At 44.1% G+C, this 144,179-nt stretch overlaps 1 protein-coding gene across 1 annotated transcript; it reads left to right on the top strand.

Moving 5' to 3' along the window:
• The first annotated feature begins 39,533 nt into the window (after positions 1-39,533).
• Positions 39,534-126,112, top strand: KIT (KIT proto-oncogene, receptor tyrosine kinase). The gene is made up of 21 exons (XM_042936364.1): positions 39,534-39,673; positions 76,348-76,617; positions 79,486-79,767; positions 80,891-81,027; positions 85,852-86,023; positions 90,883-91,072; positions 93,272-93,387; positions 108,617-108,731; positions 110,272-110,453; positions 111,894-112,000; positions 112,098-112,224; positions 112,507-112,611; positions 112,701-112,811; positions 113,970-114,120; positions 115,961-116,052; positions 116,543-116,670; positions 117,735-117,857; positions 121,887-121,998; positions 122,110-122,209; positions 122,573-122,678; positions 123,784-126,112. Exons 1-21 carry the CDS (start codon positions 39,607-39,609, stop codon positions 123,913-123,915), a joined length of 2,925 nt encoding a protein of 974 aa, XP_042792298.1. The 5' UTR covers positions 39,534-39,606; the 3' UTR covers positions 123,916-126,112.
• Positions 126,113-144,179: the final 18,067 nt, after the last annotated feature.

The following is a 144,179-nucleotide window of genomic DNA, read 5'->3' as shown; positions in this document are numbered from 1 at the left end:
CAAGCCAGGAAGAGGGATCCCACCGCACCGCACATGGAATGTGCCGGCACCTTGATCTTGGATGTCCCAGCTTCCAGAACCGTGAGAAACCAATGTCTGTTGTTTCAGCCACCCAGTCTGTGGTGTTTTGTTGTAACAGCCTGAGCAGACTAAGCCGAGAACCAAAACGGAAGAGGAGGGGCTGGCGGCGCAAAGAGAAAGGGGAGCTAGTCAACGGAGAATACCTCCTGGTCCTAGAAGAAGGGCATCAGGAGCCCAGATGGGAAGTTCGGCTCTGGGAAGGGGTAAAGATGCTTTTCCCCCCTGAAACGGAGGAAAGAAGAGAATGGGTGGAAGATAGCAGCATATTTTCCTGTGGAAGGAAGAAACTCGAGGGACTAAAGTTTGACGTGATCCCAGCCCAAGTGGAGAAAGCACTGCTGCTGACGGTGAGGAGAGGAGAGGGGCTGGGGATGGTGGAGACGGGGGAAGAGGCGGGCATGGCATCCATGAGGACCCCTCACCAGGGCAGTCACACACCCCAGATTTTCTGGCTCAGCCCTGATATCAGCATCCTCTCCCCTAACCCCCTTCATAAGCACACTCATACGGACACGGATACTTGTCCGACCTTACGGATGCCTGATTTGGGATTCAAAAATGTAGTCCTAACCCAACCAGGGCTAAATAAAAGGAAATGCCGAGCAGCCTAAAACAGCTGAGATTAGGTTGGGCAAATTCTCCCAGTACACCTGGATGACTCTCTAGCTCCACGGAATGATCCAGAGAACCAGAACACGGGAGGGCTTGGCAAGGGGGACACACTGGAAAACCAAAGCGTTGTAGGATGCTATGGTAAAAAATGGGAAAGCAGGGGAGTGGATCCTGTCCTGACCCAAAGCAGAGAAAGCTTGACTTATTCCCCCATAGTTCTCAAAATGTATTTCTCATGGTCAAATAAACTAAGAAGTATTGCACGCTGTATTCTCCACAGAGGATGTATATTACAAATCAGCATATTAAAGGCTCTGAGAAGTCCTGCAGTAAAGAAATGGCAGTAAGCAATTTTTTTAAATGCACTTTAATATAATTGCTCTCTGGGAAAACCCTACATGTGGTTGAAAGGAGTATTTTATCATCTGCTAAAGATGGAGGTGGCAGTGAGTCTGTAAGGGACCGCTTAAGAAATAACAGATGGCCTGGGTGGCTCAGTCGGTTAAGCGTCCGACTTCGGCTCAGGTCACGATCTCACAGTTCATGAGTTTGAGCCCACGTCGGGCTCTGTGCTGACAGCTCAGAGCCTGGAGCCTGCTTCACATTCTGTGTCTCCCTCTCTCTCTGCCCCTTCCCTGCTCATGCTGTGTCTCTCTCTGTCTCAAAAATAAATAAACATTAAAAAAAAATTTAAAAAAAAAGAAATAACAGATGGTCTCTAAATGCCCTCTGTGGACGGGGCGGGCAGTTAACTACAGGACTTTTGTTTTACTGAAGGCTACGCAGGTTTGGGGCCAACATTTTCAGGACAGTGAAGAAGCTGGATGTGAATGAGGGAAGGACAAAGAAGACTTCCATGTGTGCCAAGAAAAGGCGATCTTGGAAATGAGGTATATTTCATGAGTATTTCAAGATAGCTTGCTATGGGTAGAGGGATAAACCTTCTCCATTTTCCCGAAGAAAACCCCAGCAAAGACTGAAAGGGGTGAAATCGCAAACTGGCTGCATGTATTTGAAATGTCTTGTGGAAAATGGTGAAGAGGCGAATGCCACTTGGTGTGGAGTTGACATGGTATCAGTTTATGAAGATGGGGGGGTGGGGGGTTATATCCGCTTCGTCCAGGACTCCCCATGTTTATTGGTCCAACCCTATTTTTTCTTATAACACCTATTAACATCTCAGAACTAGTATTCCTCCGATCCACATTTGGGAACACCCTTGTCTTACTCATTCCCCTTCCACATAATCTGACTAAAGCGGGGAGCTTGAGAAAGTGCTAAATTTAACTTCCGACAGGAAGAGGCAAGGATGATATTCAAAATACCTAACAAGTCCAGCATGCTCTCCAGTAAATGAGAGTGAGTAACTGTGAACCCAGAGCAATCAAGCTGAATATCAGTCCTACAAAATCCTGCGTGGCTTCTCAGACTATATTTAATTCTGGCCTTGGACTTGAGATTCGTCTCTTAATAGAAATAGACGGGGCCTTTGACAAATTCCTTCTTGCACAGGAGAGGAAATTAATGGCTGGTTGGTAGCATAGTCGGGGCTGAAGCCCCAACCCCCTAATGGTGGGGCACACCAGCCGTTACTCTGTGAAATGCAGGGAGTGAATCACTGCCAGATACGCACGACCAACGTCGTCAAACACTGCTCTCTTCCTTCTTGCCCCCCTCCCCACCTACCGTCTGCTTTTGGTCTCCAGTTGAGCATAAATGCTGTACTTTGGAATAAGACCGTAGCATCTGGACATTGCCTGAGGATGGAAGAAGGAGCTCTTTGGACGTGTATTAGTTAGGATAAGCTGCAGTAACAAATAGACCCAAACAGGTCATGGGGTCAATACAACAGAAGCTTGTTTCTTGCTCACACAGTCCAGAGTGGTCCAGTTGGGGGAAGCAGAGGGTGGCACCAGGGACTCTTCAATTACTCAGGAACCTAGAACCTGGTGCCAGCTCTGCTACCTTTAGCATATACCTTCTAAGGCCATTCAGAGGACTTTCATCTCAGGGCGTTGGAGGAGACATGCAGAAACTTATGAACTAGATTGGGAGGAGTACACATCACTTTCGCTCCACTCCCATTGGCTAGAGCTCAGTTACGTGGTCGCTAGAGAGGCTGGGAAGTGAAGTTCAGCTGTGAAACAGAGAAAGAGAAGAAAGGTATTTTGGCGAACAGGATCTTTGACCCTCGTCGTCCCATGAACTTATGAAGTTCGGGGATTTAAGATATCAGCTTTCCCATGTGTAAGTGCGAGTTACAGAGAAGGAAGACAACCGGTTTCCTTGGTGTCTTTTCCTGTTTTTCACTTCCTAGTGTTGCTGGCAGGCTGGTTGGTATTTAGGATCAAAACTGGTAAAAGCTGAGAGTAAATTTCAAAGTCTTATAGGTTCCAATAGCCCCTCTTCCTTCCCCTCCATTTTGTGAATGAAAGGTAAGGGCTGGATGCTAGAAAGCCTGCTGGTGTAACAGACAGAAGGTTTGGGTTCAAACCCTTCCACTTCCTAGCTGTATGACCTAGAGCAGCTCAGTGAACCACCCGGAGCCCTCGTGTCCCTGAACTGCAAACTGAAAATGCACCTATCAGTTCCACCAAGATGTCTGGTCCCAGAAGGTATAGATGTCTCCTCCATCATTTCCCATACACGTGCATACGGGACTGCTTCTTGGAGGATTTGATTCAGGGATGAGTTGGGATTATTCACACAGAGTGACCGGCGCTGTTTTGGGGCTGGTGTCGGGGGAGGGGGAGGAAGGCTAACTGAAACACATGGTCAAAGTGTCACATTTGAATAGGGCCATTTCAGCCAGTCATCTATCTCTCCTTGAAAGTTCGTTGAAGGACAAATGTTTCTATACATTTTATATATACGTTTTGCCATTTTCCAAGCCACTGGTGGTCTATCTGAATTTAGACTCATTTTGTGTTTCAGTTAGTTCTTAAATTAAGGTACGATGTAGGCCATGGATTTGGGGAACAGGATTATGCGTGGAAAAATCCACGCAGCTGGTGAAATACCATGAACTAGAGATATATTCTTATTTCCCAAGATAGGCCAAAATTCCGGATAATTGCTTTTTTGCACTTGTGGGGTCAGTGATTATTATTTTTTTTCGTATTAAATATACAGCACTGATTGAATACAAATAAATACTTTAAATATTATTTTCACGTCCTCAGACATCCTAGAGGGAATTGAGAGGAAAGGGTATGATAAGACTGCTATACTAACACAGTGCCTTTCTCCCAGTAGATTCTAAGAATTGCGCTCATAATGCAGTTTGTCCTGGACAAAGTGAGCCGATATCCAAACTATCTCAACTTCATAAATGGAAAACCTAAAGCCCAAAAGATTTTTGTAGTTTATCAAATATTATGTGTTGAAAAGCCATAACACAAGACTCAGATTTTCTGACTTCCATTCTGTAGTTTCTGACTCATTTACTGGTTCATGCACTCAGTCACTCTCTTACTTTTTCATTCATTCATCACATCCGACGGACACAGGGGCTCTGGAGGACGCCAGAGAGACAGAAGACAATTCTTGGAGTCGAGGATTATGCTCTAGTTGGAGGGACAAAACCAACACAGCAAAAGCAAAAAGTAACAACAAACCAAGTCGGAGGGATTAAGTGCCTGGTACCCCGGGTCAGAGAAGTGCCCGAGGAGTTCCGCGTGCCCCCCACACGCGTGAGCTGGCCTGTCAAAGGCGTTTTGCAAAAAAGGTGGAACTTGGTCTCAGAAATCAAGACAGGGTTTGTTGTTGTTGCTGTTTCCAGTGGGGACAGGAGGGTGGCAGGGTTACATCTGTCAAAGAGGAAAATGATGAGCCAGACAGTAGAAAAGGCAGAAATGAACAGGCTTTATTAAAAGACAGCGGGAACTGGTTTAGACGAATCAACATTTCTCCTGTGATAGCAGCCGCCGAGAGAAGGGAGAGAAGGTCAGGAGAGGGAACCTAGAAGGGGAAAGGAGACAAGGGTCTGCTGCATCTACCCTTGACTGGCATTCAGAATTCACGTTTGTTGCCTCCTACCAGACACGCGGTACAGCAACAGCTGGGCGCCAAGACCAACATTCCCACACATTTTCCCTTTTCTGGAAGGCACGGTTGTGGATGTGGACGGGGCTCCAGCAGCCGGGCCAGCTTTTGGGTCTGGAACCCGTGCCCTCGCCTACATCCCTCGCTCAGAAGGCCCCCAGGTTTGGTTTTTCGCTTTCAGTTTGTGTTTTGTAAGTGAAGCCCGATGGGATGATGGGGCAGGTGCATGAGCAGAGGAGACACCCACGATAGGAGGGTCTGCTGCTGTTCCTTGCCACCCCACTCCCATGTGGGCACCCCACATGCACAGAATCCCGTAGGACAAACATCCACACGTGGGAGCTCAACAAAACTCCAAACTAGCACGGCGGGGGGGGGGGGGGGGTGGTTGGGGCGCCTGGGTGGCTCAGTCGGTTGAACTTCTGACTTTGGTTCTGGTCACGATCAAACCGTCTGTGAGTTCGAGCCCCATGTCAGGCTCTGTGCTGACAGCTCGGAGCTTGGAGCCTGCTTCAGATTCTGTGTCTCCCTCTCGGCCCCACGCTCTGTCTCTGTCTCTCAAAAATAAACATTGAAAAAACTTTTTCTTTTAAACTAGTACACGGTAAGTATGCTACCTGTACGACTGAATACAGAGTGCAGCCCCGAGAGACCACACTTCCCACTTGAGACAGAACCTTTCTTAGAACACAGACAGAAAGTAAAGACATTTAAAAAAAAAATTTTTTTTTTAACGTTTATTTATTTTTGAGACAGAGAGAGACAGAGCATGAATGGGGGAGGGTCAGAGAGAGGGAGACACAGAATCTGAAACAGGCTCCAGGCTCTGAGCTGTCAGCACAGAGCCCGACGCGGGGCTCGAACTCCCGGACCGCGAGATCGTGACCTGAGCCGAAGTCGGCCGCTTAACCGACTGAGCCATCCAGGCGCCCCTAAAGACATTTTTAAAACCATAAAACCCCAAGGTACCTTCATCATATCTTTTTTTTACTTGCATATTTTTTAATTCCCTGTATTTAGCCAACCACTTATGCTGAAAATGAAGACATGGAAGGAAGGGGAAGGGCAGGGCAGCCCGAAGCTCCTTTCTTTTTCTGTTCTTCCTCGTTCATCAGCAAGCTGAAGGCTCAGAATATAGGTGGGGTATGTGCGTATCCAAAAGTGAAATAAAACCAGATGAGTTAGTTGTGTGCAGTGTTTCCATTATTCTGGTAAGAACAAAATACACATGCATATCCAAGCTACAAAATACAAATTATAGGATTTCGCTGATTCTACATGCAAATTAAGTGCTGTTATATTTGTATTGGAAACTGGCATTGCACGATGTAAAGATAAATGGTAAAACTCACGCTAATAATTTAAATTTTTAATTTTATCCTCTCTGAGGAAGGCATTAAATAGCAAATAAAAAACACTGTAAGTTGAAAGAGAGACCGCGGAAGAAAGGAAAAAGCTTTATTGTTAGTACCTCTACTAACACTTTTTTCCTTCTTTTTGAACGAAGGGTCCCCCCATTTTGCGCTGGGGCCCACGTATTGTGTAGCAGGCCCTGTCCCTCAGTGTGAGTCCCTCGTGTGAGATCAGAAAGGCAAACGTAGAGTGGGCGCCATCTTCCTTCATTGACTCAACTGCCACTCACTGCCTGAGGCCCGCCCCGTGGCTCTGCTCCGGCTAATAATGTAAATGATGAAGTTTAAATTAGGTGAGGTTCCCTACCCATCTCAAAGGCAATTCAAGGTTTTGGGTTTAATAGTATATTTTAAATAATTTTAATTCTTGGGGCGCCTGGGTGGCTCAGTCGGTTAAACGTCCGACTTCAGCTCAGGTCATGATCTCGTGGTCCAGGAGTTCGAGCCCCGCCTTGGGCTCTGTGCTGACAGCTCAGAGCCTGGAGCCTGTTTCAGATTCTGTGTCTCCCTCTCTCTCTGACCCTCCCCCATTCATGCTCTGTCTCTCCCTCTCTCACAAATAAATAAATGTTAAAAAAAATTTTTTTTAAATAATTAATTTTAATTCTTACTGAGGCAATACATGTGTATAAATTAATATTTCAAAGAGTGTATGGTTTTAAAAATTATGTGTAGGGCGCCTGGGTGGCTCAGTCGGTTAAGCGTCCGACTTCGGCTCAGGTCACGATCTCGCGGTCCGCGGGTTCGAGCCCCGCGTGGGGCTCTGGGCTGACAGCTCAGAGCCTGGAGCCTGTTTCAGATTCTGTGTCTCCCTCTCTCTCTGACCCTCCCCCATTCATGCTCTGTCTCTCCCTGTCTCAAAAATAAATAAACGTTAAAAAAAAAAATTAAAAAAAAATTATTTTAATTCTTACTGAGGCAATACATGTGTATAATTTAATATTTTGAAGAGTGTATGGTTTTCAAAATTATGTGTAAATAATTTGCCTGCCATAAAATTCACCTTTTCGAAGTGTACAATTCAATAGTTTTAGTTTCACGAGGTTGTACAACCATCAACCGTCTAATTCCAGGATATTTTCATCACCTGAAAAAGAAATCCTGTACCTATTATTGGCCGTCCCTCCATATTTCTTTCTTCCCTAAGCCCCCGGCAACCACTAATCTGCTTTCTGTCTCTGGCTTTGCTTATCCTGCGTATTTTCTATAAACGGAATCATACAACATGTGGCCTTTTGTGTCTGGCCTCTTTCACTTACCATAATGTGTCAAGGCTTCTATTTGGGGCAGCACGGCATTCCTTTTTATGGCTGAATAATATTTCATTCTATGGGTATGCCACCTTTTGTTCCTCTACTCATCCTTTGAAGTACGATTGAGCCTTGAACGGCATGGGTTTGAACAGCACGTGTCCACTTATACACGGATTTATTTCAGTAAAAATAGTACAGTGCTGTACTTATGATGTTCTTAACAACGCTTTTCTCTAGCTTGCTTCAGGCTAAGAATCCAGCATATAATACATATAACAATCAAAGTTGTGCTCATTGACTGTGTATGTCAGCAGTAAGGCTTCCGGTCAAGAGCAGGCTCTTCGTAGTTAAGTTTTGGGGGAGTCCAAAGTTGTATGCGGATTTTCAGCTGCTCGGGGAGTCAGGTATCCTGACCCTCCATGTCGTTCAAAGGTCAACTGTATAGAATTTAATTTTTTTTTACGTTTATTTATTTTTGATAGAGACAGAGCACAAGTGGGGGAGGGGGAGAGAGAGAGGGAGACACAGAATCCCAAGCAGGCTCCGGGCTCCGAGCTGTCAGCACAGAGCCCGACACGGGGCTCGAACTCACAAACCGTGATCCTGACCTGAGCCGAAGTCGGACGCTCAACCAACTGAGCCACCCAGGTGCCCCTCAACTGTATAGAATTTAAATGAAGAGGGATGGTTGGCTCCATTCTTTCCTTCTGCACCCTCCTACCCACTCCCCCGCAAAGAGGCCATTTTATACCATTTCAGTTATTTCTCGTGGTATGTGCCTTCCTGTTTCCATATATCATCTTTATAATTTGAGATATTTATTCTATTCCTACTTTGGAAGATGATCACGTGTCACTTTGATAACCCCACACATGCCTAGTCTTCCTTCTTCCTTTCCCTTAATACAGTTAATAACGGACAGTTATTGATGAAACCGAGAGTGAGCAGATTATTGTGACCATGTAAAATACCATTCACCCGCTGAGCCAAGAATTATACCATCATCACTTTTCCTTTACTGAACCAGCAGAATCAGCTCTTTCTTTTTTTTTTTTTTTTTTTAATTTTTTTTTTTTTCCAACGTTTTTAATTTTATTTTTGGGACAGAGAGAGACAGAGCATGAATTGGGGAGGGGCAGAGAGAGAGGGAGACACAGAATTGGAAACAGGCTCCAGGCTCCGAGCCATCAGCCCAGAGCCTGATGCGGGGCTCAAACTCACGGACCGCGAGATCGTGACCTGGCTGAAGTCGGACGCTTAACCGACTGCGCCACCCAGGCGCCCCATCAGCTCTCTTTCTGATCTTCCCCTGCTGCAGTGCCCCAGGGCCCTGGGGCCTTGGGGAACTTTTGGAATCTATTTACGACTATTTCCGAGACATCCCCGTGGCTCTAAATGTTACCCAGTCGCTGTGACTCCCAAACTTATATGGCCAGCCTTGTCTTCAAGAAATTCTAGACTCCTGTCATCCACTGCTGACTTGAGATTTCTACTTGGATATCCAGCAGGCGCCATATACTTAACTTGTCCAAAACAGAACCTCCCCCCCTCCCCCTCCTCTGGAGCCACAACCACCCCCATCTCGGGAAATGGCACTTTGCTCTTCCAGCTGGTTAGGCCCCACATCTTGGAATTATCCCTCTCTCTTCCTCTTTCATGCCCTATATCCAATCCACAGAAAATCTGGTCAACTCGTCCATCGAAATCGATCCAAAATCCACCCACTTCTCACGGGCTCTGTTCCTACCACCCCAGGTACAGGATGCCATCGTCTCTCAGCCACAGTAACCTCCTGACTGGTCTCCCTGCTTCCATTCAATTTACACGGTAAATTGTCCAAACAGCAGCTGGAATTGTCCTTTTCGAACATGAGTCCTATCCTGTTATGTCGCTGCTCAGATCTCTCCAGTGGTTTCCTATCTCACTCAGATAAAAGGGTACTATAAGACCCGGCCCTGGGGCGCCAGTCGGTTGAGTGTCCGACTTCGGCTCAGGTCATGATCTTCCAATTCATGAGTTCGAGCCCCACATTGGGCTCACTGCTATTGGCGCAGAGCCTGCTTGGGATTCTCTCTCTCTGCTCCTCCCCTGCTCACATGCACACACACATTCTCTCTCTCAAAAATAAACATAAAAAAAAAAAAAAAAAGACCTGGCCCTGCTATGTCTTTGACCTCATCTTCTTTCAGTCTTTCCCTACTTACTCTGTTCCATCACTATTGGCTTCCTTGACGTACATTGAACCCTCTAAGTTCAGCCTATAACCTCAGGACCTTTGCACTTGCTGTTTCCACACCTAGAATGCTTTGCTCCCACATAGCAGCACAGCTTGCTCCTTTACTTCTCTAGTGTCTTTCCTGCTCCAATGTCACCTTACTGGGGTGGCGATGCCTGATCAGCCTGTAGAAATCAATACCCTACTCTACTCCTTATCTTGCTTTACTTTTTTCACGGTATTATTGTCACCTGACACATTATATATTTATTTGTTTATTGCCTATTGTCTTCTCCTTGGAAGGCAGGGATTATCTTGATAGGTACTACTGTATCTCCATTGTGCAGAGTGCCTGGAATACGGTCAGCGCTCAATAAATATTTGATGGCGGAAAGAATTAATTTGAGTCAATAAATGCATGTATTCAATCCACAGGTTGAATTCGGAAGCAGAAGTTCATGTTCTGCATTAAAAATTCTATGTAGCTTCCCATCACAAGCTCCTGAGAGGAATTCTGAGCGTCTGGCACAGGGGTTGACCCCGAGTAAAATGTCTGTGGGACCGTAACAGCTTAGGGATTGAAAGAACTAACGGGTAGGGCTGCTCCCCGAGGTAACATGCGTACATCCCTCAAATATATTCAGGAGTGAACCCAATACATTTAAGACAGAGGACTCCACAACCCCATTCATCCATCCATCCATCCATCCATCCAAGCTTTTGATACATATAGAGCACCTTCTCTTTGGAAGCTTCCAGTTCCTAAACACTTTTTGTTCTCGTCTCTAAATGACCTGCCCTCCCCCATCCCGATCTGAAATGTTCTTTTTTGTTCTGCTGGGGAACAGCTGGGCACCAGCATCTATTTCACCCTTCATCCCTTGGCAACAAGAGGGGTAGGGAACATTTTATGTACGGAACCTGAATTCTCTTCAGCCAGTATGGAGTAACAAAACAGGCGGGGGGAAAACATGAGGCCCAAATTGAAAGCAAAGCCACCGAATCACACAGGAAGGCTGTTTTGTAGTCTCGGGTCTTTGGGATGTCTCCACAAAGTCCCTGGGCTTGCCATACATTCTTCCAGACTCCTTGCTTTCCTTGGAACGAAAAAGCATCCTTGGAGTGAGTTTCCTGAAACTGTGCTGTGTTATGTAAATAAACCTGTTTTACAACAAAGTGGGGGGGGGGACATTTTACTGGAGGGCTTTGTTTTCAGGTCAGAGGTCAAGAAAGAAGGGCAGTTACCTCTCAATATTGTTTTGCAACAATTATTCGCTGTGTTTTGTTAGCATCATTTTTTTTTTCTCCTAGAAGCAGAGCACTTAGCAGCGTGAGGGTATGTTTCACTCCAGGAAACAAGAGGCAAAAATTCATTCTAAAACCAAACCAAACAAAACAAAAACCCGAACCTAAGTCCTTTATCCCGAGAGGGGAGTCTTGGAAGCTGCAGGCTCTCCTATTGTATTTAAAACAATTCAGTTTGCACCAATGGGTATGCACACGCTCTCTCACTTACAATTTGATTTACCACCAGGTTTTTGTTTTTATTTTTATTTTTTTTATTTTTGCCACCTGGCTCGTCGCTGGTGCGTACAAGGAAACTCTAGCCACCCATTTGCACAAGGACATTAGTAGGGGAAATTGGCTCATCCCCTCTCGGAATAGCGAACAGGGATCTCAGGATATAAAACTGATTTGACCTGATTCCTATCGGGTGCATTTGCCTGTGAAGTGACCCATTCAGCTGTAATGAGGTGTGGCTATTGCCCGGGACGTTGGGAGACCGCCCGGGGAGTCCTCTGCACCCGCAGGTGGGGGGCGGGGGTGGGGCCGGTTTCTGGTAAGGCTCCTGGGTTAGGCTTCTTTTGTTTTCCTCTGGGAGGTTGGCTCCAGCCTCCAGAAACTTGCCTGTGGCTGGTTCTCCTGCCTGGTGACTCTGTCCTTGGGAAGGTGTGGGCTATGAATACAGGGACAGTTCAGTTAAGACACACGGTGTGTAATATTTAAGTGATGTTGAATTTCTTCAGATATACAGAGCCTTTCTCCAAAATCACTCTTTCCCCTTGACCTCAATCATAGAAGTGACTCTCTTGTGCGCTCTTTCAGGTATCCTGAGCTCATTCGTCTAACTTCCCAGCTTTTACCCTGTTGCCCATCTTACCCATAAGCCCCAGAGCAGAGTCTTCTACCCACCGGAGTCCTCAGTTTCCGTCGGAGCCCCACTTCCTCTTAGCGAGGATGTAAGGGGGTTTGGGAATCTTGTGGACCGAGTCCCTCAAAGCACGTGCCCGGTCCAGTCACCCATCGATGCCCAGGTAAACAAGCACTATGTCCGTGTTCGATGGGGTTAAATGATCAGGATTGGATAGAAAAAGCAAATTTCAGGGAGTGCAAATTCCTCTCTTAATTCCATCGTCAACTCCTTCTGTGACCTCCCGTTTCTAAGACTTGTCACAACTACAGAGAACCTCAGATAACTTCCCGGGGCTGTTTTGAGTAATACACATTAACTGGTTAAGTAGTGCAGTGATTACAAATCATTTTGCAAATACAAAGCTTTCTATATACTAAGGAATTCTTGTATATAGATTTGATATATACAAGTGATATACCAAATTGCCTGGGTTGAAAACAATGGAGGGAAGTCCACGTTGTTCTAGAATAATATATAAAATGTATAATATATATAATAAATACCTTACCAAATTGCCTGGGCTGAAAACAATGGAGGGAAGTCCACGTTGTTCTAGAAGAATATATAAAATGTATAACATATATAATAAATACCTTATCATATGGTAAGAGCTAACAAATTGCCTGGGCTGAAAACAATGGAGGGAAGTCCACGTTGTTCTAGAATAATATATAAAATGTATAATATATATAATAAATACCTTATCATATGGTAAGAGCTAACAAATCTTAAGTCTTTATGTACCAGGTGCTGAGCTTAGATGATCTCTTAGTTTCCCCAACAACCCTTGCTGATCAGTACTTTCATTTTCCCCATTTTAGCGATGAGGACCCTGAGGCCCAAAGAAGTTAAATAATTTCCCAAGTCTTGCAGGCAGAAAAAGCCAGAACCAAGGTATGGACTCCGACATTTCACTTCCATGGGTCTTCTTGCTTACTCAGCGGTATAATACCCACCTGTGTCTGGAAGTCTCTCAAACCACCGTAGAAAAGTTTGGTAATTCTGTTTCGTTAAAATCTTCAGTTGCATTGGATGAAAATAATAATGAATAATTGACATGTCTTGAACAATGGCCTTGGATAATTACATATATTAAACACTTAACGCTCACGTCAGCCCTGTGAAGTTGGTACTTGTATCATTCCCAGCTTATGAATGAAACACAGAGAAGTAGAGAAGCTCGTGCACAGTCACGCAGTTAGCGAGTGGCAGAGGATGGCTTTGAACTCTGGGCAGTCTGGATCCAGAGTCTGCGTTCTTCACCAATGAGGAGCCCGGTCAATGACTGAAAGCGTAGAGCAGCTTGTAGAATCCTACTAGGGACCCAAGGAGTAGACTTGTGCGATCTTGGGCCTCAGTGTCTGCCAGCCCTGGAATTCTTCACGTTCTTCACAGCCCGTAAGACTTTCAATGTCTGCGCTTCTTTAAAAGTTTTTTTTTTAACGTTTATTTATTTTTGAGACAGAGAGAGACAGAGCATGAACGGGGGAGGGTCAGAGAGAGAGAGGGAGACACAGAATCTGAAACAGGCTCCAGGCTCTGAGCTGTCAGCACAGAGCCTGACGCGGGGCTCGAACTCACGAACTGCGAGATCGTGACCTGAGCTGAAGTCGGACGCTTAACCGACTGAGCCACCCAGGCGCCCCTGTCTGCGCTTCTTAATAGGGGTCTGGAGCACAGTCACTGCAGCTTCAGGAGCAAGTGGATGGCCGACATTGAGGTTTTAGGAATTTGAAAAGAGACAGGAAGTCTGTGAAAGCTTGGGTTTTACTCAGGAGCCCTGGGACACTTGAATCCAGAGGTGCTGGTGAGACCCACAGGAGATAAAAGCACTTGGCAAGAGAATGGTGGTGTGATTCCAGGAAAAGTGAGAGCCGATGTGGGGTGTCGACGTGGTATACAGGGGTCCTGGGGTAGTCACCTGTAGAAGGAGGTGGGCATATGGTTTTTAAATATATATATATATATATATATATATATACACACATATTGGCCTTGGCGTTTTGTGAATTTGGACATATACTGGAAAAGGACAAGAAATGACAATTGTATCATTTTTAAAGTACAAGTCTTATAGTGAGGGCAGCAGGTAAATCGTAAGCCGGAGCGCTTGGAATGAAACCAATGTGGGTTTGTATCTGCCTCTGCCACCTTTTAGCAGATCCTGAGTAAGTGCCTTCCTCTCCTCCTTGATAAAACGGAGCTCGGACTAACACCGAGCAGAGACTCCATAAATGTTCCTTTTCCTTCCGGCAGGCCACAATTGCTTCTCTTCCCAGCTTCACCCCAAACCTAAGAAAGTCAATACTCAATTAACTCTTAGCCATGATGAAACGCTCTGATCTTAAAGAGGGATAAGGATGTCATACCTGCCCTGTTTTTCCTTTCAAGTTGCTTTTGGCTTCTCAAAGAGCTTGACCCTGATTCCAGAGAGAGGGGGCGCGGAACATGGTGGAAAGCAGCAAACCAAGCGCCCCCAGATCAGAGGTGACCACCTGGCTCCCCAGGGGAATGCAGTAGGGCTCCACTAGAAAAGTCATGATCGGAATGTGCCCTCCTCAGTCCCATGTCCTCACCTCCACCCTGGGTAGGGCCTGGTGTAGGAGCACCTAACTGACCTGCTGGACTGAGGGCTAACGATGTCCACTACTGTGCCCTGCACGGCCTGAGGACACAGGTGGTGTCACTCCCTCCCCATTCTCAGCACACGCTGGACAGGCATTATGGGGTGAGGGTTGGGAGAGGGGGGTGGGACACTTGGTGGCCACCACGGGTTGGATTCGTGGGAAGACAGACTTTGAGATTTGAGTGCAGGAAGTCCATTGGGCAGGGGTCTTAGGATCAACACCTGTGGGGGTGTGATGGGGTCAGGAAGCAGGACTAGGAGGAGGTGGACTGTGATTGCAGATGCAGCAAAGGCCTCAGCCTACCCACTGGGGGACTCACGGTTGACTCAAGGTAGGAACTTTCATACCTTTTTTTTTTTTTAAGTTTATTTATTTTTGACAGACAGAGAGAGAGAGAATGAGTGTGAGCCTGGGAGGGGCAGAGAGAGAGGGAGACACAGAATCCGAAGCAGGCTCCAGGCTCCAAGCTGTGAGCACGGAGCCCGACGCGGGGCTCGAACTCACGAACTGCGAGATCGTGACCTGAGCCGAAGTCGGACACTCAACCGACTGAGCCACCCCAGGGGCCCCCGAAACTTTCATTACTTTACATCCTTGTAAATGGGTTGTCTGGGAAGGGGCACGACATTGGCCTAGGTGGCTCTCTCTCCGGCCAAGGAAGAGATATTGGTAGTCACCAACCGGTCCAGCAGCTGGGAGGACAGATCCAAATCCTGCAGTGGGGACCCAGGGAGTGTATCACGGCATCCGCTACAGCAGCTAACCCTCTTGTCTTAATGAGTGAAGACCAGAGAGGAAACAGATGATGAGTCCTCGTGGGGCGTGTAGCTCGCAGGCTAAGAGACTGACAGCTGGTGCTCCCAAGAAAGTCAGCCTGACTTCCAATCTGACTTCTTCGTGTCCGGTGATTTGGAGACGTCACTTAACCTTGCTGTGTCTCAGCTCCCTCATGTCTCAGTTGAGGGTCATGCTATCGATCCCTGAGAATTGTCGCAAGGATTGAACGGAGAGTAAATGCAGAATTCTTAGCACATCTGGTGGGTCCCCTACCTGTTAGATGTTGTGGTGAATACTATTCTCACGATCTCATCCCTACATCATCCCTTTGACACAAACCCAAAGGTGTAAGGCGTGAGCTGGAAAAGAGAGGGAAGGATCCTATAATAATTCTCATCACGACTTAACATACATGTCAGGAAAGCCAGCGTGGGGCAGGGATTGAGGGGGTAGAGGGTAGGAGGAGGGGCGTTAAAGGCAGACACCTGCAGGCTTGCTGCTTAAGCGAGCAGCACTAAACCAGCTGTTTGACGTTGCAGGGCCATTGTGAGAACTAAAAGACGGAGTGTCAGGAAGCTGCTGGCCACCATAGGCATGTTATGCTTTTGCGATTCTCATCCTTAAACTGTCATGTCCACAGAGGCAACACTGAGGGAAGAAGCCGTTGATTCAGACCTTACAGGTTTCCCAGGATGTGTAAAACACCGGGGAACGTACAAGTTGAATTCCTAAAGTTGGCTACACGCTGTTTCAACTGTTAGGAGGTTAGCCTATACTAGCCTGGATTCCCAGGATTAAGCGTTGCATCATTTACAGTTGTAACAGGATGGTCAGAGGGGCTGGTGGTGTTTTCTTTGGTCTGACGTGGGATTGGCTGGAGAAGAGAGCTTTGGGACCAAGGACTCCGGAGATCGGCTAAAGGAAGTGGTGTTCTTTGAGAATCGTGGGCCTCCCTGCAAGGTAACACAAGGTATGGTAAGGTAGGCTGCACTCTTTATGCATTTACAACCTTTTCTTCATTCTTTCTTTCACCGGAGAAGTTAAAAACTTGAGGAATTTCAAACATCTCAACCCTAATAAATCTGCCATATTCTCTTGCATCAGATACTCCCCAATTTTCCTTTTTTAAAAATTTCTTTAAGTTTATTTATTTTTGAGAGAGAGAGAGAGAGAGAGAGAGAGAGAGAGAAAGCATGAGCATGAGCATGAGTGGGGGAGGGGGAGGGGCCAAGAGAACGGGAGATACAGCATCCCAAACAGGCTCCCCACTGTCAGCACAGAGCCCAGTGCGGGGCTCGAACTCATGAACTGTGACATTATGACCTGAGCCAAGATCAAGAGTTGGACGCTTCACAGACTGAGCCACCCAAGCATCCCAGACACTCCCCCGTTTTCCTTCTCCCCAGCTGACACTTGTGCTGGGAGGGGTTGCAGACGACGGGAATGGTCAGGATGAAGTGGGGTTTGGAGGCAGAGAGAGTGGGTTTAGGAGAACATTCCCCACGCCGAGGGCCTGGGCTCCAGGCTCCAAGCCATCCTCCCCTTCCTCGTATCAAGTTGGAAAAAAAAAAACACCAGATATTTACTTTGATTTATCTTTCAATTGTGATTGATTTTCAAGCCCACCTTGCTGGGAATACCGGGCCAGGCTGGCTTGACTGAGTTCTTACCACATGGAGTAAAAAAATAAGCCATGGGAATCCCAAGTCCCAGAGTGAGCCAGTCTGATGGACTTACTTAAACTTTCTCCAAGGCGAATTCCCCATTCCTTTTGTTTGGTTAAGAGTCACAGTGAAGTTTCTTCTGCAATTATGGTGTCAGATATTTTTTAAACAAGTAAGCAATAAAACAAACATAAAATATCTTGAGAAGAGAGATAATCAGGCTGTTTGTATCTTTCAGAATCCCAAGAACTCCTAATGACCCAAGTTTTTGGCTTCAAGGGAGATATTTAGACAGGATCATGCCCTTGATTTTTATCTTTGTGGACTTAAAGGCGGGGCAACTCAGTTCACAGAGATGTCATTGCTAGGCCAGAATGGACCATCCATTTCCTGCACCAGCTTTTCATATCAGAAAGCATAGTTGACTTTAAGCTTTTTTTATTTCTCAGAAGAAAATAAGAATAGGCCAACAGAGAGAGTCTTGGGACTTAAGGGGAACCCCCTTAAACCAAATGTATCTGAAATCTGTGTCCTTCTGTGTCCAATGACACTATCTTAGGGCACTCAACCATTATCTCTAACAGAGACTACTACTTATAATGGCCTCCTAATTGATCTCCCTGTGTCAGTGTTTGCCCAACTTCTGTGAGTTTTTTGCACACACAATAGCCATGGTGATTTTCAAAAAGTGTAAATCAGATCATGTCACTCCCCCAGCCAAAACTGTAGAGTAATTTCCCTTGCACTTAGAGCAAACTCGAAGTTCTTATTGAAGATACATGGCCCTGCTTTTTCCTCCAGGTTCAACCCCCTATCTGCTAGCCTCACTAGACTTCAGTTCTTTGAGTAAGCTCTTTCAGGCCGCAGGACCTTTGCACATGCCGTTTTCGCTATTTAGAAATCTTCACCCTACCCTCTCCTTTCAAGTGACTTTCTCTTCTCATTCTTCAGACCTCACCTTAAATGTTACTTCCTCAGGCAGAACTTCCCTGACTGTCTTCTCTAAACAAGGCTTCTCACTCTGGTCATTGGTCTCTATTTTATCATAGCATTTATCACGATTTGTCATTATTTTTACTTATTGTTACTAATTATTTTTCTTTTTTCCGATTTATTTTCTGCTTCTGACACTTGTCCACAGATGGCTAAAGTCATGTTTCTCTCGTTCACCATTGCACCCTTTCTGTCCAGCAAGGCACTTGGCACAAAGTAGGGACCCCACGGATACCTGTTGAATGAAGAGATACTTTATACTGATAGGGGGTTTTAAACGTGGCTGCATTTTCCATGAAGTAGTTTGCTTTTAGAGTTTTAATCTTATTGAACTCTATATGACATGCTAAAGTCTCTGATAAAAATCACCTAATTCTAAATCCCATTGCGACTGTCTCCATCATTCCATTTCTCATGTTTCGTTGTCTTGTCCTTTATGAGTTCCATGAAGATGAATGTATGCTAGAATGTAAGCTTCCTTTTGTCTGTTTTGTTCACTGCTTGTATGGTTAACAGTGTTTGGCACGTAGTAGGCATTATATACGTACAGCTGTTACTTAAGAGCCATCCAGGCTGCAATCTATAAGCTGATTTAGCATTAAGACCATAAATCCACAGAGCAATGGTTCTTGTAATAGAGAATTTGCAAAGTGGCAATATATTAGCTAGAGGTGTCTTAGAGAAGCATATTCTTTGACTCGGATAGTATTTTAAATCCTTTTAAGCCAGTTGCCTATGTTTTGAAACTGAGATTTCATATCAATATCCCAACGTCAACTTTTCTGGAAAAACCAGATGATCTAGCCACACAGGGGCTTTTTTGCCACATGGCATAGTGGGCAGAAGCTGCATAGCAGCTGCCTCTTATGGAGGTACACATCCCCTCTGTCTGCTTTTTCTACCAGTTTGTGTTGATGCAAGGATCCTGCCCCATTACCATTACCCTGAAAATAATAGTGGGGGGTTTTCAAAGTAGGTAAATACAGGGTTTCATCAGAAAGCCCACCGGAAACAAAGCACCAACTTAAGGAATATTTGTGCAAGATCACGATGGAGTTAGGCCTGATTAGTCCTTCAGAGATTTGTTCAAAGCTCTCTGTAAGTGGTGTAGTAGGTAGTGGCTGGCATAGAAATGATTTGCCCTTGAGATCTTCTGTGTTGTTAAATTCTGGGCATGGAGTAAGAAGCTAAACTGGTTTCTTTATCTTAGGACCCAGCTAACTCAGTTCATAGAAATTATTCAAGGACGTCATGCCTCCAACCTGCATAGAAAGGAGGAAATGACTATAGGCATTATTTAAATCTGTTACTGGGCCACAGGCGTTGAAAACTGTCCAGCAGCTGGTGCCTGGAGAAGATAAGTCAAAGTGCATATTTTATCAATTGATGATGAGTTAGCAGCAGCAGAGTACTGACATCATCAGATCCTCACCAATGAAATCTGAGCGTTTATCTGGGCATTTGGAAACAAGCAAAGCCCCCATACAATACGAGCAACTGTTTGAACTCGCTATAAAGAGGCTCAAGTTACATTTCATCAGGAAACACTCGGGCTGTGCTGGCAATAAGGGTCAAAACAGCAAATGATTTTTTTGAGACCTAGAAAGGAGCAATTGGCCGAAGTCAATCTGGGCTGATTTTCCAAGTGATAATTAAGTTAATTATAAGCATTTTGTCTTTGGAATTTAATTTTTTGCCTCTATTCCCTTATCATTTTGGTCACTCTGGGGAAAAAAAAAAAATAGGCCTGATGAGGGCAAAAACATTCAAGTACCATGGTGTTTGATTTAGTCTAGCAATTAGATAGATTTTTACAAGTGCTACTAATTGTCCCTTAAAATAAACTGGAATGCTATGAAAATGGATGTTGCAGTCTAAAATTACTCATCTATTTTGAAATCTAATTCACAGCTTCCACTCAAATGTTTACAGATTATGGTTTTAAAAAAAAAAGAACTATTAAAATTATAAAATGTGTACGTATAATTTATGAGGAATCTATCATTTATGATTTAATTAAGTAGTTCATCACAGCTGTTCAGGTTCACGCTGGATTAAAAATATCTTGCACCCAGAAGTACTATTGAAAACCGAAAGTTTTACCACAACCGAACTAGCTTTTCTTTTTCTTCCTAAAAGTGTAAGACACAAGAATCTAGGAAATTGGAAAAGAACGCTTTTTAAAATATGCAAGAGGGGTGCCTGGGTGGCTCAGTTGGTTAAGCATTTGACTTCGGCTCAGGTCATGATCTCACGGATGGTGAGTTCACGCCCCGCGTCGGGCTCTGTGCTGACAGCTTGGAGCCTGGGGGCTGCTTTGGATTCTGTGTCTCCCTCGCTCTCTGCCCCTCCCCCACTCATGCTCTGTCTCTGTCTTTCTCAAAAATAAATAAACGTTAAAACATGGAAGAAATGAGTGTGTAGTCATTCATTGAAAGAGTCACGCTGCTCCAGGCTCAAGGGCTACAGGCTTGGAATGGGATCAATCTGGAATTCCTGGTCTGGTTCAGAGTTGACTCCTCTCCTAGTGTGGCCAAGCTTTAGACTCCTTGAAAATCACCAATGGAGCTTAGTAAAGATATGCACATCCCCAGAGCTTCTGATCACTCAGTTCTAGGAACCTGCAAATCTATCATTCTGAAGATTCCCTGGGTCTATCTGATGGTCGGCCACATTAGGGAAGGGCTGGTCTAGTTCTAGAGGATTTGAGAGACAATAGAGGGGCCTGAAATGGATCAGTCATCCTGTTGTCTTTCAAACTGAGTGAATTCTGAACCATGTTCTGAACCAGGCAAGAACCCTCCAGGCTGATTTGATCCTTACACTGCAATTGTCTCAGATTGAAGTGACTGATCAGAGGTGAATGATGTAGGGGGATTGACAATCAGAGGGCTGGGGTTCTAGTCATCCTTTCGCTCCCAACCAGCCGCGTGAAATTTCTCTCTCTTGTAGCATTACCGTCCGTAAAATGAGGGAGGTGGGCTCAATGGTCTCTAAGACGAGGATTGCCATCCGGGGGCCACAGGCCACATCTAGCCTGCAGACTGATTTTACTCTGACCTACGTGATGTTTGAAAATAAATTTCAGTTAGTTTCCCAATAGGGAGATTTCCCTCCAAATCTAGATTTTCAGCTTCTCTTGGAAAATTGGAAAATCTGGGCATCAAGGGGTCCCTTCATTCTTACCCAGCAGCTGTCACTGGGAAAAGTAGGGTTTGTTCCTTAATTTTTTTTTTTTCCATTTATTTTTCAGAGACAGAGAGAGCACAAGTGGGGAGGGGCAGAGAGAAAAGAAGACAGAATCCCAAGCAGGCTCCAGGCTCTGAGCAGTCAGCACAGAGCCCAACGCAGGGCGTGAACTCACAAACTGTGAGATCGTGACCTGAGCCGAAGTCGGACGCTTAAGCTTAACCGACAGAGCCACCCAGACGCCCCACGGTTTGTTCCTTTTAAAAGGGCCACCAGGGGCGCCTGGGTGGCTTGGTCGGTTAAGCGTCCAACTTCGGCTCAGGTCATGATCTCACGGTCTGTGAGTTCGAGCCCCGCGTCGGGCTCTGTGCTGACCGCTCAGAGCCCGGAGCCTGTTTCAGATTCTGTGTCTCCCTCTCTCTCTGCCCCTCCCCTGTTCATGCTCTGTCTCAAAAATAAATAAATGTTTTAAAAAATAAATAAATAAAAAAAATAAAAGGGCCACCAGCTCTTGTATTCCTACAGTAGTCATGTTTCCTACTGACCAGCCTGCTCCTAGATCGATGTTTCTGCCTGACACCCAGTGATGGTCTCACAGGTGGCTCTTGCAAAGGTCATTTGCCACACTACCACCCTTTGATTCTCTAGGTTACGTCGTAGGGGTGGATCCTTTATCCAGGCCTGTGCCTGCCTGACACCTCAGCAGCCGCTCACTCCCCCCTAATTTTTGAGTCAGGAAAGCAATTTCTGCTATTCCAGTTTTGGGGCCCAGGGGTCTTTAAGGAAGGAGCAAGGGAGTAGGAGCCTTGAAGGAATGTGGTGACTGCTTCTCCAGAAAGGAGCCGAAGAACTAAAATTTCTGTGTTTACAAATTCCTAAGTACAATATACCCAAGTGGGCCTTAATTTAGGCCAAATGTTTGTATCACTGGTTATGGGCAGTTCCAGCAAGAGTAAAGACATTGCTAAATTGCCAGGTTTTTGCAAATTGTAATGAAAATTGTATGGCACTGAGTCCAAAATCCTTGTATCAATATAATAATTACTGGAAGACTGAAATTACTGAAAGGAAGTGGCTTTTCTGGGAAAACACAAGTGGGAAAAATTCTTTTAGGTTTCACAGAAGCATCTTCAGCCTAAAGGTGGGCAGCTGGGATTGGGGGTCTCAGCAGAGGCCTTTGAACGGAAATAAACGTGATTATGGATTACTCAGATCTCACGGTTATCGGAGGGTCTGCCCTATTTGCTATGTGGTTTTCCCACCGCTTCTACCTGAATCCTTTCAAAATACACCAAATGTGAACAATGGCCAGTGTAGGGGCTCCTGGGTGGCTCAGGTAAGCATCTGGCTCTTGGTTTCAGTTCAGGTCAACATCTCATGGTTGGTGAGTTCAAGCCCCTGTGCTGACACAGCCTGCTTGGGATCCTTCCTGTTTCTCCCTCTCTGCCCTTCCCTCACTCGTTTCTCTCTCTCTCTCTCTCTCTCTCTCTCTCAATAAATAAGTACCCTTTTTTTTTTTTAATTTTTTTTTTAACGTTTATTTATTTTTGAGACAGAGAGAGACACAGCATGAACGGGGGAGGGGCAGAGAGAGAGGGAGACACAGAATCGGAAGCAAGCTCCAGGCTCTGAGCCATCAGCCCAGAGCCCGACGCGGGGCTCGAACTCGCGGACCGCGAGATCGTGACCTGAGCTGAAGTCGGACGCTTAACCGACTGAGCCACCAGGCGCCCCAAATAAGTACCCTTTTAAGAAAAAGAAAAAAAAAAAAAAGAGTGGCCGGTGTAGATCTCATTCTCAGCTTGCCAAGGCAAATTAGTGCCAAAAGCATACTGCCTATGGTCACTTGACTCAATTCACATTATGCACATGATTCTAGGTTACAAGGGATGAATCCCACTTAAACCGGGAAGCCGTTGTATGTTACAGGTAGCTGTGCAAGTGAGAAAAATTCCTATTGGCTGTTTTAGAGGACTCTATTGCTGGGAAAAGAGCAACAGGGAGGAGGGCAGCATTTAGGTTCCGCCTCAGAGGATGGGTTGAGTTGGGTGGTGAAGGGACAAGGAGCATTTAGGCAAAGGGCCTGTCAATAGGAACACGTGTCTGGGGAACCCCGGGGGGTCTGCTACCACCGGAGGGGAAACTTCCTGAATGATGAGATAAAAAGACGTGAGAACTGGCCGGAAATAAGGCTAGAAAGCTATAAGGCAGTCAGATCGAGAAGGGCATGCTGAAGCCTTGGATCATGATTTTTAGGTAATAGTGAAATGGTGAAAGCTTTCTGAGATGGGCATGGGAGGGATCACATGATCCCTTTTATTTTAGAAAAAAATAACTCTCTGCAGTGTGCAGCATGAATTGGAGGGGTTGGGGTTTGGGCCAGGGAGAGTCACAGTTATTTCGAGGGTGCTGAGTTGGGCTTGTTTCTATCTTCTGCCTTAAATCTAAACGAGAAAACGTATTAATTTACACTTGTTCAGTGCTGTGGCTTAATGTCAATTGAACGTTGTGTTTGCGTGAAAGCCCTAGCGAACTGAATTATTTTGTTCAAGGATACACGCATTATTTTGTTCCACTACACTCTTTCATGAAAAAGTAGTGTACGTGGAAAACAGAACTACAGTTCAGTTATTGAAAGTTATCCCTTCTTCTTCATGACTTTTCTAGGGTCTTTACCGCTGCCTCCTCTTTCCCCCTTTGCTGTGTTCTACTCAGTTTTGTGGTTTCTCTGGGGTAGAACAGCAAAGCCTGGGCACTGAAGCAGGGAGGGTCATGTTTCACATACAGTTTGGGTGTCTGAATGGCCCTCAGTGTCCCTGTTCTCGTTCGCTACAGAGAGGGGAGAGCATCAGAAGGTGTATGGGATGGAAACTATCAAATCAAACGAGGTAGTGAGCCAATAAACAAGAAGTCAGATTATGACAAGAAGGAGGAATGAAAAAGAAGCATAGCCTGCTGAGAAGGGGAAAAACATAACACACATACTAATATTTCTAATACGTTTTATATTGGTCTATTACGTATGGAACCTGTTTCAGCCTCATGGAAAATGGATGATTTTCGGTGGAGTCCACCAAGGACAGGCCTTTGGGGGTTTTGAAGAGAAAAGGGAGCCCTCCCGTATAAAATACAATTACAACCGTGTGAAATACCTTATTGCTGGGTCTGGTATTATTACCCTGCACTAGTAGAGACATACTTTAATGTTCAATTCTCGTAAAATATGGAAAATGACAGCTGATAAGGACTATAAGGCCGTTTCATGAATTTCACATAACTTGGGACACATTCTGCCCACTGATATGCATGGCTGAAGAAAAATCCCATGGAATGAGGAAAGGCTGAATTTAATATTTCTGGGTTTTTTTTTTAAGTTTATTTATTTATTTTGAGAGAGAGAGAGAGCACATGGGAGGGGCAGAGAGAGAGAGAGAGAGGGAGAGAGAGAATCCCAAGCAGGCTCTGCACTGTCAGCACAGAGCCCTACATGGGGGCTCAAACCCACAAACTGTGAGATCACGACCTGAGCTGAAATCAAGCATCAGATGCTCAACCGACTGAGCCCCCCCCCGCCCCCCCCCGCACCCTTGAATTTAATATTTCATTACTTTGCCAGCCTTTCTATTATTTTAGAGAACTATTCGCTTTCTTAATGTTTTTATTAACTAGCGTTATTACTAACGATAACTCATTATCTTAATAAAAAATAATACAATGTCAGAATGTTTCAGTCGAAAGATGGTAAAGAGAGTAAGTACACTCACAGAGTTCACATTTTGGGCCAAGAGAAGAGTTGGAGCTTCGGTGTTCCTAAGGAGCGTCAGTGATGGATCTGTTATGCAATCGTAAAATCCACAGGGAATCCGACATTTTCTGCTTCTTTCCCACCAATATACAGTGTCAGGGTGAGGTCCTCCAGAGTCGGACAGGCCTGGGCTGAACAGTCGCCCTGCTGCTTACAGAGCTGCGTGGCTAGAAAGAGCTACCTAGCCTGCCCGTGCCTCAGTTTCCCCATCTGTAAAATGGAGACTGTACTGTCCTAGGGCCGTTTTTGAATGTTACATGAGATAACTCATCTAAAGCAGTTTATGAACAGTTTATTAACCTTAGCCCTGTTGACATTTTGAGCTGGATAACTCTTTGTCATGGGAAGGTAGTCCTGTGCAGCGCGAGATGTTTAGCAGCATTCCTGACCTCCATCCACCAACTGCCCATATCACTTCTCTTGCCCCACCCCCCCCTCGGTTGTGACAGTGAATATCTCCAGGCATTGCCAAATGTTCCCTGTTGGGCAGAACCACCCTCACCCCTCAACCAGTGATCTTGGTAAAGTACTTGACGCATAGCAAGGGCTCAAAAGACATTCTCTATTATTATTATTATCATTTTGTATTGCTTTTAAGGAGCAGCAACTTCGGCTTACAACATCTCTTTGTTTCTTTGGGCTCCGTGACAATGTGCAGAAAAACGGCCAAATGCAAGGAGTCGGAAAGGATGGGCTACAAACTAATCAGCTCCTGACAGTTTTGTTAAATGCAGTGATTTCTTTTTTTTCTTTCTCTTTTTCTTTTTCTTTTTTTTCTGCCACTAAGGAGAAGAAGGTGACGGAACCCTCGGATCCTCCCTGATATTTTCCAGATTTTATCAGATGCTTGAGTAAAGAGAACGCCGTCACTTTACCGAGGCCTGCCGTATGAGAAAAGGGAAAAAGATAATATGGTTAAGTCACTAGCATGCTATTATATGAGTTGAGCTCTGGTGCTGTCCCCGAAAGTAATTTCCATATATTTCTTCACCTCTCGCCTTCCAGCGTCGCTATTACTTAACCCACTGACCCAGATAGCTGCTTATTAACATTTAATACATGTTGAAGTGTTAGTGGGCTTTGAACAAAACATGAAGAAGTTTCTGACTTGCTTTTAGCTCTTTGCCCTTGAACCATTACATGAGTAATTCTTTAAAGCTCTGCTCTGCCATTGCTATAACGGTGGCATGGATTTTCTTTGAGATACAAATGAACAATTTATGAAAGTTTATCCCCCGGATGCATGCAAGCTTTCGTCCGTTCAACGAATGTTGATGAGCCCCCCATGTGCCGACCACCGTGCGCGAGGGAGGGAGGGCTCACAAACAGATGTGGTGGTTGTGTTCTTGTTCTTTATGGTGGTGAAGGCAGGGAGCAGAATGCTGGGAGACGCAGGCAGGTATTCACAGAGAGTGAGAAGTGTGGGGACACAGACGTGTCACCGATGAAAGCACATGGTGGGGCCCCGAACTTAGTCTTTAGGGGTTAGAAATGTGGCCTCCATTTAAAAACATATGAAAAGGGGCGCCTGGGTGCCTCAGTCGGTTAAGTGTCCGACTTTGGCTCGGGTCATGATCTCGTGGTTCACGGGTTCGAGCCCTGCGTCGGGCTCTGTGCTGACAGCTCAGAGCCTGGAGCCTGCTTCCGAGTCTGTCTCTCCCTCTCTCTCTGACCCTCCCCCCATTCATGCTCTGTCTCTCTCTGTCTCAAAAATAAAATAAACGTTAAAAACATATGAAAAGAAAATTATCCCCACTATCCTTTCCTCCTAAATGAAGTCACACCAGTGAGAAAAAGACAAAATTCAGTCAAGGCAGGAAAACTGGAAGTTTGTGACATCTGAAGGGTGCAGCCCTGATCTATGCAAAATGCAAAAATATTTGAGAATAGGAATGTTTACCCTGACATAATAAATATTTATTAGTTCGTAAATTCATTCCAGAAGTTACTTGACGTAGCTAAATGTGGCCAAAAAAGCCCCACCTTCTTTCATTTTTATTTTTTTTTTAAATTTCATTTCATTTTTTTATGTTTATTTTTGAGAGAGAGAGAGAGAGAGAGAGAGAGAGAGCATGGGCAGGGAAGGGGCAGAGCAAGAGGGGGACAGAGGATCTGAAGCAGGCTCTGTGCGGACAGCCGCAAGCCGGTGGTGGGTCTGGAACTCACCAACCGTGAGCTCATGACCTGAGCCAAAGTCACATGCTTAACGGACTGAGCCCCTTGTTTCATGTTTAACTTATAAAAGTAATACATGAGCGTACTTGGAGAAAAGTTCCAGCGGCACGGAAAGAAAAGGGACGAGGGAGTGAACTCGCCCACTTACCCTCTCTCTTTCCCAAATCCACCCCCCTTGCCAAAGACACTTGATGGTTTGGTGTGCATCCTTGAAGAGATAACAGTTACACGTATTATAAACCACGTGAAACCGCTGGTTTTACGGGTCACAATGGTCAAATGTGCACCACCTTTGTATATTTCCACCTAATATTTGATGTGCTTTGCGGATCCCACACACATCATTCCGCGACTCCCTCTTTAACCCCAGATCTTTCCTCTCCACGTGCGCACGTTGGAGATCGCTTTTCCTTTTTTGGCACGTAACCTTTCTAAAAGCGTTAAGAAAATAATCTCGAGAAGATAAATTAAGGCCCCAGAGAAGTGGAGAGGCTGACGATGGGAGAGCTGCTGGAAAAATTACTCATCCTATGCTGTCGGGAAAAGAAACTGGTCACTTCAGGTCAGCCTGCCCAGAAGGCTCGATTCTTTCCAAGGGGGGCTGTGTACATGGTGGCAAACAGAAGCTCCCTCGCGACCGCCCCCCCCCCCCTCCCCCGGGGTCCATTGCACTGTGCTGCCTGACTCCTGCTGCTTCAATTTACCTCTCAGCCACCCAGCCTCTCCGACGGCCCTGTGCCGGGCTCCAGGCTGTCTGGGAGAAGCCGCTGGCTGGCTCCAAGACCCAGAGGCCACGGGCTGCAACTCACGCTAAGTTTCTGTGTTAACAATAAATGTTAACTTAGTTTCTGATGACTGCTGGAGTCTTCGGGTAGTACCTGATCCGCCCAGATTGTTGTTTAGTATAATTTTTCGTAATTGCTATTTTTCATAATAATGGCCTCGGAGGGCAATTTGAAAAGCGGGGAGCGGGGTTGGATTTACAGTCAGAAAACTTGCCTTTGTAAATGTCTGCTCCGTTGTTTATGAAAACCGAGGCACTGACTAAATCACTTCTCCTCACTGGACCACAATTCGTTTTAATAGCTATAAAATTAAGATTATAAAGAATATCTTACCGTTTGTTGGGTGTTCACTGTGTCCTGGGCACTGCTTCTAGCACTTTCCATATATTAACTCATGCAATTGTCATCGCAGCCCTGGGGGGTGACCCCATTCTTACCCCATTTTATAGGCGAGGAAACTGAGGTGCAGACGTTAAATGACTTCCCCAAAGTCACCCAGCCAGGGAGGAAGATGAATGGAAGCAAGAGGCACCGTGCTTGAAGGTTAAAGAGGAATGAATGGTTTGGGCATCTCTGTGTGGCCACCAGGGCAAGAAGTTGGTGACTTTTTTTCCTTCCACTATTGCCTCCGAATCAGAGAATCTGTAAACATTTTGGAGCTGGAGCGGGACCTCAGAAATTGTCGAGGGCATGGGGTGCCTGGGTGGCTCAGTCAGTTAAGCGTCCGACTCTTGATTTTGGCTCAGGTCACGATCTCACAGTTCATGAGTTCGAGCCCCCGTGTCAGGCTCTGCATTGACAGCACGGAGCCTGCTTGGGATTCTCTCTCCCCCTCTCTCTGTCCCTACCCTGCTCACGCTTTCTCTCTCTCTCGGTCTCAAAATAAAGAAATAAAAACTTAAAAAAAATTTTTTTTTTAATTGTCAAGGGCAAACTTTTCCTTTCAAGAGAGGAAGACATAGGCCCAGAGCATTTAAGGGAGTTGGGCAAAGTTTGAGCTAATGAGCACGAGGGGCATAGATTTTGCCTACTACCCTCAGTCATTCCCATGGTTTTCCCATTGGATTAAATATTGCAAGCAAGTTTTAAAAACCGTTTGTTGTGGATAAGGTTATACGTCAACAATAATGGAGGGGAACTCCTTGTCCCACATTCCAGCTTCAACAACAATCAACCACTCGGCCGATCTAGCTTTTTCTATGTTCCTGCCCACTCCTTGCTTTCCAACCCCCTCTGGATAATTTTGAAGGGACTTAGAGGTATCATACTCAGTATAAATCTAAACTGTAAGGGCTCTCTTTTTAATATCAGCACAATACTATCGTCGCATCTCAAAAATAACAATATTGCTTAATATCATCAAATAGCTTGGCAGTGTTTAAATTGCTCCCTTTACCACACACTTTGTTTTTATAGTTGGTTTGCAGCAAGCAAGCTTTGAACTTTTTTTCTTTTAAGGTTTATTTACTTTGAGAGAGAGAGAGCAGGGTAGGGGCAGAGAGAGAGGGAGAGAGAGGAATCCCAGGCACGCTCTGTGCTGTCCAAGTAGGGCTTGAACTCACGAACCAGGAGACCATGACCTGAGCCAAAATGGAGAGGCAGATGCTCAACCTGACTGAGCCACCGAGGCACCCCAAGCTTTGAACTTGTTAGCAAGTGTGAGACACTGTGGGGGACACAGGGATGGTTTAAAAAATGCCCACCCTTGGGTTCTGAATAGTCAGGAATGAATCTGAAAACCTATTAAGGGGGAACCAATGTGCACTGGGGTGCCAGAGAAAGCAGTACAGGATCGGCTGCCTGGGCCTAAGCCCACCTTCACCACCTCTTCACCAGGTAAGGCACATGGCCTATCGATGCCCACCTCTCCTTACCTGTTAGATGGGGCTGATAATAGACCGACCTCAAAGCGCTGTTTGGAGAAGAAACGCAACTGTACAGGCAAATACTTACGTCAGCACATGAGACATCATAATTATGCACTAAACACTAGATATTATTATGATATCCCACCATGGTTACGACGCACTAGGTCTTAAAGGCACTTTGTAGTAGCAGGGTGGATAGTTTGGCTATTATGCCATGAATAATAATACGTAATAATAATTATTGTGGATGATGATGGTGATGGTGATGATGATGATTTTGGCCAGGATTTATTTTTTTAATGTGCAAGTCAATTAAAATTAATTGACTTTAACTGTCAATTACAAGTAATGTTCGAGTGTTTTTGCACTCATACTCCCTCTCCTCTCTCTCTCTCTCTCTCTCTCTCTTCGATCTCTCTCTGTTCACACCTTCCTCCAAGTTGAGGTCATAAGGTCCATCCCCGAAGCCACATCTCCAAGGCGTTTCTTCCCTAAAGGGCCTAAGGTATACAAAAGATCTGATTCCTAACTGGGATGGGGTAGCAGCAAAGAGGGTGCCATAATCCCTGTCGTCAGGATAACCATTCATCCTGGATTGCTTGGTTTGTGCCTGTTGTCCCCTTGCACTCCCCAAACCGGCTCAGTTCGGATGATAAATTATACGATCACCCCACCTATACCTAAAGCAGAACATCAGGCGTGTTTTACAGAACATATGGTTTGAAGTCAACCTTCTCCTATTCACATCCTTGCTCTCCGCCCCCGCCCCTGCCCAGTGCACCTGCCATCCCCACCCTGCCCTGCGTGCGTGCCCTGGTCTCTGCCGTCACCTTAACCCCTGGAGGCCTGTGGACAAGCTATGACCAGAGCAACTTTGTCCTATCACTGGGAATGGTTTGTGCTACAGTTTGGGGCCATGCTTCTGTTGCTATCCTTTCAATTATGGAAATAGTTTCTATCAACCAAGAATGAGGGGTGGGTCCCTATGAGGTCATTTAGTTGCAAATTTTAGGAGTCCCAAGCAGATTGAGAAAATTCTGTTTCCCCCTCCCTTACCAATCAAGAGAATTGATTCATATGTACTGTGTGTCAAGCACTTTTTTTACTCCTTGTATTTACTAAACCATTTAATGCTTTTAATCTTCATTTACTTTTATTTTTTATTTTCTTCTTATTATTTTTTTTTTTTTTGAGGAAGGGAGAGAGAGTGCGAGCACGGGAGGGGCAGAGAGGGAGGGAGAGAAAGAATCCCAAGCAGGTGCTGTCAGCACAGAGCCCAAGCCGGGGCTCAAATTCAGAAACGTGTGAGATCATGACCTGAGCTGAAATCAAGAGTCTGATGCTTAACTGACTGAGCAATGCAGGCGCCCCTAATACTTTTAATCTTTCTCTTTAAAACGAATTTTTTTAATGTTTATTTATCCTAATACTTTTAATCTTAAAGCAAGTTTTTCTTACTCTGCAACTGGACTTCTTTATCAGATCCTTTGGAAAATGTAGAAAAGGTGAAAAGGTCATGGTACTCAGTATGAGGGTAAGGCAGATTTGGATTTCCACATTTATGACAACCATAATAAGGTGTTTTTTAAAGTTGAATTTCTTGGAACCAGAACAAATCCCGATAAAATAAAAATCATAGGAAAAAGCACCCAGGTGCATAATTTGTCAGTAATTCCATTTTGGAGACACGCAGTGTCTGCTGTGTGCACCGTGGCTTTGCGTGGGGCAAGCCCTTCGGCGAGCTCCACAGTGGAATTGTCGCACGGTTCCTTAAAGAATGTGTTATTGAGTGGAGAGGCTGTGGCAAGGTTACAAATGATCCTGTTACAAAGCGATGAAAGATATATGACTTAAGAGTTGTCTGAACCGTGGGCTGGGGGGATTTATGGAATACAGACAGGACTCTGAAGTTTAGAAATACTCCTAATTCTGGGAAGTAGCATGGATTTAGATAAGAGGTCCTACCGTGTTGTTTTTCTGTTTCTTTATTTTTGTACAGTGGCCCAGGCCTAGGAAGTTCTCAGCAGTGGTTGTTGATAATTACAGTAAAGTAATCTTGTGGTGTCGTATTTTAAGTACTATATGTAAAGTCATATAAGTTATACACATACGTGTAATACATGTACGTATAATATATATTATATTTGTGTATATATACATATAATATATATTATACATTCTGTATATGCATATATATATATATATATATATATATATATATATACTTGTATATATAGTACGTATAAGGTATTAGGTGCTATATAAATATATATACAGAAAACCTTGGATCGTGAGTAACTTGTTCTGTGAGCATTCTGCAAGACCGGCAAACATTTCTAGTATTAATTTTAACTTGATAAACGAGTGATGTCTTGAAATACCAGTAGTACGAGATCCTGAACGTCACATGATCATAACTGAGCCTATGGTTCTTCTTCCTCTCCCTCTCCCTTCCTCCCTCTCTCTCTCTGTGGGATTGTGGGTGATCATCTCCTATGCACGGATGCTCGGTGTTCGGCAGAAATCAGTGATGTTTCAGAACATTGGAAGGTGACTGCGACTGGCACTAGAGTATTTTTTGTCACTTCAGAGCACCTGTGGACAGTCCTTTACTTTTCCATACAAGAGTAAGCTTAGGAATGTTCTACTTCCTTCTGGGTCATTGGATAGGTTCCTTGTTAAAGTCGTGCGAAAAGAAAAAGATTCCATTGAGCCAACAGATAGGAGTGATTCCGTTAGTGATAGTGGAAGTTGTCCTACCCAATAACCCTCCTCTCTCTTGTCTCCCTCACATCAGCCACCAAAGGTTTCAAAGGTAAGTGCAGGTTAATTTATTTTTCTTTATATTTAGTATTTTCTTGATTATTTTGTATTATATTATAGTATTGTAATCATTTTTATATGAATATGTTTGGGTTGGGGAACGAATCATCTGAGTTACCATGATTTCTTATGGGGAAATTCGCTTTGATATACAAGTGCTTTGGATTACAAGCATGTTTCCGGAACGAATTATGCTCGCAAACCAAGGTTTCACTGTGTGTGTGTATGTGTGTATGTGTGTGTGTGTGTGTGTGTGTGTGTGTGTGTGTGTGTGTATACATACATATATATGTAAATATATATGTGTGTATACATATATATACATATGTGTGTGTGTACACACATATATAAATATATATATATATACATATAATATATATATGTATATATATATATACATACACATACCTCCTTGGCTTTAAATTGTTTCCACTTCCCCTTTCTAATCATCCTCCCCTGCCAGCTGAATCTTCAATATCTTTCCTTTCTGGTGCTTTCGTCTCAGCCTAGGAACAGCTCCAGGCCCCCAGTCTCCCCTCAGTCTCTCACCCCATCCTCTCCTTTCTTATACCATTTCATTTCTATTTTTTTACGTTAACTTATTTTGAGAGAGAGCGTGCAGGCTTGCACTCACTCGTGGGGGTAAGAGAGGGAGAGAATCCCAAGCAGACTCCCTGCTGTCAGTGCAAAGCCGGATGGGGGCTCAAAGTCAGGAACCTTGAGATCATGACCTGAGCCAAAACCAGGAGTCCGATGCTTAACCAACTGAGATACCCAAGCACCCCACCATTACATCCGCCTCTTTATTTATATTTATTTATTTATTTATTTATTTATTTATTTATTTATTTATTTTAATGTTTATTTATTTTTGAGAGGGAAAGACAGAGACTGTGAGCAGGGGAGGGGCAGAGAAAGAGGGAGACACAGGATCCCAGGCAGGCCCTCCAGGCCCTGGCAGGCTCCAGAGCCTGACACGGGGCTTGAACTCACGATCCTCAGGGTTGATGTGGGGCCGAGCTCACAAACCTGGAGATCGTGAGCTGACCCAAAGTCGGATGCTCACCACTGAGCCACCCAGGCGCCCCTGCACCTCTTTACTTTAAATGAATTGCTACATTCACTGCAGCCTGGATTCTGGCCCCACAAACTCCGTGTGTCTGTGAGTGTATGTGTGAGTGAGTGTGAGAGTATGTATTTAGTCACCAAAGACCTCTAGGTTAACCAGAAAAGTGAGTTATCACAGTGATTAAGCACAGGGACTATGGACTCAGCCGACCACGGGTTCAAATCCTGGTGCAAGTTATCTAACTTCCTTGTGCCTTGGTTTCCTCAACTGTATAGTGGGAAGGTCTTGTCTGGAAGAGTTACTGGGAAGATTAAGTGATTTAGTGTATACAAAGAATTCAGAATTGGCTAGGCATTGTCAGTTCCTATTATGGTTACAAATGCCACTGGAGACTTTTCTGTCCTTATCTTATTTGACCTCCCAAAGGGACAGATTACCCCCGAATGCTCCTACTTTCTTGAAAATCTCCTTTTGCCACTGCCCTCTCTGTTCTGGCCTTTCCGACCCCTGCTTATCAGGTTCCTTTGTGGAATCCTCTTTTTCTGCCTGTCTCTTAAATGTGGGTGGTTCCCCAGGGGCTGACCTCAGCCCTCCGCTTTCCTGGTGGGGTGCACCGTCTAGGGGGGCCTCATCTAGTCCTTGGCTGCAGCCACCTCCCTACAGCCTGGTCCCGTCTGAGCTCCAGGCCTGCCTCTCTAGCTTTCAGGAAGTCCGCAAGCACCTTGAACCCGACAGGCTCAACCACCAGACCTTCACCTGCCATTCAAACCTGCTTCCAGGAAGCACACTATAGTTGACAAGGGAAACTGCGCTCACTTTCCTCAGCACTCTGATGGGGTCTCTTACTTTCCTTCACCCTTGTCCGTGTCCCCTCTCACATTCTCCCTTCCACAAATTTGATTCAGCTCACTTTATCGCGACTCTTCAGAGTTCAGAGGATGAAGTTCACGTTTCTCGTTTCCCAGCATGGATGGGTCTTTATCTCTTAAACAAGCTGTGCTGGGCCACGTGACTTGGGGTTCTTCAGATTCCGGGTGCTCTTTCATGCCTCCGGCCCCTTTTACACTTGTGCTTTCTACTGTTGGAAACTTCTCCCCTCTCTGCTTTGTCTTCCTCTCCTTCTGATGCCTCAGAATCCAAGTGCTACCTGGGCGCCTGGGTGGCTCAGTTGGTTCAGCCACGGACTCTTGATTTCAGGTCATGATCTCACGGCTGATGGCTTCAAGCCCCACATCAGGCTCTGCATTGACGTGCGGAGCCTGCTTGGGATTCTCTGTCTTCCTCTGTCTCTGCCCCTCCCCCACTCATGTGCGCGTGCCCTCTCTCCGTCTCAAAAATGAATAAACATTTAAACATTAAAAAAAAAGGGATCTAAGAGCTACCTCTTTGGGGGAGCCTCACTCTACGACATGAGGTAGATGCTCATCTGTGTTCAAACATCACTCTGTGCATACCTCCCTTAGAGTACGAATAACGGTTAATCTTTGACCCCTTTACAGTGCGTGTCCCTCCTTTCTCTCCAAGTCCCATGAGGGCCACATCTGTGTCTTCTCTAACTTTGCATTCCTAGTGCCTCTGTAGCACATCTTGCACCCTGAGGGTGTTCAATAAGTACTCAATGAAAGCTGAGCCAACAACATATATTATTTTCTTTAGGTTTCATAAACTACGGGGTGGTTACTGTTAGAATAGAGTTGACCAATGAGGATCATATGTTCATTTCTTCCATTTTATGGACAAAAGACTTTTAAATAGTTACTGGAAAAGCAAGGACTATTGAGTAGCAACCTCAAAAAGGATTATACCCCATGGGTAGCAATTCCACATCTAGGAGTCCCTCCGAAATAGTCAGAGGCAGAAAAGCTTTATTTATCAAGATGCTCATTGCCAAGTAATCTATTTGTGATAGAAACAAAAATGGAAAAAAGAGACATAATGAAACACCCAGAATTGTGGTAGATAATACAATTAAAATTATACTGCCATTATACACTGTTTCCAAAGAATTTTTAATCATCTGGGACAATGCTTATGGTATGATTAGTAAAAAAGATGGATAGAAAACTAACAAACATTGTAAAATCTTAAATTGCATAAAGGAAAAACATTTTATAAAGAACAGAGAAAAAAGACTTAAAGGAAACATACCAAAATGAACTCTTCAGTAATTATATATCGGGTGATTTTTGTTTTTTATGGTCTTTTGTATTTCCTAAATTTTCTTTTAAAAAAAATTTTTTTTAACTAATTTTTTTTAATGTTTATTTATTTTTGAGACAGAGAGAGACAGAGCATGAATGGTGGAGGGTCAGAGAGAGAGGGAGACACAGAATCTGAAGCAGGCTCCAGGCTGTGAGCTGTCAGCACAGAGCCTGACATGGGGCTCGAACTCACGGACCGTGAGATCATGACTTGAGCCGAAGTCTGACGCTTAACTGACTGAGCCACCCAGGCGCCCCTTAAAAAAAAATTTTTAATGTTTACTTATTTTTGAGAGACAGAGACAGAGCATGAGAAGGGGAGGGGCAGAGAGAGAGAGAAGGAGACACAGAATCCGCAGCAGGCTCCAGGCTCTGAGCCGTCAGCTCAGAGCCCGACGCAGGGCTCGAACCCACAAACCATGAGATCATGACCTGAGCCGGATGCTCAACCGACTGAGCCACTCAGGCACCACTGGTATTTCCTAAATTTTCTAGGATAGACATCTTTACTTTTACAATCAGAAATATAAAAATTTTCAAGTTAGAGATTTTGACTGTGTGACTATAATAAACATCTTTTGTTCTATTTGTGCAGTGTTAGTACTTTTTCCCGTGAGAATAGCTCAGTTTTTCTTTGGGGACACATCCTTCTTCATTCTTAGACCTCATAATGTGGATGAAATCCACTTCCAACCCCTGGCTCCAGGGATGGGCATGTGATCCAGACCTGGCCAATCATCATATTCTATTGGTCAGGCCTCAGCAACTGGTTCCAGATCGGCATGTGACTTAAATCGGGGCAGACCTTTCATAGGAGGGTTTCATGGGGGCAGAGAAGCTCTGCTCACACTGGAAATAATAAGCTGTAGGTCTGAGTGCACGGAAAGTACTGCTGAAGGATGGATACGGAGGAAAATGCATGTGTATGCACACACACGCACATACTCCACACCACCTTCAAGTTGATGACTCTGAATTCTTGACTCTAGCAAAGTCTAAGATGCTATTGTCACTGGACTTTGCAGTTATAAGAACCATTAAGGTTTAGGTTTCTTTGTTTTTTGCTTAGGTCAGTTCGAGTTGGGTTTCTACAGGTTGCAATCCAGAGTCCTCACTAATACAGTTATGAAAACAATAAAATATGTAAAGTATAATTTATAAGAGGCTCCAGGGCTGTCACAAAAAAAGAGTACAGAATCGGTCCTATGTATCCTACCTGACAATGTAAAACGTTTCCATTGCTGTGTTTCTACTGGACATGATCTAAGAAATACAGTTTATTCCCATAGCACATCACTTAGAGCACCTTCTATGTGCCTCCTTTTAGTACATAGCTGCCATGAGGTATTACTAAAAATAGCTAGTAACCCTGGAGGCACAGGGATGGAGGCTCTTTACTATGCCCGACATTAAGGCTTTAGTTGCTGGATCTGAGGAGATTTGGGGGTATCTCAAGAAAGGAACTGGAATGAAGGGGCACTTAGGTGTTTAGGGGAGTGGCTTTTTTTCCAATCAGTACAGAAGGATTTCAATATTCTCTCAACCAGCGTGGCCAACTTGACGTGTATTGGTTGAACACAAATCCTGTTAGTAAATATTAGAATATCTTTTTGGGTATCTGCTTACCCTCTCAGACTGTGAATCCGCCTAGGCAAGGACTTCGTCTTTATGATTTTTGTAGGTCTTGTGCCTACCAAGGTGCTCAGCAGATATTTATTTGTTGGATGGTAAACATGACTGACAGTCCAGCATTATGGAATTCTCTATTCTGCCTTTTTTTTTTTTTTTTAAAGAAGTTTCCTGCCTAGAATTAAATTGCAATATGGTGTCTTTTCACCCACTCTCCTGAAGACTTGTTATCTTCTCCAATATCAGTTGATTGAAGAAGAAAATTGTAAATTTTCTCCCAGGCATAATGTTGATATTTTAACTCACAGTGACTTTTTTCCTTACTACAAAATGGATTTTAGAAATAAATCAAGATCCCAGAAACTTATGATTGCTCTGAGTGGTAGCTTTTATCTCTGTCATCCTAAGAAAAAGACATGGTCAGTCTGATGGCCCAGAGCACAGAGACCTTTGAATTTCAGTTTTCCCATAGCTATATGACTTGACACATTTCCTAGGACATTTGGGTGGGGGTTCCCACTTGACCATAAGGATTGTGGCAGGGCCCATATCTGTCTATTAGCAATGGTACTCCCAGTCCCTGGAGTAGATACTTAAATGCTTGTTGAATGAATACATAAATTTAAGGAGAGGCAATCATACGTATTGATCTAAGTGACCGGCTTTAAAAATAATTTAAAAAACTAACTCAGGTCCTAATAGGTCAATGTTAAACAGGGGAGCTTTCAATATTAAATAAAGCGGAGTGTCGGAGCTGATTAATTATAAATTTTGAATGCAATTTTAGAGAAGAGTCGAGGTGTATCTATATTATTCCACTGCTTTTTCTGATGGGCTCCTCCTATTTATTTTCCACTCTTAAGCTCTCTGGTAAAGTGTTTTAGTGGTTTATTAGAATGCATAGGGAAAGGTCATCATACCTGGAGTCAGTCTTAAAATGACTGGCTCTCCCCTCTATTTGCTGTGCTATCTTGGGCCACTTTTAAAACTCAAATAATACACATTAGGCTCTACCTACCGCACAAAGCTGCTGTTGTGAGCATGAAATAATATTCAGAGTAAGGAATAACTATAAAACCCTATACAGATACTGTTGTTACCTTGGATAAAGCACTTCCCAGGGAGTGGAACCTGTTTTAAGAGAATAATTTTCCTATAATTTTGCTCCTGGTACAGGCTAGGGCAGCTAAGAGGACGGCCGAGACCCTACCGCCTCCCCCCCCCCTCCCCCCCCCCCGTAACTGTTCCCTGATACAGGGGAAGAGAAACCTTACAGGGGGTGGGGGTGGGTACGTTCCCAGAGGGCTTCGCACAACGATTCTGGCGCAAATGGGTTTTTAAAAAACTCGAGCTCCCAGAGCAAACTTCACTAGGCTCTCTTCCCCACTCGAATGCCAAGCCCGGTTCTCCAGGAAAGTCTCAGCAGGAGCTTCTTTGGCGGAGACCACGCCGACCAATAGAAACCAATTGTGTTATTACGGTTAAGAGCAGGTGGAGGAACTGAGCATAAAGAATTACCTACAGTCCGGCTCAGCATTTTACCATGGTGCCAGGCGCCTCTCTTGGGCCACTCGATTAACAGAAATGGAGAATGTGGGGGCCTAATTCGTAATCCCCGCGCCCCAATTCCGGTGGGTTTCCGCACCACCTCCGCCACCAGCGGCGTCCCTTCTCTTCCCTCGGGAGCGTGCTCGAGGGCCTTGCGTTGGACCTTTATTGTCTGGGGAGCACCTGCCAGGTGGCGGGCTCGTGCCCTAATGTGCACTGGGTGCCGGGCTTCACAAAGCGCTCGGGCAGCACCTCCCTCGTCCGGGAACCGCCTCTGATCGCCAGACCACATCACAGGGGAGCAGGAGAGGTGGAGAGATGAAGGGGCTCCGGGGTCAGGAACTGGCGGCGAGGGCCAGCGTGCCCTCCTCCTCCCCGCCGGCTCAGCCCCCGGGGATTAGCACGTCGAAAGAGCAGAAGCCAGACGCCGCCAGGAGGGAGCGAGACCCAGGAGGGAGGGAAGGAGGGGAGGCAAGGAGGGGCGCGGAGAAGGGGCGTGGCCGGCGCGCAGGGGGAGGGCGCTGGGAGGAGGGGCCGCTGCTCCGCGCTCGCGGCTCTGGGGGCTCGGCTTTGCCGCGCTCCGTGCACTTGGGCGAGAGCAGGAACGTGGAACGGACCTCCGATCCCAGCGCAGCCACCGCGATGAGAGGCGCTCGCGGCGCCTGGGATTTTCTCTGCGTCCTGCTCCTCCTGCTCCGCGTCCAGACAGGTGGGAGAGCGCCGCGGACAGTGGGGCCGCGCCCCCCCCACCCCCCGCCCCGGAGCAGCCTGTGCCCCCCAGGGCTCGAACCCGCAGGGGTTCGTCGGCAGAGGTGGCTGACGGCCCTCCGGTGCCCTTGTTTTTCAGCCTCCGGGAAGATTCGAGGCGTCCCCAGGACTCTCCTGCGCCCTGCCTCGCTCACCTGTGCAAGGAGCCCCTGCCGCTGGTGGCGGGGGCGCTGAGCTGGGGGTCTTCCGGGAAGGAGGGCAGCTAGGGGACTCAAGAGTGGGTGAGGTGCGGCCGCAGGCTGCGTTCGAGTTCGGGGTTGCTTTTGTGCCGGGGGTGCGCGGGGGCACAGGCGGGCGGGTCCCGGGTCCGCACCCAGCGCGTTATCTCCGCGGTGCGAGGCGCGGCCACTGCTTCCTTTTGTTAAAAGTTGCGCGTGTGTGACCGGTGCACTGGAGGAGCAGCCCGCAGGTTCTCTGCCGCGCCGAGGGCAAAGTTGGAGAGCCTTTTCTTTGCTCTGTGGCTGCCGCTTTCCAAACCGCGGGCGCTCTTTGTGCCCCAGAGCTGGGGACCGACCCGCTGCCGCCTCTGCTCGCTGTGTCCTCGGGCCCTCCCGTTAGGCATTTTGCCTGGGAAGCGCGCTGTGTGCGGCTCTGGAGCCGGACCCCGCGAACCTAGAGGTGGCGGCTACGGGGACAACTTGGGCTGGGCGTGTGGAAAGCAGCCGCTAGGTTGCAGACTTTTTGCTTTTGTAAATCCCATGCCAAAGGCTCGCCCCTTTCCGCCGCGGTGCCGTTTCTTTCCTGCCACGCGCCTCCGAGCGGCTGGTGGCCGCGTTTGCCGCCTGCACCAAGAGGAGGCAGGGACCTTGCGCTGGAACGCTCAGGTCTTCGACCTGGTCTCCTCCCGGGTCTGGCCAGAATGCCCAGACAGGCTGGCCGGCCTCTGCAAGCCTCTGGAATAGGTGTCTGCGACCCGTAATTGCGGGTCCCCGTTTTCTTTGGGAATTTTGAGATCTGCAACACCCCTTCCCACGTGATAGCTACACTACTTAAGGGCCGCCTGGGGCGGGGGTGGGAGATGGAGTGGAACTTTCTGCAAAATCTTACTTGGATCCTAAAGCTGTAGTGAAAATCCGGTTTTATCTGCGCGGGAACTTAGGTCTGAAGGTGGAGGAGGAGGATTTGCAGGCTCCTGAAAGCCCTCCGATTCCTGCCCCTTCTTCCCTTTTTTTTTTTCTGGGTGTCGCTAGTGCGCGAGCGAGTGCAGATCGCCCAGGTAACCCCTGAAACCCTGCTCTCTCCCAGGTCATTTTTTAAAGACCTTCAAGGCTTACCTCGCTGATGCAGTGGGCAGAAAGTGAGTCTGAACTGGGATTCACGGGCTACAAAAGGAAGCATCGCTTTGTACTATTGTGGTACTATATTAACTACCGGTCAGTTTCCCATGAAGTCTCAAGGTGTAGCCTCTTCATTCACGGGCTTGAACGGCATTGTGAGGGCTTTCCGGTGGAGGAAGAGAAGCCTTGCATCTGGACCCGGGGGGGGGGGGGGGGGGGGGGGGGGCGGGAGAGAGATTATAAGTGAGTGCCCAGATTCCGTGGCGGATTTGACCGCTCTAAGCTCAAATGACACATTTGGTCCTGACGTCTTTGTGCCTTGGCATTTTTAATTTCAGTTATGCGTGCGGACCCGAATAGGGCACTAGAAAGACAAGGGCAGAATAGTTTCCCCGTTTTTAAAATTAAAAGAATCAGTTGCTTCCTTCCTCCTCCTAATTATCCGGCTTCCTCGAACAGATTTTTGGCAAAGGGAATTTAAAGGTCTGGCTCCTGGGGGGCAGTATGGTATAGTGACAAAGCCTAGTGCTGCCCTTCTGGTTCTCCTTTTCCAGCCATTTATTAGCTGTGTGCCCTTGGCAGGTCGTTTCAATTCTGGAGATCCCAATTTCCTCAAGAGGACAGTGAAGCATCTGCATCAGGAACGACCCTTTGGGTCCCACATTCTCCTCTTCCAGTGTTCTGAGTGTAGACTCCAATTTTTCTGAATTCCTTCCCCGATTCCTTTCTGTCTCCCTGAAATTCCTCTGCCTTTTCTGGTCACAGGGACCACGGGGGTAGTAGCCTACTGGTCCCCTGCCCCCGCTGAAGCGGGGAGGTGTGGTTTATCCTGAGTCTTCTTCAATCCACATGTGTGCCTGGTTTCCCTTTGAATTCAATCAAGGAGGTGCGGGCTCTGTAGGACCCCCCATCACTGCTCCCCTCAGTGTTTACAACACCTGTGCCCAGCAAGATAAGCCTGTAAGGAATAGTGAATCATACTTTCCCCTTGTTCCTGCAGGTGTGAGGCCAGAGTCAGAGCCAGAAGCTGGACACAGGACATTTTGGATGTGATCCTGTTGGGAATAACATGATGGTCTTGGAAAGGGATCCCAGAAAAGTCACATCCCCATTCTCGTCTTTCCCACTCATCCACACATTTTTTTCTTATGACTTGATAAATTATGTATGCTGTGTTATTACAACACATTTTTCTGACATGCCTTAACTTTCCCTTTATGTGTCTGTTGTACATAGTTGTTCTTTATTCAAAACTGGGCCAGGCCCATGCTGGGGCCTTTGCATGGTGTTTCTAGTCCTCTCAACAAGCCCTAGAGGTAGTGCTGTTACAATTCCTACCATTTCATAGCCGGAGAAACTGGCTGAGGATGAGTCAGTTACCCAAATAGTCAGTGGTAAAGCCTGAGATTAGCCCCATATGCCCAACTGTATACCATTCACATGCCTTAACAGAATCAGTTGTGAGATTCATTGGAAACTATTTGATGAGCACATATTATATGCCAGGTATCGTTGGAGATTCTAGGAATACAGGATGGTCAAGGTCATTACCTTCCAAATGTTGGTAGAAAAAGACCTAGAATTGCCTTTCTTAGGATGTGTGGGTGAAAGTGTTCTCAATTTGAGGGAAGTATTCACCAGGAAGGGGAGTCATTAAATGTAGCTTGTGTGGGGGGTATGCAGGCACTCAACCCTGGGCATGAGGGCTGTATGTGTTAGATGTGCCATTCCAGAAGCCCTCAGAAATGAAGATAAACTGTCTCTAAAACGATGGTGGAAAAGTCAGTTGAGATATTTTGCCATCCACCTTTCCAAAAAATAAAAATGGCCTTCGCATCATATACTTGGGGCATGCTCTGTGAAAGCGAAAACTCCCAGGAATGAGTTAACGCCACTGGTCATTCACCCCGGATGGGCACCATGAGATAGAAGGGCAGTTTACCCCTTAGAGATTTACCACCCAGACAGATCGTCAGAAATGGGCCAAGTGTTTTTGTGGGCTCCCTTGTAGAGCATTTGCGTACAGGTGTTGTTTTGATGATGGGTTTTGCTGCTGTTGTTGACAGCTGCTAGAAGCTGCTCTTAGGATTTTGACTCATTTCCTCAAGTCTCCCCCAGCTGATTAAAGAAGGACACCAGGAAATGAGCTGCGGTGCCCTGAGCGGAATTCTTGGAGCTGGCCTTGCAGGATGGGAACCCCTGAAAGGCTGTGGTCAAGGCTACAGCAGCATGATCCAGAATGAATTTAGTTTAACAGTTGACAGACTGCGACGTGGGAAGTGCTTTATTTTGCCGCATTCCTGTGTGTTAGCTTTCAAAACAAGGGATTGAAAGACATTTGAAGGGACCTTAAAGACGCAAAATTTCATATGCAGTTTCTGTAACCTGAATAGAGAGCTTCTGGGGCTGCAAATCCAGAGTGAGGAGGGCCTACTGGGGAGTTAGCAGAGGTACAAGTGTGAATCCAGGGCAAAGCCAGTGTAAATCTTTGTTGAAAGTGAAGGGACCGAGTAAGCCTGGCCTGTAGTACCTCTGGTTTTGGACATTTTGGACATGAAACAGCCCATCTTTTGACCTCAGATTCTGAATACGTAAGAGCTTACAAGCTGATAATCCATGAACCTGTTTGGTACCCCCCCACCCCCAAGTGATGCTTTATTAAGGAAACATCAAGGCAATACTTAAGAATCTGGAGAATTTATGTCAAGAACTCGATTTCTCTGTTCTCTTGAACTGAGGGACTGGTCCTCTTTAGGAGGCGCTAGGCAATACCACTCTCTACTGCCCTTAGACATTTAGGCATTTAGCCTTAGGCCCTAGTGAGTGCAGATGGGACCATGCTGGTACCTAGCCGACAGAGCACAGGCCTGGGGAATGAAGACAGCCTTGTGTTAGTCTGCTGGCCCCATGGCTGACACATTTGGGACCTTGGAGCCAGTCGGCTGCCCTGCTGAACTTACTTTTTCATCCTCATTTCAGCTGTGTGACTTTGGCAAATTACTTAACTTCTCTGTGCCGGTATACGTGCTTCTACATAATACATTTTTAGGATCGTGCTGCCTGGCACACTTTTAGTACAAACATAATACATGTCAGTCATAATTATTATCTATAAAATAGGAATTATTGTTATTCCAGAAATGGAAATAATGCCTACTCTAATATGATTGTCCTAAAGATTAGGAAGAGATTCTTGTACAGATGCTTGGCACAGGGTCTGGGATGGGACGGCACCTAATAAACGAGTAACCTCTGTGACTATGTAGAATTTGCCGGTTTCTCTCTGTAATCTTTGCAAGTAGGTACCAGTAAGTACTAACGTGACAGCTTTTAATGTGAAGTAAACTTTAATTTTTGAGTTTTATATGGCTTTTGACCTAACAATTCGGAATCACTACCCAGGGACTGAACAGATCTTGGCCTTTTTTTTTTTTTTTCTCCTTTCTCCCAGAAAGACAAACAACCCAGAGGATTTCTCCAATGAAAGCATTCACATCTGCTGATTTTTCCATTCACCTTATGCTTTAGCCTTAACATTTTGCTTACGACACACTGTTAGGTATCTCCAGTGCATATCTTTCTGACAGCTAGGTTTTTGACGCTTGCAAACTTGAAGCTAAATTGTTAGCCAGCACGGGTGGCATCAGAGTTAAGAGCTCGGGGTTCGAAAGGGACAACCTGGGTTTTTACGCATTTGGCCCCTTGCTGGCCGTGTGATCTGGGAAGAGACTCTTCACTTCTCCATAAGCTTCAGTTCTTTTTATGTGACTCAGAGATGATGGCATGGGCTCCCGAAGAGAGTGAGTGAGGTCACCCACATAACATGCCTAGTATGGTGTCCTTGATGGGGACAGCACAGGGACTTCACTATTAGGCTGATTTTATTGTTCCTCTTGCAGGTTTGTCTCTCAGGAAAAAAAAAAAAATTGGATATAGTTTAAAACCAGATTATGTAGAGGAGTTTTTATGGTATAAAGATGAAATGTATACATTTAATGTCTAGTTTTTGTTTGTTTTTTTAAGTCCACCATTAGTAAGCAATGCCTACTTGCCTCCCTGGTTCTTTGTTTTGCCTTGTTCTTAGCCCGTTTCGGTGGATACAGATTAGATTTCTGGACGCAAGCTTAGGAGGGGAAAGCTCTGTAAAATGGCCATTTTCTCAAGGTGAGTAAGTAAGGGTAGCTCACATAGGGTCCATGAACCCTGTGTGATGCAGCATTGAAAGCACCTGAAGAGTGAGCGGCTTTTCTGTGACTGCCTTCCCTAAGAGTGAGGGACCCTGCTGAACTTGGCTGTTGCCCCAGGCCGGACACACAGTGGTGCTCCTGGGTTTAATATCTCCCTTTCTCTAGCACTTATAGGGTGCGTTGAACATAAGAAATGCTCAATAAACATGTCAGACTCCGTTTAACAAAGATCTATGATTCCCTAGGCCTTGGTCCTTGCAGGGACTGTAGGTGTGGGCTAGAGGTGGGGGAGGGATGGAGTAAGAGCACAGCGTCTGACCAGAATCGCATTTGGTGTCCAAAGAAGTGCAAAGTGCTCAGGCAGGATTTCAAAAGAGAGACGTTTATGTCTTGGTGGGCAGATGATAGCGATCAGCGATCTTTCAAAGTGTCCATGTGGGAGATAATATTTGAGATTCATTTCTGCGCGTTAGAGGGTAGAGTGTCTGTAGGTGAGGCTTCGATTGGGAAAATGGGGGATGTGGAAATAGGGGATAAGACATTAAGATCTCATTTGAGGATTGTCAGTCCTTACACTTGGTGTGATGGTTGCCGGGGGGAGGGGATAGGGAGGGGAAGAGGCTGGAAAGGTGGCCTCTTTGATTCGCCACAAGGAGCACTGTAGGGAGGGGATATTTAATGCTGCGTTTGGTCCAGATTCTGAAAAGAGCTTAGAGGTCAGGGCCAAGGTGGATCTGAGCCAGTAGTGGCTCTCTGGGCTTTGCTTACTAGGCCAGGACCGCTTGCTCCACCTTGCCGTCTAGTCCCCAACCTGCTCCGAAAACTTGGGCCACCTTGCTTGTAGGTAATGAAGACTGAAGGAGGTGTGTGTGTGTGTTTACCCTTTCGTAAAAGACACACATTAATATTTACTATCTGGATCATTTTTAGGTGTCCAGTTCAGCCGCGTTAAGTACATTCACATTGTTGTGGAACCCCATCCCCAGACCACTTTCCATCCTGCAAAACTGAAACCCTGCGCCCATGAAACACCAGCTCCCTGTTATCCCCTCCCCCAGCCCCTGGCAGCCATCATTCTATCTTCTGTATCTGTGAATTTGACTACGCTAGGGAATCATTCGGTATTTGTCTTTGTGACTGGCTGATTTCACTTAACATAATGTCGTCAAGGTTCATCCATGTTGTAACATATGTCAGAATTTCCTTCCTTCTTAAGGAGGGAAATGTATGTATATGTGTATGTATGTATGCATATGCATATGCACATGTATAAGTTTCTGCCATATTTTGTTTCTCCATTCATCCACCAATGGACACTGGGTTGCTTCTGCCTTCTGGCTGTTCTGAATAATGCTGATATGAACACAGGTGTACAAATACCTCAAGGAGAGTTTCTCAGGGGCCTCTTCCAGGATGGTTCGTGTCATGGCTAAGCTTTGTGCTGATGGGGAGGGGAGCTGGATAGAGGGACAGTCAGACTCTTTAGATGGCCTCTGGGTGAAGGGGTGAGGGCCTGGGTGTTAGGGTGCGTGCTCTGGAAAGAAGGGAAAATACTTAACGAGACACGAAGAAGATAAAGGTAGCCGACTGAATTCACTTGGCAAATTTATAGGCATCTTGGGTGTGTCAGACATTGATGAGGTTGAGGCGAAGGGGAGCGGGAGTTATTATAGGCGTGGGTGACTGGGAGAACTGGTGGGACCATGGAATTGATGGAAATAAAGTCAGAGGAGGAGCATCCCGTTTGCGGGGAGGAATATGTTGGACACTGTTGTATTTGTCTATTGACTATTTACAGGCTGCATGAACTTGAAACTCCATTTCCCAGACATGATGGTAGATACAAATGAGATTCTTCTTGGGCGGTCAGGTCCATGTGAGAGCAAAACTAAACCCCAAAAATCAACAGAACTTAGCTGTGTAATATCAATGGTGGGATATGGGGATTATGAAGAATTGTGCGTTGTGTATCAGCCATATGATGAAAAGTAAATTTTCGTGAAAAGAAATACATAGCAGGAGGATAAGTCTGTCTTCATTCTTTGGGTTACACCTTTATCAAAAAGTTTATTTTTGAGAGAGAAACAATTGCACAAGCGACAGATAGGGGGAGAGAGAGAGAATCCCAAGCAGGCTTTCCACCTTCAGCATGGAGCCAGATACGGGGCTAGAACCCACGAACCATGAGGTCATGACGTAAGCCGAAATCAAGTGTAAGATGCTTAACCGACTGAGCCACCCAGGTGCCCCGGCATTAAGCCATTTTTAAAGGATGTTTATTGGTTTTCTCAGAGAACAGAATGGACATTTTGGGCTTAGAAGAGGACACAGAGTTGATTAAAGCTTTGGGAAATTGGCCCTTTGAAGGCAACTTAAAGAAATTGGATTTATTAGGCCAGAGAAGATAAGGTGAAGAAGTTTTAGTGAATGACAGTCTTCAAATATTTGTAATATGTGAGTGAAGAATGGCACAATGAAAATAGTTTAAATTGCCCCAGAAGGAAATTGGGGTTTTTTTTTTGTTTTTTTTTTTTTAGGGAAAATTCTTTGATTGAGGTTTGGAAAATACTTTATTGCATTACCAGAGCTAGTCATAGGGTCTTGGCTGCAAATATGAGGAAAGCCAAATAATTGTCATTTTGAAATGGTCAGGCCCTGCTTACCTCAGCTGGTTTGAGGACCCCTTTCCGGGCCTGCCTGGAATCTTTTCTGAATAAAATAGCCGTTTTTCCTGCTTCACTGCTTTGGCTTTGCGTTGAGTCTTCCCTAAATTCTGGTTCGACTCGAACATGATCCACCACTCTTCACCAGTTTTGGCTATGCCGAAAATAGCCAATAAAGAGCTCGCAGCTTCAAAGCGGGTTGTTGATCTGTTGGGGGTTGGGGGTATCTAGCCACAGATGGATCTTGCGGCGAGGTAACTTTAGCCGAGCGCCAAAGTAAGAGGAACGAAAGGAAGTTTGAGGTCTAGAGAAACTGGAATCGATCATAATTAACCCTCACCTAAGAAAATTGCTATTTGATCTCCCAACTGACGGATACTTTCGAGAGAAAGCCAGTGGTGCTGCGTGTAGGCGGAGAGATCTGTAAGGACGAGGGGAGTCCTTCTCCCTTGATTACTCGGGGGTGGATTGTTGGCTCTGTGGTTTACCCACCAGCCGGACTTCCCTTCCCACCTGTCCTTTCCCTTTGGTCATTTCATGGTCATGGCTCGATGTACGTATCAGGTCAGCCCGCCGTCCGGTAGGGGAAGGCGGTAGAAATGAAATTGCAGTTCAGCAGCTTCCCGTTGATCACACCATTTCACTTGTCATGCCGAAATATGTGATGATGTCTGAGATGTGATCCCTGTGTTTAAGGAGCCTAGGAGCTGTGGGAAGATAAGGGCTGGGGTGGGTGCTAATGTAATACGATTTGTAATAAGATTTAAAGAACAGCCCTGGTCCGGAAGCCAGGATGCATATTCATTACCACTGGATTAGAGGAAGAGGCATCACTTCTGGGGGAGAGTGGCTGATTCAGAGGAAGATCTGGGGCCTGAGTTAAATCTTGGTTAAGGAACTGGTTAAAGTATGAATCCAAAAGGAAAGGGTTATAGTTAGCCAGAAGACTCCCATGGAAAGAATCCGCTGGAAGGTGAGATAGGGTAATTTCTTAGGATTTTTATTCTTCAGCAATTGCCGTATTTCCTATAATGCCATATGCGATGAGATTTTTGTTAAGTGTAATCTGGTCAAGCAGTTACTTATTCAGAGACATTAACTTTCCAAAATGGAAAAGTACAGACCTCACTTCTGCATGTATTACACATACTATATGTACAATGCAAATCCAGAGGAGGTCCACGGATATGTACTTTGAGTTGCTTTCAAGTCCGGGGCTGATTACCCTCCCTCCCCTGCCTGCCTCATCACCGCCAGCGAGATTACAGATTTTGTAGGCTCAAATTCCAATAGTGGCCATAGATGATTTTTGGTTCTTTGCTTATTAGCAGATTTTAAATGTCGAGTAAGATGATAATCCAGGCTTGTAGCCGTCTGCATAAATTCATTTGTTTAAAAAACAAAAACAAAAACAAATCCAAAACAATGACAAGCAAAACCCCCAAGCCTTGATAAGGGTCCTGGATGGTTTAGGACATGTTGAGATTCTGCCCTGGGTTCTACAGCCCTGCTTTATAGGGTAATTAGAAGGTAATTAGGGACACTGGTTACTGCCCTTCCCAAAGCAATGAGCAGTTGGGGTGGGGGGAAGGTGGCTGTTTGTGGGAGGAAAAGTCAATCACTTAAGGAAAAGGTATATATGGGGCTCCTGGGTGGCTCAGTCGGTTGAGTGTCCGACTTCGGCTCAGGTCATGATCTCACGGTCTGTGAGTTCAAGCCCCCGTCGGGCTGTGTGCTGACAGCTCAGAGCCTGGAGCCTGCTTCGGATTCTGTGTCTCCCTCTCTCTCTCCCCCTCCCCTGCTCATGCTCCGTCTCTGTCTCAAAAATAAATAAAAACATTAAAAAAATTTTTTTAAAAAGGAAAAGGTATATACAATGGCACCTGCCAGGGAATGTCTTGTTCCTAACCAAGTGGAAAAAAATAATAGGAAAAACTAAAAGAGAAACACTTACTCCTTTTCTTGTTATCTTAAAGTTCTTGAGTGAGGCAAAACACCTAGCTTCCTTTGGGTTTACCCCAGGTGACTCAGGTTATTTCAAAGGGTGTTAAAAAATTCTTCAAAAACAATCCCAGGCTGTCAGTAATTTAAATAGAATGACCTATGCAGGTTGGTCAGTAAGCAGAATTGCTTAGGAAGACTCAGAACAAAAGAGGGATTATCACAAAGAACTTTGGAAATTATTTGGTATTGTCTTTTTATTGGAAGGAAGTATTTATGGAAAGGAATCTAATATAGATTTGGCTTCTGGGGAAAACACTGGCGATTTTGGAAGTGCGAAGGGGAGTGGAGGGGAGGGGCATTGGCTGTCTGTTACTCTACTTGGCTAGTGCATGTTTAAAAGAAAACAAGACCATGTTTAAAAAAATTGAGAATTATTCTACTTGGAAAGACTGTGGGTACTTTTAAAGTGACTCGGGATTTTAGTTTGTAAAATATTTTAAATGCATTTCCATTCTGACTTTCCCAGATTTCTTTTTTAATGGGTGATGTTGAATCAGTGTACCTTGGGAAGATCTTCATTTTGAGAAAGGGCCTGGTAAGACCACACGGACTGGCCTTTAGGCTTCTTGTCATTGTTGAATTAAACCTGGATTCTTTTTTTTTTTTTTAATTTTTTTTTTTAACGTTTGTTTATTTTTGAGACAGAGAGAGACAGAGCATGAACGGGGGAGGGGCAGAGAGAGAGGGAGACACAGAATCTGAAGCAGGCTCCAGGCTCTGAGCCATCAGGCCAGAGCCCGACGTGGGGCTCGAACTCGCGGACCGCGAGATCGTGACCTGAGCTGAAGTCGGACGCTTAACCGACTGAGCCACCCAGGCGCCCCTAAACCCGGATTCTTAATCCGAAAATATGTCACTGGAACAGCCACTTGAAAATGGTTGATTGGGAGGTCGAGATGTTTTTTCTACTTAATGATAATATTGTCAGGATATTTACTGCAGGGAAATAGTAGACACATTCCCAGTTCAACCAAAATGCATCACTTTCATAAAAAAAAAAAAAAAAAGAACCCCCCCTTCTGCTTTTTGAAATAAACTAGCATATGTAGAAGGGCTTATGAATTTTTTAGTAGATCTGAATGTGTAGCCTAATTTACATTTCTGCATTTTCAAGGGATATTATTTAAAATGATCACCTTAGTTTCAGAATGACTGCCTCCTGAAGAGAGGAGGGTATAACCGTGAACACACAGAGCAAAAATCCTTGTCGTGTTGGGGCTCCTGTTCCAGAGAATTCTTTTTGGTCTCCTGAGCCCAGGCCCACAAAGAACCCAGAAAGAAAAGTCTAGGGGTCTCTCATAGAAAGCTTAATTTAGATTTATTTAGATTTATTTAGATTTATTAATTTAGATTTCTTTCGGTTCCGCATTTTGGTCAATGAAGGAAGGAAGCAGAGACAGGTAAGGTTTCTCAGAGGGTCTGGAGGACTAAGTTCATGGGGAAGGAGGGACTGACTCAGGGAGAGCTTTTTATGGTATTAGTCCCTTGAGTCCCATCTGCCACAGGTCCTGCCTTCCGAAGGGCTGAGCTCTCACTTCTGTCCTAGCTTTTCTTAGCTGGAACAGAACAGTCTCCATAACTTCAGAGCCACTTGAGCAGTTCCTGGAAGGACTCACCGAAGGGGGCTGAACAAAGCATGTGAACACAGACAGGTGTCTTCACTTTCAGGACATCGTGGAGCCTTTCCTGTGCCAAAGTGCGTTGTCAGTCTGCAGGCTTGGAACCGTTTTTCTCAGAATGTACCAGAATGCTTTTTCACAGCTGAGAGAGATGCTTCAGGGGTCCAGGCTGAGTGCTCCTCAGTGTGTCTCCGGGGATTAGAGGCTCTTCACCTCCTTTTTAAAAAAAATTTTTTTAATGTTTATTTATGTTTGAGACAGAGAGAGACAGAACATGAACGGGGGAGGGTCAGAGAGAGGGAGACACAGAATCTGAAACAGGCTCCGGGCTCTGAGCTGTCAGCACAGAGCCCGACGCGGGGCTCGAACTCACGGACCGCGAGATCATGACCTGAGCCGAAGTCGGACGCTTAACCAACTGAGCCGCCCAGGTGCCCCTCACCTCCTTTTTAAATTCTTTCATCGTTTTCTTGTTCAAATCTGGCTGCCTTTGGGTTTAATAATAAGTACGATCCACGGATGGCACTTTGGGTCTGACTCAGTGCCTTTCAGCCACTGACAGGTGTTCTGTGAGTCATGTCCCACTCTCCTGTTCCTGTAGGTGGCCTGGGTGAGGGGACAGCACGCTGGCTTCATCTGATTTTTTTGCATCTTAGCCTGAGAGTGGCCTTTCAGAGATCCACGGTATGATAAGCTCTCCGGTTTCAAATCAAGCACTGTCCCGGTGAGGTTTGACCCTGGTGAATTACTGAGGACCGTAAAGTTCTTCTGTCCATTCTTGGGCATCTGGTAGGACTCTTGTTGCCTTTGGCATTGTTAGTGTTGATCCTCAGGAAGGAATCCAGGATACAGTCTGCCTAGCGATGGAAAGTGGTACTCCCTTGAGTTATAAGGGCAAGAAGGCATCCCTACTGACTACAGCTTCGGTAGAAGCCCATAAGGATTCCTCAGGTGCTTGGTAGGATGTCACCTAACAATTTTGATGAAACACCCCTGCTTCAGGAATACAAGCGTGGGTACTTAAGTAATTAGGAGATCAGTTGCCGTAATATGCTTGCTCTAGGGTGACAAGACTAGTGTTTGCGAGCCAGAGAATTCTTCTTACCCAGTGTAGTTATCATTGGTTAGTACTGACTGTTCTGGGTGAGAATTTCAGGGCCTAGTTTATTTATTTATTATTTTTTTAATGTTTATTTATTTTTGAGACAGATATTATTATTTTTTAGCGTTTATTTATTTTTGAGACAGAGAGAGAGCATGAACAGGGGAGGGGGCAGAGAGAGAGGGAGACACAGAATCTGAAACAGGCTCCAGGCTCTGAGCTGTCAGCGCAGAGCCCGATGTGGGGCTCGAACTCACAGACCATGAGATCATGACCTGAGCCGAAGTCGGACACTTAACCAACCAAGCCACCCAGGCACTCCTTCAGGGCCTAGTTTAAATAGACCCTGTTTAAGTTTGCGATCAGTTAACTAGAGAAGGGTTTAAAAAAAAAAAAAAAAGCAGGGGGCCTATGACTTAGATGAATTCCTTGGATTGTTTGAAAACCCAGTGGCAGCCATTTTAAGATGGAACAATCCAACCTCACATTAACTTTAAAATAAGTATATATATGGGGCACCTGGGTGGCTCAGTCAGTTGGGCAGCCACCTTGGGCTCAGGTCATGATCTTGTGGTTAGTGAGTTCGAGCCCCACATCAGGCTCTGTGCTGACAGCTCAGAGCCTGGAGCCTGCTTCGGATTCTGTGTCTCGCTCTCTCTCTCTCTGCTCCTCCCCTGCTTGCACTCTGTCTCTCTCTCTCTCTCTCTAAAAAATAAATACACATTAAAAAAAATAAAAAATATATATATAAATAAATTATGGGGACATATGAGACATAGCTAATAGTGTAATGAACTTTCATATGCCTATCATCCAGCTTCAACAGCTGGATCAACAACTAGTCTTTTTGCTTTATCTCTGTCCATCTCATCCTGCCGTTATTTTGAAGCATATCTCAGGCCTTACGGAATTTCGCCTACAAATGTTTTCAGCATGTAGTTCTAAGGTACAAAGATTCCCTTCCCCTAAACGTAATGGTAATGCCAGTGTCACAGCCTTCCAAGTCAGTATAATTCCACGATGTTGTTGATGATCCAGCATTCACATTTCCCCTACTGAAATATAATACATATAAAGATCTATGCAAATAACGTCAACATTTGATAGAATCCAAACAAGATTCACATGTTGCAGTTGGTTGATGTGGCCTTTCAGTCATTTCTTATTTATTATAGATCCTAGTCCCCCATTTTTGTTGAAGAAACGGAGTGCTTGCCCTATGCGATTTTTCACAGTCTCTCATGTGGTCAACATGCTGTCTGTTCCCTGTATTTCCTGTAAATTTATGATTTAGAGGTTTGATCATATTCATATCGAACCCACAAATCGTGAGATCATGACCTGAGCCGAAGTTGGATGCTTAACCAACTGAACCACCCAGGCACCCCTGTACTGATACCTTTCATATAATACCCTTGTTTTGCTCTTTCGGGTATGGGGTGGGGTGGAGGTTATTTTCTCTTGGTTTCCTGCTGTGAGTAACATTTAAATTATCTAGAAGCCTGTTCTTTCCTCTCCCTTTTCTCCCCCTAGCTTGGCATCTGAAGTAATATTCTTTCACCCCGGTTACTATCTGTACAATCAGCAAGCATATGCTACTTTTCAGATAGTCCTCCCTCCCCTAATTTTGCTGACAGCTGTACTGCAATTGCTTTATCATAATACATGGCAATCCTACCTTCTATTTCCTTTGTTACCACTCTTTGTTCTACTGGTAAATGTATGTTTGATCCTGGCCACTGGTCCTTATGTCCTGTCTTCCCTGGCACTTTGGTTTTCTGAAGCTCATCTTTCACTAGATGCCTCAGGAAGCACTCCTGGGAAGTATTTCCTGAATTCTATGTTCATAACAGCTTGTCTGTCGCTTTTATACTTCAGAGTCAGGTTGGCTGATATAAAATCCTTGGCTCATCTTTCTTTGCTCAAGTATCTTTAATATTTTACGGTAGCGTCTTTTGCCATAAAGTGTTGTCAAAGTCTGCTGACAATCTGATTTTCTTTCGCTCGTGTTTCACTTGGTATGTTTGCCGAGATATCCAAAGGAGTGTATTTTACTTTTGTTCTTTGAAGCCCAGAAGTATTTTACAGTGTTGGGTGCTTTGCATTGATTTTTCTAGGGACACGGTGCACCACTTAAATACGTACTTACCCAAGGAAGTTTTCTTGGGGCAAAGCTTTTGCTATTTATTCTACACTTTTCCGTTGGCTTTAGGAACCCCCATTATGTGTATGTTAGATCTTCTTTGCCTGTCTTCTACGTTAATCACTTTCTCCTAAATCCTTTTAGTGTCTTCATGATTCATGTAAATGTAAGAATTTCGTTCCTCTCCATATTCTGGTTAAGGCAGTATTCATTTTATTTGTTCTTGTGCTTTTTTTTTCTTTTAAATTTACCCTTCATTTCTGATTTTTTTTTCTTTTACTTCTAATTCTTTTCTTAGTTCTTTACCTCCAGTTTCAAATCTTCCATTTTCTCCAATCAAGTAACTTTGGGGTTTTAAAAATCCTGGTTTGTATGGTTCTTTATAGCTTCTTTGATTTCATGTATTTCAGCTTAGTTTGAAACTACTGGGTTATAGGTTTCATCTGTTCTCTTTCCTTCTGGCATGATTTTTATTGCCTATACTAGGGATGTCATTCTGTGCCTTGTTGTGTCTTTAACTATTTGGAATTCCACTGTGGTTCTTTTCTGTTGTTCACCATGAGTTTTCCTGTATTTCCTGTAGCATTTCTGGCTTCACAATTCTAGAGTACCACTTATGCTGTTTTCAAAGAGTGGTCTATTTTTCTAAAGTCTAAGGTCTTACAATTTTGGTCCCCATTCCCACCTGCCCACCCCAACCTTTGCCCCTGTTTTGCTCATCTTAGATTCATCCCCAGCAGTTTCTCCTCTCTATGAAGCTTTCTCCTTTCTTGTTAATTCATAAGAATCAGATGTCCCCCACCCCAGAACATTCCAGGACATCAGACACTACGTGGGTCACAATTCCCTCTGCACTTACTAGTGAAATTGGAACTCGCAAAGCCCTTTGCCAGTTTGTGTGGGTGTTCTCAGAATGGCTCTCTGAACATTCTAGTGAGCATCTAATGGCAATTTTTGAAGCTGTTGGTTGGTTGTCCTCACCTTCACATACACAGGGAATACCTTGTCTCCTGGTTTTGTTGTCGACGTTGTCCCTAGGTTTCTGGTTCTGCTCTGTTTGTCTGTTTTTATGGTTAGTATGGGTGTGGGTGGGGGAGATTCAGTAATTATGCTGCTGTCACTGCAGCACCTTTGCCAGAATCTCCGTAGACTTTTTTTTTTTAAGTTTATTTATTTTTAGAGAGAGAGGGATAGTACAAGCAGGGGAGGAGTAGAAAGAGAGAGGGTGAGAGAGAGAATTCCAAGCAGGCTCTGTGCTGTCAGCAAGGAGCCTGATGCAGGGCTCGAACTCACAGACCGTGAAATTGTGACCTGAGCTGAAACCCAGAGTCAGATGCTTAACTGATTGAGCCCCCCAGGCGCCCCTCTCTGTAGACTTTTTTTTTTTAACATTTATTTATTTTTGAGACAGAGAGAGACAGAGTATGAACGGGGGAGGGTCAGAGAGAGAGGGAGACACAGAATCTGAAACAGGCTCCAGGCTCTGAGCGGTCAGCACAGAGTCCGATGCGGGGCTCGAACTCACGGACCGTGAGATCATGACCTGAGCCAAAGTTGGACGCTTAACCGACTGAGCCACCCAGGCGCCCCATCCGTAGACTTTTTAACATGAGATTTGGTAACCTTTCCGTCTACCAAACTGGGACCAAAGTAGCAAAGCCTTGAAACATTACATCATTGGTAGTTGACTTTATAAATCATTTTCTTCCAAAATAAGTTACCAAAAATGTGTTGCAGAGAGAAAAGTTAGTGGTTGTAAGTATCCGAAAGACTGGAACTGAACGTTTTATGGTCTACCTAGCATTTGCTTTCTAAGCTTATTGTTTATGACAAATGTAATGGTTGAAGTTATCAGACTAGCAGGAAGCTCGTATCTGAGCTATTGTTTCTGAGGAAAATGTATAAAAAGTGACAGACTCTGCCATTGTTTGCTGTAATATCCCTTGAGTTCTAAAGGAGATCATGCTATTTTATGGTTTTAAGAGCATTAGACCACATTTAAACTTTTAATATCGGCTAATAAAGATAAAATCATTAGTTAATTAGGTGCATTTTTCACTGTCGGCTTTTTTTCCCCCCATGAAAAATTTGCATATCTCTAATTATAGTCATTTGGAAAAAATGCTACCAGGACTTGACATAATATTAATTCAGATTTCCAGAAATACTAAATATCCTTCCTCCAATGTGAGTTTCCTTCAATTGGCTATTGATTTAAATGATATGCTAAAAGGTGATGATTTCAGAATTGGCCTCTCCCTCCACCCACCTTTTTAAAGGAGTCATTATTCTAAAGTCATATAAGGAAGAAGTAAAACTTTCTCAGTGGGCGTATTGGAAACTTAAAAAAAAAAATTCTGGAAAACAGGGGTGCCTGGGTTGGCTCAGTTGGTTAAGCGTCCAGCTCTTGGTTTCAGCTCAGGTCATGATCTCATGGTTTTTGAGTTTGAGCCCCACATCAGGCTCCATGCTGACAGTGTGGAGCTTGCTTGGGATTCCCTCTCCCTCTCTCTCTGCCCTTCCCCTGCTCGCTCTGTCTGTCTCTCTCAAGATAAATAAACCTAAAACATTTTTTTTTTAATTCTGGAAAACAAAGTAAAGTCGTTTTCAGACATTTCCTCTAATTTTCTACAAAAAAGATTGAGAGGAAATCATTTTGAAAACAGAGCTGGTCAGTATGAATTTTTTGCAAAAGGATCGCAGGCCTAATGTATTGTTCTAAGTGAATGTCACCCAAGAAAAATTAAGGGAAAAGTGAACATTCATTAAGCAAATTGACCAGCAAGTGTTCTGATGATTGTCGCAACAAATTTGAATACACTAATTTTGTCCATTACTGTGCTTTTAGACCAATGTGATTGTTTTGGTCTAATTATTTTTTATTTTGTTTATTCAAATGTAGAGTGGCTGCAGAATTTTGCAGCGGTTTTCCGATTAGCAGTTTAGCAAATTGGTGGATGGTGTGTGAGCTCCTCACCAAGCGATGTCTGTTCGGCGATAGGGCTGAGTGCAAGAACACTGATCGTCTTGGGGGAAGCCTGCACTGCTGTTTGCTCTGCTTTCCACCCCCCTGCAAATGGGAGCTCAGAGGCCTGCACTGGATTAGCCTGGGCTGTGGGCTTGGGCTCTGGGTCCTCAGATGGAGTGCACCAGATTGAGGTCTGATGTGCTGCAGAAGTTGTATTTGCCACCCAGTGTCACTATTCTGGAGTCCCGTAGCTGTGACTGGTGAATTCTGCAACATTTCCCACTTCTAAAGCTTGGGGATTCGAGAAATCTGTGCCCGAGCGGCTGCCAAAGCTTGTCAGGGGGACCCAGCGCGAGGCCGATTTCTAGGTGTAAAAGCCAGGCAGATTTGCTCACTCAAGAAAATCTGTTTTTGTAGGTTTGCTTTGACTTCCAAGATACAAATACTGGTAAAATTTCTTTTCTTTTCTTTCTTTGTTTTTTTTTTTTTCCTTTTCTTTTCTTTCTTTCTTTCTTTCTTTCTTTCTTTCTTTCTTTTTTTTTTTTTTTTCCTCTGCTGCATGAGTGCTATAAGTTTCTTCTGGTAGCTGACCATCTTGTGGGGTTGGGGAGTAACTGCTTCTGTAAGTGTGGTCCCGGACCACAGCAGGGGCATCACATGGGACTTCTCAGAAAGGCAGACTCCCCGCCCTGCCCCAGACCTGCTGAAAGGGGAAACTCAGAGCAGGGCCCCGTGGCCCATTTTCACAGCTTTCTAGGTGACGCTGGTAGAAGCTGAGGTTTGCACACCAGTGGTCTAGTTCTCGGGCTTTGTCACAGTGTCAGGCAGTGATAATTGAAAAGTTAAAGCTCGTGTGGCCCCTTGAATGTCAGACCAGGGTGCAATTCTCCCTTCTCTTTCTGTGGTACTTAAAAAGACAGATATGAATTTCGGTTAGTCCAGACAGGAAAACAGACAATTGCAGTGCCGTGGGCTGGGGCCTCAGTAGAGACTGCAAGGGCCTCAGTAGAGACTGCAAGGGGCCTTTAGAGCATGTGCATGTGCTGGGGGAAGGAACGGGAAGGCCCCTTTAGAGGTGGTATTTAACATTTTTTTTTTTAAGTTTATTTATTTTAGATAGAGCATGAGTGAGCGAACACACGGGGCAGGGGCAGAGAGAGAAGGGGACAGAGGATCTGAAGCGGCCTCTGAGTTGTCAGCACAGAGCCCGAAGCAGGGCTCGAATTCACGAACCGAATGGGGAGATCATGACCTGAGCCCCTCAGACACTAACTGACTGAGACACCCAGGCGCCCCTAGAGGTAGTGTTTGAAAAGTACTTACTCTTCTCTGATTAACTCAGGTAGATCCCACTCAGGGCATCCAGTGTCTCCTTTGGATCTCTGTTTTGCACACAGTGCCTCATGCTTCACCGTAGTGCTTTCTTCACTCCTTACAGGTGTCGTGCTCCTTCGAGCTGTGGCTTCTGCAGGAGCCGCCCCTCTGCCCACTGCCAGGGGACCATGTTGCTCCCTGGTCTAGTGCACTTCAGGTCGCAACCGGCTTGTTTCCTTTGCAATCCTTTTCAACCCCCCAGGGTGGGTCAGGTCAGCTCCCACAGTACAGTGCGCTTCGTCATATTCATCACATTGTAATTATACAATTGTATAATTATTGGTTCATTGCTCATCGGTGGAGCTAAATATAAATGCCATGAGGGGGAAAGACCTTGCTTATTCCCTGCTGCCCAAGGTCCCAGAAGTAGCAAGCATTTAGTAAATATTTTTAGGCGAATGAATGAATGAATGAATGCATGCATGCATGCATGAATAGTGGTGGTGGGGGGGCGTCCCCTTTTTATCCCTGGGTCATGGGGCTGGTTAATGTATGCAGTTGGAGAGAGGTGTCACCAGAAAGTTTTATTCACGGGAGCAGTTGCCATCACCATCAAATCCTAGTGCCAGAAGGGCCAGTCCCTTGCACGGTGGCAGCAGAATCTCATAAGCTGATTCTCATTTGGGGGGTCTAGTTTTGGGGACACCCAAGAGAAGAGGTTCTTGAGAGTTATTATCCAGGCATATGGGAAAGGAGAGAAGTCCTCTGCTCTTGGACACATTCATAATACATGTGCCAGAAACCAGCAGCTGGAGTGGTCAAGGTGGCATCTGAGACGTTTTCAGGGAAATGGCTGTTGTCCCCACTCCCCTCAGAGTGTCCAAGAGGGGCTGCCTGCTTTGCTTACAGGATCTGATGCTGGGGCACTGTGTGTCTCCCACCCACTTCCAAATCCATTTAATAGAACAACAGAGGTGCCCTCCTTTGCCTTATTATTTTTTTTTTAATTTTTAATGTTTATTTTTGAGAGAGAGACAGGGTGCAAGAGAGAGAGAGAGACAGAGGGAGACACAGAATCTGAAGCAGGCTCTAGCACAGAGCCTGACGCAGGGTTCAAACCCATGAACCACGAGATCATGACCTGAGCTGAAGTCGGACGCTCAACCGACGGAGCCACCCAGGCATCCTTTGCCTTATTTTAGCCTGTTTGTCTTGACCTGGATAAAGTAGAGGTTTTCATTTCTGTTCCAGAAGGAGAAAGCATGGCATTTACTTCCCAGAGGCAACAGCTTCAAGGTGGGGACATGTGTCTCAAATAAGACACTAAGTGAGCTGTGCTGATGCTGTATAGGATTGCCAATAGCATGCACGTGTTTATAAAACTACAGATATTGAGAATGAGGGCTCAGGGTTTTGTGAAGACACAGTTTTCAAGACGTAGCGGGTAAAGGTGCTGACATGCTTATGGGAATCTTTTAATAGAACTGATCTGTTGCCTATTTATAAATTAGTTGATTGCTGTGGTTTTTTTTTTCTTTCTTTCCTTTTTTTACATTTGAGACACAACATACCCTCTCATACTTATTGTAAACCCCTTTTAGATTAAGTGAGTGTAATAAACGCAATGTATTTTGGAACAAAAGTCATAAACACAAATGCCCGCTCAAATAGCTACAATCAGAAGAGCTATGATCTGTGGAGCTGGCCAGGACCACGGATGGCGCACATGGCTGTAATTTTATGTTTTGGTGCCTGTGTCCTTTGTTTATCAGATGCCATTTTCCCTCATAACTGCAGTCCATCCATATCCCCCCCCCCCCCCCCCCACCGCCCCACGCGCTTTCCTGCCCATCCTGGAGGGATGGATCCCAGCGTGGCTCTAATGCTTTCTTGGGTACTCCCTTATCCTCCTTCGCTGCTATCATGCACAGTAATTGTAGCGGTAGTAGCAGCAAGACCATTCACTGCGGCAAGGTACATGCAGGATTTGGAGGTGAAAGAGGAATCCTGAAATATTGTACCCCCTGCTAGAGATGTGAAAACCGAGGCTTGGAAAGGTCAAGTAACCTCCCCCAAGTCTCACATAGCTTGGATTGCGATCCGTGGTTCTCTGCCTCCGAAACGAACACCTTTTTTCATTCCTGTTGCTTGACTTGCTCACCCAGGCTCAGAGAAGCACCACCATTTCCAGGCTCTGAGCTTGCTTCTAGACTTTAAAATATTGCTAAATAAAGTTACAGAAGTTGCAAGACTGGTACAAAGAGCCCCTGGATACCCTTTACCTAGACTCTTTGATTTGTTAACATTTCGACACTTTTATGTTGTGTATATACATACTATTGTTTCTGAACCGTTTGAGAGTAAGTTGCTACTATGCACCCCTTCCCCTCCCCTCCTTCCCCCCTCCCTCCCCCGCCAAACTCATCTGAAGGAGACCCTGCCTCCTGTATTTTATGAGAGCACAGAGGCCACCCAGAATGAATTCCTTCTTCTGCCCTCCACCCAAGTGTGATCTTTCCCCCTTTCCTCTAGGGTGGGACCCTGGGCCAGAGAGGGACACTCTGGGCTTTTGCCCTCAACCTTAGTCTGAGCTCTTCAAATTCAACTCAGACCCTACAACTCCTCTGCCTTCCCGGAAATTGATTCTCTCTAGCACCTTAAAAAAAAAAAAAAAAAGGAATCTCTTCTCGGCAAGGTAACACAAAGGCAAATAAAAGGGAGCTTTCTGAATGTTTCTACCTATTCTGTAAAAGGAGGAGAGAGGGAATTCCCCCTCTGCTTGTTATCCAAAGCTGCAGCTAATTCAAGTCTGTTTGCAAGACAGTTATCAATGCTGGTAACCTTTTTTTTCTGGTAACTGCCTCAGATAAAATTCCCTTTTTTAAAAAATTAATACTTTTGTTTTTACTTCCTTTGGTATAAACCAGCTCTGTGGCTATAAAGTGACATTTTGAAAGTGGAAACAGAAGGAGAAAAGGTTCTGTCTGCTCTGTGTATGGGATGGATGGGAAGGTACAATTTCCCTTATCTGATAGATACATTAAAAGCAGGATTTACAGGGACACCTGGGTGGCTCAGTCGGTTAAGCATCTGACTTCGGCTCAGGTCATGATCTCACGGTTCGTGAGTTCGAGCCCCACGTCCAGCTCTGTGTTGACAGCTCAGAGCCTGGAGCCTACTTCAGATTCTGTGTCTCCCTCTCCCTCTGCCCCTCCCTCACTCACACTCTGTCTCTGTCTCTCTCTCTCAAGAATAAATAAACATAAATTTTTTTTAAAAAAACAGGATTTAAAATTTATTCAAATGTATTGATTTACCCATTATGGTGAAAATTAGCTTAAATGTCTACTTAAGCCAAGCATAATGCCTAGCATTTTTTAGAACTAGAAAATCCGAGCGGTCTTTCAAAAAAGACCTTTGAAGACAAGGTTTCAAAGATGCCTTAGGAAAACAACCCACATGTCAGGATGAATGGATATATACAGACGGCCTCTGTGCATACAATGGAATATTACTCAGTTTTCAAAAGGAGATTTTGACACAGGCTACAACACGGAAGGAAGAGCCTTGGAGACATTCTGCTGATATAAACATAAAAGGACCGATATTTTATGGTTCCACATATATGAGGTTTCTAGAATAGCCCATTCATAGAGACAGAGAGTAGAATGGTGGTCGCCAGGGGCTATGGGGCAAGTGGCGGTGGAAGGGGCAGTTTCCGTTCAGTGAGTACAAAGTTTCAATGATAAAAAAAAGTTCTGGAGGTGCCTCGTGGTGGCGTTTGCACAACATTGTAATGCCAATCAAGTGTAAAATGAAAAATGGTTAAAATGGTAGATTTTATGTCCTGGATGTTTTGTCTCCATGAAAACCAAGTTGAAATGCCCCAGTTGGCGTAGATTTGTGTGTATATATAAATACGGACAAGCTGGCCCCTCACTTACTGGCATTTTATTTGAGGTCATTAGAATTAGATGCTGTGGAAGTAGGACTAGCGCTTATGGTTGGCATGTATTATTATTAAAGTTTTCATGTGCTGCGAGCCCAACCTCATTTCCCCTCCTAAACCTGGGAGTTGGCATTTTGAGGAAATCTTAGTTCCCAGGAGGAGGAAATGGGATGGTGGTTAGTTAGCATGGGTGCATCCTCGGTCCTTACCGGCAGGCACTGCCACAGCCGCGCAGGGCAAACACTAATGTGAGGGTAGCTGATGCCCGACAGGTCCTTCTACAAAGTCTTACAAGGATCCCGCCTCTGTCTCTGGAGCATGCGCCTGAAGGTGAGCCACACATGGCACTCTGCCTTGGTGCTTGGCAGGACTTGGGGTAACACCGGCCTCTGGCTAGTATGGCTGACCTTCCCCAAGCTCTTTTTGCTCTTTTCACTTTGTTCCCAATCCTTCTTTAAGTTAAGGAAGTTAAAGTTGAAAGAAGTCAAGAGCTCCTCCTCCCCCACCCCAAACTTCACAGATGGTGAGGGTCTCCTGGTGGTTATTGTATTCAAATCCTTAATGCTTCTTATCAGGTTCAGATGTCAGCAAGTGCTTTCCAGAACTCAGAAACACGGAAATCTATGTATTTACAACAGGAGCTGTACTGGGCTGCTGGGGAAAACCCCCTGGAAATGAGAAAGTTCCTCTTTTCTGTTGCAGGGATGGATCCTAATATATTGTGCTTGTCAAATCCAGACCTTATCTGATTCCCCAAAGACCGACCTCATAATGGCGGAGAAGGGTTTCCTCTCCCTGTGTGTCTTTGTCTGAGATCAAAAGAGGAAGTCCTGCTTCCTCAAACATTGGGTTGTATTTTTCTTCGGGACGAGTGAGTAGGAAATCTATTAAGTAGTCCCATGACAGTTTCTGCTGCTGGTGAGGCATGCAAATCTAGAAGGAATCTTGCAAAATAATCAGCTGAGAAGGGTCCTTTCAGTGTTGAGTGATACTCACCTCTCCACACCTCTGTTCACATTATAAGAAGTTAAGAGCCAGGGATCAGATTCCACATTTAGGCCCTTATTCTGTGTTCACACATGAGTTTTATTTATTTATTTATTTATTTATTTATTTATTTATTTATTTTATATTAAATATAATTTATTGTCAGAGTGGTTTCCATACAACACCCAGTGCTCATCCCAACACGTGCCCTCCTCAATGCCCATCACCCACTTTCCCCTCTCCCCCACTCATCAACCCCCAGTTCACACAGGAGTTCTAAAAGTGATTAGATATTATTTGTATCCTAAGAGAATCATTGTTATTCATTCTTGCCACAATTAGCGAGTACCTTTTATGTCCAGCCACTGGATCTTGACCCTTTTATGGCCTAAGTACTTGATTACAGATCCTAAACTTCGAGAGCTTTTGATGGCCTCTTTATAATTTTTCAGAAGAGGAAACTGAGGCCTAGAGAACCTAAGTGACTTGCTCAAGGTTTCTTTTTTTTTTTTTTTTTAAATGTTTATTTATTTTTGAGACTGAGACAGACAGAGCATGAATGGGGGAGGGGCAGAGAGAGAGGGAGACACAGAATCCGAAGCAGGCTCCAGGCTCTGAGCCATCAGCCCAGAGCCCGACGCGGGGCTCGAATTCACGGACCGCGAGATCGTGACCTGAGCTGAAGTCGGACGCTCAACCGACTGAGCCACCCAGGCGCCCCAAGATTTCAAATCCAGAACTTCTGGATTCCCTACCATTACGTTTTTTTCTTCACACCCTTCACTAACTGCTGAAGAGGAAAAAAAAAAAAAAAAAAAGACAGTTATACATTTTATCTAAAGTATATAAATATTATTTATCTTAGCAGAAACCAAACAATTAATAATCTTGCTTATTCCCCCCAACCTGAGAAAAGCTTTGACAGATGTCCTGTCTTTAAAAGGCATTTATTGGAAGCTTGAATCTTTGCTGCTCGGTCCTCTTTGTAAGTTTCCTGAGAAGAAAGCAGAATATTTAACACCTCCTTGATCTTGGGTCTGCTTTGCTCGAGGTCGGGGGTGTGGGGGGGGGCGGGGTGGTGGGGCGGGGGGAGGTCTTCTCCTGCCACCAGATGGCATGCTTGTGAATCAAGAAGCAGTAGAATGAAGGAATTGAAGGTACAGCCGCAGAGAAGCTCCCAGTTGTACCAGGTTGAGGAATCTGGGGAAGTGCTTTACAACAGAGGACGAGATGTGCATTCTTTCACCAGGGATCCCAATAACAGCCATGAGAGCAGGAAATGCAAGGACTGCAGATAAGGTGTGATCAACACAGGTGATTCAGTAGTTCTGGGTTTGTCCAAGCACGCACCTTACTGGTTCTGTGGTTAAGGCAGAAAATGGAGGAGCTGACTTGGCCGCCAGGAGGAAACCACTCTCCGTGGCAGAGGCAGGAAGGGCCCAAACCACAGGTGAATCCACCTAGGCTGAAAGCCCACAGAAAGGTGGTGGGTGAGAAGGTAGAATGGGGCGGGGGTGGAATGCAGCCTGGCCCTGCCTTCCGAGAGATGAGCACCCCTGTTTGTGGTGGGACGTCCGTTTCTAGCACTGGGGAGCCTGATGAACCTCTCTTCCCTGGACGTCCATGAGAAGGCAGGACCCACATGTGGTACCACTGGCCCCTTTGTACCCCTTTCCTGGAAAGAGCAGGTCCAAAGAAAAAAGACCTGGAGGGGCGCCTGGGTGGCTCAGTTAAGTGTCCGACTCTTGATTTTGGCTCAGGTCATGATCTCATGGTTCGTGGGATTGAGCCCTGCATGGGGCTCTGTGCTGACAGCACGGAGCCTGCTTGAGATTCATATTCTCTCTCTCTCTCTCTCTCTCTCTCTCTCCCCCTCCCCCTTCCCCTCTCGTGCTGTCTCCACCCCCCACCCCCAATAAACATTAAAAAAAAAAAGAAAAGGACCTGGACAATAAGCGTTTTCACCTTGGCTTTGGTGCCATTGACCCCCACATGGGCTCCTGCACCTTATGGCCACATTCATCAGCCCCTGAGGTCAGGCAGCAACAGCCCAGGAGCCTGCAGCAGGTCTGTACTGACCTTCTCTGCCAATCACTCCTCTCTCTGTCCCTGTTTCCTTTTCTTTCCTTCTTTGTTCTCCAGCCTCTGTGGCTCCCCTTCCCCGCATTCTAACTCAGCCCTCTAGGAGCCGCTGCCTCCCATGCTGTCGAGCTCCAAGAGTCCTCCTGCCCCCCCCCCCCCCACCCGCCTGTGGCTCCGAGGTTGCCGGCTTTCAACAGCACGTGCAGTCAAGGTTCCTCTTCTCCCACACCCACGACCATTGGAGGTTCTGGTGCAAATTGGCGTAGGGTGGGACTGGGACGTTGGCGATTCTGGCGTGTGGCCAGCGTTGCAATGAGTGATATAGGCTAGGATGTGTCTGTTAGTGACCAGTCTTGTGTGCTGATAATTGAGGGGCTCGTTCTCTGTCCACTTCTGGTGTCCCACCGGCTGCATGCCCTCAGAGATTCTGGCATCCATCTAGAAGGTCCTCTGCACCACCTTATCTGCAATTTCTTGGTTCTCCTTTACCCACCTAGCCATGCCGTCTCTACCCTACTCTAGCCACCTTGTGTCTGTCATCTCCTTTTTGGCCCCTCTGTATTCTTCCTCCCTGGATGATTCTAGGGACCCGGCTGGTTAGCCCCCCTCCCCCAGTCACTTGCTGTGTGCTGGTGAGTGTGTTTGTGGTCCTGACACAGCGCCCCCCCCCCCCCCCCCCCCCCCAGCAAAGTTCCCGGACATTCCAGTGCCACCCACTGGTCCAAATACTTCTAAATCTTCTTCCTTCTCCAGGCTGTCAGCACCGCATCTCCCCATCACCTAAGCCAAACACAGGTGTCCTGTCTTCTTCCTCTCGCTTTTTCGCTGCTCAGATGCAGCCCACCCCAGGACCTTTACTCATCCATCAATACTATCCTTCACTGCTCCCTCTGAGGTCTGACCAGCACACATCAGTCGCTCCCCGTCAGGCTGGGCTCACCCCCTTCCTGTGACGAAGGGGGCCTGTGATGATCCTGCCCCTCAGGACCTATGGCGTCACACCCTGATGTTGCACACACCTTCCTAGGTCTGCCGTATTTGCTCTTGTGTTCCCGGCTCCTAATAGACCTTTCCCCTCCTCTACCCGGGGGCTTGGCCAGGTCACACAGCCAGGTCACATTCTTTATTCTGAGCTTTGGGAATCCTCTTCTTGCCCCGCCCCATTTCCCTTCTTGCTCTGCTGGCTTCATTCTAAGGCTCTGTATTCTCCTGGGCCCCAGCCCCACCCAGGACAAATAGTAGGAGCTCTAGTACCATTTCATCAATGAAGACCCTTTCAGAAGTGCCTGCTTTGTTCCCGTCCCTCGCTGCCACTGATGACTAAGGCTCCGGCTTTTGTTTTTCTGCCCATTAGTTCCCTTCTGTCAATTAGTTCATAATCTTTAGACCAACGTTGCAATATACTTAAGGAGCTGCTGTTTTCAAAAACTATGTTGCAGTGAAGTCTGCTTTTTACGATTTTAAACCGACTTTCAAACGGCTGATCGTTTTACAATGGTGTATTGCTATGGCTGGAAACCGTAAACTGTCTCAAATACGGAAACAAATTTTGTATAATCACTGCAAATCCTGTGCCTGATGTAGTACCAAGGCTGGGCGTGCAGATAGAGAATTTCTGTCATTTTTAAGAACTAAGTACAAATGTGCACTGTGCCAAGGGATTGGTTTTGAGGCCGCGGCCACAGGAATATCGCCGTGGAAGACCTAAGACAGTGAGATTGTGTCAATTACTTGTTATTTATCTTGTGTCTAACCTGAGTAGATTTTAATAATGAGCTCTATCCCGGTAAGTGCTTTAATCTCGGAATTACAAGGTGAAAGATACAGCTGAACTCTCTCTTACCCAGAAAGTGCTTTGGAAATAGCAGAGTTGTGAATCTGGCATCATGTGATCCATTAGGACCGTTCTCCAACTTGTCCATGGAGGTGCCGTTGAAGGTTGGGGGCAGTAGGGATTTGGATGGTATGTTTGGGAGTATGTCGTTGTAAGGTGGTTTGGTTTCTTTGAAGGCTCGTGATTTTCCACCTGAAAAGTGAATTTATTTTACTTTCTATTTCATGATCTGTCATATAAAAGAATGTATAAAATTATCCGTCACTGAAAGAAATTGACCTGCAGGAAGACTGGTTAAAAAGCACTCTAGATCAGAGACACGCTGCTGTGTAGGATGATGTCCCCAATTACCTTCCCTGTCCGGCACCTCCACATTTAATACATGTAGTGATCCCTTCACCGTGCATTTTTTGTCACCCTCTGTATTCCTGGTGCTCTGTGAGGCTTTGAGCACAGAGAGAGATACAGACTTTGCTTTGGGTTCTGAGAGCTTATGTGGGAGTAAGGTAGGGGTGAGGTCCTTGTAGGATGAGCTTTTCCTGACTACCACACACACCTTCATACTCTGAGAACTTTGCCTTGCCTTTCCTTGAACACACATATAAACAGCGACACGTGCCAATGGACAAGGTCTTACTGGCTCAGCCCTCACGGCCCCTTCCTCTGGAACTTTTTTCATGGTGCTTTTGGGGAGAACAGTAGCTGCTCCCTTGGAGTCCTGGGACATGTTTACCACCTTTCAGTATTTTTATTTCATTTGTGTTGGGTTTGTCCCTGAGGTCTCCATCAGCATCTACTTCGCTACCATTGTAATAGTTATGCAGTGTTGAAGCAAAAGACTTGGGTACATATGGTAGCTTGAACCCAACAGTAAAGTGGGGGCCTTGCTGGGATCCCCCGTGGCATGGCTTCCTTCACTCTGGGTGATCCAGGATGGATTTACAGTCTCCCTGCCACTGGGCCAGAGCATTTTTATAAGGTTTGGTTTTCACTGAGCTCATGCTCCCCCTCCCTCCTGCTTTATTCTATTTCCAGTATCATCTACTTGTTTTTAAAGCCTCATGGGTGTTGCGGGCAATTACTAGGATCCTTTCAACTTGGTTTTCATCCAGTTTATTCCTGTGGGGATATAAAAGTATGTCAGAAAGAGTAGGATATACAAATCATTAGCCCCCCCCCCTTTTTTTTTTATTACAAACTGTGGTTAAATAGTACTTGAACTAATGAGTAGTTAGACTACAGTGGGGCTTTGAGCTTTGCCTTAGTAGTGACTCCTCCTGCCCTACTTCCTCAAAACTAGAATAGGCCTCTCTACGTGGGTTTTCCTCCCTGCCGTTATTTTACCTGGTTCCTTATATTTGTGTCCAAAGAAAAGGTTTTGAAATGACTTCCTTACTTTTAACCCCAGCTGTAAATCCAGGCTTTGCAGCTTAGACATCTGTGAAGGGTGCAAAGCCCTCAGGAGGATCTTTGAGAATAGGTTTGTAGCAATGGTGGGAGGGGTCCAGCCACTGCTGGCGGGCCTGGGGAGAACCTTGTGCTCAAGCAAGTGGCTCTCACTTACACTGATCATTGAGAACCTTCTCTAGTAGAAGTGCAACCTGGACTCTCAATTAGTATTTTGTTTTAGTTTATTATTATTTTTTTGAGAGAGGGGGGTGCAAGTGAGCGAGGGGCAGAGAGAGAAGAGAAGAGAAGCTCACCCGGGGCTCATGTTTTACCCAAAGTGGGGCTCGTGTTGTACCCAAAGCGGGGCTCAAGCTCACCGATGTGGGATTCGAACTCACAAACTGTGAGATTATGACCTGAGCCACCCAGGCACCCTCAATTAGTCTTTTAATTCAGGTATACCTTGAATATTTTCTTTTCACTTAAGAAAGAAAGATGGGCGGATGGGCGACCACATTCTTTTTGGTGGAGAAGCAGAACCTTGTCTTTGAGTTTTGGTTGACTTTGAGTTCGGGATGACTGGCGGGAGTTCTCCGCATACACCACACCCAAGATGCAAGCAAGGTCTGCGGTTTCTAACTTCAGTTTCCTTAAATGTAATGCTCGTGAAACTGTTAGGATGCAGATCCCCCCCCCCCCAACCCTGTTTGTGACTTGGAGGCCCTCCTCCAATCGTCTCCTATTTTAGCCACATTGAATTTGACACTCCCTTTAGTTGAGCCGCCTTTAGAGTGTTTCTTAGTTATCAGAGAATCAACAGCCCTTCCCCCCTGCACCCGCCTCCACATACATTTCAATTTTCATAACATGCACTTAATTTATATATATAATACACCACAAGTCTAACTTCCGTAAACAGGTTTGAGAAGTAGACCAAGTGACTCTGATAGTGTGAGTAGGAGAACAGAGGTGCAGAAAAGAACCTAATGGTCTTGAGTGCTCAGAGTCTCCTGGGTAGGAGTCCACACGTTTTTTTTATTTTTTATTTTTTTTAATGTTTATTTTTGAGAAAGAGACAGAGTGTGAGTAAGGGAGGAGCAGAGAGAGGAAGACACAGAATCCAAAGCAGGCTCCAGACTGAGCTGCCAGCACAGAGCCCGACGCGGGGCTCGAACTCACAAGCTATGAGATCATGACCTGAGCCGAGATCAGGAGTCGGATGCTTAACCGACTGCACCACCCAGGCGCCCCAGGAGTCCGCATCATTTAAAACATACAGCCTATTCAACCCAGAAGGTTAAAAGACCTTTTATGAATGCCTGCTTTGTGTAAGGTCATAGAGAGATCGTAGTCAAGATGCTATTCGGACCCTCAGGCACAACTGTGTGGAACAAGTAAAAATGACGACAATTAATTATTTTTTTTAATAATATGATTTAAAACAAAGTCGGGGGGCTCACAGAGGCTGATACCAGTGGTCAGCTAAGAAAGATCCAGGGTAGCTGAGAAGGTTTGAGGCTTCACCAGCCAGGGCCTTTAAAAAATTGTGGGGTTTTTTTGTTTTTTTTTTTTTTTAATTTTAGACATTTTTCTTATTGTGGTAAAATACACATGATATAAAATGTACCATTTTTTTTTAAGCGTCCAATTCAGTGCCGTTCACATTCACAATGTTGTGCAACCATCACCACTATCCATTTCCAGAACTTTTTTTTTCTTTTTTTATCATTCCAAATGGAAATTCTGTACCCATTAAACCCATTAACGCTCCGTTCCCCATCCCCCAGCCCTTGGTAGTCTCTATTCTCCTTTCTGTCTCTGAATTTGCCTACTGTAGGTACGTCATGTAATGGAATCATACAACATTTATCCTTTTGTTTCTGGCTTGTCTCACATAGCATGATGTTTGTGAAGTTCATCGATGTGGTAACAGGTGTCAGAATTTCCTTTTCATGGCTGAATAATAGTCCCTTGTATGCACATACTATATTTTGTCTATCTGTTGATGGACACTTGGGTTGTTTCTACGTCTTGGCTGTCGTAAGTAATGCTGCTGTGAACATGTGTTTGCAAGTATCTGTTTGTATCCCTGCTTTCAATTCTTTTGGGTATGGTTGAATTTTACACTAGTGAAAGAGGTTATTGAAGGTATGTTGCCATTTATCTTTTTTTTTTTTTTTTTTTGGCATTTATCTTGATATTGTTAAAGTCTTGCAACATTATTGACTATGATGGCCCAGAGCCATCAGTCCCTTTAGTAGTTGGTCCCCACAATGGTAGGATTTGGCATTTCTTTTTTTTGGCTCATTAATTAACATGTGTTCAGGGAATAGAAAACAACTCATAAACTAGCCTTAGCCAAACACAATTAAGGAAGCACATTTTCTAATGCAAAGAGTCCTGATGTAGATAAAACCCAATTCAACAAACATTTGTTGAGAATTTGCTATGTGCCAAACACTTTCAATAATGTGTGATTTCAGAACAATTTCAAAGCTCAGTTGGAATACCTTATTGGTCTTGAATTTAAAATATAATAAAGGCAGGTAGATGTGTGTGTATACACTTTTTTTTGAAGTTTATTATTTTTTTAGTAATCTCTACACCCAACATGGGGCTCGAACTCATAGCCCTGGGATCAACAGACGCGTGTTCTTCCAACTTGTCAGGTGCCCCTTGCATACCTTTAACATGTATCTCTGTTTTTTTTTTCTATTGTGAGAACATTACAATAACATTCAAGATAGTTTGGAAAAAAGAGAATAAGTAATACACAGAGTCCCACTGTAATATAAGCTCTATTTTCCTTTTACAGGGTGAGTTAGAGGGTTGAACTTACAAATAATGTATTTTGAAAATAAAATCCTTAATGCTTCTGGTGGCAATTGTTTTAAAATTTGTTTTTTAAATCTCTAGAAGGAAAGCCTACACCCGTGATCTCAAATTTGGAGGCTTCTTTCTTTCTTTTTTTTTTTTTTTTTTAAATTTTTTTTCAATGTTTTTTATTTATTTTTGGGACAGAGAGAGACAGAGCATGAAAGGGGGAGGGGCAGAGAGAGAGGGAGACACAGAATCGGAAACAGGCTCCAGGCTCTGAGCCATCAGCCCAGAGCCCGACGCGGGGCTCGAACTCACGGACCGCGAGATCGTGACCTGGCTGAAGTCGGAGGCTTAACCGACTGCGCCACCCAGGCGCCCCTGGAGGCTTCTTTCTTGGAGGTATCTGTAGCAGTTTAATGGATGAGTGGAGCCACTCCCTTATGGGGAGCCGCAGAAATGACACCTGTCCTCTTTTGGGGATAGATCGGTGGGCTGTTGACACCTGTTACAGGGGCTGGGTGTTTAGGAACCTGTCCTTCCTCCGATCTTTCACATGTTCAGGGATCGAAGGGAATGTTTTCATGACTGTGCCAGGGGAAAAACACAATTTAGGATTAGGAGGAGGTAAGACGTAGACGTGGACCACGTGTAAGCATCAGTACAAACCAAATGGGTGATGGGGCTGGACATGTTGGACGGATTTAGTGAGGACAGGTGATCATGGTGAGGGACTAACACCCATGAAAACAGGGCTTTCCACGTGGCATGAAGGTGAATTGTGGAGTTGGTGTGTTCTGGGGACATGGGCGGAAAGATGAGCCGAGCAAGGAATAGAGCGGTTTACGGGCTCCTTAGCCAGCCAGCCTAAGGATCTGTCTTATTGGAGAGGCAGGTAAAGGTCCAGAGGAAGCAGCTATAAATTAGTCCCATGAAAAGTGCTTGGCAAACCATACATGATGTCAGAGTTAGCTGCTGCAGCCTCTGTTAGGGTTTTTGAGGCTGGGAGTGGGGTTGTTGAGAGGTGGTGCTTTAGGGTGATAGATCTCAGGGTTATGAGGTTTGAGGAGCTGTGAGTGGGGTGGCCGGAGCCATGGAGATCTTTTAGGAGAGGAGGCCGTCTCTCTGTGAGATAATAAGTGGCCAGTCTGGGCGCGGGACAGCAGGCATGGAAAGACAGACAAGGAGGAGTGGCAGAAAGATTGCTAGGATTTGCTGCCAAGGAGGCAGAAGTCAGGCAGGAACCTGTTTGGGAAATGACGGAACCGTTTACATTCATAGAAAGTGAATAAGTCAGGACCGATTGGAGGAGTGATAAGAGGTTCTGTTTTTAGAATAATCGTGTCCAATATTTAGTCGTATTGTCTAGGTGCCCCCAGATGGTTCTGAGGGCTTTATATAACGGCCTTATGAAATAGGTTCTGTTACTGTCCCTCCTTTGCAAATGAGCAAACTGAGACCCAGTTGATGAGGAACCGGCCTAAGGATCACACACTGACTAATGGCAGAGCCAGGATGGACATTTAGACTGTTTTCAGTCCAAGGTCTTACCAAGTATACTTTACGGCTTTGCTGTAATAGCCAATGTTTATTAAAGGTGCCCAGTCCTGTGTTAAGCTCCTTACATGTATTTGCCTCATTTGATTCCCATAAGAATTCTGAGATGAGGGTATTTTTTTTTTTTTATCGTTTTCCAGATGTGGAAACTTGGGCACAGAGAAGTTGAGTGGCCTGCCTTAGGTCACACAGTGAGGCTTAGCATACATTGGCATGGTAGGTCTCTGGAAGTCAGCAATATTTATTCAACTGGATTGTAATATCTACATATACCCTTAAGATCCACTCCCGAGAAAACTGAATTGATCGAAATATAGGGCAATACAAATTCTTTAAGAATTTTTGGATTAAATTTACTGTCCACGTCACTGCTATTTACTTGGAAATACTCCCTTTTCGCCAGGGGATAAATAATTGAAGTGATAGTGTCTTCATTTATTGTCGTGCCCATTTTCATTATTTAGTGTGCTGTATAACTTTAAAAATAATCCCAAGCACTTTGTTTTTATATCCCGTCTCCTCCATCTAGATGCTGAGCCCAGCAGGTATAGGTGGTCTTGGCCTATAGCACTTCTTATGTTGTTGGTGCTTAATAACATTTGATGATTATAATTGACCTTGTTATTACCGTCTGCGAATCCAAGTTGCTGAGGGTCTTTAATCTGGGGTGTACTTGGCATGATCCCGTGGAGCTGCAATTGAAGCCATGGTTGAAAGGTGCCCGGATGAGATCGTTTGTCTGGATGACAAATTGGAATCGAGACTGGTCATCTATGCGCACCTGCAGCAGACAGTTTGAGTGCTTCTTCGGAGCATCTTTGGTCCGTGCCTCTCCACAGACTCTCTTCCTTCTATGCTCACATGTTAAGGGATCCCTTCTGTAACTTTTAGCCTCGTTTGACTACAGATCTATTTCTCTGCCTTCTCTTGCTATAGCTCCTCAGCAAGAGGTCTACACTTAGACTTTCACCTTGGAGCACACAGACACTCCCACTCACCCGAAATTGTACTCTCAGATTTCCTGTGATCTCTTTCCCACCAAAGGCAGGGACTTTTGTTCATGCCCTTGACCTTGCTCAGCACCTGCCTTAGGACCCACCACCTTTTCTTTGAAACTGTCTGATGTGTTGCCTTCCCTCCCCTCTTTAGCAACTCCCCTTCCTTTCTGGTTGTGCCTTTTTGTTGTTTTTGTTGTTTGTTTGAGTTTTAAATCTTAGCTGGGAGGGCTCTCCAAGATTCGTACTGTGTGTTCCTCTTTTTTCCACAATCTCTTACCCTTGACTGTCTGATCCTGTCTTTTAACCCCACATGTTATTGCAGGGCTCTCGCCCCTCCTATCCCCATCCCTTTATGATTCTGTCCCCATCTCCCCACCCCCGATCATGCCAAATGTGTAGAGAGTTTCCTGGTGTGGGATAGGCATCCCATTTCACCCATGACCTTGCAGAAGTGATTGGAAGCACCCCAGGGAGTTCTGTTCCCTTGATGCTCTAGCCCACCTCGTCCAGGGACTCTTTCTTCCATCTCCCTCACCCAGGCTGTAGGTGAGTCCATCTTTGCAGCTTTCCTGGCACTATAACCATTGATGTGTTTTTCCTCTGGCGGTACGTGGCATCCTTAGTCTCAAATCCTTACTGTAAGTCTTATCGCTTCTGCCTACCTGAGAACCATAGCTTTTCACTGATTTCCTTGACTCCAATTGATCTCTAGTATCTTACTATGCATGTCACCTTTCTACTGAAAACCGTATGGTGCCTCTGCGCGTGGTCTCTGTGGTATATGTCCATGGCACGTGTCTCGTCTTTGGCCTTTTCTGGCCTAGCCCACCTCCTACTTCTTCAGCTTAAAGCTAAAACTCGGAGCTATGTTTCACTTATTCTGACATGGAAGCAGTGTGTTCTGTAAACTCTGGAGTGTGTGTAAGAACCACGTGTTGCACTTCACGTGGACTTCTGCAGATCACAATTAATGCATTTATGCCCAAAGCTTTTGCAGATCGTAATTCATGCATTTATGCGACAGATGGATGAATGAGTTGACTGCTGCGAATTTTCTAAGGTTCAAGTTTCATATTCAGAGTCTAAAGTTTGCATCTTTAAACTAGGACGCCTGTCTAGGCATTAGTTTGATTAGGCTGCAACCCGACAAATGTCGTGAAACCTCTCATGGTCTGATCTTTCAAATGGGATTTTCATTTTCTGCCCTATGGCTTGGAACTCATAAATAGTTCTCCTTTTGATGAACATCACCATGTAAGGAGCACTGCATACAAATAACAGTTCACAGCCAAGCTGTGTCATGATCATGTACGTTTTGCCACAAGAGTAACAGGTCAGGAGTTTTTGTGTGTGTGTTTTTATAGTGCGAGGTTTTGTTTTTGTTGTTTCTAGGCTGGGTGTCAGTAAGTCAGTACCACGGCGATGGCCCCTATTCAGAGTGGAAACTTGACCCAGCTGGGGTGTTTAGCCCAGAGAAGGCCATGGCATCCAGTGAGTTGGTTGCATACCAAGTGCGACCCTCAGGATTAGTTGAGAGTTGCAGAAAATAATTCAGTAGATGAACTTAAACTTTAAACAGAACTCTTTCTAACTATAAATAGCCGGGCAGCTCTGTCCTATTTTTATTGTAGAGCACACAGAAGATGGAAATCAATATTGGAAGAAATGCTTTATTTCGCCAAGGAAAAAGATCATACTCAACACGATTCTGACTTTTCTTGGCAGGCTCTTCTCAACCATCTGTGAGTCCAGGGGAACGGTCTCTACCATCCATCCATCCAGCAACATCAGAGTTAATAGTCAGTGTTGGCGACGAGATTAGGCTGTTGTGCACCGATCCAGGATTTGTCAAATGGACTTTTGAGACCCTGGGCCAGTCGAGTGAGATCACACACAATGAATGGATCACGGAGAAAGCAGAGGCCACCAACACAGGCAATTACACGTGCACCAACGGAGGCGGCTTAAGCAGTTCCATTTACGTGTTTGTTAGAGGTAAACGTGTGGCTTTCTTTCACGCAATGCTTTGGAGAACTTAAGATCTTGTTCTTAATTATGGATGACATATACATGGCCAGCCATAGATAAAATGTTACTGGCTGGGTCTAGAAAACCTAAAACAAATTATTCTTAGTTAGTTTTCCCCCACCCCCCCCCCCCACCCCATCTTTTGACACATGGTGGCTGTGGTTATGACTCCAGCTGAAGGTCTGCAAGGCTGTGATGCTCTTCCTAATGAGGTTACAATATGGTGAGCCCATTTGTTCTGGAAGCTCTGAGTAAACCCTGAGAATAAATTGGGCCCTTTGGGAAAGCTGCATTTTAATGCCTTGGGATCCTAGATACTCCCACTTAGTAAAAACACTTCAGGGAACTAAAGGCCTCTAAAGGCCTAAACAGGCCAACACTTCAAAAGAATTGATCCACTTTTAGGGAGCAAATTCCGGAAAAATCACCCAGTCAGCTAATCAACCCCTGTCCCTCTTAGGTTCTTAATAGTTGTCAGTGGATTCATGTAAAAAAAAACAAACCCAAAACCCAAAGAACAGATAAAACAAACAAACTGTGACCTCTTAGAAGAAAAATATGATGGTTGGATTTCTGTACATTTCCCATGACAACCTCCATGATTCATCTGTATTTGTGCTTTTCACCTCCTTCTCCAGAGGAGGTTTGCTGAAGGGGGGTAGGCAGGAGAATCTTCTTGTTGATGTAAAAACAAGTACGTAAAGCTTAAGAGATATACCCAGGTTCTAGCAGGACAAAGAGAGTCCCAGTTCTGGTCCTGCGTCTGTACCTAGACTGGGGCTACCATTGAAAGAGGCTGCGTAGGAGGCCTCACCCGTGGTTATTGTGGAGGAATCATGAGTAAATTTGTCCTAGATCGTAGATCTGGGCAACCTCAAGAGCTTCAGGTTTTCATTGCAACCTTCAGATAAGATCACCTGCTCTGTCGTCCTGATGTAATTGTCTTTGAGGAGACCGCATTGTGCAAATTCTAGCTCTATCAAGGGTTAATACAGTTGACTCACCTAGTGCTCACTGTAGAGAAGGTTGCCATGAAATTCACTCTGCCTCTCCTTAGTTTATCTGTTATTCTTTCCTAGGTGGGTAGCTGAAAAATACACACTGATAAGGCGCAGCTTAGCCTCTGGGTATGATTCCGTAATTGTTGAGCTAACCTGTGTGCTGTTCTTTGACATTCAGGAAGGTACTCTTTAATTTTCAGGTGCTAATGAAGTATCATTCTGCGCATTAACGCAATGGGTAAACCACTGACTAAATGGGGACGACTGAATTCGCCAGGTCGGTCTGGCAGACTTCATGGTTTTCTTTAAAGGGAAAGTCTTCCCTAGTAACTTAGCCCTATGCTGAATTATTACTGATTTAAGATGTTTGGATACTTAAGTGATTCATGTTACAGCAATGAAAGAAATTGGGGCGTTGTAGGAGCTAGACTAAGCCACCGAGCAAGAGTAGATGTAGAAAAAATAAACCAAACAAAACAGCTATGGCCTCAGACTATAGTTCAGCCATCATGAAGTACTTTATTCATAGAACTAATTAGTAAGGCTGGGAGGTGCATAATTCGTTCTGGGAAATTATCTTTCAAAATTGGTCAGTATATATTTCAATGATGTCAAGTTGATTTTTGTGGAACACCTGAATTCCAGGTAGAAAGGACAAGTAAGAAACATTTTAAACGTAATCTGTTGGCCCAACCGTGTATCTGTATTCTCTTTACACAGGAGAGGTGGCAGCATATTGTGTATACAGAATGAGGTTTGTCTTTGCTTATATGAGGTCCCAGTCTGCCTGAGGCTTTTCCAGTCCACACCTGGTGTCCTGGCGTAATTGTTAATAGCACTCCCCTTCACTCACAAGCGTCCTGGTTTGGATGATAAAGTGTTTGCCACCGCATTCCTGAAACTCATGAGCTCCCCTTGGGAATAAGGCTTCAGTTGATTTCCACAAGTTTGTATTAATATGTGTCTTTGAAGAGAGTATGGATAGAGCGGGACCCACGTGACATTCGTATGGGGTGGCCTCCTAATAGTTTTTGCAGATTCTATGCAGAAGCCAAAAGATTCTGGAGATTGGGGACTCTGGAAGGGGGTCCCCACAGAACAGTTAAGAGGAAGAATACCTCTCCTCTCTGATCCTGATAGGTATTATCAGACCGGCTTAGTCTTGGCTCATGCTCCTTAGAGTATCCTCTGTTGTGGAAAAAGAGTAAGTTTTGTAATAAAATATCCCCAGATTTTTAAGAGCCCAAGTGTGGTATCACTGCAGTTCGAGTTCTGCCCAGCCGTTTCTGGACCATGTCACTTTAGGAGAGTCCCTTTAAAAAAAAATAATTTTATTTTTTTAATGTTTATCTACTTGAGAGAGAGAGAGACAGACAGGCAGACAGAGTGCAAGGGGAGTGGGGGAGTAAAGAGAGAGGGAGACACAGAATCTAAAGCAGGCTCTAGGCTCCGAGCTGTCAGCACAGAGCCCGACGTGAGGCTTGCACCCACAGACCACAAGATCATGACTTGAGCCAGTCGGACGCCTAACCGACTGAGCCTCCCAGGCACCCCTAGGAGAGTCACTTTTTTGAGACTTCAGTTTCTTCATGTATAAAAGGGTGATGAAGATAGTGCCCTTCACTGAGGGCTGTTTTGAGGGTTAAATGAGAGAAAGCGTAATGGTCCAAGCTTGGTGTCTGACACATGGAAAGGGACAAATGTTAACTGTTACTTAATTAGCAGTGTTTGGGTAAATTCTACTTTTGCTCGCAAAGAGAAACGTCGGAGTCATTTGAGATTTTTTCAAAAATGTTTTCAACCATTCAAACTACTGATTTTTGACACGCTATAGATCCCACAAAGCTTTTCCTCGTTGACCTTCCCTTGTATGGGAAAGAAGACCATGATACGCTGGTCCGCTGTCCTCTGACAGACCCAGAGGTGACCAATTACTCCCTCCGGGGGTGCGAGGGGAAGCCTCTTCCCAAGGACTTGACTTTCGTCACCGATCCCAAGGCTGGCATCACAATCAGGAACGTGAAGCGCGAGTACCATCGGCTGTGCCTGCATTGCTCTGCGGACCGGAAGGGCAAGTCCGTGCTGTCGAAGAAATTCACCCTGAAAGTGAGGGCAGGTAAGGGGAGGCCCTTCTCGCTTTCTTCTGGGAGGCGGAGCAGCTATTGATGTTGATTGGTACACGACTTCTCTCTTCTCGCTGGTCCATCTTTCGATCGGCCATCAGGCAGCTGGCTCTTCCTCACTCCCCCCCCCCCCCCCCCCCCCCCCCCCCCCCCCCGGCTTCAGACTACTGTCAGCTGCTTGTGAACTCTTTGTTGCATAGTCCCCACCCCACACAACCGCCCACGACTGCCTCCAGCGGGGCGCGTTGACCAGCGACTGGCATTTAGACCGTACAGGGGGCAGTAGGAGGAGGGGACCGCCGTGAAACCTACCGACATCGGGGCACCCCAAGTTTTGTAACCGCGAGGTGTTCCTTCCGAGAGAAACTCACTGGGAAGCTTCAGTTACACTATTTGAAAAGATTAGCATACACATTATTCACTCCTTGATTTAGTATTGACAGAAGGATTGACTTTCTCCTCGGCTGTTTAATTTTCATGCATTCCCAAACTCTTCACAATCTGAGGAGGCAAGTACCAACTGAGTACAGACTTTGTTGTTATCCTGGCATTATGTAGATTATTTTGGTAGCTGGAAGATGTCTAGATTTTGTATCTCAGATCATCAAATTCGACACCAGTTGACATTCAGCAACCGGGGGGGTTTTTTTAAGGCTTTTGAAAAAGTGTGCTCCTTGGCGTTAAGTTTGGTTATTTAAAATGGGGGTTTTCAGAGACGGACAACGTATTATTTTTACGGCCTACGGGAAAGATGCCTGTTCGGTTAAAAGAATTTAACTAGGTGTGGGTCACATCCTCATGAAACCATCAAGGTTGTGTGAGGTAAAGATTAATGCCAGGCCTGCCCGTTTCAAAATAGCATTGTCAAGGAGCGTTATAATCTCAAAGCAGACGGTCCTATCTTTTTCACCCGGTATTAATGAATTTGCTTGAAGGATACAAGATTTAATTGCTGATGCCTACAGATGTGCATGTACTACAGAGCAGTCAGTAGCATACCTGATATTTTATTTAACAGACCACCGAGTAAGTTGTGCGCATTTGAGGAAAAGTGGCAAGTGAAAATGGCATATAATAGAACAGATTATTTGAGGGTCCCGTTTCTTTTTATTCTAGCCATCAGAGCTGTCCCAGTTGTGTCTGTGTCCAAAGCAAGCCATCTTCTTAGGGAAGGGGAAGAATTCTCCGTGATGTGCTTGATAAAAGATGTGTCTAGTTCCGTGGACTCGATGTGGATCAAGGAAAACAGCCCGGTAAGTGGCTTGTTCCCCCCCTTTTTTTTTTCCCCCAATCGATGGTTTTCTCTTTGTGGGAGATTTTAAGGGTTTGTTTTTTTTTTTTTCCTTAAAAGGGTCTATTAATTGTCCTGGGGAGGCTCAGCTGGTATGTCTGTCTGAGGTGGGACTGTCTGGGCGTGAGTCGAGATGCAGATTTCCCCCTTTCGTGACACCATATGTGGGTGTGTATCTTCATTATTAGTGACACATGCATGTCATTTGGTAAATTTACGTTGAGAAAATCAAAGAGAGGACTCGAGACTCCTTTTGTTACTGTACCCGGTTTCTTTGACTTTCCTGGGGAAATTTTAAGAAAACTAATGATTGCGTATGCACCTTGATTTTTTTCAGACTATTATCAAAGCTACCCAGGGCAGATTATTTAAAATATTGGGAAAAGTTGTCAATGGTTTTTTTTTCCTTTCACGTTGAAAAAGAGTAAATGGCCTCAGATACTAACCAGAGAGCTCTTTGCTTTCCCACAAAGTGGCCTATCCATTTGAGAGCTGGGTTTCTTTTTTGTATTGATCTGACTCTCCCCTCTGAGGCTGGTTACCTGAGATCAAGTTGCTAATGGCTTTCTGTTTGTTTTAGTCACTATTAATAAAATGGTTATCTTTAATCTGAAACATTTGGACATGTTTAAGTTCTCATTCGTTTAACAAATGTGTATTGAATGTCTACTATATGTCAGGTACTGTGTTAGGCATATCTTAAGTAAATTTTAGCCAGTTTTGGAAGTTTTTTGTTTTTTGTTTTTTTCCTCTCTAAATACTCCTTAATAGCAAGGTCTTTAAAATGTCTAAATTCCCAAATATTTTGTTTTCAAACTCCCATCGACTGAAGTTTCAGTAATTTTTATTTGCATAATGTTGGCCATCTAGTTAACTAGCTTTTACGGTGGTTTTTCTTCGTATACATATGTGCATGACATTGGAGGAAAGATATGATATAGTTTCCTTCTCCTCCTCTTCCTGTCCTCCCTCCCCTTGCTCTGTATTCAACATTGGTGATTTCATGCCTGTTTAAAGAATGCTTTGCTAGATAAGTAACCATGGTGATTAGTCTAATGCAAAGTAGTATGATGGTATTCACATAGACTTGTGATGGATGATCCCTTGCTGGTGAAGCCTATCACCACTGACTAGGAGAATGGATTGTACTAGACTTGTTCTTTCAAACCAATGGCTTAGAGAAACAAGTTTTCGTTTCCGTATCATAAAATTTAATAAAAACGGTAGTTTATGTATGGATTTTTGACTGACCTTATAGAACGCAATCCTATATAAATTGGCTTTCTATAATCCTTGATTTCAGATGAGAGAACAATTTATACCATGTATATATTTGAGCCTCCGTATAACTTGAAAATTAGCTTTTTTTTCCTATGAGGAATTATATTGCCCCAGGCAGTTTTGTTCTGAACCGTTTTTTCCCTGGAGTCCTACATGCCATTCCCAATTAATCCACCGGCATTGGAAGATAAGCCTTTGGTATTGGGAGCTCTTTGGGGAAATCCCAGTGTGTATCTCAAGGGTTAAGGAAAACCAAATCACATGCAAACAATATGTAATATGTGACTTACAGATGGGGCTCATGGCTCTCCGCCAAGGTTCATCCATGAATCTTTTGTTGATATCCTTTGGCTTAATTTGAAATACTTAGCACTCTTAGCACTATCAAATTATTTTAAAAATCCATGGTATTTGACTCTGACCCTTTGGAATAACTAACTCACAATGAAATCTAGGATAAAATGACTGTCCTAGAGTTTTTGCTGTTGTGTGTTTTAAAACGTAAGAGAGTCTTGGCATTTATTCAACCCTTGTGAATCTTGTTAGCTTTTCTAATGCTTTTAAACCCTTGTATTTTTTCCTTTTAATTAGGATATTTGACAGTGTCCTAAAAATGGTCTTCAGGTTTGGGTGTTGGGTCTGCATCACTACTGAGGTCCAAGCTTTTCCTTCCCGCATTGACATGTTCATTGTTCAGGTTTAACTCCCTGTTAGAAGACCTTTGGGCTCTTGGGAGAACTAGAAGGAAGAGATACCATAAATCTAGAATGTGTGATGTTACCTGTCCATCGTCACTCTGCCTTTGAAGAGAAGTCTATGACATGATGGACCGGGAGAGGACAGAACAATGTCACCTCACCTTGCTATTACACTTCTTGATTGATCTTCTGCAGCAAAATGGCAGATTCCTGCCAATTACTAGAAGAATCTCTGGGAAGGGAGTATCTTCTAATCTGCCTAGTGCTTCAAATTGGAAAGGCAGTTCAAGACCTTTCTTTAAAGACCTTCTCTCCTTCCCTTTCAGAAACAAAAGCTGGGTGGGGCACCTGGGTGGCTCAGTTGGTTAAGCGTCCCACTTCTGCTCAGGTCATGATCTCACGGCCGTGAGTTCGAGCCCCGCGTCGGGCTCTGTGCTGACAGCTCGGAGCCTGGAGCCTGCTTCGGATTCTGTGTCTCCCTCTCTGACCCTCCCCCGTTCATGCTCTGTCTCTCTCTGTCTTAAAAAAAAAAAAAAAGAAACAAAAGCTATGACTGCTCGTATCCTTGACTTGCTCAAGATCTCACAGTTAGTTAACAAAGCAGGTTTCTCTTCTTTTTATTTCAAAACATTCAGCTTTGGCAGTCTGCTCTTATGTATGCTCATTTTAATGTAAAATTTTTTTTTCCAAAAATATAATAACATGAGGAAAAAAAGAGAAACAGATATAATTCTACCACTGCATGTAGCAGTGCTATGCAGTGGAAATATAATGTGAACCTCCTATGTAATTTAAAATTGTCTAGTAGGCACATGACAAGAGAGTAAAACAAGTAAAATTGATTGTAATATATTTTATTTAACCTTGTATAGCTAAAATATTACCATGTAATTAACAAAAAGTATCAATGGGTTATTTTACATTACTTTTTTGATATTAAGTCTTCCAAATCGGGGACATATTTTATATTTACAACACAACTCAGTTTGGACCTCAAGCATCTCAAGAGCTCCAGTAGTGTTTATGTTGGCTGGTTTTTTTGTTTGAAATTTATTTCTATTTATTTATTTTATTTATTTTTTATTTTTTTATTTATTATTTTTTTTAACCTTTATTTATTTTTGAGACAGGGAGAGACAGAGCATGAACGGGGGAGGGGCAGAGAGAGAGGGAGACGTAGAATTGGAAGCAGGCTCCAGGCTCTGAGCCGTCAGCCCAGAGCCCGACGCGGGGCTCGAACTCACGGACCGCGAGATCATGACCGGAGCCGAAGTCGGACGCTTAACCGACTGAGCCACCCAGGCGCCCCTTTATTTATTTATTTTAATCGAGAGAGAGCATGTGGGCAGTGGAGGGGGTGGGGTTGGGGAGAGAGGGAGAGAGGGAGGGAGGAAGAGAGGGATCTTAAGCAGTCTCTACACTCCCTGTGGAGCCCAACGTGGAGCTCAATCCCATGATCCAGGGATCATGACCTGAGTTGAAATCAGAAGTTGGATGCTGAACCGACTGTGTGACTGGTCTTTATAAACACTATATAGCCCACTTTTTTTTTTTCTTTTCATATTTCTTTTCTCTCTGCCCCCATGCATATGTATTATCACATGGTTGCCGTTCTAAGGTACACTCGATTTAGGTGTTTTAAGTAATATAAACATTTTTCTTATTTTCACATTCATGATTTTGATTCTTGGTAGACATTTAGGTCATCTCTGAGATGTCACTGCAGTAAATATTTTTGAGCTTTTTTTTTTTTTTTTAATTGAGTTATTTCCTTGAGATAAATTTGCTGAAATTGATCAGGGGATATGAACATACTGCCAAGCTGCTTTCCACAAGGATTGTTCTGATTTACAATGCCGTCAGAATGGTCTAATGCTAATAGGCTCACCATGGCCTGGCCAGCAAAAACCCTTGATCTCGCTCCATGTCAATATCAGCTCCTTTACTTTCTTTTTTCAGTTGTTATTTTTTCAATTGGAATGTGTTCATATTACAGAAAATTTGGAAGATGAAGAAATCTCTTTGGTACTCCTTTTAATCTTTTCAGAGAGGAGCTATAGTTTATATTTTACTTTATTCCCATGATATTTTCCATACCAGAAATCTCTCCATGTGTGAATGGTGATATCACAAGAGTAAATTTGTAACTTTTTCTCTTCAGCTCATGCTTAAGTAATTTGGGTTTGGTCTTACATGTTTTACATACTTTGGGACCCTTTTTAATAGTTGCCAAAATTCTGCTGGGTAAGAACTGTAGGATGAATTTCCAAGCTAGCTTTAGACACTGGGATTCTACTTTTATTCATGAAAATAGTATAAATATTAATAGAACGTGATTATTAGAGATGTGTTTTCTTTCAATCGCTAGGGTATAAAATTTAAAAAAATACATGTAACAGGAAATGCTGATATGATCTAACTATGCTGACTCATTGTAAAATATCAGTAAAATATCAGCATTGTAAAATGTGGTATTTCTTATGTAGTAACTTCTAAAATTTGGCACTGTTAAACAATATTTAGTGATGCAGAGAATTTGGAATCAGGTATGCCATGGTTATTAAAAAAATGAATTTTCATGTTTTTTCTAATAGTGACTATCTTTCAATATAATCCAGGAATATGAAGTGTTCCAATGACAGACTTGTCATGACGCTTTATTATTCTTACTTAAGTAGTGTATAATGAATGTTAATACGGAGAAGTTAATTGCTGCTATTTTTAATTTATCTAGCTAGGAAAGATCCTGAATATAAATTTTATGGTAATCTTTGATTTTTTTTTTTTTCCTCTCCTTCTGTAACCAGCAAACTAACGCACAGCCACAGAGTAATAGCTGGCACCAAGGTGACTTCAATTTTGTACGTCAGGAAAGGTTGACGATCAGCTCAGCAAGAGTTAACGATTCTGGAGTGTTCATGTGTTATGCCAATAATACTTTTGGATCGGCAAATGTCACAACAACCTTGGAAGTCGTAGGTAAATATCTCTATGGGAACGTATAAATTACTGGCAGTAGTGAAAGAAGACATTGCTAGAGAGTTTCCTTTTTATGTTAATAGAATGTTGAAGCGATTCTTAGAAATTTTATGATCACGGAATGAATGAATGAATGACAATGATCACGGTAGCCTTTTTCCAACTAGAGCCCAAGAGCAAATCCTATCAGTTTAATAGAGGGGAAGAGGAAAGATGTAACTGAAGCTGTTTCAATGGGCCATTTTCTGCCACCCGCCCTCCCCTCCCCACCACACAAAGTGTGACCTGGAGCTTTTTCAAAACTTCTAGTCCTTGGGGCGCCTGGGTGGCACAGTCGGTTAAGCGTCCGACTTCAGCCAGGTCACGATCTCGCGGTCCGTGAGTTCGAGCCCCGCGTCAGGCTCTGGGCTGACGGCTCGGAGCCTGGAGCCTCTTTCCGATTCTGTGTCTCCTTCTCTCTCTGCCCCTCCCCCGTTCATGCTCTGTCTCTCTCTGTCCCAAAAATAAATAAAAAAACGTTGAAAAAAAATTAAAAAAAAAAAAAACAGAAAACTTCTAGTCCTTGCTGAATGACTTGAGTTTAGAAGTGGGTGTAGACTTTCTCTATGGAGGAGAGCAAGTGCTGAGAGCCTACAGTATTTCTCTGCGTCTTTTAGGGAGGCGCCTCAGTCTTTGGTTTATCTTTTTTACCGCCCAGGGGTCTGGTTTATTTGTTGCAGGAAGGGCTGAATTGCGCCTTTTCTTCCTAGTATGCCCCTCACTTCACCCTGTCTTGTAGCCTTATAGGCCGTAGCATAAACCTTCAGGAAGGAACCCCACTGGGGTTAGTTAGGTCCTTGGTTCTACCTAGCATAAACTGGATCATGGTACCTATGGTCCTAAGTGCATCTAGCTAGTACATACTATGTAAAGGTTTAACCTTTTCTTCCCTCCTCTGGAAATCTCACCAAATCTTTATTTTCCAAGATCTACTTAATGAGAACAGAATGCAGTGAAGTACTGTTCTTGATTTCCTGGAAATAATAATAATTTTTAAATTACTTTGTTTACACTTTTTTTTTCTTTGGTCTTTTGAGTATTGTTCGAATTTAATGTATTTTCTTGTCTTTTTAGTGCAGTTATGTTCTTAGTGCTTGACTTTGATTAAGTACTTGCATGGTGGTGAAACTTCCTCATGAGCAATAATAAAACGATGTGATATTTGTTTTCATTTCTCCTCTTTCCCCCATGTTTCTTCAATAATTTATGAAGCAATGTTAGAGGTCTGTGATTTATTCTACAATAATCTCATATAATTTTGGTGTTTCTGCCCATGTTGTAATGGAAAGCATTACACACTAAATGTGGAAAAGACCCTTTACTTGCAATTATAGAGTCAGTGTGCAGAAAGAGTATTATTACTTTTTCCCTAAACGTGATTGTGAACCATTTATTAATTTGAATAGAAAGCTATGCTTTTAAAATATTAAACTCCATAAGTGCTAATTTGCTAAGTTGATTAGGGAACATGTTGATATATCAGCTTCAGCTCCAGAAAGCAATTAGTAAGGATGTTTTGAGCATATTATTGTATGTAATCAGATTTTTAAAATCCATTCATCAATTTCCAAGAATATAACTGTATAACTGGAAGGGCTTGTGGCTGTGAAATCTGAATCTGGTTTTGTATTGTTTCGGGATGGGTTGGGACGGGACAAGAAAAAGGGAGACAAAGAGAAAAGCCATTTCTTTTGGGGCTGGAGGTCGGATTTGAATATGATGTGGATCCCTTCTTGGCCTTTCAGCTAAGATCAAGTGTGCATATGACGTGCAGTGGCTTTGGGATAGTCCCCACCTGGTTTTGAATTGGAGCTGTGCCACCTGACTTTTGAATGCACCCTACTTTACCTCTGCCTGCATTTCCTCTTCTGAGAAGCACAGCCTCCAACTCCAAAGGCTGCAGAGAGGAGAAAAGGCAATAGATTTTATAGAGGTGCCTGGCATAGAGTTTGCACTTGATGAAACGTAAACGCGTCACCAACTTATTAATGCAGAAGTACCTGAAAAAAATCGTACTTTCTGTTAAAACAACGCTGATGGAGTTCTTTGATTCTAATAACTCTTATACTTCATGAATTTGAAGCTCTATTCCACTATAGGACATAAAACTATATTGAGCCTGTAAAGAACTCTAGAAAACTCAGGAAAACTTCAGTAGTATACCTATGTGGTGATAATGAGAGAACTCACTTCAGTGCAATTATTGTCTGGAATATTTGAGTGTTTTGCTTTGGGTGTGTTTGAATTGATGACCTTAAGAACTGGAAACTGTAACATAGCATTTAGATGAAACATTTGTTCCCTCAAAATTAACCTAAATTTGCTTTAAAAATGACAGGAGGTTTTAATTTATGATTTGGGTATTAGAACAAGATGGTGGTTTCCATCTCCAACTTTGACTTGGATGAGTTTTTATTCTCACCTATGACAGATCCTTTTCCATTACTGCAAAGGAGAGTTGGACTCCACTTTTTCTTCTGAATCTATAGGAAAACCAAGAGGCAGCCAATGCTGTAATGACAACTCCTGGGAGACCTTAATATATGTAGCCAAATAGTGCCAAAAATAATGAAAAGTGTATTTAAAAGTTTATAATTACTAAATTTGGAAAAAGAATTAGAAGAATAAAATGAAAACTCTTCCATAATCCCACTAAATGTGACATAACCATTTTTAAGATTTGGTATATTGCTTGTATTTTTGTATGCAGCAGGGTTTCGGTGATGCCTACAAGCTTATTCTCTCTCTCTCTAACTGGAAGTATTATATGGAGAATCTAGGGATATGTTACAGTGAGAAAAGCCAAGCCTGGCATCTCACAAACCTGTATTCAAATCTGGGCTCTGCCCTTGGGCAGCTAGCTCTTAAGCTTTCCAGGACTGGATATCTTTCATCTATACATTAGGAGTTATAAGCTTTCTCCCCTAGTATTGTTATGGAATTAAATATTTGTCATAATTGTTAATTAAAATGTAATGCCAAGGTACTTAAGGCAGTTCTTGGCACATAGCAAGCATTCCATAAATGGTGGCTATAAAAATAATATTGGCAATTATTTTATTACATGTTTTTCAAGCTCTTTCTTATATTATTGTCATAGAACCATTTCTCACCAGTGCCCTGATTTTTAAAATTATTATATCCAAGGTAGAGAGCCGTTCTTTTTGCATGTAGCTACCCACAAAGAAGAGTGCTCCAACGGAAATTACAGGGTTAAATTAGAGAATAGATAATTATAGAAAATCTATATTGCTAAATGCTTTCTGAAAGAGTTGTGCCAATTTACAGTGTGTAATTCAGCACGCTACTTTTACCACACTTGCAGAATTATTGAGTTTCTTTCAAATTAGTTTTGCTATTTTTCCATAGGATGGATAGACTTTATTTTTTAACAGCTTTATTGAAGTTTTGCTATTTTTAAGAAGTGAAAAGTGATGCCTTATTTTTAATTACCAGTTTAGGGGTGCCTGGGTGGCTTAGTCGGTTGAGTGTCCAACTCTTCTTGATTTTGGTTCAGGTTGTGAGATCGAGCCCCATGTTGGGCTCCATGCTGAGTGTAGAGACTGCTTGGGATTCTCTCTCTCTCTCTCTCTCTCTCTCTCTCTCTTTCTCTCTCTCCCTCCCTCCCTCCCTCCCTCCCTCTCCCTCCCCCTTTCCCTTCTCCCCCTTGCCCCTCTCTCCCTATTGGGCTCTTTCTCAAATTAAAAAAAAACTGATTTACTAGTTTAAATATTTTCCATCTATTGATTTTCATGTTCTTTTTCCTATTACCTTAATTTTACAGTATAGACATTTAAAAATGCTATGTATTCAGATTCTTAGGACTTTCATAATTTGATTTTGTTTCTTCTGTTGTTTCTTTTTTTTTTTTAATGTTATTTCTGAGAGGGAGAGAGACAGAGTGTGAGCAGGGGAGAGGCAGAGAGAGAGCGAGACAAAGAATCCAAAGCAGGCTCCAGGCTCTGAGCTGTTAGCGCAGAGCCCGATGGAGCTCGAACTCAGGAACCACGAGATCATGACCTGAGCTGAAGTTGGATGTTTAACCAACTGAGCCACCCAGGCTCCCCTCTTCTGTTGTTTCTAAAATGTCTAGAAAACTGCCCCCTCTGTAGAAGTTTGATAGGAGTTAATTCTGTTGTCAGTTAAAGATACAGTTCGATTATTAAAATGCTGTACTTGGGGCACCTGGGTGGCTCAGTCGGTTAAGCGTCCGACTTCGGCTCAGGTCATGATCTCACGGTCCGTGAGTTCGAGCCCCGCGTCGGGTTCTGTGCTGACAGCTCAGAGCCTGGAGCCTGCTTCACATTCTGTGTCTCCCTCTCTCTCTGCCCCTCCCCCGTTCATGCTCTGTCTCTCTCTGTCTCAAAAATAAATAAACATTAAAAAAAAATTTTTTTTTTTAAATAAAATGCTGTACTTGATTTCATCTGTGATATATTACATGATGAGGAGGTAACAGGTTTATTTTTCTTCAAATACTAAATGGCGTTCTTTCAACACCTTTATTGACAATTTGAGCTCTCTTCCCCCCTCTTGACTTTTGACACCTTCTTATCACATATACAATTGTACTGGGTCTGGGTGTGGGCTAACCATTTAGTCCCAACACTTTCTAACCTAAGAAGTAGTTCTAGAAGACTTACAGGGTGGTGCTAGCTCTTGAAGAGAGTTCCTTAAGAGACAGAGAAGGGAGAATAAACATTTCAAGTGCGTCCTTTCTGAAACCAGCCAGTTACTTTTGTAAGCCAAAGGTGAAGTTGGGTTTTCCGTTGGATGGCTGTGAATAATAGTTTCTTCCTGTTCTATTTTGTTATAATCAGCTAAAGGATTCATTCACATCTTCCCGATGATGAATACCACAATATTCGTGAATGACGGAGAGAATGTGGATCTGATTGTCGAATATGAGGCATATCCCAAGCCTGAGCACCAACGGTGGGTCTATATGAACAGAACCCTCACTGATAAATGGGAAGATTATCCCAAGTCTGACAACGAAAGTAATATCAGGTAAGAAAAGAGCCTTACACTGAGGATCAGATGTTTTCCCCCTCTCTCCTTGGCTTACCAGGGCCTGTGTCTGTGACCCATAGATGTATGAGAAGACACCTGGTGTGGAAAGAAGTTTGGGCCTGCTTCCTGAGTCTTTACACCAGTATTTCCTTTCGCTTTGTGATTAGAGCACACATGGAAGTCCGTGCCTCAGTTTTCTCATCTGTGAAATGGAAGATCGTTTGCTCCCAGAGTTCTGAGGCTAGTTCCGAGCAGTGACTGGCATGTGCTAGAGACACATTGAAATCTTTTTTTTTTTTTTTTTTCCACAGAAAGAGGAGAGTTAGTGCCTTGAATCCTTTTTTTTTAAAATGTAAGGTAACTAAAGCCTCATTCGGTAGCTCTGGGCCAGGCAGTGAACCCAAGTTCTGTCATAACACACACCCCTCTCATTTGATCCTCAACAGATTTATGATGAAAATAGAAGCAATCATAAAATAGTAACAAGTAAAAGAAAACTAGTAAAGAAAAATAAATACAATAAAAATGATTTTAAAAATTAAAAGAGTAAACTAGGCAAAGTAGCTTCCTTCTTGTAAGCTGCAGGTGTTTTTGACTGTGTTGCACTGTTCTAAGTACCTGACGTATAGTGAGTCAATAATTTTAGTCCTCCACAAGCCCCATGATCAGGCACTCTTATTTTCATCATTTCTGTAGAAGAGGAAACAGACACAAATGAGTTAAGTAACTTGACCAAGATCAAAATGGCTACCAGAGGTAGATGCCCACTTAGACTTTGTATTTTTTTCCAGTCAGAAACTATGGGCTGTTACAGCAATGTGGGTGAGAGATGATGTTGTCCTGGGCCAAGATGGAAGGGTGGGAAGGAAGGGAATGGATTTGGGAGGCATCCAGGCCGCCTCCACAGGAATACTCAGTGGTTGAGGGGGTGGGAGAGAGAAGTAGCTGCTGAAGATGTCCCTTCGGATCCTGTGTCCGTCAGCCACGTTGGATGGCGAGGGGTGATGCCATTCAAGGAGGAGGAAAGGTTGGCAGGGGCAAATACTGTGAGTTCGGCTTGGTGTTTGTTGAAATTGAGGTTGACCATGGGCTCTCTAGTAGAGATGTTCAGGTAGGAAGTATCCTAGGTCAGGTTCCCTCGAAGCAGAGCCTGAGACAGGGATTCTAGGTCAAGGGCTTCATTAAGGGGAAGAGAGACCTTCCAGGGAGTAGGAGAGCAGGGTGGGGAGGATAAAGGAGGAAAAAAAGGATATGGGTGAGCAGTAGGCTGATCTCAGGGGTCCTCTGGAGCTGGCTTTTTGTCCCTCTCCATGGGCGGTCACTCATTGCTGTAGACCTGGATGGCAGTCAACTTTCAAGTGGGCCTAAGTGCCCAAGGGCAAGACTTGGGAGGACGTCACAGGTGTGAGTCATCATTAGCTGTACCCACAGGGCAGGGGTTGGGGGCTTGAAAATAGCTCTGTAGAGGAGGCGTAGGACTGAGAAGTCTGAACTGGAGGTAAAGATTTGAAAGTTGTGAGCAAACAGCGAGTAGTTCGGTGCGAGAGTAGATTGCTCAGGGTCACGTTGAGACGGTTGTGTCCAGGGCTTCTGGCAGAACTCCACACTCTGTCTACATAGCCATATCTGCCGGCCCTGCCATAAAAGAGAAGCTTCAATGTCAGGTACTACGAAGGACTCTAGGAAGAGGTGCTGGGCATGGGAGGAAAACCAGGAGATTATGGAGTTGCAAGAAGGAAGGTGAGGGCCCACAGTGTCGACTTTGCTCTCTGCATGGAGACAACTCCGTGTAGATGCCTGCCAGGCTTGGGTCCTTCCAGGTGAGTGTTGTGAAAGCACAGCGGGGCAGGTGAGCTCAGGACACCGGTGGGGAGGAGACTGAGTGAAGGACCGTGGGCAGAGAGGGACCACGGACAAGAGGCCAGCCAGGGACCGGGAGGAGGCTGCATTGCCTCTCCCCACTCAGCACCCTCACTGGGCAGCCATTTTGTCCCAAGGTAAATATAGGTGTATATGTTTATATTTGCTAATGTGGATCTTGTTAATACTGAGTTAAGTGAGTCTTATTTTTCCTCAAACAGGTGTGTATTTCCAGACAGAAATGGTGGATAAAACACTCACTTGAGGCAGGCCCTTCACAAGTGATTGATTTATTGCCTTTTTTTTTTTTTTCCCTGTGTGTGTGTGTGTGTGTAGATATGTGAGTGAACTTCACCTAACCAGATTAAAAGGGAACGAAGGAGGCACTTACACGTTTCAAGTGTCCAATTCCGATGTCAATTCTTCCGTGACATTGAATGTTTACGTGAACAGTGAGTAAAACAAATGGGTTCTTATCTTTTTATTTTTTATTATTTTAAGTTGTGGCTCGTGTTTGTAACAGCTGCAGAACTGAGCTCATTGTGTGCTGTGTAAATAATGTTTCATGATAATTTTGACCTTAACAAAGACCCCGTGGTTTGGTGGTTGGAAGAATGTGTACGAAAGCCAATTCCTTGTCCTACATCTCACTGACCGCACGACCTTGTGGAGGGCGCTCGGATTCTGGGTTCTGCCTTTGAGGCAAACAGAGGAGCCCTAGAAGTTAAAAATAACTGTCGTTTGAGGGAAAACGTGTTATTATTGATTGTTGAAATGGGGAGGCAGAGGTTGAATGAGACCTGGATTATGGTGTTAGTTGGGTAAGAGATGCTATCAAGCTCTGACATGATTTCTTTGTGACAGTGCTTTCTTTTTCGGGGTTGTGAGATTATTTGTGTTTTGATTGTTCTACTAAGGCGGAGGCAATATCGATCCAGCTCCATAGGACTCTCCTGCGTAGCACATGGGTACTAAGGAGAGGAAGCAGGTGGTTTAGGATGGGAGGCTGGCTTTGGACATGGGAACCGGAACACCTGAGTCCTGCCCCGCTGTGGCCCCCACAACATCTTGGAGAAATGTCTTTGCCCAGAGGTTGAGGCCAAGGGAGCATGCTCACCAGCTGGGGCTTCTGCTGTGTGCTGGGCTTTTCCCCTGGCTCTACTCTGGGGGCCTATCTGCATTTCCAAGGAAGGATAGCAGGTGCCTGCCATACCGCACCAGCCAGGGCACCAGGGCACAGGAGGGCTCCAAAGACACAGAATTCCAAGGAGTGGCCAACAAAATGACCCATCGGAATTAGCCGTCCTGGGTGCGTGTTGGTGGGGTGGGGGGTGCGGGGGGGATAAGGAGACAACCCAGAACATTCCCTAGGAGACAAGTTAGTCACTGTGCTGGGCACTTCCTGTATGCTGGTGAGAACAAAGAATGGGCGCCGGTTTCTTGTCCTGAAGGAGCTTGCCTGCTCAGAAGTGAGTTTACAAGTTCATTGATGCCGAAGCTCCGCGGTATGCGGCAGGTAGCATGATCCATTTCAAGGGTAGACAGGAAACAGCTAGTAAGTGCCATTTAGGGCAGGTTTTTGATTGCTCTTCTGGAGTCTTTTAACTAGACCTTCATTTCCAAGCACAAGATGTTCTTAACGTGTTTACATCAAGAGCGTCACGTCTGTGGAGCTAAACAAGTTTCTGAACTACAGGCCTTCTCAGGATCCTTACTGTGCTGGTGTGTGTTATGCCTCCCCAGGAGGGCGGGTAGATGCTGTGTGCAGCCCAAGCTTGGTTGACCACAGAACTTGCCTCTTTTTTGGAGGAAATCGTGTTAACATCGCAGTTCCTCTGAACAGCTTTGATTATATGGTATCTCATTGGCCTGCATTCCAGGCATCTCCAGATTAATTCAGGTGTTAATCAGAGGAGTTTAGCATATTACACATGGGCAAAATGATCTGCTTCTGCAAAATCTCAATATTCGAGTAATTTAAGAGACGGTTGCAGGTAAATCAATATCCTTACAGGCTAATATGCACATTGTCCACACAAAACTAAATTTTTGGGTGTTCTGGTGCAGTGTTTCCCAAATATCTGTGGTAAAGGACCTTTCCTTTTTTTTTTCCAGTTTATTCTGGATCAGTACTTTCTGTAAAATGCAGCAAGAGCCAGGATGCCTGGGCGGCTCAGTCGGTTCAGCATCCGACTTCGGCTCAGGTCATGATCTCATGGTTCATGGATTTGAGCCCCGTGTAGGGCTCTCTGCTGCCAGTGCAGAGCCCATTTCGGATCCTCTGTCCCTCCTCTCTCTCTCTGCTCCTCCCCTGCTGGTTCGTTCTCTCTCTCTCTCTCTCTCTCTCTCTCTCAAAAAAAGAAACTTGAAAAAAATATGGTAAGAGCCAGTCACTAGGAGAGTGAAATGAAAAAGAACAGACATATGCAAAACCCACGTTTGATTTTTTTAAATTGTGAGATTCAATAGATAGAAAATGACTGTCAGATTGCTCCTTGTAAATGCTTATTATCAGGTTGTGTACTTAACTCTCGTTGACCAGGAACAGCGGATCATGGCCATGGCCTGCCCCACAGACCTCACTTTGAGAAGCTCAGTAGTTGGGAATTTTATAAAATGAAGTGCGTTTTGTGTCTCTTCTTTCCCTGGCTTCAAGGTCAAGGAGACATTGAGATCTGTCTCTTTCCCCTTTTTCATGCTTCCATTTGCTAGTCTGGTCTGCCAGTTAGCCGTGAGTCATTGACCTTAGAAAGATGTCTCTGAAGTCACCCTTACTTTTCTCTGGTGACAAAATTGCTGCCATTTTACTTACCAGGCTAATTTGCCATCCAGCAGGATCAGTGTTAGTCACCTCTGCTGGTGAACTCATGCTTGTTTTGAAACTGGATAAGAAACGGCATTAAGCTTCGCAAATGAATTTTTTCTCGGATTCCCCGTTGGTGCAGAAGGCCTTTTGTTTCTGCTGGGGCCTGGGTCACAGACATGCACCTAACATTTCCTGAGCTTCTGCTTCATGACACTGGGCACACAGACAAGAGTGTTGTCTGACCCCGTGGGTTAAGGTTCTTCAAGAAATCTTTCATTGATGTCAGTTCATTACAAACAACTAACAGTAGCCATTTCTTTTCACTGACCTTCCACATTGGATTTCCTTATCTCCCAATGCTTTGACAGAGGTAGTATTTGTTTTTAAGTTTATTTATTTTGAGAGAGAGAGTGTGTATGTGAGCAGGAGAGGGGCCAAGAGAGAGGGAGAGAGAGAGAATCCCAAGCAAGTCCCACACTGTCAGCAGGGCTCGATCCCACAAACTACCAGATTATGACCTGAGCCAAAATCAAGAGTCGGGCGCTCAACCAACCGAGCCACTCAGCTGCCCCTGACAGAGGTAGTATTTTTGTGTGAAACTCAAAAACATCAGGCCTCTTGTGAAGTATGTTCGGTTGCTGCTCACAGATCAAGTTAGCTAATTTCTTTGTTGATTTTTTTCTTCTTTGAAAAAGATTTTTTAATGTGAAATTTTAAAGGCAAACGCTAAAAATAGTTTTGAAAGTTTAAATTGGAGAGTTGTGTCCATTTTGACATAACACTTTAGCTGAGCCAAATCCATATGAAGATCTACTGTGTGATTTATTCTGTAAATAAGCTTAGCCCCAAGGATGAAAGGAATTGTGCTCTGCAAAAATTAGAATTGATAGAAATCAGGATAATAAATGCATGATATTAGTGCAGAAATTCAGTGACTTTTACTCAGTGGCATTAATGCATAATTGCATAATAGATTCAGCTGAAATGCTTATGAAAATCCATGATTTTGAATGGTTCAATGTTTGATGGTTGAAAAATTCACTTGTTTTAAAAACTCCACATGTAGATTTGAGTACCCTGAGTGTGTGCATGTGTGTATGTTTTAATTGCTTATGTGGGAGGCTTTAAAAAATACCATGTTCTGTCAGTTTGTGTTAGAGAAAAATATGTAGCATATTAAATTTGAAAATGTTTTAAGTCTGTTTTTAACTTCTCTAACCAAGCCATGATTTACATGGGTCTGTTCTGTTGACTGTTGGCTCTGTGGTATTAAAAGTGATTTATAAAGGCAGGCAAGAGCTATAACATGTTTGCCATTTTTGAGCAGAACTTCCAGTGGAAACTGATGGGAGTTTTCGCTAAGACACAACAGAAGAGGGGCGCCTGGGTGGCTCAGTCGGTTAAGTGTCTGACTTCAGTTCAGGTCATGATCTCGCCTTTTGTGAGCTCAGGCCCCACATCAGGCTCTGCAGTACAGGGTCTGCTTGGGATTCTGTCTTTCCCTCTCTCTGCCCCTTCCCCACTTGTGTGCTCTCTCTCTGTCTCTCAAAATAAATAAATAAACTTAAAACACACACACACACACACACACACACACACACACACACACACACACGAAAAGCCAGTGACTCTTTGCATTGAATTTGCATTACTATAATCACCCTTTAACTGCTTATTGAAGATGCATACAGAAATCAGATTCTTAGTTCTCTAAAGAAGTTTGATATCTTGGGTGAGTTAAATGTCCGTTTGTTTTCTTTGTCAATTAAAATTGGGAGGAAAGTAGCATTCTAAAATGTACAGAACTATCCAAACGTGTTTTCTTATATATATACGTATATATACATACATATACGTGTACGTATATGTATGTATATATACGTGTATGTATGTATGTGTGTGTATATATATATATATATATATGAAGAGAAAGCACATATATATATATATATATACATATAAAAAAGAGAAAGCACTTTATTATGTCATTGTATTTAGATACAATGACATAATAAAGTGCTTTCTCTTTTTTTTAAGTTTATTTATTTTGAGAGAGAGAGGAGAGAGCGGGGTCGGGGGGGGGGGGGGAGAGAGAGAGAGAGAGAGAGAGAGAGAGAGAGAGAGAGAGAATGAATCCCAAGCAGGCTCCGTGCTGTCAGTGCAGAGCCCAACATGGGACTTGATCTCACGAACCACGAGATCATGACCTGAGCCAAAACCAAGAGTTGGACGCTTAACTGACTGAACCACCCAGGTGCCCCAAAAGTGATTTATTATTTTTTTTAAATTTTTTCAACATTTATTTATTTTTGAGAGAGAGAGAGTGTGTGTGTGAGCAGGGAGGGGTAGAGAGAGAGGAAGACACAGAATCTGAAGCGGTCTCCAGGCTCTGCGCTGTCAGCACAGAGCCGGACGTGGGACTTGAACTCACGGACTGAGCCGAGGTCGGATGCTTAACCAACTGAGCCACCCAGGTGCCCCCCAAAAGTGCTTTTTTAATAGGTACTACTCTTTCCAAAATTCCTGGAGGTATAAGAAAGATGACACCACTGAGATTCTATACATGGCCTGTGATACTCCATTGGAAACTTCTGGTCTCCTTGCCTACAATAAATGTCACATGGTAAGGTTTTTACCAGATCCAGCACAAATAAAAGGCCAAATGTACATTTAACTCTAAATTATCCACTTCTCTTTTCCGTCACCACCCAATATTCTTGAATATTTCGAACCTTATAGCAGACCTAAGTGTTAATTAGTAATGTACATATTTTTTACGTTTATTTTGGCATACGCTTTCAAATATCCCAGGTGAGTCCTGAAGTAACCTACACAACTGTGGAAAGAAAGTATGATTGATATGATCATCAGTTATGATATGTATCAGTTATGATCATATCAGTTATGATATGATCATATGATCAGCAGTTGGTTTTCAAACCTCTGGAATGATTTTAAGAAGGTCCAGTAACTTTTTTTCCAGCTTTATTGAGGCATCATTGACAAAATTGTAAGATATTCAAAGTGTATATATGATGATTTTGATGAATGTAAACATTTTGAGAAGATTCCCCTATCCACTTAATTAACATATTCATCCCCTTATATATTTACCCTTTTTATTTTCGGTTTTCTGGATTTTGGGGGTGGGGGGAGAGTAATTTGTTTTGTTTTTTGGTGAGAACATTGAAGTTCTACTTTCTTGACAAATTTTGATTATATAATACGGTGTTGTCAACTATGATCACCATATAACTCATTAGATTCTCAGACCTTATTCATCTTATACCTGCCCCTTTGTACTCCTTTAATACTTCTTCCTAATTCCTTCATCCCTTAGGCCCTGACAACCCTTTTGCTACTCTTTTTTGATGAACTTCATTTTTTTTTTTTAAATGTTTTTATTTATTTTTGAGACAGAGAGAGACAGAGCATGAGCAGGGGAGGGGCAGAGAGAGGGGGAGACAGAGAATCTGAAGCAGACTCCATGCTCTGAGCGGTCAGCACAGAGCCCGACGCGGGGCTCGAACTCACAGAGCGTGAGATCATGACCTGAAGTCGGACGCTTAACCGACTGAGCCACCCAGGTGCCCCGAACTTCTTTTTTTTTTAAAGACTCCATTTAAGTGATCCCGTGCAATATTTGTCTTTCCATGTCTGACTTATTTCGTATAATATAATGCCCTCTGGGTTTATCCATGTTGTCACAGATGGCAGGATTTCCTTCTTTTTTAAGGCTGAGTAATATTCCTGTGTGTGGGGTACACATTTTATTTATCCATGTGTATCCACTGGCGTGGATCCACTGAGCACTGGAGTGCAGATGTCTCTTGAAGGTAATGGTTTTGTTTCTTTGGGATATATACCAAGAAGTGGGACTGCTGGATCTTATCTATCTATCTATTTTTTTTTTAATTTTGTTTTTATATGTATTTATTTTTGAGAGACAGAGACAGAGCTCAAGTGGGGGAGGGGCAGAGAGAGAGGGAGACACAGAATCGGAAGCAGGCTCCAGGCTCTGAGCCATCCGCACAGAGCCTGATACGGGGCTCCAACCCACGAACAGTGAGATCATGACCTCAGCCGAAGTCGGACACCCAAGCGACTGCGCCACCCAGGCACCCCTGGTAGTTGTATTTTTAATGTCTTAGGGAACCTCCATGCTGTTTTCCAGAGTGGCTGCACCAGTTTGCATTCCCACCAACAGTGTGTGAGGCTTCCCTTGTCTCCATGCCCTTGTCAACATTTGTTATCTCTTCTCTTTTTGACAATAGATGTGCTAACCGTTTGAGTGAGACTTTCATTTTGGTTTTGATATGCCAGTAACCTTCAAATGCCTCTTTAACACATTATCTGATAACATTTCCAGACCAGCATTATGATTCTAAAATGTGTGGTAAATGATATCTAGGGGCCATAAATAGATCTCTCTCCAGTCTTAAAGGTCTCCCTTTTCAGGACAAACCTAGCCAGTGGAGTCAGAGTACTGTGGTACTCAGGTGGAGGTAAAGTAAGGCAGACAGGACAAGTGAGATATGGAGAACTCTGGGGCTTGCCCTTCACCAGTGGGCATACGTGGAACACATGGAAAGTTAAGCTAGATTGGCTATCCAAATGACCTTCAAACTGTACCAGGTTAGCTCTCAAAGTTTCCAACTCTACATTATTTACAGCAGAGTGTTAACAGGGGCTTGAAACAATTTAAGGAAATGCTAAATAATGCATTATTTTCACATCACCGTATCATGTAATTAACATCCTTTCTGGCATGAGCAATTATTTATAGATCATACAGTGTACTTGTATCAGTCAAAGTAGTAAATCATCTGGAATAAGGCCTCTTGAAGAGAAAGTTTCTCTTTGACCACATTTGCAAAATCTGGGCTGCCTTTTATGTGTTTTTGGTTATAGTTTTTAAAATTTTTTTTAATGTTTATTTATTTTTGAGACATAGAGTGTGAGTGAGGGAGGGGCAGAGAGAGAGGGAGACACAGAATCCGAAGCAGGCTCCAGGCTCTGAGCTGTCAGCACAGAGCCCGATGCGGGGCTCGAACTCCTGAACCACGAGATCGTGACTGGAGCCTAAGTTGGACGCTCAACCAACTGAACCACCCAGGCACCCCTGGTTATGGTTAAGTCTACTTTTGAATGGCTAAACTATCCTTCTTCTAGGGGAAGCCACTCTAAGGGTAACTCCCTGCAAACAAGGTACATGCCAGCATGTTCGCCAAAGTCGAGGGCAGACCTGTCAAGTTGGCCATGTAGATAGAAGGCTTAGACTGCCTGCCAGCAAGACCTCTGGGTCACCCACCCAGTGGGAGGTCTCAAGAACCTTCCCCCAGGATAAAATGGTAATATGGGGTGGCCTTCAAGGATTGCTCATTTGGGGGACTTTGGGTCTGTGCCTTTCAAGATCCCCAGGAGACAAGAGCAGTTACTAGAACTTTGCCTCTTTGGAAGGTGGAAATGTTTTTCTGCCTTCTAAACTGTCAGCCATTTTTTAAGGATTGAGATGACCTTCCAAACATTTGGGTGTCCAGGCCATACTTATGTTAGAGGCTAACCATTTTAAGGCAAAGCCTTGAGCGGCTTTGGTCTTTAGTGTTTTGTTTTGTTTTTCCTATTAGATAGATTCTATTAGGTCTTCTAGATTAAATTATTAGAATTCTTCTTTTAAATTTTTTCTTTTAACATTTATTTATTTTTGAGACAGAGAGAGACAGAGCATGAACGGGGGAGGGTCAGAGAGAGAGGGAGACATAGAATCTGAAACAGGCTCCAGGCTCTGAGCAGTCAGCACAGAGCCCGACATGGGGCTCGAACTCACGGACTGAGAGATCGTGACCTGAGCCGAAGTCGGACGCTTAACTAACTGAGCCACCCAGGCGCCCCTAAATTATTAGAATTCTTAAACATTAAATAAAGCCAGTGCTGAATAGAAGTCTTTCTTGATTTATTTATTTGCTTTTGAGGATTTGCTATAAGGCTATCCCAGTAACCAGAAATGTAGCATGGCTCGTGCAGACATTTGTGTACGTGTGTTTTGAAATTAAAACAATTTTTTTAATTATAAAATATTGTGTGAAGCATAGTTCTAGAAAAACTAGAAAATGTGAATAAGCAAAAATAAGCACGTTTTAATGATACCTTTTAAAGTTCATTTACTTACCATTGCTAATATATCCCTTACTGTGTATATGTTCTTCGTGACCATTTTTTTAGACTTTTTTTTTTTTTAAATAAAACTGAGGTCCTACTGCTTCGTAAGCTTGTGTTTTGGTGCTGAATAGTGAATGCATTGTACACATCTTTCCACGTCATGAAATACTCTTCCGCAACCTTATTTTGGTATCTCATTGCATGGATAGTGCGTAATTTTTTTTTAACTCATGTCTATGTCTGGTGCGATTTTGAGACTTTGTGTAGAATGGGGGATGGGACACGGATGATGTGACTGGGGTTTTAAAGAAACCCATCAAATGCTTATTTAAGGTTTATAATTATCTTGTTTAATCTCAAATGAGCGACCTTGCCTAAGTGCCTGGGAGTAAATAAGGTTATCATCTGTCATTATCTTTCATGCTCCCATGTCTTAAACATATGTCACAGAAGATGCACTGTGCTGGCTTTTGGGACAGTTCTAAATTAAGGAATAATTTTCAGATCTTCTTAGCGTGGTTGCTAATCCGTGTAAAAACAGTCGCTTGTCTTTTTACATTAATCTTTTTATAGGTAGTGTGTATTCATTTGCAATATCTGACGGTGTCTGAGCCCTGTTTTTATTTTCTCTTCCCGAATTTGAAATGAGTTTTTGTTGTTAAATCGCTTGGGAGTTACGAGTGTTGTTTTTGATGTGACACTTTAATATCTCCTTTTCCTAATTAAGAGGGTCTCTGTGGCCGCAAGAATTGCTGGAGACACTTAAGTGGAAAGAAAAAAGGAATATCATGGCAACTTCCTTTTAAAGTAGAATTGGATTCTCTTATATTCTAAAAAAATTTAGGATATGTGTTGGTATCATTTTTCCTTCATGTCGTATAGGAAAGTTGGTCTGGTGGGTTGTGTTGCTAATTTGGGGGATCTAGTTAAACACAGCCTTCTTGAGAGCAGGCAACCTTCGGGGCGCCTGGGTGGCTCAGTCAGTTAAGCGTCCGACTTCAGCTCAGGTCACGATCTCACGGTCCGTGAGTTCGAGCCCCGCGTCGGGCTCTGGGCTGATGGCTCAGAGCCTGGAGCCTGCTTCCGATTCTGTGTCTCCCTCTCTCTCTGCCCCTCCCCCGTTCATGCTCTGTCTCTCTCTGTCTGAAAAATAAATAAATGTTAAAAAAAAAAAAAAAAAAGAACAGGCAACCTTCTAGACTGTTAAGGCCCTTTGTTCATATGATCTGGCCATTCTTTCATGTTTATGGTAGAAAAGCAGGAGAAACAGGTTTAAGTTATGTAACCATGTAAACTGCCAGAATTGACCCTGAACTGGGGGCACACTCTTCTAAAAACAGCATGAATTCCTCTTCGTATTAGTGGAACTTCTCTTCTATGGAAACTTCCTTTCCAGTTGAGCCAGGGATGTTTTTACATCAAATTAGCCACCTTCAGTTATACATGTATTTACAGGTTCACCTATAGCTTAGTGTAAATTTAAGCAAACCCACGAAGAGGTGCATATTTTTCCCATGAGTTAGATGTCAGTAACCATTCTCCTCCACTTCTGAATTATGTGGCAAAATGAATTCAATGCTTGTACTAACAATTTTATCACATTATCACATGCCTGCACTCCACGCGTGTGTCCACATCTGCCTGCCCCATGTCTGGGTCACATGGCAGTGGTACCCCTGTAAATTGAGCCTGGGGGTTCTGGTTGAGGAAGGCTTTCTGCAGGCAGTTTTATTACTTTTTAATTATTTTAACTTAATCTTTGTTAATCCCAATCTCAGGATTGGGAGATCTTTAATGGCTGTTTAGAACACAGATTGGCAGACTATAAGACCTGGGGCCAGATTCAGTCTGCAGCCTATTTTTTGAAGGGCCCATACACTAAGACTTTTTTTTTTTTTTTTTGAATGGTAGAAAAAAAATCAGAGCCTAAAATATTTATTGCCTCACCCTTTCATTGAAAGTTAGCTTACCCCTAGTTTAGAACATCACTTTGTTAGGAGAGTGTTTTTGCTTGTTTGTTTTGATTTCTGTTTTTAATTTTATTTATTTTGAGAGAGAGAGAAAGAGAGAGTGTTAAGGAGGGGCAGAGAGAGAGAGGGAGAGAGAATCCCAAGCAGTCTCTTCATTGTCAGTGCAGAGCCCGACACGGGGCTTGAATTCATGAACTGTGAGAGCATGACCTGAGCCAAGACCAAGAGCTGGAAGCTTAACCGACTGAGCCACCCAGGTGCCACTGTGTGTGTGTGTGTGTGTGTGTGTGTGTGTGTGTGTGTGTGTGTGTGTGTGTTAATGGTAGATACTCTGTTAAAGATACCTGGATACAGGCACCTATAATTGAAGTTTTATTTCATTTGTTAAACAAACTTCTATCAAAGTGCCCATCTGCCAGTTTCCGGCGATCTTTAAGAATGTGTAAAACAAAATATATTTTCAATATATCTATTCTGGGGATATTTTTAAGCAGAAGTAAAAGTTAACCTGAATTGTTTTCTACTCCTATTTTAGCTGACTTAAGTTCCTTTATCGTAACAGTGTGACGGCAGGAATATAGATTTGACCCAGGCACAAATAGTGACAGATTGCTACAAAGCATTGCTGTGTTGCCATTAAATACCAGCAGACCTACAGTCATAAAAACAAAATGCATCCTTATGAGCCCTCTTCATTTAGTTTCTTTATTGTTTGGGGACCTAAGTTCGTGTTCTTTGCTGATTATAGAGCGTGGGTAAATGTGCATGCATAGCAGGAGCCGGTCGAGGTGGTCGGGGGCGAGAGGAGTTCAACTCCAAAATGCTTCTGCACCGGTTACTTGTGTGTCTCACCCCCACCCCAGCTCCTATTATCTGTGCTGTGTTCTTAAAAATTTGTTTTGTTCTTGCTTTCCGTATGGGCCTGATGGTGGTAACAAGGAATATTTTTCAAGATCACATATTTCTGGGGTAAATCAGCAAATGGTTAGGATTTTTAATTGCATGAGCCATAAATTCTCAGTAGAGTCATTAAGCACTCTGAAATCAGCCTACAAGCTGATCAGTGTTGTTGGAGACACTGGAATGACTCAGGTCCATGAAGCTTTGAAAGGAGAAAAGGCTATTTTCTTAATCTCCGCAGGAAATACATAACTCATACACCTCTTAGGCTTATCTAAACCTCCAACTTGGGAGGAATTAGGGAATGTGTCATTTGGTATACTGCTGATTGCCGAATATCTCAGAAACCACAGCTCAGATTTAACCTGGAGAATTGCAGAGTTATGTATCTTTAAAAGCAAAATGCATATTTAATGCCTTACACAGTGCATCGAGGCACTTACAAAATGCAGATGAGCCCAGATTTTCATTTTTAGGAATCAGATTTATACCTAGCTCATTCTTTATGCATTAAACATTTTCATAGTGCAACTTGCCATGTAGAGCTGAAACTGTACTCATGTAATTTAGCCTTTTCAAAATGAGGTCTGTCATCACCAATGTTAGGACAGGGCTGGGATTAGGGTGAGGTGCCTTGGGTGCAAAATTTAAGGAGGTGCTCGCTGACTGTGCCAGCCCTATATTTACAAACCTTGAGGAGGGTGAGTGCCTTCTTAAAATCCACACCCTATGTGTTTTTCTGGCCTCACCCTAGTCCCGGCCCTGATCAGGGTCTTTCGTAGGTACTTTAAGAAGGCACATTGCTGGGTCAGATCCTCAACTTACTGAATCTCTGGGATTGGGTTGGGGGGTGGGGGTGGGGAGCAGGAATCTACATTTAACTTCTTAGTGCTTCAAGTGCACATTGAAGTTTGGAGGCCTTCTGAGCTTGGTTGGCCAGGCTAAGGACCAGCTGGATGAAAGCTCCCTGTTAGCCTTAGGTTACAACTGGCCTGAGACAGTAACTTAGAAATCTGCCCAATTAACCAGCACACAAGAACAAGTAGGCCAGCCGGACCGTGCCACTTGCCAGGCCTGGCCGTTGTGTAACTGCTACCAGGTGTCACGCTGGAAGGCTTGGATCTTGATTGTAGCCAGAGCTAAATGTAACTGATTATGTAATTTTGAGCTGTTCCAATTTTTTTAATTAAAAAATGGTTTATTGGTTCATTATTAGCTCCGTGTTCATTGTAAAAAAAAAAAAAATGAGAAGGTAAGTCCAAAGAATGAAATTGACACTCTCCGTAACCCAGGGATAACCATTGTTAACATCTGAAGTATCCTTTCAGGGTTTTTTCCCCCCCCCTACTGGATTTATATTTAATTCTACTGAAAGAATCTATCGTGTGGCATTTGGAAGGATGGGTGACAAAAAGAATGTTGGTATAAGGGCATCTGTCTTAGAATCTCGATTCCCGTCTAAGTCCTATCCAGTTATCTTTCCCATCTCTGTGTAGACCCTCCCCCCTCACCTTGAATCTCTGCGCTAAACAAAAATTCACATGAACAGGTAGATGTGTGGCTATCTTACGGCCCGCTATTGCAAAATAGTGGAAATGGTGCCCCCCACACAGGGAAGTCACCATTAGTCTCTTCTTCTAGGTCCCTTCTTGTGATTCTAATCGAATTCCTTTGACTCTGGGGACCTTGTTCTTTTGGAGGGGAATTAATTGTCCACGCAGTTCTGCCCCTGCTCCACATCCGAGGTACAGTCAGTAAGACGTGGTTCTGCCCTTGAGTACGTAGAGTCTGATGGAAGAGGCAGACCAGGATGTCGTATAAGAGGGTCAGGTACCCTAACATGCTGCAGGAACAGGGAGGAGAGACCAACCAACTTGGCTTTGGAGAGTTGAGCATGGCTTGAAAAAGGAGATGACACTTGAATGGAGTCCAGAGAGACCTGCCGTATGGCGCCTCCCGTCTCCAGCAAATAGCATTCTCCTAAAGTTCCACTGTTTTTTTGTGTTCTGTCCTACTTTTCAGCCCAATCACACAGTTGCCCATGATAATTAAATGAGACTTGCCAGATGGATGCTTTTGCAAGACGATGGCTCGTCTTCTTGCTCTATTTGTGAAAGCTGGCATTGGATCCAAACTCTCAAGGAGGCCCCTACCTTGAGATCGCTTTGGAGTGCCACTCTTTCGTGCATATTAGCCAAATGGCCTGCCCATCCGCGGGGCCAGGCTGAGTGGCAGGTGGGTGTGCCATGCATGCAGACGCTCTGATCCCTGCCAAGCTGTTTTGCCTGCAAGGAGGTGAGGTGCCGAGAGGTGGTTCTATAACATTCCCTTCCTTTGAGGGAGTTAGCTCCTAAGCTTCCGATCTGTCCGTCTTAACCTTCTCACCACGTGTATTTTCCCAGTCAGTTGCAACATACTCGATGTCAGATTCCCAGTGCATTGAGTTACAACACGTACACGTTATCACGTTATCTCAAGCAATTTGTACGTCACTGAAGAGAGTATTTAGAGTGGCAAATACAGTTAAATTAGGCGGTGGCAAACTTGATTCACCAAGGAGGGTTGGTACTCTGAATCGAAAACGATAACTGAATCATTAACAAACTAATAACAAATAAATCTATTTCATTTCTGTGCATATCATTCTTCCTTCTTGGTGTGCCCTATCTCATTTAATTGTCATAGCATCGCTGTGAAATGGGTACTGTCATTATTCCCACGTTACGCACCAGGAGGCCTGATGGAGGGTGGGTTCCTGGTAAGTGTGGGCGCCCTTCTGCAGGCCCGGCCGCCACGTGTGCCGCCTCCCATAGTTCTGTGCCTGATGCTGTGCTAAGGATTCAGGGGGAGCATCCCCTCGTCCCTGCTGTCGGATGCTCACAGTCTGGCCTACTCGTTCTCAAAGGGTTAGCAGTCTTCCAATGTATCTCCAGGAGAACAACTGAACGTAATAAGTTCATTTTCCTTTCACTTTAGAAATAATCTCAAGAATTTGCAGTGCTTTAGGGCACTCTTGATTGAATACCAGTTGATTATTGTAGTTACCCAGAAATGTCAAATTAGAGCATGCCTGCTGATACAATTTACTTTTTCAGTGATTGTACACAGGTTTAGGTGTATGTATGAATAAAACTCTCGGGCTGGCTTCCTGTTACAATTTTCTGTCCATATTTTGCATTTGAAATAAAACTTCGGAGTTCAAAGCCCGTATTGTATTCTACTCTTCTGTTTGGGTTTCTCTGTAAATAGTATGATTCCGTTCTTTCATTCGCACCCATTCCCTTCTGTCCCAACCCCCCCCCCACCCTCACCCCCAAAAGAGGACCTTCCTGAGATGGGCAGAGCGGACTTCTTCTTTTCCTGGAACTCCTCTTAATTTCATCCATTCCAGTCCGTGCCATAACTGGAAATTCCTATGGCAGGTTCAGTGATGTGAAATTCTGGTGGCAGGAATCTTAAACGCGATTTCCACCTTCCCAACAGTCTGGCATCCTAAAGTTCGGATTAGAAGCCGTCTTTCCGATTGCCCCTCACAGGAAACAGAAACCCTGCCAGGTGGTCCTGCAAACCCCACTTCAGTCATCCCCGAACGGGGAGCTCTCGGGCACCCCCACGTCTGCAGTGTGGACAGTCCACGCTGGGGTTGGGCAGCTCTTTGTAAGCCCCTCCTGGTCTGATCCTCACTTCTGCCTCCCTCCCTGCTTCAGATTCTCTCCTTTGAATGTGTTCCCTCCGGGTCCTCTTCAAACCTCAAGAAAGTTCTAAGGACTTGAAAGCAAGGGAGGGAGGAAGTCTTGGTGAGGTTTTCCAGCAGTCTGACGTATGACCGTCTCTCTTTTCCTGCAGCAAAACCAGAAATCCTGACTCATGAAAGTCTCGTGAGTGGCATACTACAGTGTTTGGTAGCTGGATTCCCGGAGCCCACAGTAGATTGGTATTTTTGTCCAGGAACTGAGCAGAGGTGAGGTGATGATTTTGGGTACCACTTGACATGTGTAAGGGAAGGACTGTAATTTAGTTGAATTTCAGATATGTTTTCAGATTTTTTTTTTTTTTGGAAGCTTTGTTTATTTTGTTCTTCTCTCCACGTGGCTTTGTAGGGGGCACAATCGCTATATTTTTCGTGGGAGACATTAATTTTGTTTGCTGAAAAATGATTACTGAGCGACTTCTCTATTTTGGTGGTTATCTTTTGGATTTATCACGCAATTTCTAGCCTGCAGGTAGATAAAGCAATTTTCCAGGACAGAGTAATTAGATTTCCATTCTCTACACAGGAGGTAATGTGTGTGGGAAACGTGGCTGCAGTTACCATGAAAAAAATTACCTCAGAAGTTAATTGCCAAGTTACCAAAAAGTAATGATCGTGCAGTTACAACATACATATGGCATTTGTAAGCTGCGTGTTTTTAAAAGGTTTTCTCCTTGATTAGGTGCCCAGCCCCTGAGCAGAGCACATCTGGCATTGTGTTTTCCTCTCCCTCGCAATCTGCACTTAAGCCTTAAATTGTCCTTTCACATTACCTGAAGATGAAAATGGGGTCAACATTGCTGTTTTTATCCATCAAACGCTGTTTTGTGCTCAGGCTTTAAAAGCCCAGTGTAACATCACCATTGAATAGTCAGGATAATAATAGGAATTTTATTTTTCACAGAATAGACCTCTTTATCACAACGAGTTGGAAGAGGTTACGTAGGATTGTTGTTTTCAGCGGAGTTTTAGCGGAATGTTTTCTTTGGGGAACAATAAGGAGGGCTCGAGACCCCTGGAAATGCCCCGGCAGTGGCAGTAACCCCAGCAGTTACTGTTATATGTGCAGCAAATGTTTCTGGAGGGCAGCTGTATGCTAGACACCGGTCTGGTGAGCAAAACACACCTGAGTCCCAGCTTTGTGAGTTTATGTCTAATGGGTAGGGGTCCGCGAAAGATGAAATGAACAGCTACCGTGATCGGGTGTTAAGTGCTAAGGGGAGAAATAAAACGAGGTGAGGGAATAGAAAGGTATTGGGTGTATGGAGTACATAATTTAAAATAGGGTCGTCTGGGTCTAGCCCCTGATGGGCTTTGCTGCCTGGAGTACGAGCCGATGGTACAGCTTCTGTCTCCCTACATGAAACCTGGAGCTTCAGGGTCTCAGCCGCTGGGGATTTGGGGGCCGCCCTGTCTTCATCCTTGTAGACGTTAACTCTTTCCTCCTCTAGGCTCTTCTTTCTCAACGCTCATGTACCGTTGAAACCGGTCATGAAACCGCTCAACGGAATAGGTGTTTGAATCGGGATTCGAACTCCTGTCTCACTCCCTGGATCTTCTTGTCCACCATGCTGTTCTTTCTCACTGTGCCAGGGAACCTAGTGCCCATCTGTCCTTCCACTGTTGGTTGTAAAAGGAAATTCCTGATTATGACCTGCTAACTTAGTTTGAAAAGTATGCCAAACCCATTGTATTTCATGATGGTTGATCTTTCTGGAGTAAATCGGGTTGTTATTTTTCTTTCCTCTAGATGTCCTGTTCCTGTTGGGCCACTGGATGTGCAGATGCAAAACTCATCTGTATCGCCGTCTGGAAAACTAGTGGTTCAAAGTTCCATCGATTACAGTGCTTTCAAACACAATGGCACAGTCGAGTGTAGGGCTTCCAACAATGTGGGCAAGACTTCTGCCTTTTTTAACTTTGCATTTAAAGGTAACAGCAAAGGTATATTTCTTTTTAATCCAATTTAAGGGGATGTTTAGGCTCTGCCTGCCATATCAATCATGATTTTCAGTCCATTCCACCAATGGCCATGTCATTTCTGGTAATTTCTGCATTGTACCATGCCGTCATCAAACTCACTAAGTTTCATTCTGCACTGTTTGTTAATAACACGTATGTAGTGATTTTAACTGCACACTTTATATTTACATGTGTCTGTGCACATATGTATGCATGCATGCGTGTGTGTGTGTGTGCGTGTGTGTATAAAATGAATCGCATATTTCCAATCATTTCCATTTAAAGGGGGTAGAGAAAAAAATAGGGGAGTGTATTTACCGTATAGCCAAACATAACCAGAATTAGGGCAATTTAGAAATTTAAATTTAATTTAAAATTTTAGTTATTTAAAATCACATTTTAATACATCGCCAGGCACTATATCAGAAAGCTAACACTGCCTTTTATGAAGTCACGTCAGTAAACTATTTCTTTTTTTTTTTTTAATGTTTATTTATTTTTGAGACAGAGACAGAGTGCAAGTGGGGGAGGGGCAGAGAGAGAGGGAGACACAGAATCTGAAACAGGCTCCAGGCTCTGAGCGGTCAGCACAGAGCCCGACGCGAGGCTCGAACCCACGGACTGTGAGATCATGACCTGAGCTGAAGTTGGACGCTCAACCGACTGAGCCACCCAGGCGCCCCATGAACTATTTCTTTAATGTCTGCAAAATTTGAATCATGAGTGACTGACTACCTCTGCTAACATAAGTTAAATGATCCTTGTGGACAAATTGATGAATTGGTATGAAGTTAGAAGACAAAGAAACCGGGCGCCTACATTCTTAGGGCTTAGTTTTTGTTTTCTTGAGTTGGCAAAGATGTGTGCCAAAAAGTTGTGTGTTTTCAGTTTTGAGTAATGAGGGAAGAATCTTCCATTGTTCTTCATCATAGATTTTTTTTTTTTTTTTTACTCAGGCAATGAAAGAACATTTTAAAAATGTTTTCTTACAATGTTTTCTTGGTTGTAAAAGAAATTCTTGCTCCATGTAGAAAATTTGGAAAATGCAGGGAAGCATAAAGAAGAAAGTTTAGACCCTCCAGAAAGGAAACTTCTTAAAGCTGTCCAAAGCAGGAATTTGGTTGAAGTACAAAACTCACTCGTATGTTGTTTTTTGTTGACAAGCGGCATAAAATTATTCTTATGCTACAGAAATCTCAACCTCCACAGGAGCCTGGTTTAAGTTGTTATTTGAAAAGATTCCTTTGAATAACAAGAGTAAGATAATAAACGAGGCAAGGAGCGGAGAATGCCCATGGCTTTGAACCCTGCCATGGGCTGTAAAATGGGAGATGGGCGAGTTTGGGGTCAGGTGGATAAAGATCCGTCCCTGCTAATAGATTGTGATTCCACATTCCCCTTTCATTTTAGAACAAATGCATCCTCACACCCTGTTCACACCTTTGCTGATTGGTTTTGTGATCGCAGCTGGTATGATGTGTATTATCGTGATGATACTTACCTACAAATATTTACAGGTAATCCTTCCTTTGCTCTCTCCCCTAATAAGCGCTGTAATGATTGAAATGTTCATCATTAAAAGACGATATACCTTTCCCTTTCTCCCCCGACCAGAAACCCATGTATGAAGTGCAGTGGAAGGTTGTCGAGGAGATAAATGGAAACAATTATGTTTACATAGACCCAACACAGCTTCCTTACGATCACAAATGGGAGTTTCCCAGAAACAGGCTGAGTTTTGGTCAGTATGAAGCCGGGGCTTTCCGTGTAACCTCTTTGGGTGCGCATAACAAAGACTTTAGGGAACCCCAATAACTTCCTTTGTTCTGTTGCACCTGAAACCGGGTTTTCTGTGAAATGTCACCACCTTTGATAGAGTTGGCCTACTGCACATTATAGGGAGATGTCATGGACAGATTTGTCCTTAATTCTGTAACAGTTCCTTAATTGTTGAGTTTGAGATTACACAGGTGGTCCGTTGGTCCCAACACCACCACGTGCTCTCTTCCCTTCCTTTCTGCAGGGAAAACCTTGGGTGCCGGTGCCTTCGGGAAGGTGGTTGAGGCCACTGCATATGGCCTGATTAAGTCGGATGCAGCCATGACCGTTGCCGTTAAGATGCTCAAACGTAAGCTTTTCTCCTGTAGGCTGCTGCATGCCCTCAACATTGGCTTGCCAGATGTACTTTTTGCTAAAATGAGATCTCTCTAATTTTAGCAAGTGCCCATTTAACCGAACGAGAAGCCCTCATGTCCGAGCTCAAAGTCTTGAGTTACCTCGGCAATCACATGAATATTGTGAATCTTCTCGGAGCATGCACCGTTGGAGGTAAAGCCATGACCAAATTACCTTTTATTATCTTTCAAATGATCAAAAGGAAATTTTCATACAATTTCGACAATGCTCGATTACAAGCTTCTTGCAAGATTTTTGCCCAGGTTGTTACCTCTTGCTTGATTTCACACCTTTGCTCCCAAAAGTGTTGTTCTTCAGAGTGTGTATTTGAGTTTTATCGTCATAGGTGGGACAGCCCAGGACATACCCTAGTTACTGTCACATATGTTGCCTCGACATTGACCTCCTGAGGATCTTGAGAATGTCTCCTCTCATCCAGCAGGTCTCCCGATCTTGCAGGCTTTATACTTTGCTGGATCATTTGTAGTCACTAAAGGGTTAACATTCATTTGCACGTCATAATTAAAGATAGACTTTGAAGCCTGCCAGTTCTCAAATAATGCACCAAATGAGGCAGACACTTCACTTCTGCAAGAAAATAAATTTCCGGTCTGAAGCCGTTCTGAGGTAGAGCCTTCCATCAAGGATCTCTGTGATGTTTCCAGAAAACATGTTGGTCCAAAGGACCAGATGAGCCATCTTCCTCAAGATGTACAGAGATTCGCGGTCAAGTTGACGGCCTCCATAATTTCTTAAAACAGCCCCCGTGAAGGTGGCATCCACATCATGCATGGTTCACCAACATGTCTGCCCAAGTGAAATAGTTGCCTGTTAACTTCAGGGCTGCAGTTGTAGGCACGGTCACATATCAGCCGGCTGTTCCGTGTGGTTGCTTTTTCTTATTATGCAGTTTGTTCTCTGCATCATTTCCACAATAACGGTGGGAGAGGGTGTGGAGCCCCTGCAAACAGAAGTGAATCAAAGGATTCATGGAGGAAATTTGATAGTCGTACAACATTGAAAGCGGTAACTCTTTGTAAAGCCAGCAGTCATGCCTGGCTCCAGGCACTGACATCACTTAGAAAGGCAGGTAAAGGGGGCTTGCTTGTTCAGTTTGACCCCACAGAATGCTATTTTTTGCCAGCGGTGTCAATAGGTAGGTTGTATTGGTACTAAGTGGGCTTGTCAAACGAACCTGAATGTTAATGGTTATGATCACTCCTGAGTGTAATTATGGAGGGGGGGGGGGGGGCGCAGCATTGTCTATATATCTCATCTCTCTTTATTTAACCTTCTCTTATATGCCTGTAGGGCCCACCCTGGTCATTACTGAGTATTGTTGCTATGGTGATCTTTTGAATTTTTTGAGAAGAAAACGCGATTCATTTATTTGCTCAAAGCAGGAAGATCATGCAGAAGTGGCACTTTATAAGAACCTTCTGCAGTCAAAGGAGTCTTCCTGGTAAGGCTGATTTACATAAATAGCTGTTGACAGGCAGTTCGAGGGGTCATAAGGGTTTGCAATCAAGGCCGATTGTTAAAAAAAAAAAAAAAAACGTGAACAGAGATACTTCGAGGCACAAAATCAGAATTATTAAATCATTTAGATGTCACCAACAATTTAGAAAGTTCGAATAGTGTTTGTAAAGATTTGAATAGTGTTAAACTTAGATTTCCGTTGATTTTTTTAAATGCATCTTTCGTTTGTTTCAAGGCATTAGTTCTGTTCAGTCAAATGAATTCTGTACCTGTTTCTCTTATGACTCTGTTCTTGTGTGTCATTTCATTCACCCTGTCGGGCTTGTTACTGTATTGTTGAGTTGCCTCAGTAAACTTCTTGAAAACCTTTAACAGAGTGGCAGAGAGCTCTGAACGTATCTCTGCATGTAGGTTTCTCACCGTCTACCTGTGAATTATTTCTGAATACCTTGCCCTTTTTTAAAAAACTCATCATGCTATAAAAAGGCACAAAGACTAGCACATTTTTAAAAGTTCTATACCTTATTTTCATCTGTTTTATACTTAATATAGTTCTGAATTTGAATGATGTGTAAGGAGCTTCAAATTCCTTTAAGGAGGATGAATGTGGCTTACCAACCAGAATAGGATTCTTCTCTGCCATACCTTGCCCGTTCTTTCCAAAGGTTGAGATCCACCATTTATGAAGGTTTCCTAGATTCACCCAGAGGCCAGCAGAAATCATACTCCTCCCTTACGCTTTATATTTCTGAAATTGTGTATTGGATTTCTCCTCTGCCTTTTATTCACTCTGTCCCCCTGCATTTTGAGATGGCAAGACGTTGTCTTTCGAACTTGACTCCAGGCCCTCAAGAAGACCTCAGCAAATATCATTGGTGGACGGTTACCTCTTAAAGCCCTTTTCTGTACCTGCCCTGGCTAAAGTTTTAAACCCCAGGCAAAGGCTTTTTGTTTTATTTTTTTTTTTAGCCCAGTAAATTTGGGTAGTGTCAGGTGGTAGTAAAATACAGTACAAACCACCTTTGGTTAGTTTCTCCAGAACATATGCTCTTTGTATAAATAAATGAGCCACTTTGCCTTATTTCTAAAAACCTTGGCCCCATAGATATTTTTCAACTTTCTGAAATAATGGCCTAAATTGTTCAATCCGACGTGGTGTTCTTTGTGCACTGGGATCCCATATGGGACTGGAACCACCAGCATAATCTGAAGGAGATTGTTGTCACAGTGTTTCTATGCTAATCAGAAGCAGGAAGTACTAGAAATCTTGAAGACTTTCCAGCCAAATGTTGCAGATTCAAGAGGTCCAGATGGTTCAGAAAATCATCCAAATTATTGGTGTTTATCTGAACTAAACTTGGTTTTTTTAAAACCTTCTTCCATCAGTCGCTATATGTTAACGATCCCTGCCTTCCCCCCATAACACATCTCAGAAGTTCTTGCCCTTTGTGTCTTGTCTCTTTCATCTTGTCTCTTGGGGCTAATTTAGAGAGTTTAAGGGGATGGGGGTTAATTTTTTTTACTCTCTGTTTCCCCATTAAATCCCTGGTGTCAAGAGATGGGGAATTTCTAATCCCCCATCTACGATTGAACACAAAACATGCCGTCTCATTCCTGGGGATTGGACCCTAATGTTGAATATTAAAATCCCCTATCTTATGAACAAGATTTTCTTCACTCAGACCTGGCAGTACTTTCTTTGAACAAAATCAGCCTGTTCTGTAAAGAAGGGAATGAGGGTATAGAGCCTGCCCCGTGTGTACTCCCCTTTTTCCCATTTTGTTCAGTCATGATTTGATGGATGGATATTTCCTCTCTCCCAGCAACGATAGTACTAATGAGTACATGGACATGAAACCCGGCGTTTCTTATGTTGTGCCAACCAAGGCAGACAAAAGGAGATCCGCCAGAATAGGTGGGTACCTTTTTCATTTCGAGAGGATTTCTCATACTGCTCTGAAATATCATACCGTGCCCCATGGCGACTGGTTCCCCGTTACAGTAGCCCCCAATAACAGTGCCAATGTTGAATGGCAGTTAAGGGTTCCAAGTGGGCATTGGGGTCAGAGCGTTTGTAACTGTGTGTGCGCATCTTACTGCATGTATGAAAATATATGTGTATCACATATGTATTTTGCAGATCACAATGTATCAGATGCATGTTTTACATATCAAAAACATGAGGTTTTTGTATTAATTCATGATCCTGCTCCCCTGAGGCCCCAGGTGATGAATATTAACTTTGTGCTTGAGCACTTCCGTTTCCTCAGCACCGGGGAGATGACCTGCCTGCACGTTCACATCAGTCCCTTCGTTACCAGCCCTTTGGTATCCCTGTTGTCACCATCTTCTGTTTTCCTTGCTTTGAGGTTTAATTGCTAACAAAGTCCTTCTCCTCCTAACAGGCTCATACATAGAAAGAGATGTGACTCCCGCCATCATGGAGGACGATGAGTTGGCTCTAGACCTGGAGGACTTGCTGAGCTTCTCGTACCAAGTGGCCAAGGGCATGGCATTCCTCGCCTCGAAGAATGTGAGTGGGCGTGGTTCCCGGGAAGGCACTCCCACACCAACCCCCCCAGCCCCAACCCCACCGAGCACTTTGGAGCCATAGTTCGAATGCACAGTGTCATTTTGAAGTGCAGTAACCAAAAACAGAGGAGATTTAGTTTCTTCATATTCCAACTGCTGTCTTTTTGGAATTCCTGTTCTCATTTATAAGCTTTAAAGTGCAAGCCTGTCTAAATGAGCTTTCTATGAATATTTTTTTTTTATGCATTGAATTCATTTAAAAACTTTGGCTTTTAGGATACGGGAGCTGCTCTTAGAAAATAGAGAGAATGATTTCATCAGCAAAAGGAAGGGGTACCTCATGCAGTTGCAATGCTTGGTGAAGCACATACTTGGGCTTTATTGAAGTTGGACCTCAAATATTGTATGGTTTATGAAGTGTGGGGGAATAAAGGAGTCAGAATGATAAGCATTTGGGGAAAAGATGGGGATGGGAAGGGAATGATAGAATCAAAACAAGGAACAGAGTCTCTGGAAGGGTGAGAGGGGTGCCCTAGCAAATGGGACTGGCAGACTAGGAGGAGGTAACAGATCCTCCCCGTAAGTGTCACTGGTGACATTTCCAAACAATTACCAAACTAAAAGAGGATGTAGGATGGCTGAAATAAAGAGCCTCTTCCCTGTGTCCTTGGGAGACATCAAATTGAAGTTGCAAACACATTTCAGAAACTCTATAAAAGGACATTCAAAAAGAAGCATGCAAAATGAGTTTTCAGTTTAAAAAGTATGATGTGACTATTTATAATGTATTTTCCTGTGAATGAAAGCAGTCCTAAGAGGAAGAAAATGTATTCGAGTTGGTTTTGAAAGCGATTGTAGTAATTAAGGTCCTAACGATGCGAAACACACATCATTCAGAGCGTAATTTAGATGTTTATTTTTGGTGCACCGAATAGCTTCAGTGCGAAGCCAAGTTACTGGACCTGTGTGACAGAAGCAGCATCCTAACATTGCACGTAGTTTTCATTCTTGAGGAGTTTAAAATAAATGTAAATGGTTTTCTTTTCTCTCCCACTCTCCTAATAGTGTATTCACAGAGACTTGGCTGCTAGAAATATCCTCCTTACTCATGGTCGAATCACAAAGATTTGTGATTTTGGTCTAGCCAGAGACATCAAGAATGATTCTAATTATGTGGTCAAAGGAAACGTAAGTACCCGCTCTCTGCTTGACAGTCCAATGAAGGATGTTAGTTTCAAGTTTTTCTAAGAATTGCTTTTTATGAGTTTCGTAATGCAAATCCTACCTTTGAGATAGCATGCATTTTAGCAGTCAAATTAAGTGTCCTTCAGCAAAATTTGCATGGTATGCTGAACATTACTACAACTAACATTCCGATAATAGAATTCCTAATTCTAATTGTGTAATTATGGGGCATGTGAAGGAAACAGAAATAGCCTTAATTTTCATTATAGCCTGAGAATAGCAATGAACTCTGTTTTGTTCAAGTGAAACAAATGTGGGCCTGAAGGTCACAGCAGGGGAATTTTATCTGGAGATTGACATGCTATGTGAAAAAGATTAAAATCTAAGGTTATGTTCAGAATTAGGTATGTAGAATGTCGGATCTTATAACCAATAGAGAGCATATTAAATAGTTTCGTAAGTAATCATGGGCTTATAGAACATAGTGATTTTAGTTCAGAGTGCTTTATTTCGTTGCCAGTTTTCATTGTATCCTGAGAACAACCCCTGGGTGTTAGAATGCAATGTCTTCACTCTTTCAGAGTTGGAGAAACTAAAGCTCAGTATGTTTTATATGTTTTAGTAATAAACATCACTGATTCTCAGATGACACAGGTCGGTTAAAGGCTGAATCCAGAGCCCATGATCTACAAGCAGCATCCCGTTAGTGTGGGAAGCCATATAGTCCCGTGTATATATTCTTCTGCATCTCTTTCCTAGGCCTGTTTCCCCAGTCCAGATTTATTCCTGATGGTAGCTGTGTGTGTGCCTTAGGATAATGTAATATTTTGTCCTGCGTCACTGTGGCCATCTCTATGGGTAGGCTGTACTTGGCTTGGTTTTACAGAAGTGTTTCTGGCTTTCCTTCCTGATCAAGGCATGTATTTCTAATAAATCTCTTCTGACGCTGCACTTCATTATTACGAGGGTTAATGAAACCAAGTTCTCTCCATCCCGGTGCATGCACTACTGGAAGAAAGAATGAGAGGTAGTCCCCGATCCAGGCCTTGGAATAGTGACAGAAGGGCAAGAGGAGGAAGACGGCAGTTTCTGGACTGCCGTTGCCGAGCTCGGATCTGGTTCCATCATTTAATGGCTCTGTGATGTTTGGCAAGAATTACCCGGGGCCTCTCAACCTTGCTTCTTTTTCTCTTCTTGGGAAATGATACTGTCACCTGACTCATCAAGTTGTTAGGAGGGTTAAATGAGTGAATCTAGGTGAAGTGCTTAGAACTTTACAGAGTTCAGGTGCGTTGCAGCCAATATGCACGTGGCGCTCGTTCTTCTGACTGTTCTTTATAGATGTCTTATGTGGGATATAAATAATCATGACAGTGGTTATGCTGCAGCTTCTTAATAGCTTGTGATTGGTTCGCGACCTGTAATGAACAAGGATGGGTTAGGTCCCACCAGGCTTCTAGATTGTGGGCTCCAGCTCAAGTCTGTTGCACGAACCAATTACAGATCTCTCTTCACCAGGCTCCTGGGCAAGGAGGATTTATGGGACAAGTTAAAAGCAGGGAAACTCCCACAACATGTTACTGCCTCAGATTTGCTACATCATAGTCATGTGACATCTCCCCGTGACAGCTTCTCAGAAAGTTCTTCCATTCCTCGTAGGTTCTTCGTCATATTTCTGTGGGTGAAGCCAGCGGATACCTTGTCAGAACATTGTCTTAAATGCATAAAATAAAATCTATAGGATTACCAAGAAAAGCAGTTAAATTGGAATATAGTTATCAAAATATTAAAAAAGGATATTTTTTGACATCAGTACGCGTGTTTCTTTGTTACACAGAATAACCTGTTCTAGCCGTGGGTCTAAAAACTGATTTCAAAGTGGTGATGAACGTAAACACTAATCATGATGGAGGTGTCTGCAGTGACTGTTGGTGATGGAATCACAGGACCTGCTGACATTACTGGGCTTTATTGCTTTTATCCAGAACTTAAGGAAATGCTAAACTTCATTTAGAAGTTAGTGAAAATAAGAATGTGTGGCATTTTTTTCCCCTTCCAAGTCCACAGGCCCCTGAGTTCAGGACACCTTCAATCTCAGGTTAAAGCTCCCTGTAGGAACTTAGGTATAAAATCTGGGAGGGGATACTGGAATGTGTCCTTCCTTCCTCCCTTCCATCCTTCCTTCCCTTTCTTTCTTTTTCTCTGTCTCTTTTTCTCTCTGTCTCTTTTTTCTCTTTTTCTCTCTTTTTCTCTCTTCCTTTCTTCCTCTTCTTTCCTTCTTCCTTCCCTTCCTTTTTCTTTCTTTTCTTTCTCTTTCTTTCTTCCTTCCTTCTTTCTTCTCTTCTCTTCTCTTCTCTTCTCCTTTCCTTTCCTTTCCTTCTTTTCTTTTCTTCTTCCTTAATTTCTTTTTCTTTCTTTCTTTCTTTCTTTTCTTTTTTCTTCTCTTCTCTTCTCTTCCTTCTCTTCCCTTCCCTTCCCTTCCCTTCCCTTCCCTTCCCTTCCTTTCTTTTCTTTTCTCTTTTCTTTTCTTTTCTTTTCTTTTCTTTTCTTTTCTTTTCTTTTCTTTTCTTTTCTTTTCTTTTCTCATTCCTGCTGGCTAAAATAACTTTAACACTAGAAAAACAAAATTGTCTTCCCAGTTTCAATCCTGAATGGATTAAGAGAAGGACTGAGTTAGCTTTTTGTGGTAGATTAAGATCCAGGCATCCAGAATGTCTGTAAGAGCAATAGTCCCAGCAAGTCTGACTCGATTTTAGCAGAGAGACTTCAGGATGTGAAGTTCAGCTGTTGAATGTAAAGACCAGTCTGCCACTTGCCACCTTGGAATAGTCCTAGGCACCATGAGCCGCCCCTATTTATTGTGTGCTCGCTTGTGCAAGGCAATCGTTTAGAGATTGGTCTGTCGGCAGTACTGTGGTAAGCACTTTTACCTACGTGATCTCATTTAACCCACCAAACAACTCATGAGATATGAAGTATTATTTTTGCTTTCTAGCAGACCATATTGAGATTGTCTTTTTAAATTTTTTTTTTTAACGTTTATTTATTTTTGAGATAGAGAGAGACAGAGCATGAACAGGGGAGGGGCAGAGAGAGAGGGAGACACAGAATCCGAAGCGGGCTCCAGGCTCTGAGCTGTCAGCACAGAGCCCGATGCGGGGCTCGAACTCACGGACCGTGAGATCATGACCTGAACCGAAGTCGGATGCCTAACCGACTGAGCCACCCAGGCGCCCCGAGATTGTCTTTTAATTACAGTTACTTGTGACCTTCCCAGTGTATTCATGAAGGATTGGTTTGGGTTTCAAAGGACAGAAAACCCAAAAGAAAAGTAAAAGAAGTGTAGTAGCCGCAGGCCACGGCTGGTGTAGAGGTTCTGTGAAGCACTCAGGACCAAATCCTTTTACCCTTCCATTTTCTTACATCTCTGGTATAGCCCTCCTGTTCTTGGCCCAAGGTGGCCACTGGATAGCCAGCCACCACAGTCGGAAGGCAGGGTGGAGGAGGGATGAGAAGGGAAAGAGCAAAGGGCACATGCCAGCCATCTTTTAAGAAGGTCTTCCTATAGTTGCCGTATCATACCTACAACCTGGTGTCCAGACTTGAGTCGCATGGCTACACCAAGCTGCAAAGGAGCTGGGAAATGTCGTTTTTATTGTGGGAGGCCATGTTTCTATCAAGGAAAAGGGAAAACACATTCAGTGGTAACTCACAAACCTCTGTTACTCAAGGCCAGTGGCGGAGCCAGGATTTGAACCCATGTGTCTGCCTCTGACGGCTGTGCTTTTAACCGCCATGCTGTATTGACTCAATGTCCCGCTTTTGAAAATGGGGATAGGATCGTGTGAGCCCCCAGTTTCAGAGGTAGTAGGAGTCATCTGAGGTCCTAGGGGAAAAGGCTTTTGTGAGATGGCGGGCAGTCAACTTCTCACCCTCACCCCCTCAGCAGGAGCAATGTCTACAGGATTTTTTTTTTTTTTTTTTAGCTTCTTAATAATTAACCTGGCCGAATCTGTTGTGCTTCCATTACAGGCTCGGCTACCTGTGAAGTGGATGGCACCTGAAAGCATTTTCAACTGTGTGTACACATTTGAAAGTGATGTCTGGTCCTATGGGATTTTTCTGTGGGAGCTGTTCTCTTTAGGTAAAATGCCTTGCCAAAGGCACCTTGGTTAGACTCAGCATCTTCTTTAAGGTTCGTCAGTGTCCTGCTTGCTTATTAGTAACACTGATTTGCAAACCGTTTGTGCCTCAGGAAGCAGCCCCTACCCTGGAATGCCAGTCGACTCTAAGTTCTACAAGATGATCAAGGAAGGGTTCCGAATGCTCAGCCCTGAGCACGCACCTGCTGAAATGTAAGGGCCGACACGTTTTCCTTCAGATAGTGCTTCCCCTTTTATTTTCCTTTACGAAGATAGAAACCCAGATGTTAAGGGTTTTCACTGGTACGGTTTGAAATGTCAATGTCACCTGATTCCTTTTTATGACATCTTGATCAAATGTCATTTTTGTAGCTTATTTTCATAATCTCTTGTCACCAAATATGTGGAAAGTTTCAGCCACCTTTCACATATACGGTGTTTTATTTCATCACGCACGTGCCATTCAGTATGTCCGTTTGCACGGCCCTGGAATTTGAGATTGTCACGTGGCATACGCCGTGAGAAGCCAGGTTAACGGCATTGGGGGGTGATAGGAAATGGCTTTCTGCTTTGCAGGTATGACATAATGAAGACTTGCTGGGATGCTGATCCCCTGAAAAGGCCAACATTCAAGCAGATCGTGCAGCTAATCGAGAAGCAGATTTCAGATAGCACCAATCATGTGAGTTCCCTCTGGCCAGGCGTAGAACCTCCTTCCTTTCTCTTGGTTCCAGATGCACCCTTCTGAGGCTCTGGGGGTGAAGACCTTTACTCATCCCTTCTCTCCTTGGCTTAGGTGGCAAACTGGGCTCTGGGCAGCCACGTAAAGCAGTGGAAACAGTTCTTTCTGCCTGGCTCCCCTTTCTGAGCCTAAACACATGAGATGAGAAGGAAAAAGAGTGGAGGGCTTTGCATGCAGAAATGTGGAAGCGGAATGTTTCATAAGGATGCACCGTGTTTCCTCCCCCACCCCAAGTGCCGGTCATGGGGTCGGCGTGTTCTCTGTGTCACGTGTCATGGCCCTTCAGCCTTTGGACAGTGGGGTAATGTGAACTAGAATGAAGGCATAGAAAAGACAGCTTGTTACTGCAGTGAAATAGACCTTCTGCTCAAACAAGCATAGCCAGAAAATGGTAGCTAGCTGTCATGCCCACAAGCCATATAGAATGAAGAGCTGTTTGAAGTTGGGAGATCCCTCCCAGTGATTTGGGGAGGGGGGGGCGTTCAAAACTCAAATCCATTATTTCTTCTCCTGCTCTTAAGGAAGAATTCGTGATCCTTACTATAACTTGGATTTATTTAAGCTGCTTTTTTTTAATGGATCGTGGCTCGGAGCTACCTTTTCTATGAGCACACCACTGATATTTTTGGGTTAAAGCTTGCTTTTCCGGGTGTCCGAGCAGATTTCAAATACAACAGCATTTCCCACCCCTGGAAGGGCCACCGATTTCCCAGCAAATGACATCAGCCATTGGGTTCATCATTGGCCTCAGAGGTTTATAAAGCTTTTTAATAGGTTAGATAATACTTGCTCCCAGATGCATCCCAGCACATTTTTTTTGCCATCACTTTTTATGTATCAGACCTGGGGGGAAATGAGGGCTAAAACAAAGCTTGTGTTTCCTTTTGTCAATAGGATTGGGGTTTTGGCTGTGAAAGTCTTGTAAATCTCCTCCCTTTAAAAGGCCTTGTAAGTTATTTGCGATCCCGAAGCCCAAATGGGCCCCTTTGTCGTTGTGTTCGTGGTGTAGGGACTGGCATGTTAACTGTGGGCTTGTTTTCCTCAGATTTATTCCAACTTAGCAAACTGCAGCCCGAACCGGGAGCGCCCCACAGCGGTGGACCATTGTGTGCGGATCAATTCTGTGGGCAGCAGCACATCTTCTACCCAGCCTCTGCTGGTCCACGAGGATGCCTGAAGCAGGAGGAGCGCCGGGGTCTCCCCAGCGAGAACGATCCCTCTTCTTTTGGTTCCTATCCTGGTTATTTCATTCCCCCTTCAACTCGCATCCTGTTCCAGGGTAGAGGACACCCCGCTGTAATCCCGTCTTTACAAGCACACTTCAGTGGCCAATGATTTTTGTCATCAGCCACCACGCTATTGTAAGGGTTCGAACTGCACATATCCCCGATAACGAGGCAGCCCCCATTAACGAAAACAAAACAAAACAAAAACAAAATGCAGACTTGGAGCAAGGGAGGGTGGGATGGGCCACACACCCTGGGGCCTTTCCAAGGCTTCTCCACTTTCTGTTTGAAGAGCAGAGTTGATAGTTTATTTGAATAAATGGCAGTAGTCGCCTTTGGGCCTCATAACCATCCATAATGATACGATGACGCAGCAAGATTAGAAGCTGAAACCTGATCTCTTGATGTGGAAAATGGAATGTTATTAGAACAAAGGGCAGAAGTCTATGACTATCTGGGCTTAAGAAATCTAGGATTTCGTGCTGAGGAATGAGACATAGGCCATGGAAAAATGCTCCCCGAGCAGGAGTATAAGACTCGCTGCTGGGCATGAGCCTTTTTACTACTGACCTGGTCTGTAAATAGAGTTCGCTATTAGGGCGCTGAATCAGAGAGAAGGCCTCCCCAGCCAGCATTTGTATATACTCATCTATAAATTGTACATGTTCATATATTGAGGAGAGAAAACCCACAAGATGTAGTTTCTGGATATGACCCTGGCTCAAGTCTGCTGTGTGTAGAAATAGATTAAGGGCCAAATTTGAAGGAAACAGTGCTTTTTTTTTTTTTTTTTTTAAGAAAAAAAAAACCCATAATTGCCAAGCACAATCTTAACAAAGATCTCCTTTTGTAGCCTATGAACTTGCTCTGCAGATGCTCCAGAACAAGCCTACCAGCTTCAGAATGGCATTGTGCTCAATGGATTGGATGCCATTTGAGAAAGTGACTGACTGCATGACTCCCTCGGGAGTGACAAAACAGTGCTGTTTTAGTTTGGATCCTTCTGTAGCCAGACATTAAGTTTAGATTCAGCCTCCTCTGCAGGCATATCCTGGACGCCGGGCCAGTACCTATATAAGTGTGTATGTGTGTGCGTGTGTGTATGCTTGTAGACAAATATTTTGGGGGGTATTCTTGCCTTGAGCCCAAGAGGGTCCTTCAACACTCAAGAAGCAGCTTGGCCTTCATCATCAGTACTGCTCTTGCTTCTCTTCACCCAGCTGTCCAGAGGAGCTTCCCGAAAGCTTACATAGCAGCCATGTAGGAAGCAGAGTGCTTGAGTACTTATTTATTTGCAATCCACCAACACTTAAAGCACTCTGATGTTTATATACTCAACATACTGTATCCGTTCCTTAGACGTAAGGCTACTCTCCCGCTGAAACATATTTAAATTGTACCCTTTGGGCTGTAGCCTGGATATTATTCTTAGAGTTGACTTTTTTTTTTTTTTTTTTTTAATAACTCCCTGCCCAACCGTCAGAGGTCCCTGTGTATGCGGCCATGTTTGTTGTCTCGCGAGATTCAGGTATGCCGCCTTCACGGTTCCCCCTCCTGGGTCCCTTAGACTACATTTAGAGAACTGTGGTCGTTTAGCTGGAAGTAACCATTTGCACTGGAGTTCTATACTCTTGCACCTTTCCAAAGGTAACAGGTTTTGGGGTTTTGTTATCACGTAAGAGATTGTCGCTATTTGCCATACTTTGTCAGAGAATTTCCTTTGTGTTTCTATTGACTTTGATCATAGTAAGATAAGTGGCTGTTGATTGTGGGTGTCTAGGTACTTCAGGGGCACTTCACTGAGAGTTTTGTCTTGGATATTCTTGAAAGTTTATATTTTTATAGTTGTGTTGTTTTTGTTTTTTTTTTTTTCCACATTGGATGTTTCTTTGCAGTGGCTTAATGTTTGAAATTATTTTATGGCTTTTTTTTTGTAAATATTGAAATGTAGCAATAATGTCTTTTGAATAATTCCCCCGCCCATGAGTCCTTGAAAATATTTTTTATATATACAGTAACTTTATGTGTAAATATGTGCGCGGTGCAAGTTTAAAGGATGTTGATGTTCCATGTGTTTTTTTCCTGGTGTATTGTTCAACTATTGACAGTTCTGAAGAATTCTAATAAAAATGTACATATATAAATCAAGTGGAACTTTTTTTATTATTTTTTCAAGCTTAGTGAAACTCAGCTTCAAAGTGTTAAAGGGCATTCAGCCTGACGTTAGAAAATTTGTACCTAGGGGTGCCTGGGTGGCCCGGTCGGTTAAGCATCTGACTCTTGATTTCGGTTCAGGTCGCAATCTCACGGTTCATGGGATCAAGCTCTGTGTTGGGTTCTGTGATTCTCTCTCTCTCCCTCTCTCTCTCTGCCCCTCTCTCATGCTTGATCTCTCTCTCTCAAAATAAACAAACATTAAAAAAAAGTTTATACCTGGTGTGCGTAAGATACAACCAAGGCCATCAGATCACTGGGGTTTATATACTTGAAGATTCAGCAAACACTTATTAAGAATTTAGTATGTGCTATATATTCTCATTTTGTTTTTACAACCCAAGGTCTACATTTTATTTTGTTTTATTTTATTTTATTTTATTTTATTTTATTTTATTTTATTTTATTTTATTTATATTTTAATTTACATCCAAGTTAGCATATAGTGCAATCATGATTTCAGGAGTAGATTCCAGTGATTCATCCCCTATGTATAACACCCAGTGCTCCTCTCAACTAGTGTCTCCCTTAATGCCCCTTACCCATTTAGCCCATTCCCCCCACCCATAACCCCTCCAGCAACCCTCAGTGTGTTCTCTGTATTTAAGAGTCTCTTATGTTTTGTCCCCCTACTTGTTTTTATATTATTTTTGCCTCCCTTCCCTTATGTTCATCTGTTTTGTATCTTAAGTGAAGTCCTATGATATTTGTCTTTTTCTGACTAATTCTGCTTAGCATTATGCCCTCCAATTCCATCCACGTAGTTGCAAATGGCAAGATTTCCTTCTTTTTGATTGCTGAGTAGTACTCCATTGTCTATATATACCACATCTTCTTTATTCATTCATCTGCCAATGGACATTTGGGCTCTTTCCATGTTTTGGTTGTTGTCAGCACTGCTACCTACATTTGCACTACTAGGTATATATCCAAGGGATATAGGTGTGCTGTTTCAAAGGGGCATATACACCCCACGGTCTCCATTTAAATTGAAAAATACGTATATGAAACATTTTGAGAATACTACACATTGCTACAATTATTATTAGGTCGACTTGTGTGAAATGACCAATTTTGTAGGCAAAACGATGGTGAAACAGCGACAGTGTTGTGTGGTCCAGTCTAATATAACTGGCCTGTTTCCTCCTAAAAGAGATTGTCGAAAAATTAACGTGAACTGTAAAGTAATTCACAGGGTTGACATGAGGCATCCCAAGAAAGTGGTTTGTGTTCTTGTTGGCTTGGATTTTGAAGAGAGGTTATTCCGTTGTGAGATGTTCATGCTCCACCCTTCGACCTTATTCTCACTTGCTTCTGGAACATTAAGTTCTGTCACTTGCTTGGAGGAAGCTGATTTGTGCCAGGTGGTTGGGTACTGTCTTGTGGCCAGAACATCCTTTGTGATCAGGAAGTTCCGTCCAGAACCTCCACAGGGCCCGAGAGTCCTCCCAGCCTGAAACAAAGAACAACCACTAACCACGCGATCTTACTAAAAATGGGTTAGGCACATAAAAGATCATCAGTTTTGATTTTCTTTATTGACACGGCATCTATACCTATAGTAGAACCTCCAGAAAGGAAAGGGGAGAGGGCTGAAAGGTGACTGTAAAGAGAGGAATCCTCTTAAAATCAGGGGGGAATTGTGTGGCTAGGACACGTCAATAGTCTGAAATACAGACCCACATTTCTGTCCAGCATTTTCCACTGTTACAGGAATGAAAGCTGGTTGACCACAGAACAAAGGAGTCCTTTCTTTCTGAATGTTTTCAGTGTCACTTAGACTTTTTCATGTGTGTGAAATCTTGAGTTAAAAGCAGTCAATGGCAAGGGAACCTAGATGGCTCAGTCGGTTAAGCATCCGACTTGGTTTTGGCTCAGGTCATGACCTCACAGTTTCATGAGTTCGAGCCCCACGACATGCTCTGCGTTGACAGCATGGAGCCTGCTTGGGATTCTCTCTCTCTCTCTCTCTCTCTCTCTCTCTCTGCCCCTCCCCGGCTCACGCTGTCTCTGTCTCTCTCAAAGTAAATAAGTAAACTTTTAAAAAAAAGGAAAAAAAAAAGCTGTCAAAGGCTCCTGTATTACTAGCCTCTAGTTATCCCCTCACTGGCCCAGCTTTTAGTCACAAAGTAAGTATCAGGTGTTTGTCCTGGCTCAAACTAGGTTCAAATCCGAGTTCCAGCCTTGTCTCGACTACTTACTGATGTGTGATATTGGGCAGATTGGCTCTGGAAATCTGGTTCCATAATAGTGGGATCTGTCTCAACATACTAATATGAAGCTATCAAGACCGCATTCATATGCCTAATACATAAATGGTCCTCACAAATGGTAACGTTTGTCATGGCTAATTTGGCTCACTAGGAACGAAGAAGATGCTCCTGTACCAGCATAACCCAGTTGGTGTCCCATGTAGATTTTTGCCAGGAATTCAGGTTCCCTGATCAAGCCTTCCTTTCCAGCTTCTCTCATATTACCATAGACCCATGAACACACTGCATTCTTTCTGCCTTCACCCATTCAGACTTCATATGGTCTCTTCCCTTCCAATCAGCTCCCACCTTTCAAGACCAAGGAAACGATCTCAATTGGAAGTTGCCTCTCAATTCCCATGGCATTCTGTACCTGTACTTCTTACTGCTCTTAAAATCTATTCTGCTTTGGGGCGCCTGGGTGGCTCAGTCGGTTGAGCGTCCGACTTCAGCTCAGGTCACGATCTCGCGGTCCGTGAGTTCGAGCCCCGCGTCGGGCTCTGGGCTGACGGCTCGGAGCCTGGAGCCTGCTTCGGATTCTGTGTCTCCCTCTCTCTCTGCCCCTCCCCCGTTCATGCTCTGTCTCTCTCTGTCTCAAAAATAAATAAAACATTTAAAAAAAATTTTTTTTAAATCTATTCTGCTTTATGCTGTAATTATTTTGGTTCTTACATCTGCTCCCCACACCCACCTTCTCCTGTCTTAAAATCGATTAGCATAAAATACCTGTATGTGCTAGGATCGCTAGTTTTATTGGTTATCATCTACTTGTCAAAATGTTTACCCAAACATTCAGGGGTTAAATTTCTCAGAAGGTCGTGAGAGGTTGAGACTTGCCTAAGTTCACTTAGTACAACATGGAGCCAGAATTTGAATCCACATCGGAGTCTCTGTACTTCCGTGGTGGCAAATATCACGGGTCATCCCATGCTGGCGTCCCCCATTCCATGTCCACATGGACATCACTCATCTATCTATCATTCCTTCTCACAGAGCCACAATGCCTTAGAAGTCCCGATCTTCTCCGGGAAGCCCATACAAATCCACTGGAGTTAGCCTCAGGCGAGACTTACCCATCACCCTTAGATGATTACCACGGTTCACATTAACACACAAGTGGCCTCTGTCTCACATACTCCTGAAGCTTCTAGCACAGTGCCCATGAGTGATTAATTAATATCTTTTAATGAATACTTAAACATTCCATCAGCATGGACCAAGGAAGAGTCATCTGGGAAGAAATGGGTCCAGGAAAGACAGGAAATATAAGACAACACAACTTTTACCCAGAGTGGGGCCTGGGTAGGCAGCTTCATTTTACACTCACTGGGGGTGAGGCCTGGGGGAGAAGGGGAAAGGGGAACTAGGAAAGTTCTTTTGGGCAGCCTTGTTGAGGCATGCACACCTGCTTTGTGGGAAGGAGGACACAAGAAGTAGACAAAAGGGGTGACTCGGAAGGGTAGGGAGGAAGGGAAAGTGGCAGAACTTCTCTTCCTTGGAGTGGGGAGAGACACTAAAGTTGCCAGTAGGTCCCTGGGCTGGAAGTATAGAAATTGCAGACAGGAGACCTCTCCCAATCAAGGCTTGATCTTGGGAGCAGGTTGTTGGGGGCAGCATCTGCATGGAGAGTCACCCCCCCCCCCTCCCAGGAGGGGACCTGGGGCTACCTGGGCTGTATCTGGAAGTACCAGCTGGTCAGCCTTCTAGGGAAGTTTTGTGAAGCAAAGTACTCGTCCACCGGGGCTGTTGGAACAAAGCACTGAGCACTGGGAGCGGGGATGGGCGTGAACAACAGAGATGTGTTGTCTCACTGTTCTGGAGGTCAGCTGTCTGAGAACAACTGTGTTGGTAGGGTTGGTTCCTTCAGAGGGCTGCCGAGAGAATTTGTTTCATGCCTCTCTCCCAGCTTTGGGTGGTTTGCTGGCAGTCTTTGGCATTCGTTGGCTTGTAGATCTCTGCCTTCTTCACATGGTGTTCTCCTTCTGTGTGTATGTCTGTGTCCAAATCCCCTCTTTTTATAAGGATACCAGTCATGTCAGATTAAGGGTCTACCCTACTCCAGTATGACCTCACCTTAACTAATTGCATCTACAATGACTTTATTTCCAAATAAGGTCACTTTCTGAGGTAGTGAGAGTTAGTTACCATTATGACTTCCATATGAATTTGGTGGGATGTAATTCAATCCATAACAGAAGGGATTGTATTGTAGCAGGTGGCCTGGTCATCACTAGAGTAGGAAAAATGGCTCTCTAAAAGCTTTAAGAATATAATCTCCAAAGTAAAAATTTAAAGCATCCTTTTCCATTTTTCTATTGCTTATAACAGTGTCTAGGACAGTACCTGGTCTGTAGCAGACACTCAATACTCATGGAATGAATGCAGCTTCATGCAATGGGAAACCTCCTCGTTGCAACTTGCCTTCTGGCCTGCCCTCCCTGGTCCACCTGTTTTCCTTCATCACCCTTTAAAGTCTGGAATGCTGGGTCTGGTCCTTTATTTGTCTGTTTTCATTTGACATGCTCTCCCCAAGCTCTGGTCTATCTCATCCAGTCCCTGGGATATGGATGTCACCTACCAGCTGACAATTTCCAACAATATCTCTGACATCTATCCCCTCAGATAGACTGTGGTGGCCAGGTAAAACAGACGACACCCAGTTACATGTTCTGTGTGCCATTTGGGACTCACAGATACTAAATATTATTTACCTTAAATGCAAATTAAACTGGGTATCCTGTATTCTGTTTGCTAAATCTAATCACCCTGGTCTAGATTTGGGGCATCTTGAAGCTAGGGACTGCACCTAATTGTTGACTATTCAAGGCCCAGCCCATGGAAGAAATGTAGAATTTCAGTGATCTCTCTCTCTCTCTCTCTCTCTCTCTATCTCTCTCTCACACACACACACACACACACACACACACCAACAACCCAAAAACCAAAAACCAAAAAAAAAAAACAAAAACCAAAAACAGGAAGAATTTGATTTTCAGGAAGGTCTGCAGGTGGCAAGCCTTAAGGGGATTATTTCTCCTTTATTCTTGAACAGTGTTTTCACTGGAAATAAAATTCAAGGACAGCAATTCTATTTGGTTCATTCATTTCAGCACATTTATTCCCACTCTTTTCTGATTTCCATCATTGACGTTGAGAAGTCAGATCAGTCTGTTCTTTTGAAGATAGTTATTTGTCTTTCTTTGTTGATTCTAACATTGTCTCTTTGTCTTTGGTCTTTGTAGTTTCACTATGATATGTCTAAGCTCAAATTATTTTTATTTATCTTATTAGGGATTCTTTGACTTCTAGAATCTGTGGATTTGTGTCTTTCATCAATATTGGAACATTCTTAGCCCTTTTTAAATTGCCTCTGTCCATTGTGTTTCTCTTCTCCTTCTAGGATTCCGATTCAGTGCACCATAGAGACTCTCACTCTGCCCTTGTGTCTTTTAATCCAGCTTTCATATTTTCATCTTTTTGTCTTTCCATGCTACATGAAAGGTAGTTTCTGTTCTTCCTGTTTTCTGAATTCCCCTTCAGCTCCTGTCCATGGAGAATATTTTTCAGCAATTTTATTGAGGTATAATTAACATATCATAAAACCCATTCCCTGTACGTGTATAATTCAGTTATTTTATTAACTTTATAGAGTTGTGCATCCATCCCCTTGATATAGTTTTAGAACATTGCTATCATCCCCCAAATTTCTCTCATACCTGTTTATAGTTAATAGATATTCAGATAATTTTGATGAGTTCCTTTTCAATATTCTTCCCTTGTAAGATGACACCACATATCTGACTCTCTTAGAGTGTACACATGCTCACTGAGTCTGACTGTCTCTGGGATCTTTCTAGATGTTTTGGTCATATAACTAATAGGTTACCTTATTTGGATAATTATCAGTGATGATGATGGTGATAACGATGATGGTGATAACTATCATTTATTGAATGTCTACTATGTACCTGGATGTACATTGGCTATTTTACACTTATTTCCTTATTTGAGCCTCAAGATAACACCAGGAGGTAGATATTACTTATCTCCATTTGAAGATGAAAAAACTTTACCTCTCAGGCTCACTGTCTTGCCCTAAACCTCATGTTTAAGAGCAGTGGAGCTGAAACGCACACACTAGTTTGTTTGACCCCTGAATCCTAGGATTTTAAATGGTAATGTCACTGTTCTAGTTGGTACATGGGCAAGCCCTTTATTGTCCTTTTCTGGGCTTTGGATGATATTTTAGCCATTTTATTCACCTTCAAAAATGGAAGAAAAGGTAAAGAAATCAAATCAACCACTTTGATACTTATTACCAACGCTACTAAATTTGGGTGAGGATGATGGTTGAAGTAAAAATTAATAATGAAGTTCCAGAATTATCTATCGCTCTCACAGCTTCGTGATCTGTCCGCTTCCTTATATGCCATGTGAACTTCCCCGCGTCCTCCAGGAACGTTTCCCCTTTTCCCTCTGTGTTTCAAAGAACAGTCTTGTTCATCTGAGCCTCGTGAGAAAAACAAAACAAAATGTTGGGTTTGCAGAGGGAGTGGGGTCTGAAGTGCAGAGAAGAGCATCAAAGGGAGGGCAAATCCAAGGATTTCGGTTCAGTGAGAGTGGGGGTGAACACAACACTTTGCCTTTGCTTCAACAGTTGTTATTGTTGGTTATAAATTAACAAGCTGTTACCCATATGTCTCCTTCACTGTTGATTCCACTTTTGTTGGTTAAATGCAGCTTTTATGATGTGGGTTCTTCTATGAGGGGTTTAACCTCACAAGGGCTGGGTCCTCAGGGTAAATGTTCCTAGTTGAAATAAACATTCTCGAGCGGCTTGCCTATGTGTCTCCGTCCATGGTTGGCTTTGAAGTGTGCGTGCTTTTTCAAGCACATCAGCAGGACTGTGGTGTAGTTTATGAGACTGACCTTTTTCTTTGTGGTCTGTGGCTTAGCAGCCGCTCTTATTCTATAGCAAATGAAGAACGAAGACAGGCAAAGAGGACGTTTTCATGGCTGCTTGCCTCAGGATGTGAATAAGCATTCTGGGGCAGCTGAAAACATTTGTGTCCACACAACAGGCTGCCCGGCCCGAGTGTCCAATCCCCCTCGTATGGCATCATTTGCCCCTAATCAGAACACATTTTACTTTGGGGGAGGGTCTGGTAGGGAAACCTGGTATGGGTGAACTGACTGTCTCTACTGCTTACCGCTAAATATTCCAGTCGACGTTATAAATACGACGCGAAGGTAGTTTTCGTTTGGCGAGCTGATCAATTCACAACTACGTGAAGTGGCTTTGTTCAGAAAAATACAGAGACCTCAAACAGATTCAGTGAAAAACAGTGCTGTCACTGACTTATGGCTGTAGGGACATGGGTATGAGAAATGGAGCATGTGTGCTAATTCTTCTAGATCACACTTACATAGCTCTTATGTTCTCAGTGCTCACATACATTAACTGATCTCATCCTCTCAACAACCATATGCAGTAGTTATTATTTTATGGATCAGGAAACTAAGGCACAGAGAGGTCAGGTAGCTCGACCAAGGTCAGGCAGCTGGTAAGTGGCAGAGGCAGGGTTTGAATCCAGGGAGTCTGGCTTCAGAGTTTGGGTTCTGAGCACTATGTCAAACTGCCTCGCTGTGTATTTATTATCCTGTCTTCATCAAGACAGACTACCTGGGTCAGTAAAGGCCTTGTGTTTTGTCCTGGTCTAGGATGAAAGAAGGGGTCTTTCCCATAACGCTCACTAGGCCTGAGTGAGCTTCATGTCCTGTTGGCCTTCTTTCCTCTGAGGCTGATGAGCAATTAGGTTGGAACCTTGCAAAATGAGACAGCTTTTTCAAAAAGGGAAAGAGGGAGTCCCCAGGATGAATAGGTGCTCAGAGCACATGCTGGTGACCATTTACCCCAGGTCTCTGAAATGCTTAATATCTAAAGGTGACAGGGAAAATTGAAGACAATGGTCTAGTGGAAGGCATTCCAAGCCCGCCATTGCCCTGTGCCTCTATTTACCATGTGGCTGACTCCCCTTTTTTTTTTTCCCTTTAAGTGACCACGTATTCAATACTAAGTGCCTAACTGCATTATTTCATCTTATGCTCATAACAGTCCTAGAAGGTATAAATTTATCTGCGTTACACAAATGGGGAAGCTATGTAAGAGCGAGATTAAGTAAATTGTGTTTGACTCCAAAGTCCCTCTCAATGGAATTGGAAATTCTCGACTTCTTTTGTTGCTGTCACTGCTGCAGCCCAAGGTACACGAGAATCCCAATAAGCAAACCCATGGCAAGGGGGTCCCAGAAGTCCACCTGCCAGGCTCTCATCCCCCATCCCACGGCTACCCCCAGACTCTCTAGTCTTTCACAGACCACATTTGGAAGCACTGAAAGTCCCCTGCATTTCAGCAGCTTAAAATCCCATCCCGCCTGCTGTGGTTGGCTATGGCTCATGCCTTCTCTTGCTGGAAGACTTCCTGGCCTGAAGCACTTTGGGGGCAGTCCCCAGCCACTTAACCACAGACTCCCCTTTTGACTTAACAGGGAAATAAGGAAGGAAGTACACCTTCCTTGTCTGCAGGTTTTCCAGTCTTCTCCAGCACCAATTTGTTTCCAATTTTCTTTTTAATTGGTAGGTAATATACTACCATTTTGAAAAGATTTGTTTAACTGTTACTCCTCCTTCGGTAGTCAATAAGTTTGGTATGGTTCCTCCCATGCCTTTCTACCTGTCTATCCACCTATTTCTGTTCTTTAAAGAAATGGGAATATTATTGGAACTGCAACTTACATTTTTAAATTCTCATGTATTGTGATGATCATTCCAGAGCATCACACATAAACTGAACTTAGGATTTCCTATAGTATGGAAATACCAAAAACCTGATGTTTTCAGATAAGAACTTATCACATTGGCTACTGGAAGTCTAAGACCTAACATTTCTGGTCCACTCATAACAAATGTAGAAGGTGGCATGCATTTGTTTGTTTGAGTTTGAAGCTAAATCAAGGGGAAGTATGTGATAATAGATCTTAGTCAGTGTATTAAATAAAGATGATCCATCGGAGAGGGTACAGAGCAGTGCTGGGCAGGTACATGTGTTCATTAAAGGTTAATGAAGTCTGAAAGTATAATATACTTCAGTAAGTTAAAAAAGGACTAAGAAAGTAGAAGGAATATTAATTGGTCTGGATTGGCTTTTAGTCAATGTATTTTAATTTTCTTTATGTTTATTTTTGAGAGAGAGACACAAAGAGCATGAGCAGGGGAGGGGCACAGAGAGAGAGGGAGACACAGAATCCAGAGCAGGCTCCAGGCTCCGAGCTATCAGTGCAGAACCCAATGCGGGGCTCGAACCCAAGGACTGCAAGATCATGACCTGAGCCAAAGTCGGACGCTCAACCGACTGAGCCACCCAGGCATCTCAATATATTTTAGAAGATTATTAGCTTTTCTTAGATGTCTAAAGGAAATTGGAAGAAAGGAGTTATTTCTCAATCATACACATTTCTATAGCTCAGTTGCCTATGATTAAAATAAAGGCAAATCATGCCAGTGTTACATTAGATACGAACTGTTCAGACTATAAAATAGGCTGTCACTTTCTCTTCGGACTGCTGTCCAATGATTACAACTCCCCTACCCCCAAGAATGTCAATCCTTACCCCTCTTTGGGCTGCTTAGTAAAGCTTTAGCCTGCTCTTACCCAATGATGAAAATAGCTGCACTCCGGGTACTTGTCAGGCAGTATAACCTCCAACTCCCTGACATTCAGAATCCATTAAAAATCTCGTTGATAGAAACCATGCTTATGCACAATTGTCTAAAGAATAATTAGTTCATCTCGCCTCTTGTTTGAAACTCAAGTTCTATCCATGAACAGAAGAAAGCTGCGTGCACAGACTAGGTTGATACTATATCATAACCCCCAGAAATGCTTTTGCTGAATTCTACTTTGGGGTATCCCATCAGTTTCCACTTTAGATTAGGGATATTGTAAAAAGAACATTATTGTGGCTAATGTTTCGAGTTAAGAAGACTCTAGTTTTAATCTCAGCCCTGCCATCAATTAACTATAAGATTTTAGTCCAGTCATGTAATTTCTCTGAGCCTCAGCTACCTCATCTATTAAGTAGAAATAAGAAGAGCTCCTAGCTCATAGGCTGTTCATAGAATTAAATGAGATAATCCGTTTTAAGTTTTGGCAGTACGGTACTCAATTCTGGTGTTAACTTGACATGACTTTCACCAGAGTGCTCTAGACCCTCTGTGGATTGTAGAGACTGATGTCCAGACCCACTGGACACTCTGACTCAATAGGGCTATTCTCCAGTCTGTCTGCCCTCTTGTGCTCATGCCAGCCAAGTTGTCTTGTTGCAAACATATTTATGTCAGTTGAACTTATAATAGTAGTATATTTTGATATTTATATTCATTACCCCAAAAAAGTATGACTGGAGTTATTTCAATAAAAATCAAGGGAAATATTTGGAAAAACTTCATAAAAGTGAGTGGCCAAGAAAAATTGCTCTCAAAGTAGATAAGGGTATAATAACCACTACAAAAAAAAAATGGGAGAAAACCTATAAAAAACTTAGAAGAAATACATACTCACAATGTTTCACAATTTGTTTAACTTCAAATCATAGATGATATATTGTGGATGTGATTTATAGAAGAGAGAAATGGCAGCATAACTCAAATCAGGTTTTGGAATCAAAGAAAGAGCATCGCCCTACCAAAAGATTGGGGAATGAACTCATATTCATAGGATTAATTTAAATAAAAGGTGTAAGATGTGCCTGTATCATGATGTTTTTGTAAATAATTGCAACCACTTTAACCAGTGTTGGCTTTTTGTTTTGTTTTTAAATCAATTAGTGAGTTACTGTGCCCAGATCACTTCTACTATATTATTATCATTCACAGCATTTTTAAGACCCATGAGGGAAATTTCTTTCTCATCCTGGAACACGTGGTGCTTTTCCATGAAACGGAATGTTTTGGCTTAATGGATTTTGTAAGTCAAATATTTGTTTTTCCTCTTTGTAGTCACCCGTAGAAAGGTTAGAAACCAAATTAGTGATCTACCCTCTGCAAATGGAGACACTTTGATGATACACACTTTGTACCGATATCACGGCTTGTTTCCCTCTCATTTCATTTTCCAGGACGTTTTTGCAAGGTTTATGTGATTTTACGGAACTTTATGTATCATTCAAGGTACTGATACAAAACCTATAACTATTCTATTTCAAGCAGAGAGGGATTTAATATAGGGGATTCAGCGCTTATGCATGGAAGGTGGGCTCTAGACTCGTCCTACAAATATGCCTCCTGTAAAACACTACCGAACTGACCCACCAAAGGAGCTGCGGTCTCTGGAGCAGCCAGGAAATGAAACTCAGGAGGCTACCACTGGAATTGTTGACTTCAAAAGCTCATCTCAGAGCTGCAGTGCAGGGATGAGGAGATGGCTATGGCTGGATTGCTGCTACTGACTTTCATACCCATGCCGCTAGGGGCTAGACAAGGACACTACAGCAGAGAAACATGGCCCTGTACCCATGTTAACCAACAGCAGCAGCCAAAGCAGGAGGGAAAAGGTGGCCCTGCTCACTTCCACCTTCTCAACCTCACATCAGTACTTCAAACAGGTGGAACAGAATTCCCAGCCAGAACCCTAGCTTCAAGAGAGCCTAGGAAATACTTTTAGCCAAGTACTCTGCAGGGCTGCAAATCACTGAAGAAGGTTGCAATGAATGCCCAGGGCCAATTCCCGACACTGCACTTTAAATATTTTTGTGAGTCACCATACATCCTTCCCGGTACAAGCTTGAGGGAATCTAATTAGAAAAATACTCCCACCCCTTTCCTTTCTTAAAAATAAGAGTAGCAGTTTCTCCCATGACATCGTATCCGATATGCCTTCTCTTTCTGAGACAATCTTGGAAGTGCTACTCAAAGGAAAAAAGAGAAGACTCCAAGCTCCCCCTCTTTTTATTTTTTTTTTAATTTTTTTTTTTAACGTTAATTTATTTTTGAGACAGAGAGAGACACAGCATGAACGGGGGAGGGGCAGAGAGAGAGGGAGACACAGAATCGGAAGCAGGCTCCAGGCTCTGAGCCATCAGCCCAGAGCCCGACGCGGGGCTCGAACCTGCGGACCGCGAGATCGTGACCTGAGCTGAAGTCGGACGCTTAACCGACTAAGCCACCCAGGTGCCCCTAAGCTCCCCCTCTTAATAACTGTGGGACACTAAACCACCCCAAGAGCCAGTTTTCTCCTTGAGAAAATGAGAATAGGAACAACATGAGCTCTAATTACCCTACGTGACAGTGCGGAGATCAAAGAAGATAATGCGTGAAGCATATTTGGCCTCCTCAAGTTTGTCTACGACAAGGATCTTTTTGTCTCTAAAACACAGGTCACAATGAACTTTTCTAAATCAAATTTTATCTGCTCCCCACCCCTATCCTACCAAGCTGGCAAGGGATTAATCTTAAGTGTTCTCACCAAAAAAAAAAAAAAAAAAAAGGAAAAGGGCCTATGTGAGGTGATCGATGTGTTAATTAGTTCAATAGTGAGAATCCTTTCACAATATATACCTATATCAAATCGTCGCCTTGTATACTTCAAATATAGTGCAATTTTATTTGTAAATTATACCTTGGGAAAGCTGGGGAAAGAAAGTCACGCACGGTCCCCTGGAAGCCAGGCATTCTTGCTGCTTTGGTGCCCACTAGGGGACTGACCTTCGCCTTGGGTCTGGCTCTCCTGTCCGTTGAGGACTTGCCTCCTCTCGGAAGTCTGTGGTGCTGTTGAGCACGAGTCCTAGCTATGTGCCGTCCCACAAAGCTGCTAGGCCCTGCGAGTCCCAGAGAGCCTCCCCAAATATCCCTAGCTCCCCTACACATCCCCAGCCCCTGCCTCACCCCTTCTGGGCAAACCTGCGTAAGGCCTTCCGCCTTCCGTGAACCCGGCCTTTAGAAAACAAGAGACAAAAGGGAGGGGGTGCTGATGCTGTCTTCTGGCAACATTTGCCTGTCACACAACTTACTCTTTCAACAAATTACGCCGCCACATCCGAAAAAGTTTTCTGTCAAGTGCTACACAAGTGCACGGAATAGACGTCAGGGCTTCCCCGTTTGTCTAGTCTGGCTGTAGGCTGGTTGTAACAGGCAGCAGCGTGCCAGGCTTCAGAGAGTGGCCTGAAAACGACATACTAGAAAATACAGAGCACCGTTTTCATCACTGTTGGTTTTTTTTTTTTTCTTTTTTAATGTTTGTTTTTGAGAGACAGAGAGAAAGAGAAAGAGACAGCGTGAGCAGGGGAGGGGCAGAGAGAGAGGGAGACACAGAATCCGAAGCAGGCTCCAGGCTCTGATGAGCTCTCAGCGCAGAGCCCGATGCGGGGCTCAAACTCACTGACCGTGAGATCTTGACCTGAGCTAAAGTCGGATGCTTAACCGACTGAGCCAGCCGGGTGCCCCTTCATCACTATTTTTAGTGGATTTGTATTTATTAGAAAAGAAGCAGAGGGACAAAATGGGGGAAACTCTTCTTCAGATCTGGTGAATCCTACCTCGAAGCTACACAGCACCTAGGTCGCTTCCTATGGGTCACGTAAGCTCTGTGGGGGTGGAATTCACCAGCTTTCTTTGAAATGAGCGGGTCATGAGATCTCAGTGGTTTTCAGAATGCTCAGTGATGTGAAGATAGGAGTGGGTGGGATTCTGAGTCTTTACCCTTGCTTTAACCGGAGCTACCTGACGTTTATCTGGTGCGTATATCTGGTTAGAAGAGAGTCCCGCTACTCATAGCAAGAAAGAGGTGTTACAAACCACCGAACTGGCTGATCTCTGGGGTCTGTGATTCTGTGAATGCCGCCGGATCTGCTGAGAACAGAGGAACCTTTCTCTTGCATGTCGCCCCCACCAGGCCCTCTCTTAGACGTGAGCAAACGACAGCTGAAGCCCCCGCTAACGGCTCGCAACCCAGAGACGCATCGCATCGTCAGCACTGAACCCTCCCGGGAGGTGCTCAGCTCCTGCCGATGCGATGCCTCCTACCCCAGCTTTGGTGATTTTCTCCCTTGCTTCCCCCACCCCGCCCCAGTCTCGCCTTGGGCTGCGCAAGTTTGAGGTAAATGAATCAGGACACAGACGGGCAATTGCACACTGCCTTTCGGACTGCCTTTCGGACGTATGGCATTTTCCATACCAACCAAGGGAAGCCTGCAGCTCTAGGATCTGAGGCAGTACCTCCAAACTCACAGCAGATACCATCAATAAATCAATCACTCCTTATCATCCAACATTTTCTGAGGACCTGCTCTGTACGAGGCCCAGGACTGGGTGCCACGCACCACAATGAGGAAGAAGGTCTAACGAGTGCCCTCAAGCAATGTTAGGGCTCCTGAGGGAGGCAGGTCACACAGGTACAATTTATTACCGCGGGACCCGGGGAATACACAACACCTCGGGAGCACAGGGAATGGGGTAATTAGCTGTGTCTGGGGAGGTGGAAGGGAGGTGAGGGTGCCTAGAATAGAGTAGCTCCTCACTATTGAATGAAGGGATGGTTGAGAAAGATAGACTCTGGAGCTAGACTGTTTGGAATTGAACCCCAGCTTCTCAGATCATCAGATGTGTGACTTCTGGCAAGCTACTCACCTCTCTGGGTCTCAGTTTTCCCATCTGAAATATGGGGCCTCTTGCACTGGCCTTCCATCATTGGGTGGTTGCAAGGATTAAGAGTTACTACAGGGAAGAGCACCCGGGTGGCTCAGTGGGTTAAGCATATGACTTGATTTTGGCTCAGGTCACGATCTCACAGTTCATGGGTTCGAGACCTACACTGGGGGCTCCACAACACGGAGCCTGCTTGGGATTCCCTTTCTCTGCCCCTCCTGCGCTCTCTCTCTCTCTCTCTCTCTCTCAAAATAAATAAATAAACTTGAAAAAACAAGTTACTACTTGAACTTGGAGGTGGTCCTTCAAGCAGTGTTTGGTGTGCATAAATGCACTCTCTGGGCTGGCTCTTCACCGTGGGGGTTGGACAGGAGTCTGTAGGGGAGAGAAAGGAGGGAAACACAGTGCACAGGATCCAGAGTAACCACACAGGAGTTGCTTCCAGTAACTTGCTGAGGGAAATTGCTCTTACTGGAATTTAAAAAAAAAAGGCGACGTGAAACCCAGTTTTCTGTACCTGTCCCACCCTTTGGTCTGAAGCTCTCTTCCTCCTCCCACCGTCTCTTCCTTCCCTTTCTGCTCTTCTCCTTTCCCTCCCTCCATCCTCTGTCTCCTCTCTGTTGCATTTATTTATCCCTTCGCTCCAGTTCTGCCCTCTGCGATCTGCTCTTTCTCTCCTCTCTCACTCCCCTCTTGATTTCCCTGTATCTGTGTTCCTCCTCCCCGTGCCCACCCCAAACAGGCCGGCCCTGTAAATATTCCTCCAAAAGCCTGAAAAACCAGATCCCCCTCTTCCCCCTTCTCCAGCAAGAAACATACTAATAGGATTAGGACAGACCAGAGCAAAGAAATAAATCTTTTTTGTTACTGTTGCTTCTCAATGGAAAGTACCAGTGGGTGCCCTTTGTTGCCAGCACAGCCAGGGCTCTCTTGGTGCCATTTGTAGCTTGGGGTGGCCGGGGGGGTCTTGGCTTTCTAACTTTTCCCTGTCAGACACGCCGGCAGTTTTCCGAGTTTAAATGGCAGTAATCGACATGGACAGAAGCACCCCTGCTGGCACCCCGAAGGGGGGATAAAGCCTAGATCCTCAGAAAGAAAAAATTCACGAGTTGCCTACACTCAGAAATTAATGCTCCAGCATGAAGAGTGAGCCCTGGAGCAGGGCAGAGGGCCTTTGAGGAGTCTGGCCCGGGCGCTTCCTATGGGGGGGCCTTCACTGTTTTCTATTCTGCAAATGATTCCTGCACACCCTGAGTCAGACACCATTCGAGGTTCTGGGGGTGCGGCATTGACAAGGCAGAAAAGGTCCCTGCTCTCCCGGGATCACTTCTGATGGGAGAGGTAGACCATAACCGTGTAAAAATGTGAACAAGGCACTTTTCGATAGTGACAAGTGCTGTGAAGAAAATAAAATGACTAATGAAGGTCTCTCGGTGGAGAAGGGATTGCTTTAAGTCACACAGTAGGAAGAAAGTCCTTCCTGAAAGGAGCCCTTTGAGCTGAATCCTCAATGACAAGAAGGAGCCATCATGTAAAGACCCAAGAAAGGCCAGGTGCCGAAGACCCAGGTGACAAGAGTTTGGAGAAGAAAGGTCCAGAGAGGTGGCGAGTAGGGACCAGTGGGGGAAGGGTAAATGTGATGAAACTGGGCAAGGAGGTAGGGTTTATGAGGCTTATCAGCCACCTTTACAAGTCCCTTAGTACGTCACAGAGACTAATTGGATGATCATATCAGAAAAAGAATGTATTGAAAGGCGTTTAGGTACTTTTGCCAGGGACAGATGTGGAAGAATGACAAGAGAAAGGGGGTGGCATCCGGATGCGGTCGATGCTGCCTCTCCTGCCAGCACTGGTCACCGGACACTTCCCTGGATGTCAACGAAGCTGCTTCAACCCACCCCCGGGACAATTCTCCCAAGTCGCCAAACCCAGATTCAAGTGTTGGGGGTATTAGGGTCCTTCAGAGAAACTGAACCAGTAGGATGTTATGCTTTATTGTGAGTTAAGTTGTTTCCCTTCAAAAAGATATGTGGAATAGCTATTCTGGGCTACCTGTGAAGGTGACCTTACTTGGAAAATAGGATCTTTGTTGACGTAATCAAATCAAGATGAAGTCATGCTGAATTAAGGTGCCCTCTACCCCAGTGCCTAGGGTCTTTAGAAGAGAAAGGAGTGGGAGATTGAACACAGGGAGACAGAGACATGGAGACATGCAGAAAGGGGGGAAGACAATGCGCTTGATGTCAGAGGCAGAGCCTGGAGTGAGGGAACTGCAGGACAAGGAATGCCACGGGTTGCCTGCAACCACCAGAGGCCGGGAAGAGGCAAGGAGGAATTCTTCCCTAGAGCCTTCAGAGGAAGGCTGGCCAGCCTTGCCTACATCTCTACCTTTAACTTCTAGCTTCCGGAAGTTTCCAGCCACCCCGTTTGTGGTACTTCATTATGGCAGCCCTAGGAAACTAATGTAGCCCCGTTTTGTAATTGAGGATGCCAGAGCTCAAAGGTGTACAACTAGCTCAAGTTCACACAGCTAGTCATTAGCAGAACTGTAAGTCAAAGCAAAGCTGAGTGGCTCCAAGGCCCATCCTGCCAATTTCTCTCTCCAACCTTGTCTTCTCTCCTACATCATACCTGCAATACCCGAATGTCTGCTTTGTAGTGTGACTGGATGACTAATCGGCACCTCTTTCCATGTCAAAATTAACATGTTAGAAATGAACTCCTGTTTCCCCTCTTTTTCCCCCCTGACTCCCCATCCCGATAACTTAGGTCACCCTCCACCCAATTTCTTCATTGAAAAACTAGAGTCACCCCTGACCAGCCCCATTCCTTAATCCCTTACATCTAGTCTGTCACCAAGTCCCGCTCATTTCACCACCAAACCAAATCCCCTGTGTAACCGTGTCTTGTTACTGCGACCGAACTGGTCCAGGCCGACATTACTCCAGCAGCAGCCTCCCGCTTTCCCTCTTGCCCCTTACAATCTGTCTCTACCTAGCAGCCGGGGTGACCTTTGAAAAGTATAAATCAGATCACATCACTTCCTGGTT

This window comes from Panthera leo, chromosome B1, assembly GCF_018350215.1.
Source record: "Panthera leo isolate Ple1 chromosome B1, P.leo_Ple1_pat1.1, whole genome shotgun sequence".
NCBI classification, from domain to species: Eukaryota; Metazoa; Chordata; class Mammalia; order Carnivora; family Felidae; genus Panthera; species Panthera leo.
This window is presented reverse-complemented; position numbering and strand designations above follow the sequence as displayed.

Coding starts and splice junctions, on each gene's coding strand:
- KIT (XM_042936364.1), top strand. CDS start 39,607: ATGAGAGGCGCTCGCGGCGCCTGGGATTTTCTCTGCGTCCTGCTCCTC. Junction 112,225..112,506: donor CAGAAACAGGCTGAGTTTTG/GTCAGTATGAAG, acceptor TCCTTTCTGCAG/GGAAAACCTTGGGTGCCGGT. Junction 112,812..113,969: donor CGGAGCATGCACCGTTGGAG/GTAAAGCCATGA, acceptor ATATGCCTGTAG/GGCCCACCCTGGTCATTACT.